This window comes from Schistocerca nitens, chromosome 1, assembly GCF_023898315.1.
Source record: "Schistocerca nitens isolate TAMUIC-IGC-003100 chromosome 1, iqSchNite1.1, whole genome shotgun sequence".
In the NCBI taxonomy this organism is placed as follows: Eukaryota; Metazoa; Arthropoda; class Insecta; order Orthoptera; family Acrididae; genus Schistocerca; species Schistocerca nitens.
In genome coordinates this window covers 581,138,955-581,260,850 of record NC_064614.1, presented here as the reverse complement: position 1 = coordinate 581,260,850, position 121,896 = coordinate 581,138,955, and the positions used below count along the sequence as shown (strand labels likewise).

Genomic DNA, 121,896 nt, shown 5'->3' with positions numbered 1-121,896 from the left:
TAAACAAATCCACAGAAAAGAGAGAGCATACATTTATTATATCAACAATCCTATCCAGCTGTACACAATTTTCTCTCATCCGCCCCCCCCCCTTCTCCTCTTCCTGAAAAATTATCTGTAACTGACAATAAGAATGTGAAAAAGGCCAGTTCACAATTTAAGGTAAAATACAAAAACTGGTAAAGTACGCTTTAAAATCTTTTATAAACTGAATTCATTTATTACAAATTACAAAAAGTTTTCTTTACTGTAGTTTAATTACAAATCTGTGATATCCTAACTGAAAAAAATATAGTATTTTTTCTGTAATATACATAATCTGTACAAAACAATATTTACATTTCTTTAAAAGCATCACTAATGCTTATCTACATGCACTGATATACTTTATGGAGTGATTAGCACATGTTGTGGCAATTTCATTTACTGTCATCGCTTGCTTCTTTTTCTAAGTACTCTATCAAAGTTCTCTTGCTCTGCAGCATGCAAATTTCGTCTCTTGCTTTTTCTTTGATGAACATAAGGAACATATTCCTCAGATGATGGATGGAGTGGAGACGCTCCCAAATCTATCTCCTCTGATGGTGCATCCTTTACATCTACATTATTAGAAACAATTTCTTGAGGGAACTGACATGGTGTTTCCCTTTGTTCTGGAAAACTGGTGCCACCTGAAAATAGAAGTGTGTTTTAACACCTATAAAATATTTAAATTTCTTTTTCCTTTGCATAGTAAAAATAGGATAAAGCATGTCAACTACACATCAAGATCATATTTGCATTCACTACAGTTTTACAATCCAAATTTCAAAAATTATAAGCTAACACTGCCTAGACTACAGAGAATGTGTGTATGGGAAAGTGGGGAGGGGGCAAGAGGTTGTTTTAATACAAGAACTACTTTTAAAAAAATGAGAAACAAGAGTGCATGGAAGATATAAATGTCAAATATCCCTACCATATTCCTTCATGAAAAAGCACATGCACATAAAAGTTTTTAGTAATGATCTATGAACTGCCACTTAATTTGGTTAGGAAATGAAATGATCGTATGGCATTGTTGGCCGGGAGGCCCCTTGCGGGGAAGTTCGGTCGCCGTATTGCAAGTCCTTTTTAGTTGATGATGAAATGATGAACACAAAACACCCAGTCATCACGAGGTAGAGAAAATCCCTGACCTCACCGGGAATCGAACCCGGGACCCCGTGCACAGGAAGCGAGAACGCTACCTCAAGACCACGAGCTGCGGACTTTGGTTAGGAATAAAAATGTGACAGAGGTGAATATTGACTGTTATGGGCTTACATTGTAAACTGAAAGAGCTATGGTGAGATGACTGTCTATTTTTGTTACACTATTTGTTTGAAAAACAAAGAGGTTTTTTTCCTACTGTGTGATTTTTGGTCAGGTTTCCAGAAAACAAAAAACACACGCACACAGACATCTGAATAATATCAATTGCAAGAAGACTGTCATGACATATTTTAATTTTGTCAGTTGTTAAAGCAACATCATAGGTGTCCTCTACAGGGTAAGTCAATAATAAAAATTTCTGTGGTGCATTCTCTCTCAATTTCATAGATTACTTTCCTTAATAGGGAGTATCAGCTCAGGCCAGAACAGGTCAAACACAATTTTTGTCAGAGCTTGCAACATCACCTCTTCTGTGTGACAATGAACAATATTCTTCTTAAATTCCTTCCAATGAGTCCTGCTACACAACCAGCACAATATTTACACCAATCACAGACCCAACCCCATGTCCTCCAAATTAATACTTCTCCCTGCACCAATAATCCGCCCTTTCCAACAGCCAATCTGTTACCAAATTAAGGCTGGAAAAACCACTGCTTATACAAACTCCACTTCAAATACTGAAAGCAAGCTGTGTAGGTATGGCAGACACACAGTTGTCTGCTCTGATGAACAGCTACTGGTAAATACTTATTGAAACCAAAACAGCCCACCTATTTGAAGGATGCGATACTCTTGTGGTACTCTTCGTGTCCAATTTAGATCTGATGACTTAGCCCATTAAGAACAACATGCTGAATTTTGTCGGTGAACCAAGTTAGGCTGCAGAATCTATGTTTATTTCTACAGAGGAAATTTTTGATCCTAAGAAAGATCACAACCTGGCAATGTGAAATGTGGTCTATAATCTGAAAATAAGCAATATGTGCATCTGTTCGATAGGTCTTCTTGAAAATGGGAATAATCCACACAATTTTTCAATCACTTAAAACACTTTGTTCCTCCAATAGCTTCTTTTAGGAGAGGAGAAAGTTGTGTCACATAATCTGTGAAGAACAGTATATGCATCTCATCAGATACAGTCACTTTTCCTCTGTCAAGTGATTTAAGCTTACATACTTCCAGCATTCTGTGATGCTTGATAAGAGAAATCATATTAGTTTTCTGCACTGAAACAATTTCACAAGACTTTACATAAGACTTCCCCCCCACCCCCCACCTTGCTCTGCAAAATCTGACTTGAATTAATAGAATGTCCTTGCAGTGCTCTTTTTATGTTCATTTCAGGTTAGTTCAGCTTTTGTTTGCAATAAGGCTTTGAGTTCATTTAAATCTGAGATGAAACTCATTCTACTTATGCAGCAACTCTCTAACAGTGCTACAGAAACACAAATCTTTCCCATCTGCCACAACCTTGCTCGCTTCTTCATCCCCAGAGACAAAGGTTTGATTAAGTCTGCTCTGATAAACTGAAATCTTTTTCTTGCCATAACTGTCAAGCAAAAATATTTTCCTGTAGTAAAAAATACATTATGCCTACTGAATCGCACCTTTAGGAATCGATAAGTCTGTGTCTGTTAGTTACTAAGAAGTGTAATGTGTTGCTGTGACAAATTGCTTCTGTACCTAAAGGTGTTCAGAATAACCTTGCTTCAGTCCATATTCCTAGAACCTATGTTAATATGGGGCTCTTCCTATTACCATACTACAAACGTTTTGCAACTACAGCTCCTGAGGCACGTGGTCTATAAAAGCTTTCAATTAGCATGTTTGATCCAACATATATGCTTACCTTTTGTAAGAATACTTCATATTATGAATCTGTAATAACCTCACTACATAGGATCAAATACTTTACAGTAATAAATACACCTCCACCTTTGGTGAGCAACCTATATATAAATACACCTCCACCTTTGGTGACCAACCTATATAGTATTTATTCCAATCCTAATTTAACATTTTGTTGTGGTTCATTTCTCGTTTCAGACAACTAAACACACTTGTATTTGCAATGTGAATGTTGTCAGATGTAGGAGATATAAATAGAAAAAAACTTGCATATTCTGCTACTTTCATTCTATTATCTCATTATGGATCATATTCTGGAGTAACTCCTCAAACTGAGAAAAAGTTTTTAGAGGGCAAAAGCATGTATAACAAGACTCCTTTGTGTTGTAAATTCACGAACAGATGATCATGATCAGTTCTGGATATTAAGATGCAACCCAAATCATGAACCTTGCTTCCAACCTGCCTATGAGGCTAGCTGTTGTAATGAATTCAGGCAGCTGTCCACAGGAACTGGAGATCACTCTAAACCCAGATGGCAGATATTCTTAGTGGCAACATGAGCTATTATTTACAGTTGGCTGCATCCAGTGTCTTCAATAGCCAGTAGCAGAGTCTACTTTACTCCCCTGCCCCCTTTCCCAGTCTCACTTCCGGAATTCTGAGTGATGACCACATCTACTCCCCTAACATATTTAAACAATGGAAAGTCCAGAATAGAAAAACAACATTGTTATGGAAAGGATATATTGCTACTCACCATATAAGGAGACATTGAGTCACAGACATTCATACATGTTGTACAATTAAGCTTTAAACCAAAAGACCTTTTCCCAAAGTAGAAAACGTCCACACAAGTTGTGCTTATGTGAAAGTATGTCCGTTTTCTAATTTTGAAGAAGGCCATTTGGATAAGAGCTAAAATGTAAAACAGTCTTCTCATTGTGCCTGTCTGTGACTCAACATGTCCTCTAAAATATTTCTGTCTCTGAACTTTTGTTCTGTTCTTGAAAATCGTAATGCACATTTGTATTTTATTTATAACATCAGAACTACTATAAATGAACATAAATCTATACCTAGGAAATGTTACAGTTGTTTCACTGTGGCAACGATGACTACAGTCACTTACCTTCATCATATTCTAACAAGCTGATACTTTTCTCACTCTCAGCATCACTGGCATTACCATTTCTCAGAGTGCAGCTCTCTTGAATTTCCTCTACAAACATTTCTGGTGATGCTTTAACTTCTGAATAATCACTTCTAACTCTTTTTACTGATGATCGTGATGCAAACACAGGTGAGGCTTGTACATTTGCTGTATTACTGTCATTCCTACTATCTTTTATATCACTGTTTCTCACATATTGCGGTGGTGTTTTTACAGTTGATGAGTAAGGTGTTCCACTGACAGGCACATTGTCACCGACCAAATTACACGTATTTTTGGCAGCATGATCAGCTGAATGGCTTGCTTGATTCATCAAAGATGTAGAAGGAAAATTCCAGTTAACTTGGACACCCTCTTCAGGATCGTCATCATCATCTGAGTATTGAAGCTTCCTAGAGCACTTCTTGGAACTATTCTTTATGTCCACTTCATTTGTTATACTTGAGGTACTGCTACTCTCACCATCATTACTAGGAAGAATGTTTTGACCACTCTCCATTCTCTTGACATTGTTACCAAAACTGTCCTGATCACCATCCTCCAATACTTTCACAGTGTTAGAACTGGATGTAAGCTGTGCCGGCTTTTCTTGTTGCAGTCGCTGCTTTGCCATCTGTATTAAGTTTTCAAAACTTGATTTGTTCTTTTTCACTGTGTAACAGAAACATAAAACATAAATAAGAACCAACTTTAAATATAAACAATTCATTACATAGAAATAAAGTATTAAAGCTTGACAATTACTGTAATTACAAAACAAAATTACAAGAATTATTATTTTTTTAAAAAAAAGTACTTACAATATTCTCTGCGTATATCATCAGATTTCTCGTTATTTTTTGGAAATGTCTGGAATGCAGGATATGTATAAATTATTGTGATGAATTATAAAATGGAATCTGGAAACATATTCTTAGGATAGTAGTTGAAATAGATATTAAATCATACAACAAAAGTTACATGTTACAGAATAGAATTCGACGACTGAATAGTGATATGTTACAAAAGTAGATACAGAAATACATAAATAGCTTATGTCAACATAAAATAATTATAGTAGTAGGTCACGCATTAGCAGACAATTCAGAATGCAAACTTATATCCTCCTCCTTCAAGTAAAATATGATTTCATGACAACAGTTACCACACAGATGCTCTAGAGACTTGCCTTAATTTCTTCCTAGCGCTGAGTGTTTTCTTTTCATGAGATTTAACAGGGCAACAGCCATTGTAGCTATTCTAAGTATGCTACAAACAGGAGCCAATTTAATCTGAATGAGTTTAGCTAGTAGTTATTACCTTTCACTTTCAGGGTGTGCTGGCACAATCATAGTGCAGCATAATACCTGGTACTCAGCTAGATTAACAATTCCATTTTCCAGCAAAATATCTTGTCAAACTGTCTAATCACATCCTCTGTCAGTCATGGCAGGAAAACAACAGAAATCTCATGACATAATAATATATTTGGTGTGGTACTTCAGACAAGCCTTATTTTTAACTTCTGTGTCTGAAAGACAATAAAACTCCAAACGTATGTTCATATATATAGCCTGTTGCTAATGACTATGCAGAACACATAATGACCATCTGTAAGATTCAAATAAATGTCTGAGAGACTGAAAATTTACCCCAACTAGTCAAATGTTATTTACATCCATTCCTCAGACACAAATTTTAAGAGCTAACTGAATACGAAGGTATTTTATTCATGGGGTATAAGTGACATCAGCAAAGTAACTATGGTGGCAGCTAGAACTAACAACTGCAAACATCATATGTGCATCCTTAAGTAGGACAGCAGTAGTACATCAACAATTTTGTATCACGAATCCTAAAGGAAGAACAAACTAAACATCTCTAAATCAAGTGTTCACAACACTCTCCAGAATATTTTGAAGAAGAGAAAAGTGTGTCCAGAACACCCTGATTCCCGAACAGTAATGATTTGTGGATGACTGCCCCAACTCAATTGCAATGAAAAATACAGACAATTCTTGTCTGGAAAAAATCAAAATGTTATGTGCAATTTTTATAACATTCCAAAGAAAGACTTTTCTGCTGTTTCTGTATAATGATTCTGTGCATTGCACTTAGGGGAGAGGGAGACTATGTAGAACAGAGGTGGTCAATCCATTGATCACAAGCAACCAGTCGATTGCTATGGCTGTAAGAGCCGATCTTTCAAAACCTTTGTCCGAAATCTATTTAAACGAGCTGTTTTTGTAAAATACCGGTTTTGTTTACAATGAGTGTTTTGCACAGCATTTGTGGGCGGTAAATTGGAAAACTGTCTCCATCTCTTTCGTCTCCAACTGCATTCCATTGTCATTAACAAACTTTAACTTGATGCATTGTGCAATGATGGGAGGGGTGGGAGCAGAACATGCTCTACTTCCAGTAGGCAACACAAACCTCTGTTTTTGAGTTTCCAAAAAACAACAATGAGCACAATGGAGATAATTATTGGTCAGCTAAATACTTAATGTTATCCAAACTGAGATTGCTGTTTGCACTTACATGTCAAATAACCACCTCATCACTTACTTTTGAAACAATCGTGATCAAAATAGCAGAACAGTGCACACTTCAGTGACAATGCAGTCAGCATTGGCGAATAGTATGCTGTACAGTTGGCAATGATCATCTTCAAACCCTACAGCACGAGGTCTCCTGACCATTGCTGAGAACTACAGATAAGAACTAGGGAGTCCAAACGCCATGTTATACTTCTCATTTAGCAACATGTTTGTGAAAAATGAGTGCAGCTAAACACAGGAAAACATACCACTTCCATGCTGAGTAGAAGAACAGTTTTTCATTACAATGCATAAAGATAGGTCCGTATGTCTGATATGTAATGCTACTTTAGTCATACCAAAATGGAAATACTGAACACCAATTTAGTAACTTATCATCAGGGACAGCTCAGCCCAAGACAAGAACAACCAACAGCATTTCACAGCATTCAGGTCAGGTTATATGATGTCCTTCACTTGTTACTTTGGAGGTTCCATGATGGATATCACCATATTTTGTTGTTTCTGTATTATAACTTGCGTGTTATGACAGTAAGACATTTCAAGGCAATGGTGCACTGAAGATTTATCAGAAATGTCACTCTTGGTACGATTTGTTACAATTAAATGTCGGTTAACGATACATCAATGGTATGGCCAGCTACAGGGATTTTGCTGCCTCATGTGGAATTTTCTTGCCCCTCCCCCTCTTTTCTCCCATCGAGTCCTCATCCTTCACTTTCAGACAAGTCAACCTTTTCCACAATGCCACTCATGCATGACGACGTATTTTCACATATCACACTTACTTCTATGTCTTTTTCACAGGAGTAAGTCTTTAACACCACACACAAATATGGAGCACCAGTCAGTGAAACAGAAGTAAAATATCAGCAATGTACTACATTTTGAGTTATAATTCCAAAATAAATTATGCACCCTATTATTAAAATCTGTCCACTTTTTCTCGTGACCTGAGCGGAGGGTAGCATGAGGCAAGAGACCACTAACAACCCACACACCTGAATACAGCTGTTGATCTGTGGGGGTAGTACCTCTGCTGTACAAAGTGGAGGTCCTAGGACAGTGAGTCACTTACGTATAAATGCTTTATTTGTTTAAAAAAAGTTTATAAATTGCCAGTGCTCATTTGATGTGTCCACAGTAATAAAGGAAAATTACAGTTCTGAAAGCACTTTCATTTACTGCAGCAAAAAGTAACAGTTATATTTTAAATAAAGTTGGAAAGCAACCAGTGTGAAATGCAATGAAGATGGGTAAACAGTTTATGTAGTTCAGTTTCTTCAGCTTCAAAATAAGGTTTGATACATTTCATCCATACCATAATATTACTATCTACTGATTATGGCTTCAACACCAAGAAAGAAAAGGTGAATGAGAGAAATTTAAAAGAAATTATAGACAAAGCAGAAAAAATTAATTTAGAGGAGCATGACAATGAGAAGAGCAATGTAAATGGTATTAATGGCAGATCCAGAGGTGGGCTGGTGGGGAAACACTGCACTACATCGTTCCACAGCTAAATACCCCCTTAATCACAATGTCTGGATTCAAAATACTAGTGCACGTGACAGGCAGTGCATATTTTGCTTAGTCTTTATTTATTTATTGCGAAGTGTTTTTCTCGGTGATAATGTTATACATATTTAAGAAACTGTTATGCTATTATATGCTGACATTTATCTTTATTTCTTTACTATTGACCTCAGTAATGCTTTGCAATTACTAAATGTCTATGGGAGTTGGGTATATGTCCTAATCTTTTTCTTCCCCCCTTTCTGTGCATATCTCCACCACCCACCTCTCTCTCTCTGTTCATCTCCTCCTCCTCCCCCTCTTTCTGTCCATCACCTCTTCCCCACTTCCTGTCCATCTCCTCCCCAACTCTCCCTCCTCCCCTACTTTCTGTCTATCTTCTCCTCCCCCTCCCCTATCTGTCCACATCCTCCTTCCTGCTCCCTCTCCTTCTCCATCCACCTCCTCTTCCTCCCCCCTCTTAACTTAATCCTTGCTCATAGTTGCTGCCAATGAAACTCTGATTGGGAATTGAAGTTGCTTCAAAAGAACACACAAATCAATTCGGATCACTGGTGTACAGGGCATGAGCAACCTCTCCTGCTGTTGATCTGTGGGGGTAGTACCTTCAATGACGGCAGTTTGCATAGTTTTAATCTGCAAAGGGGTAGGATTACAAAGTTTCGAACAATTTATATTCCACAGAAACCATAAGCTGATAAGCCATAAATACAACTTTCATGTTTTCTGTTAAAAATGACTGCAAGGAAGAAAATAAAACAGGACATGGTTGTGTGTGCAATTTTTTTTTAAAGTTATATATAAGGAGAAAGAGTATATATGGGGAAAAGCAATTTGTTTCAAGGTTTAAATGCCCTACTTTCGTAGTAAAAACTGACTGTGAGAAAGATAATGAAAATGCACTTTTTCATAGCACAGCATTTTCTATCTCGCAGTCAGTTTTACCAGAAAACCAATACATTATTGTTTAAAAATATACATCACCTATGTCAAATTGAATGTTTATTAGAATAACATGTAAAAATATGAAGTAAATTGGTCAATAACTCTTCAAGATTTTGGGTAACAACGTTAAACAATGTTTGTCTTTATATAACAGCACAAATTTGAAGTAAGTTGGTCAAGAACTTTTCGAGACTTTTGCTAACAACATTAAAGAAATGACTTGTATTTATATAGTAGTATAGATTATAAAGTTTTTTGCTTCTGTAGGGGCTTTCAAGCTGACAGTTTGGAAGCACTGTAACAAATACAGAGTGAAGAAACAATGTTGCACTTGGTGGTTGGCATACAATTTCTCAACCCCATTCAAGTCAAAAGTGTATCTAACAAATAAAAATGCAATCTAAAAACAAGGCTCTGGAAATGCTGCAACTGTGTGCAGCACGGCCAAGAACAGGTAGCGTGAACTCTGCACTGTGCCGGAGCTATCCCAGTAATTCAGTCAGATAAGGCAATGCTGTGGCGAACGGATATGCAGACTAGCCAATGTTCAAGTCACATTCATGCCAAACATTTTCTTTTTCAGTTAAAACATCCAACTGTATCCAATTTAGGCCTCCACAATGTGGTATCTTGAGCACTTCTTTCTGTTACTCTTACCATTATTTAAACATTACACTGAGGTGACAAAGGCCATGGGATATAGATATACAGGCAGTGGTAGTATCACATATACAAGATATAAAAGGGCAGTGCATTGCTGGAACTGACATTTGTACACAGGTGATTCATATGAAAATGTTTCCAACTTGATTATGGCTGCATGACAGGAATTAAGTCTTTGGATGGTGAATGGTAGTTGGAGCTAGAAACAAGGGGTACATTTCGGAAATCATTACGGAATTCAGTATTCCGATATCCACAGTCTCAAGAGACCAACAGCAGCGGTGTTTGTGCGGAGTTTCCAGTGCTAACAGACAAGCAACACCGTGTGAAATAACTGCAGAAATCAATGTGGGACATAAAATGAACATATCCATTACGACAGTGTGGAGAAATTTGGCATTAATGGGCAATGGCAGCAGACAACTAACAATTGCCTTTGCTAACATGTTCCCAAGCGTCATGGAATTTTTATGAATGGCAATGGGCCATGTTGCTGGGCCACAAATGTTCGCAATCAGTTTGAAGAACTTTCTGGCCAATTTACACAAATGATTTGGCCACCTAGATTGCATGAAATGAATCCCATCAAACATTCATGGGACATAAGCGAAAGGTCAGTTCGTGCACAAAATCCTCCACTGGTAACACTTTCACAATTATGGACTGCCATAGAGGCAGCTTGGCTAAATATTTCTGCAGGGGCCATTCAAGGACTTGTTGAGTCCACAGTATGTCACGTTGCTCCACTACACAAGGCAAAAGGAGGTCCGACACAATATTGGGAGGTATTGCATGACTTTTGTCACCTCAGTGTAAGACATAACATGAACTTCTTACAGACATAAATGACCACTTTGTTTTGTCCATAACACAAATAAAGCCAATAGAAAATAACAGTGAATACAGTTAACACAGTCTATATCCAATGAGGTACAAAAAACACAATACGTAGACTACACTAGATTGCACATTACACTATGCACTGTAATTCCATTCTGTACATTTGATGTCCAGGCTTATCTTCACAGAGCTGGAATGTACATGTACTAGCAATTTTTACTTGGAGAAGATGTTCAAGGAACCACATTGCATTTGCAAATGCTTCGCCACTCACTATATCATACTTTGCTGGACCCTACTCAACACACATGCATACACCGTTGCCAAAGTGGCATGCACTTCAGCCATTAGGTTGTGTACACCCATGGTTGGAGTGCTATAAACTTGTTCCTTTAAGAGACCCCACAAAAAAAAATCAAGTGGATTAAAGTCCGGGGAACATGGAAGCCAGAACATTGTACCTCAATGACCATCCACCTCCCTGAATACACTTCATTTAAATAGTTACACAGATTAATTCGAAAGTTTGCTAGTACAACAGCATGCTGAAACCACAGCTGTTGTCAAACACGAAGTGGAATGTTTTTTAATATGTCAGGCAAATTATCACAAAGAAATGTATGATATATGGGTGCTTTCAAGTTGTCTGGCAATAGGTAAGGGCCCAAAAGCACTCCTCCCACTATTCCAGCCCACAGGCTTATGCTAAGTGTGCCTGAAAGCTTCATGGGTGACATGGGTTGTGTTCCGATCAATACTGGCTGTTGTGAATGCTGAAAATATCTTAATGAGCTGAGCTAGATTCATCAATCCATATCACGTAAACTGTACTCGTCGAATGCGGTCTTTCGGCCGCTGGTGTTGAGTTAACATGCTAAGGTATGGATGCAGTTTTTCATCTTGCAACATTTCAACAATCAGTCTTTGAGACATCTGGGACTGTCATGCAGTATCAAGCTACTTCGCCAAGATGACTAGGGAATGATTTTAAGAATCATGTCCTCTGTACATTACTTTCCCAAAGCCACTGCTCAGGTGACGAAAAACATTCTTATGGGGATGTGCCTCCGAGATTACCGTGCAGCATATGCATGGGCGGCAGCAGCAGCTTGGTTACTGGATGCACCCAGTACAAGAAGTTTATCGACATATTCATCGATTGTGTACTCCACTGGCAAGCCACCCTACATGAACTTGACTGGACCATTGCATGGTTAGGAGACATACGCAAGAGGTTTAATAGGTCCCACTCTCATGTGATAGGCTATTGTCATGTGGCAAAATGGTGTCCTACTTACAAACGACAAGAACTAGGAATGGACATCTAAAAGGTGAAAATTGAACCTGATGATGAATCGAACCTTAGTTCCACAGTGGATGTGGGTTTGATGTCCCAGCAATCTATTCACTGTGCTACCATGGCCGGTATGGTAGTGTGGAGTGATACACATTCCTCTGTAAATTCCAATGCACTGCACGTTGTGACTTGTCAGCTTCATGTTTTCATACATTTGTTTTCAAAATGCACCTGATCTGATTTTCCTAGATTAACCGTTGTCTTGTATCTTTGCTAGATAAACTTGAATGTGGATGAGAAATCATATACCAACCTCCAAGTGTGGCATTTTTTCTTCACCCTGTTTGCCTATATTAAACGAGGTATGAATGACAAATGGGAGTTGAAGCACAGCCAATTTGTGCAAATTGATCAGTTCCTTTTGCAAAAGATTTTAAGTGGGCTGAAATTAACGCTGAGCTAAAAGCAGAATTTGTTAGTGCACACTTCAGATTTTAGGTGCAAAAACAAGCGAAAAACGTTTTTCTGAGAGGTTTTTGAACCAAATAACTTGTACGAATTTGTTCAAGCCTTGTACAAAGGTAGAGAAATAGATCAAATAAAAAAAAAAAAAAAAATTTTATCCAGTAATCTTTATCTGTTGTTGCACAATGATGGTTTTAAGTTAAGCTAAATGTAGAAAGTAAAATTCGTTCGTAAGTGAACTGAATGAATCAGGGTGTATACGTGGACAAGGAAAAAAAATTCCCGGATTTCCCGGTTAAAAATACACTTTCTCCGGGATGAAAACACACTTTTTCCATGTTATTAAGTGACAGTATATTTTCCCTCGTAACTGTAAAACTTATCAGTCCTTTGAATGGTTATGCTTTTATACACGGGCATAGAATTTCCCGGCACTTTAGAAAACGTAACTCAGGGAAGATGGAAGAAAACTCCTTTTGGAAAGATTTTTGATGTGCAGCAACATGTACGCTGCATATTTTCGTATTCTGAAAGTATAAATTCAAATTCCACCAAACACCGCTTGTTACTTTCCGAACCATTGTAATCAAGATTGCGATGCGCTTTTGTAAGCCAGTAATAGCAGATTTCACGTGATCCCACCAGCCGATGACAGCGAATATTCAGACCACAGGACACGTGTCACATGATGTAGTCAGCTAATAGCAACATTACTGTTAAATAGCGTGGATACACAAACAGGAAAAGTTAATTTTTTAAATTAATATACATAGTGTTGCTACAAGAAAAGCAAAGCTTTCACATATAATATTGGTCTCTAAGGTTAATAAGCCGCAAGAGAACCTAAGATTTCACATATAATGTTGATTTTTTTTTTTACACTTTAAGATATATCACACAAATGTGCCAGTAACATTTTTAGCCGAGTCCAGTGACTTGTTCTCCTCAAAAGTTTTCCACAGATAAATTAGCTACCACAGAGGAGAGCGAGCTTCCCGTAGCACTACATCAATTTGCTCATAATAACAACATGAATGTCTGATCTTCTGGGCTCGAAATACTTCTAAATGTCTCGTCATCAAACGCTCTGTTATTTAAGAAATTCATCGTACATTCTCACACATAGTTCAACTTGCATAAAAGGAAGTTTACTTTGAAAGTAACGCTTTTCTAACCACCATTCGCAATATTTTCCCGCGACCTGTTAGAAATAGGTTTGTTTCAGAAGTCGTCAGAGAGCGCCAGATAACAGGTTCCACCGTGCTTTGGCAGCTGCTGCAACTCGGGAGGCCGGTATGTTCATACGGGTAAAACATGAAAAGATCTTACATTTTGTAATAAAAGAAAAATGACATCAGAGGATACTCCAAGAGCATCGGAATTTCGTAAACCACACTAAAATGGCACACTTAAAGTGCATTCTTCAAGAGCACATTCGTACGTCCAGATACCCAATGAAGTAGGCCTCGACCTGATATTAAGCTTTTCAGTGTGTGTTTCGGGATGTAAATTTTCTTGGAGTACCAGTACTGTATTAACTCATTTTTGATTCTTTAATATGGTATAATGCCACATGTGCTAGAAGATGAAAACATGAACTTGAAATGCAGCGAGCAATTGAAACTAGCCAATAGTGTGGAACTAAACACCTCGTTTCAACACAGACTGCCTCAGCATAAAAGATAAATAAAAACTAAATTTCTTTAGCAAACTGACAAAAATAACTTCATTGTTCTACAAGAAGATTAATGCATCACTGTCAGAAAAATGGAAATAAAATAAAATCTGAAACTAATAACGTATATTAGACTTCCGTAATTATGTGAATGTATTTTAATTCACTTGATAGCTCCCGGCCACAGAAATCCATTTTATTTTCATTTGATGTGAGAGCAGTAAACGAAGAGGAAACAGCAAAATCACTAAATGTAAACCAGGGTCATGTGGAGACTACACACTTCCCCACTATAACTCAGACTCCTCTGCGCATCAGCCCCGGATCTACGATGTTTCCAAACTGGGGCAATACTAAGATAGTGGCGCCCCCTGCCCTCCCAGCCCCCCTCCCTCGAGCTTTTGAGATATGACGTCAAAAATTTTAAAAAAATCAAATTTTCAAAAATATGTTCATTTTGTAGCGCACATCTTTCTGAAGGGTCTGGTACATAAAACATATATGTTTGAGGAAATGTAAGACATGTTATTATTCTCCGGTTAGGCATTGTTATGTTCATACAAACCATTTTCCGTGTTACTTCCAGAAAAGCGGCTGCTAGATGGGAACTGTACAACGGGTCCTTACTATTGTAGCCATCTGGGCAAACATTTTCTGACAAAATTTCATTTTCCTGGATACATCGAGAAGATAAGACATAATCTTTCTTACCTGTTTTTCCTGTTAGTCATTTATTTCCACTCTGATAGTCTGAATCTATGGATTTCCCTAGTAATTATAAAAACGTTGATAATTCGCAAACCCAATCAACAACGTAATCTGCTAGCGACTGGAGTTCACTCGTTCGGCTTTACTCCGCTCAGCTTGTATAGCCTGGTCCCCTTTTGCCAGCAGGAAAGTTTATTTCTAGATGTGAAGAGGATTCCCCTGGCAGAGACATCACGTACACTATGCTTGCATTCAAAAATCAACTTACGATTTAAAAAAAATTTTTTTTTTACTATGGGACCAAACTGCTGGTGTTATCGGTCCCTAGGCTTACACACTACTTAATCTAGCTTAAACTAACTTACACTAAGGACAACACATACACCCATGCCCGAGGGAGGATTCAAACCTTCGACAGGGGGCGCCGTGCGAACCGTGACAAGTCGCCTCCGACCGCACGGCTACCCCGCATGGCTTACGATTAATTCAGAAATCAACTTACAGTGTGTGTTCAAAAACCAACAGGGATGCACATCAAAATCATATGAGTAATCTATAGACCAACGTGCACCGGATGCTAGGCACTTTGCGACACAAGGCTTTTTCTCCTCAAGAATATGAATTTTGCACCACCTCCCTCCCACCCCTCCCCCCAATAGATCCGGGCCCGCTGCGCATGCGTGAATTTGGTAGCATGGGTGCGAAGCAAAATTTTTCCTGGTTGTATCTAGCTGTTTGCTGTGACTGCTTACACAGTCAACAGCCGCATTTCTGTAGCCAGAAGCGGGGGAAGGTAGTACTCATACGCCACTCAACTGCGCATGCAAATGAGTCCGCTCGTAACTGCTAAAACGAATCTATTGTGAACAGTAGTGACATCAAATCTATTGTAAACAGTAGTGATGTCACACTCATCAGAGGCAATTTGTTATTATGAAGCATTGCATAGTCTTCCCAAAGCCTTTGACACGTTTTGCTGTTGGGAAACGCTTGTATGAGCACTGTGTTTTGTTGTTGTATATGGCACATTTCCTTTGCAATTTATGTTTTATTTTTGTTTTTCTTCTCGTTCACGTTTTATTGTTGCAGTATTATTCTGTAGTAGCGGGATACAGTAATATCCTTCGTTAGAGTATTGATTCTTAATAGTCAAAAGTACAAAAATTTAACTGAAAACTAAAACAACGAAAAATTCCCAGAATTTTAAAGGTTTTCTCCCGGATGAAAAAATTCCCGAGTTTTTCCCGGATCTCCCGGTTGTCCCAGGTCATATACACCCTGATGAATGGAAACGGTTTAAATTGAATCGAATCAGTTCAAATTTTGTAATAAGGTAGACAAATACATGTAATTAATGGTCCATCTGTTGTTTTGTGAAAGCTTTATACATCACCACTATATAAGCAACATGGGTCGAAAGACAATGAAGAATCGATACTGGATCAATCATCACACAAGTTAACAAAAATTTTCATTGGTTGTCAAGCTTTGGCAGTCTAATGTCAAATTGATAATAGTTTAAAAGCTGGGAACCGGAAATAATAAATGCTCCTATCATGGCACAAAAAAGGTAAACACGTGCTGAGCAGAGTCAGTGATGTAAAAGAATGGAACTAGGCTTTTCACTTATCTGACAGCTTCAAAGGTTTTAAATCAAAACATCTTGACCCATTTGTGATTTTTTTATGAGTTAACCTTACTTCCCAAGCACAGTGAGCTCTCTTAGCTGCAACGTGTTGGAACACCTGCATTTTGCAATTTATAGGCTTAAGTCCCTGCTCCTGTGCCCAGAATCCAGAAGCTAATTTATGTACGTCTAGAGAGTGGGATGAATCTACGATAGGATGTATCTGAGTAAGGTGGTACATATATAATGGGAATTATCCCAGAGTGGGGGTGCATGCATCCTATATTTTAATGAAACATTGTGACATATTGCACGGCACCACAAATGCCACGTGGATTACATGATAGCATGTGTCATGTTTTACGACATGACATCATGTATGATGGTACTTTACTTGATGTGGTGCATTATTTAACATGACAGGGTGTTAGTACTAACAAGTGAAACCGCATCAATGTGTCACATTTAAATGTCTTCGAAGCTGCCAGATACGCAGAAAAGTTAGATCCCTTCTTTAAAATCCCTAGCTCTGTCCAGGATATATCCACCTTTTCTGTGCTATGATCGAAGTGTTAGTCACTTCTGGCTTCCAACTTTTACTGTACCATAATTTTGACATTACACTGCAATAGTTCAGCAACCGATGCAGATTTCTGTTGACCAGGGTGACAGCTGATTTGGTACAGGCTTTTTATTGTCCCACAAACATTGTTGCTTATTTAGTGGCAACGAATAAAGCTTTCACAAAATAACAGGTCAACCATTAATTACATGTATTTGTATTCCTTTTTACAAAATTTGAAACGATTCACGTAAGTTTGACACACAGAAGGGGCATACATAAAAGACTCACAAAAAATGTGGTTTTTTTTTGCATGTGAAACCCGAATGAAGCTAGATTTTTGAAAGCGAGTTTTCAGTTCTATCACAAGAATGCGTTTTTTTAATTTATTTATTTGATTTACTTTAAACCATTTCTGTTAAGTCAATTAACATGTTACTCAATTACTATGTAACTCAATTAACATGTTACATGCTACATTTAGCTCAACTTTAAACAGTCGTACATTAACAATGGACAGCTCTGATTTGATAAAAGAAAAAACAAACTGTTTCGACTTTATCCATTTGCCTACCTTTGTGCAAAGTTCATACAAGTCTAAAGTATATAAGTGGTGTGTGTCAAAAGTTCCCATAAAACATGTTTTTTTTGCATGTTTCTATAAAATCCAAATAATGCACCTGCAAATGATACCATTAGCTGAGCATTAATGTCAGCCCAGTTCAAATATTTTGCAAAAGGAATTAATTGTTTTATACAACTTGCCTGGGCAGCAGCTCTGATTTGTCATTCAAACCTTGCTTAGCATACTGTAACTCAGCTACAGTAAGACAGATGTTCGAATGGCTATGCAAATGGTCACTGGTCCCAGCTAAGTGCAAAACTTTTCACCTCTTGCTCAAATATAAACTGGGCACCAAGACATTCACCCCCCCCCCCCCCTCCAAATGGTGACTCTGCATGCAGCGTTTTCATATTACATATTTATATACCACATAAATTATACTAAGAAATATGTTTCTACATCCACGTAAGCATTTATTAGAGTATCGCGTAAACATATAAAGTAAATCAGTGAAGCACTTTTTGAGGTTTTTCCGAACAACATTAAACAGTGACTATCTTTATATAGTAATACAGGTTATTAAGTTTTTCACTTTTCTATGGGCTTTCAAGGTTCCATAGGTATGTTTCAATTGTGTATGTGCATTGTAGAACTGAGTTGACAACATTGCCACTAACTAGCAACCTTTGCTATTTTGAGAGATGCAACCACGGTGACCAACTCCAGTGATTTCTTTTCACAATACCATAGACAGTTACCAGTAAAACACTACAAATTTTGTGTCTGATTTGTATTTACAGATCATTCTCAGACTTCTTCACTTACACAAAACTTACATTATCTTGTTTAATTCAACCTTTTGGAACCATATTCAAATTTATGATTCTGCCACCCGAAAAACCTGCCACCAGAGATGGTGGCACAGTTCGTCCTACCCTGATGCCAGCCCTACCAGAGATAAAAAGTCTTTAGGAGATCATAAGATAAATGATACTAATGCACTGTGTTGTATGTGAATGGCTCAGTCTTGAGGACAGAGACATCTGCTTATGTTTCTCGAGGAAATAGCCATGTGCTAATACCCCCCCCCCCTCCCCCTTGAACCATGGACCTTGCCGTTAGTGGGAAGGCTTGCGTGCCTCAGCGATGCAAATAACTGTACCGTAGGTGCAACCACAATGGAGGGGTATATGTTGAGAGGCCAGACAAATGTGTGGTTCCTGGAGAGGGGCATCAGCCTTTCCAGTAGTTGCAGGGGATGTCTGGATGATTAACTGATCTGGCCTTGTGACATCACCCAAAACGGCCTGCCTGTGCTGGTACTGTGAACGGCTGAAAACAAGGGGAAAACTACAGCCGTAATTTTTCCCGAGGGCATGCAGCTCTACTGTATGGTTAAATGATGACATCCTCTTGGGTAAAATACTCCGGAGGTAAAATAGTCACCCATTCAGATCTCCAGACAGGGATTACTCATGAGGATGTCGTTACCAGGAGAAACAAAACTGGCATTCTACGGATTGGAGCATGGAATGTCAGATCCCTGAACCAGACAGATAGGTTAGAAAATTTAAAAAGGGAAATGGGTATGTTAAAGCTAGATGCAGTGGCAATTAGTGAAGTTTGGTGGCAGGAGGAACAGGACTTCTGGTCAAGCTAACACAGGGTTACAAACACAAAATCATATAGGTGTAATGCGAGAGTGGGTTTAATAAGGAATAAAAAAAAATAGGGATGTGGATACGCTACTACGAACAGCATAGAGAATGCATTATAGTAACCAATATATAAATGGATTCCACACCCACCACTGTATTAAAAGTTTGTATGCCAACTAGCTTAGCAGATGAGGAGATAAAGGGAATGTATGATGACATAAAAGAAATTATTCAGACAGTGAAGGGAGAAGAAAATTTAATGGTCATGGGGGACTGGAATTCGATAGTAGGAAAAGGAAGAGAAGACAAAGTACTAGGTGAATATGGACTGGGAGAAAGGAATGGAAGAGGAAGCCACCTGGTGGAATTCTGCACAGAGCCTAATTTAATCATAGCTCACACTTGGTTTGAGAATCATGAAAGGAGGTCTTCTATGTGGAAGAGACATGGAGACCCGGAAGGTTTCAGACTGATTATATAATGGTACGACAGAGATTTCGAAACCAGGTTTTAAATTGTAAGACATTTCCAGGGGCAGATGTGGACTCTGACCACAATTTAATTGTTACGAACTGTAGATTAAAACTGAAGAAACTGCAAATAGGTAGGAATTTAACGAGCTGCGACTTGGATAAACTGAAAGAACCAGAAGTTCTACAGAGTTTCAGAGGGAGCATTAGGGAACGGCTGACAAGAATGGGAAAAAGAATACAGTAGAAGAACAATGGGTAGAGAGATATTGAATTTAACTATTGAAAAATGAAAATATAAAAATGCAGTAAATGAAGCACACAAAAGGAATACAAATGTCTCAAAAATGAGATCGACAGGAGTGGCAAAATGGCAAAGCAGGGATGGCTAGAAGACAAATGTAAGGATGTAGAAGCATATATCACTAGGAGTAAGATAGATACTGTCTACAGGAAATTAAAGAGAACTTTGAAGAAAAGAGAACCACCTGTGTGAATATCATGAGCTCAAATAGAAAACCAGTCTTAAGCAAAGAAGGGAGAGCAGAAAGGTGGAAGGAGTATGTAGAAGGTCCACACAAGGTAGATGTACTTGAGGGCAATATTATGGTAATGGAAGTGGACATAGATGGAGATGGAATGGGAGACATGATACTGCACCTAGAATTTGACAGGGCACTTAAAGACCTAAATCAAAACAAAGCCCTGGGACTAGACAACATTCTATTAGAACTACTGGTAGCCTTGAGTCAGCCAGCCATGACAAAACTCTTCATTTGACGAGCAATATGTATGGGACAAGGAAATACCTTCAGCCTTCAAGAAGAATATAATAATTCCAATTCCAATGAAAGCAGGGGTTGACAAGTGTGAAAATTACCAAACTATCAGTTTAATAAGTCAGGGCTGCCAAATACTAACACAAATCCTTTACAGAAGAATGGAAAAACTGGTAGAACCCGACCTCAAGGAAGATCAGTTTGGAATTTGGAGAAATGTAGGAACATGCGAAGCAATACTGACCCTATGACTTTTCATAGAAGATAGGTTAAGGAAAAGCAAACCTACATTTATATCATTTGTAGACTAAAAGAAAGCTTTTGACAATGACAATGTTGACTGCAAAACTCTCTTTCAAGTTATAATGGTGGCAGCAGTAAAATACAACTTGTACAGAAACCAGATGGCAGTTATAAAGAGTCAAGGGACGTGAAAAGGAAGCAGTGCTTGAGAAGGGATTGAAACACAGTTGTGGCCTGTCCTGATGTTATTCAATCTGTATACTGAGCACGCGGTAAAGGAAACAAGAGAAAAATTTGGATTAGGAATTTAAGTCCATGGAGAAGAAATAAAAACTTTGAGGTTTACCAATGACATTGTAATACTGTCAGTGACAGCAAAGCACTTGGAAGAGCTGTTGAGCGGAATGGACAATGTCTTGAAAGGAGGATATAAGATGAACATCAACAAAAGCAAAACGAGGATAATGGAGTGTATTCTAAGTAAATCAGGTGTTGTTGAGGAAAATACATTAGGAAATGAGATGCTTAAAGTAGCAGATGAGTTTTGGTATTTGGGAAGCAAAATAACTGTTGACGGTCAAAGTAGGGAGGGAGGATATAAAATGCAGACTGGCAACGGCAAGAAAGGAATGTAGCCATATATGGAAGCTGAAACACGGATGATTAACAGTTTAGACAAGAAGAGAATAGAACCATTTGAAATGTGGTGCTACAGAAGAATGCTGAAGATTAGATAGGCAGATCGCATAACTAATGAGGAGGTACTGAATAGATTTGGGGAGAAGAGAAATTTGTGGTACAACCTGATTAGAAGAAGGGATAGATTGGTAGGACACATTCTGAGGCATCAAGGTATCACCAATTTAGTACTGAGGGAAGCGTGGGTGGGGGGTAAAAATCTTAGAGGGAGAGCAAGAGATGAATACAGCAAGCAGATTCAGAAGGGTGTAGGCTGCAGTGGTTACTTGGAGATGAAGAGGCTTGCACATGATAGAGTGATAGAGTAGCATGGAGAGCTGCATCAAACCAGTCTTTGGACTGAAGACCACCACCACCACCACCACCACCACCACCACCACCACCACCACCACCACCACAACAACAACAACAACAACAACAGACTGCGGTTTTTCTTATTCATGTAGTAGAAAATGTTCTGCCATGTTCGATTTTATATTCTCTCAGGAATGAGTTTCTGAGATTTTGTGACTTTGGCCTGATTAAAAAACTCATGCAAGTGAAACGGCCAGCAATGAAATTTGTATTCCATATTGCTACAAATACTTTGCTGTTTAATATGAATTTGTCGCAATTTCCGAGGGTGCAGACAGGCAAGAAACATATTTAGCTGTGATCGAATTGTTAACACAACATTTTCGTAACTTCAGTGATCATGACAAAAATAGCACCAAACAGCAAGTGATACAAACTTCACGCAAAATATAGAATGGACATTGACGGTATGGTGTCTGACTGATTTGTACTGTAATTTCCAAATTTCACATTTTATGTCTCACTAAATGATCATTTAAAGACAAATGTACACTTAATTGTACCTTTGGGCCAAACTGTCCCTAACGATAGGTTTTTAGGACAGTTCAGAACGGCTTTGAATCAGAAGCAGCTGTTGGAGTGAATTGAGGAGGAAGAAACTTTCTAATCTTAACAGTAAATGACAATCACAGTTATATTTTTGTAGAGCCTGTACAGAAGCCATCTTTCATCAAAATAGCATTATTTTGTGTACCAGAAGGACTGACGAAACATGCAAAACCATTTGACAAGGGCACAGTTTTTAAGCACCACTTTCTAGCAGTTAGTGGGTCCTTGTTTTCCACATTTAAAAACAACTCAGAGATAATACCAGCTGTCAAAAAAAATGGCTCTGAGCTCTATGGGACTTAACTTCTGAGGTCATCAGTCCCCTAGAACTCAGAACTACTTAAACCTAACTAACCTAAGGGCATCACACACATCCATGCCCGAGGTAGGATTCGAACCTGCGACCGTAGCGGTCGCGCGGTTCCAGACTGTAGCGCCAAGAACCGCTCGGCTACTCCGGCCGGCTATCAGCTGTCACACACATACCTTTGTCAAGACTTGATAAAACAAGAAAAGTGGAATTAATGATGGAAAATATAAAAGGTCAAATGATGACAGATTTGCAATCCTGCTTGGGTTTCTTCACTGCTCTTAAATGAGACAGTAGATGAAGTAGGTTCACCTCGAGTTATGATTTTTGTAGGATTGATATTTTCAGATTTAAATGCGAAAGAAGACCTGCTTACAATTTTGACCTTGAAAGACACCATATGAGGAGAAGACTTTTATAATGCATCCAGTTCCTTCATTTCTGAATATGATTTGACAGCTCAGTAATTTTTGTGTTACTACTGATGGAGCACCTTCCATGGTAGGCAAACACACAGATTTTGTTACCTTGCGTGCAAACAACGAATCTTTCTCGTCTTTCTTCAAGCATCATTCTATCATGGATCAGCATGTGTTTTGTGGACATATTTTGAAAATGGCACATGTTAGGAGTAGTGTCACAAAAATTGTGGATTCAGTTTGCTCACAATCACTTAAAAAAAAAAAAAAGTTTAGAGTGCTATTAGAAGAACTTGATAGACTGTACAGAGACATGCTGTTACACACCAAAATTTGGTGGATGTGTAGATGTATGCCAGCGATAAAATCTTTTATGTCTGAAAGAGAAGAAGTCTGTTCACAACTGTGTGTTTGAGCTGCTGTTGGTGCAACCATATGACAGATAAACTGAATGAGTTAAATTATGAACTTCAAGGGAAAAAAAACCTCTCATATCTTCTACAAAGTGTTTCATACAAAAACATGACCTGTGGACAGCTCATTTACAGAAATTAAATATGGAACACTTTCCTCAAATACAGTCAGACCTGTTGGATCAACAAGCACATTTGGATCAAGAAGCAAGTATACAGCCAACCTGACAGCACTCAATATAGTATGCAGACTGATTTTCAAATTTCCGGGCAAAGGCACTTGGTCTAGCTTTCACTGCTCAACCTTACCAAAAAGTGGAAGGGGAAGATATTTCAAGTAAAATGTGGGTTTTAAGACACACATCCTTTCGTCTTTCCCTCTCCTTCCCTCTTTCCTGAAGAAGCAACCGTTGGTTGCGAAAGCTTGAATTTTGTGTGTATATTTGTGTGTCTATCGACATGCCAGTGCTTTCGTTTGGTAAGTCGCATCATCATTTTATATATATATATATATATATAAAGATGATGAGACTTACCAAACAAAAGCGCTGGCAGGTCGATAGACACACAAACAAACACAAATATCCACACAAAATTCAAGCTTTCGCAACAAACTGTTGCCTCATCAGGAAAGAGGGAAGGAGAGGGAAAGACGAAAGGATGTGGGTTTTAAGGGAGAGGGTAAGGAGTCATTCCAATCCCGGGAGCGGAAAGACTTACCTTAGGGGGAAAAAAGGACAGGTATACACTCGCGCACACACACACATATCCATCCACACATACAGACACAAGCAGACATATTTAAAGACAAAGAGTTTGGGCAGAGATGTCAGTCGAGGTGGAAGAGTAGAGGCAAAGAAGTTGTTGAGAGACAGGTGAGGTATGAGCGGCGGCAAATTGAAATTAGTGGAGATTGAGGCCTGGCGGATAACGAGAAGAGAGGATATACTGAAGGGCAAGTTCCCATCTCTGGAGTTCTGACAGGTTGGTGTTAGTGGGAAGTATCCAGATAACCCGGACGGTGTAACACTGTGCCAAGATGTGCTGGCCGTGCACCAAGGCATGTTTAGCCACAGGGTGATCCTCATTACCAACAAACACTATCTGCCTCTGTCCATTCATGCGAATGGACAGTTTGTGCTGGTCATTCCCACATAGAAAGCTTCACAGTGTAGGAAGGTCAGTTGGTAAATCACGTGGGTGCTTTCACACGTGGCTCTGCCTTTGATCGTGTACACCTTCCAGGTTACAGGACTGGAGTAGGTGGTGGTGGGAGGGTGCATGGGACAGGTTTTACACCGGGGGCGGTTACAAGGGTAGGAGCCAGAGGGTAGGGAAGGTGGTTTGGGGATTTCATAGGGATGAACTAAGAGGTTATGAAGGTCAGGTGGACGGCGGAAAGACACTCTTGGTGGAGTGGGGAGGATTTCATGAAGGATGGATCTCATTTCAGGGCAGGATTTGAGGAAGTCGTATCCCTGCTGGAGAGCCACATTCAGAGTCTGGTCCAGTCCCGGAAAGTATCCTGTCACAAGTGGGGCACTTTTGTGGTTCTTCTGTGGGGGATTCTGGGTTTATATATATATATATATATATATATATATATATATATATATATATATATATAGAGAGAGAGAGAGAGAGAGAGAGAGAGAGAGAGAGGGAAACATTCCACATGGGAAAAATATATCTAAAAACAAAGATGATGTGACTTACTGAACGAAAGTGCTGGCAGGTCGATAGATACACAAACAAACACAAACATACACACGAAATTCAAGCTTTCGCAACAAACGGTTGCTTCATCAGGAAAGAGGGAAGGAAAGACGAAAGGATGTGGGTTTTCAGGGAGAGGGTAAGGAGTCATTCCAATCCCGGGGGCGGAAAGACTTACCTTAGGGGGAAAAAAGGACAGGTATACACTCGCGCGCACACACACACACACACACACACACACACACACACACACACACACACACATCCATCCGCACATACACAGACACAAGCAGACATTTGTAAAGGCAAAGAGTTTGGGCAGAGATGTCAGTCGAGGCGGAAGTACAGAGGCAAAGATGTTGTTGAAAGACAGGTGAGGTATGAGCGGCGGCAAATTGAAATTAGTGGAGATTGAGGCCTGGCGGATAACGAGAAGAGAGGATATACTGAAGGGCAAGTTCCCATCTCTGGAGTTCTGACAGGTTGGTGTTAGTGGGAAGTATCCAGATAACCCGGACGGTGTAACACTGTGCCAAGATGTGCTGGCCGTGCACCAAGGCATGTTTAGCCACAGGGTGATCCTCATTACCAACAAACACTATCTGCCTCTGTCCATTCATGCGAATGGACAGTTTGTGCTGGTCATTCCCACATAGAAAGCTTCACAGTGTAGGAAGGTCAGTTGGTAAATCACGTGGGTGCTTTCACACGTGGCTCTGCCTTTGATCGTGTACACCTTCCAGGTTACAGGACTGGAGTAGGTGGTGGTGGGAGGGTGCATGGGACAGGTTTTACACCGGGGGCGGTTACAAGGGTAGGAGCCAGAGGGTAGGGAAGGTGGTTTGGGGATTTCATAGGGATGAACTAAGAGGTTATGAAGGTCAGGTGGACGGCGGAAAGACACTCTTGGTGGAGTGGGGAGGATTTCATGAAGGATGGATCTCATTTCAGGGCAGGATTTGAGGAAATCGTATCCCTGCTGGAGAGCCACATTCAGAGTCTGATCCAGTCCAGGAAAGTATCCTGTCACAAGTGGGGCACTTTTGGGGTTCTTCTGTGGGAGGTTCTGGGTTTGAGGAGATGGGGAAGAGGCTCTGGTTATTTGCTTCTGTACAAGGTCGGGAGGGTAGTTGTGGAATGCGAAAGCTGTTTTCAGGTTGTTGGTGTAATGGTTCAGGGATTCCAGACTGGAGCAGATTCGTTTGCCACGAAGACCTAAGCTGTAGGGAAGGGACCGTTTGATGTGGAATGGGTGGCAGCTGTCATAATGGAGGTACTGTTGCTTGTTGGTGGGTTTGATGTGGATGGACGTGTGAAGCTGGCCATTGGACAGGTGGAGGTCAACGTCAAGGAAAGTGGCATGGGATTTGGAGTAGGACCAGGTGAACCTGATGGAACCAAAGGAGTTGAGGTTGGAGAGGAAATTCTGGAGTTCTTCTTCACTGTGAGTCCAGATCATGAAGATGTCATCAATAAATCTGTACCAAACTTTGGGTTGGCAGGCCTGGGTAACCAAGAAGGCTTCCTCTAAGCGACCCATGAATAGGTTGGTGTACGAGGGGGCCATCCTGGCACCCATGGCTGTTCCCTTTAATTGTTGGTATGTCTGGCCTTCGAAAGTGAAGAAGTTGTGGGTTAGGATGAAGCTGGCTAAGGTAATGAGGAAAGAGGTTTTTGGTAGGGTGGCAGGTGATCGGCGTGAAAGGAAGTGCTCCATTGCAGCGAGGCCCTGCATGTGCGGAATATTTGTGTATAAGGAAGTGGCATCAATGGTTACAAGGATGGTTTCCGGGGGTAACAGACTGGGTAGGGATTCCAGGCGTTCGAGAAAGTGGTTGGTGTCTTTGATGAAGGATGGGAGACTGCATGTAATGGGTTGAAGGTGTTGATCTACGTAGGCAGAGATACGTTCTGTGGGGGCTTGGTAGCCAGCTACAATGGGACGGCCGGGATGATTGGGTTTGTGAATTTTAGGAAGAAGGTAGAAGGTAGGAGTGTGGGGTGTTGGTGGGGTCAGGAGGTTGTGGAGTCAGGTGAAATGTTTTGTAGGGGGCCTAAGGTTCTGAGGATTCCTTGAAGCTCCGCCTGGACATCAGGAATGGGATTACCTTGGCAAACTTTGTATATAGTGTTGTCTGAAAGCTGACGCAGTCCCTCAGCCACATACTCCTGACGATCAAGTACCACAGTCGTGGTACTTGTTTGTGTGTATATATATATATATATATATATATATATATATATACATATATATATATATATATATATATATATATATATATATATATATATATATATATATATATATATTTTATGAAGATTAGATGGGTAGATCATATAACTAATGAGGAGGTATTGATTAGGATTGGGGAGAAGAGAAGTTTGTGGCACAACTTGACTAGAAGAAGGGACCGGTTAGTAGGACATGTTCTGAGGCATCAAGAGATCACCAATTTAGTATTGGAGGGCAATGTGGAGGGTAAAAATCGTAGAGGGAGACCAAGAGATGAATACACTAAGCAGATTCAGAAGGATGTATGCTGCAGTAGGTACTGGGAGATGAAGAAGCTTGCACATGATAGAGTAGCATGGAGAGCTGCATCAAACCAGTCTCGGGACTGAAGACCACAACAACAACAACAACAACAACAACAACAACAACAACCAAAACTACATATTTTATTGTTTTTTGGGTCGGCGTACGTATGAGAGACAGCATTTTCAATGCTGAAAATAGTGAAATCTAAGTGTAGAAGTAAACTGACTGATCCTCGTTTTCGAACCATGTAAGGATGACTCTGACAAATTACTCGTCAGACCGTAACAAACTTGCCATTGATATGCAAAGCCGAGTATCTCACTTAACTTTTTTCAATATTTATGATGGTGTATATTTTAATTCTTTTCAAATGTGTAATATTGTGAAAACTGACTAGTATGCTTACAACATTTGATGGTGGGAAAGTTACCTTTTACATATTTTGTGTAATTAAAATGGTTAATTTTGGCTATAGTGTTGTTTTGTACTTAAACCTTTATGAATTTTCAAGTCAACAGATATCTAAATGGACTAAATTACATGTAGTAGATCTCAAGCTTCAAAAGGGTGACCACCCCTGATGGAGAACAACTGAAGCACTGACACGACCATCTGACACTCTCTACTTTAACCCAGTCTCAAAACTTTCAGGATCGGTGGGGTATGGTTTAGAGTTTGGACATACATATATACAGGCCCACGAGGGAGATGACGGCTTTTGGCATTTCCTTGAAATTTGCACTTCTGAACTTGTATTAATTTTTTACACATTATTTTAAACAGGAACAACTTGCCATATTTAAATTACTTGGAGGTACAGAGTGCATGACTTCTCCTAATGCAAATAAGTGACTGTGATGAACAAAGACGATCTTGTCGTGTTGAGCTACTACAACTTCAACATTGAAGGAAAAGTGTGTCATGCAATATAACAGGAAAATGCTCGAAGTTGTCATAGGAATTTAATACCAGTGCTAAATTTGACAGTGACAATTCAATCTCCATATGAAAAAAAGAAAGAAAAAATAAAACAGCAAACAGTAAGTTGAAACTTACAAGTATCTTTTGTGGAGCTGGTATTTTCTTTTCCTCCTGTTCTTCTTGTTCTAGTTGTCTTATGATATCTGCCACTGGCCGTGGTTTCAGTGAATCACACTCAGTATTATACAACAAGATAAACCTATAACATAAGCATTTGTAAGAAAAGAAACCCCTTAAGTATGACACTGTTAATAAAGAATTTTATCACACACAAACAATTTGAAAGTAACACAGCAAAAATATGTTCACAACAAGATATCAGTGTACAAGATACATGAACCTCACTGTCTATGCACATTTAATATGAAAAAAAGTGTTGCTGGATATTTAAAACAACCTCTTCAAATACAAAGCAACAAATTAGTACATTTCTGACAGATACCTCTAAATTCTATACATAAAAAAGGTCCAGAATCAAATGAGCAGATTTCTACAAACATCTTTACATCTGAACTTGAACATTCATATAAAATACTTACTATCCCTAACTTAATCAGTCCATCACTAAAGCAAAGCTTCTCAATCATTTATAAATTAAGTCTTCACAGCATTCCAAGAAGTTGTAACCTCTTTGCAAACTGAAGCATTACATAAATGTTTCAGAAAACGACCCTAGACAATTTTTCGGTGAATACCGTTTATGTATTAAAAATTTAATAGTTACAATAATTTTGTGCCAGCAAGCCAAACAAAACTATTGTCATGGTCTAAAGCTCTCCTTCCTAGTGTATTAAAAGTCTGAATCTGTATTGTTCAATTTGTCAAGTTTTACAACTTGTTTTGATGACAAATTATATTCAGGTGTTAATTCCTGTGTTTTACACAGTTCATATATTTCCATGAACATGAACATCATCTGTATGAAACGTAGATTTGGAGAAGGTTACTGATAATGCACAATGAAATAAAATATTTTCCTTTCTTAGTCAGTATGACATCATCTGCTGGGACAGAAGGGTAATCCACTTTCCTTGTGTGAGGCAAACTGTAACTGTCAGAAGTGATGGAATGATACAAACTGCCAAAATTAGGAAAAAATGTAGGCAGAGTTGTTCATTGTCATGATTAATACTCAATCTATGTATAAAAGAGACAAGAAGGAATCAAAAAGAGATGTTTATCATAGTCAGAAAATTAGCAAGAAATGGTTTGCTAATGACATAGCAGGAGTCACCAAAAATGAACACAAACTGAGTCAGATGCTTCAAGAAATGCAACATATGCTAGGTGATAGCTAATATACATATAAACAAAAAGAAAATTAAGTTAACAGTGTGCACAGAAGGTGGATATGCTGGATTCCTACCTCTTTACGAGGTGGATGGATTTTGCCATCTCAAAAGTAGATGAAGATGGAAGATATGAGAAAAGCTTTGCAGTAAAGGTTTCTATAAAAAGATACAACAATTAACATACCAAATTTAAAGCAGGATTACAGAAAAAAAATCATAGAAAGATATGTTTGGAACACAACTCTGTATGGGTGCAAAAAATGAACAATGAGTAAGGCAACGATGAAACTGTTAAAAAGCTTTGACGTATGGTCTAGATGAAGACTGAAAAACATCGGATGGATTGACTAAGAAGATAGTGATAATGACCTCCAACAAGACAAGAAACAATACCTAATAAAAAGTTAATGAAATGAAGAGAGAGAATGTTGGGAACATATTATGGCATTAGTTATTGCTGAAAACCATAAGTGAAGAGATGGTACATAGAAAGAACTGCAGGGGCAGATCTGTGTACATTCATATATACAGCAGATATAAGGCAGTCTGCCAACGATGTGGGATGCAGCAAATGTGCTGAAGTGATGAGAATCATGGGCATATCATCGTCCATTGTAGATGGTGTCTTTCAGCATTTCCCCACAGAAAAAAGCCTACAGGCACCAAATCACGGAAATGGGCCGGCCAAGGTACAGGCCCTTTGTGTTGGATCCAACAATTTGCAAACAATTCGTGAAGACATACTGTAGTACTTCGTGCACTGTGGGCTGGACAACCATCATGTTGGTACCACAGGTTCCTCCTAGTCAGCAGAGGATCATCAACTAGCATACATGGAGGCTGCAATACTTCACTGAGTTCAGTGTTCTATCTATAAAAATGAACCTATGAGCTGATGGTCCACTATCCCACACCACACATTTCCACTCCATGGACACAGACCTTTCCACCTCACAGAGCCAATGGGGATTGTCAACAGGCCAATAGTATATGTTTCAAAGGTTTACTTGGCCATCATTGGTAGATGTGGCTTCATCATTAAAAAAGATACATGACACATCTGGAGCAGCCTGTCTCAATGCCCATGCACAGAAGTTAACACAATTCTCGTAATTGTTTCCATGCAGCTCTTGATGGAAGAGATGTGGTAGGGATGGAACCAATGTCAATGACGAACGTGTAGGACACTTGCCTGACTCATGCCCCTCCTTTGTTCGATTGTGCGGGAGCTAACATGCAGACCACTGCAATAGCAGTAAGAACATTAATTTCCCTCTCCTCTGTCGTCACTTGTTTCCTTCTGCTACGCTGTCTGGGTGTTGCACTAAAACTTTCACATAACTGGTTGAAGAGGATGGTGAATAACTGCCGAGATAGTTGACATCTATTGGGATATCTTGCCACATACGCCATACAAGAACAAACTGCATTCTTCCTACACTCTCCATACACAATAAGCATGTCAGCTTTCTTTGCATCGGTAAAACCCATCATTCACCTAAGACCGACTGCTTGGACTGTGAAACACTAGCTATCACATTGCAGTACAATCAAGGAAAACACAATCACACTGTAAGCAAACATTACAACATCGTATCTAGCAACTACGCAGGTTGAATGGCACAAAAAAGTGTCGGTGTGTAAACTTTTCAAAATATGATATCTCATAAATGCCTCGCACTAGAATCCTGCAACAAACACCACTGGCATTCTAATTTACCCTACTTTTAGTTTGTTAATGTCAATATGCATTATTCAAACATTTAAAAAAAGAGTATGTTTGCACAAAAATACACTTTCTAAATATTCTTACAATCTGTTTATTGGCTAACAATACAAGCTCCTGATTATAATCAATTTTGTGAAAACCACGCATCAATAGCTCTTACTATCTCCACAATATCTGCGGTACAAGTTTTAGGTCATTCACCCTCCATATTGGTATGAAACTGGTAAATAACACAGCCTAACATTTCTCAACAGCGATATGTATACACAATAAAATGGTGCTCATCTGATCTATAACAGACTAAATGTTTAGAAATCAAAGTAATAAGATTATTTTCTTGTGGCTTACTTTGTATTGGGCCTTTAGAATAAATTAAAAAAAAAAAAAAAAAATAATCACCTAGTGCGATGTGAAGCATAAATGATTTCTTCAAGTCTCTACAATCGAAATCAATGGAATGCATAACTCAGGAAATCTACCTCATCAAAAGGGCATCATGTGGTAACAGAACAGGAACTGTGGAGAGTCAGTGGAGGAAATGCCCTGCCCTGCTCATCACTACTGATGCCACCTCCCTTTATACCAACATCTCCAATGCTCATGGCCCTATCACTATTGAACACTCCTTTTCCCAACACCTGTCGGATTTCAAACCTACAACCTCTTTCCTAGTCACTATGACCAGCTATAACCTCACCCACAATTACTTCTCCTTTGAATGCATCACCAACAAACAAATCCTGGATATGGCAATGGGCATTGACATGGTACCATCCTATACCAATCTATTCATGGGTCATCTTGAGGAATCCTTTCAAACCACAAAGAATCCAAAACCCCTCACCCGGTTCAGATTAATTGATGACAACTTCGTGATCTGGATCAAGGAGAGGACACCCTATCCACATTCCTCCAGAACCTCAACACTTTCTCCCCCATTTGATTCACCTGTTCCTCCTCAACCCAACAAGCCACCTCCTCAATGTTGAACTCATTCTCAGAGATGGCATTTTTGTAATGAGGCTACTGATTTATCAACAACACAGCTGGAACTGGCTAATCTCTAGCAACATGCTGGTTATCTCCTATGCAATTACAGTGGCACATGAGGTCATGACATATGACTACAATTTCTCTCTAAATCAAATAGGTACAGCTATATTTTATCACCAATTACAATGCTGTATGCTAATTTTAACTGTCTGGACCAGTCGATATAAAATACGACAATGTTACGTGCAACTACAAACCATCTCAACATGAAGATTCATGTGATGTTTTATAGGTTGACCTAGGATCCACCTCCAAATGTATTCGTGGTACACTTTGATTTGCGTAGTCCTACCTTTCGGTTATTATGTGTGTTACATTACCAGGCAATTGACAACTTCCATACACATAAACACATATTGCAGTAAATCCAAAGACCTGCAGTATCAACCAAAAATTAAAATCTCCTATGTAGCACACACTACTGTTCAGTCCACGTCCGACAAGAAGTTGCACAGTTTTCAACCATTCTGACATTTCCCTCCGTTAACTTCCAGCAGCAGATAACATTTATTCTTCTCTTGGGCACCTACACACTAGTTAGCAATAGATGGTGATAACTGCTCTCCATCAGACTGCGCTATTGCTGTACTTTAAGAAAATATAAATTCATTAATTTAGTGATCAAATTCTTCATTGCAGCTGAAATGTCAGTAATGTTTTGCAACAGTGGTATAGCTGTGAATGTGCTTGTCAGCTTGCTAGCACACTCTGTACACAAATATGTCTTTACAAACAGGTGAGAGGGATTATTTACTGTGTTTATAATGTTTTCAAAATGCAAATCTGAAAGCATGACTCCTATTGTTGACATTCCGAAGACACAAGAATGGACTGCAGACACGTGTGGTGTCTTAAGAGAACTGAATAGTGAACTGTAAACAAAAGTATCAAAGCTGAGGAAATATATTTTGGAAGCATCAAAATCACAGGGTCGACCTGATTGAAATTGGTTACAACACTTGTACGAGGTATGGTAAATGAATAAAGAGACTGTTGACATAAATGTGATTTATTGTGAACAAAGTTGTAACAAACTTTTATCCTCTTCAGCATACGCCCCTCCCCTATCTATAAAGCACTGCATAAGTTACTTACACTGTTTAAAAGCAATGCTGTACGTCATTGTTTATCACCCACTTCAACTTCTGCCTTTTTTGCTTTTACCTCTTCAACAGACTGAATATGTGTTCCTTTCAATGCACTTTTCACTTTTGGGAACAGGCAAAAGACATAGGGAGTTAGATTTGGTGAATAATGATGTTCGAGCAAAGGAATGCACTTGTCTGCTAAAATCTGTTTCACAGATACAGCATTGTGGGCTGGCGTGGTGTCCTGATGCAAAATCCACTTATTCTTCCACAAATCCTGTTTCTTCTTCTTTACGCTTTCACTCAGCTTGATCAGGACTTCTGTGTAGTATTTTTGATTAATGGTTTGATTCCTAGGCACTCCTTCAGGCATAACACCCGAGACCGAAAAAATGATTTGCATTATCTTCAGTTTCGACTTGCTTTTTGTTCTATTCTTGGCAACATGGGAGTCTTCCAGAGCATCATCTCCACTTAGTTTCTGGGTCATTCTTGATGGCTCTGAGCACTATGGGACTTAACTTCTGAGGTCATCAGTCCCCTAGAACTTAGAACTACTGAAAACTAACTAACCTAAGGACATCACAAACATCCATGCCTGAGGCAGGATTCGAACCTGCAACCGTAGTGGCCGCGTGCTCCAGACTGTAGCGCCTAGAACTGCTCGGCCACTCCGGCCGGCGGTCATACTTGAAGATTGACATTTCATCACATGTGAGGGAATGTGTGAGTAAGTCCAGTTCTTCGTTGAATCATTCTATGATATCACAGCAACTATTCTTCCAATGGTCTTTTTTTCCTGAGAGAGGTTTTTCATAACCAGTTTTGAACATACTTATGTCGTGTTTAATTCATCACACATAATCTGTCTTACTGTCACTTTGTTCCAAGTTCACCACATCTACAACCACCTGAATGCTTAGGCATCGGTTGTTCCACACAATTTCATAAATTTCTTGAAAGTTTGCTTCGGTTCTTGAACTCACACATCAACCAGGACCCTCATCATATTCCAGTTTTTCCTAACCTTCTGAAAATCATTTGTGCCATTGGAAAACTCAAGTGTATGACATAGCATTATCACCAAACACCTCTTTTAACATATGAAAAACGTTCTGATGGAATCTTTTTCAAATTCGTGAGGAATATGGGCTTTTTTTTTTTTTTTTTTTTTTTTTAAATTCATCATGTTAGCAACACTACCACAGAACAAAGTCCTGTACAACCAAGGCTCAAATACAAACTAAAGCAGGCAGAAAGACAAAACAACCTGTAGCTGCTCTTGAAGGTTCAAGGTCAACTGCACTCCAATACCAACCTCTCCCCATGCAGCTGCGCGATAGAGGTGCACAGACATGTTGTTTAATTGACACACCTTATATAATAAAATGCACTGTAACCAAATGAAATGGACTGCTGTTCACTTGACAAAGTGGACAGTGCCTCCCTGCCCTCTGCTGGCCATGCGTAAGCAAATTTCATCCCTTCCACATATCTCTGTCTGCGTGGGATCACCTTCTGAAGTGATATGTACTCAGTCATTATGCAGTGAGACATGTTTCTGGCTTTACCAGTTCACTGCTGAAAAGTGAATGATACATGAAGATATCCATTTCACACAATATATGTAAAATACCAACACTGAAGCAAGCAATGGAGAGTCCTCTTGTAGTATCAACAATATTACGAGAAGTATAGAGCGCTACTCATCGAAAAGATAACATGTTCAGTTGCAGCCAGGCACAACAAAAGGATTGTTACACATTGAGCTTTTGGCCAAAGCCATCTTCAGGAAAGAAAACACACACACAAAAATCATTATCTCCGACCACTACTGCCTAATTGCAACTGTTGCATTGAACAAAAGCGGCAATCTGAGGTGGGGAAGAGGGAGGGTAACAGGTTACAGGTGCGGAAGGGGGGGGGGGGACAGACTGGTGGGCGTGGAGGAGGAGGAGGTAGAACAGAGGGAGCAACAACTGCTTGGTGGAGAGTGTGGGGACAGTTGGTTACCGTAGGTTGAGGCCAGGTAAATTTCAGAAGCAGAGAACATGTTGTAAGGATAATTCCCATCTGCACAGTTCAGAAAAGCTAGTGGTGGAAGGAAGGATCCAAATGGCCAGGAATGTGAGGTAGCCATTGAAATCAATCATATTATAACAATATCAGAAACTGAGTCCGCCTTGATGCTAAACACTGACGATGGTGATATTTGTTGCTAAAACTAGTTTGGGAAAATAAATAAGTAAACAAATAACAATTTGTTTACTTATTTATTTTCCCAAACTAGTTTCAGCCCACCACGCCCAAATAACAATTTGTTTACTTATTTATTTTCCCAAACTAGTTTCAGCAACAAATATCACCATCATCAGTGGCTTTTTTAAATCTAAAACATGCAGAAAATAGCATAGTTATACAAACACAGCAGACATTATTACATTTTTACTGTTCGTTTTCTGAAATATAGTTTTCTATGGATACTTTCACACTACCTTATTTATTGTATGTTATGGCATGTTTTTACGAATTATTCTCGCTGTTAGCAGCATGTTTTGGGTGCTTTTTTCTGTTGCCTTTTTTTTTCTCAGTGTACATCATGTCATCTGCAACTGTGTAAGCAGATGTTAATAAACAAATACCAAAATGTGAGCTTAGTATGTCAGCAATACACTTGGGGTTGCAGTGGTGTTGTGGAATACAGTTTTGGTGTGCACTGGGCTGTTAATTAGTTATTCGTGTACTCATGTTTGTTGGACGGCATGTAGCTGATTCTGTACACAGAAAAACAAAACCTTTCGCACTTTGTTTATGATCAAGAAACATTACACCATGTTACTGTTCGTGTGCGTCATGAGAGGAGTATTGCATGTTGCGAGAAGGATATGAAAACTGTAGTGGGGATTACGACTTCTGTTCCTTGTTTATGTTTCTGTGTGTGATGGGGAAGTGGTTCTTTTGTGTGTGTGTGTGTGTGTGTGTGTGTGTGTGTGTGTGTGTGTGTGTGTGTGTGTGTGTCCGTGAGCAAGCGCATGTGTGTGCTTTCTGTTCTGTGTCCTTGGTCAGTTCTCTCATAGTAGTAAAGAGTGTGTTGTTGCAAAGTGTTGTGTTTTCGTTTATTATATTTTTCCCTTCCACTATAGCCTTTTGTATGTAGTAATTTTCTTCTATTGTTAGTTGTCGGTAAAGACTGTCACCGTTTCTCAGAATGTGTAGATAGTTTTCGATATTAGTGAGGTTATGGTTTTTGTTCACTAGATGTTCTGCAAAAGTCGAATGTGTGCTGTCACTATTTAGAGCTCTCATGTTCTCTGTGTATCTCATTCAGAAGTTCCTGCTTCTTTGTCCTATGTATTGGGCCTGACAGGAGTTGCAAGTGAGTTGATATATTCCAGTGTTGCTGAATTTCTCTGAGTTTTTTCTCACTGATCTTAGCCTTCTCTGAACTGTGGTTTGTTCTGAATCTTATTGGGATCCCTTGCTTTTTCAAGATGTTTCCAATTCTATGTGATATTTTGTTATTGTATGTTAGTGCGTACCATCTGTCTCTTTCTCCTGATGTGGTATGGTGTGTACTGCTTCTGGATTTTCAGATCCTTTGGTTGTGCTCTTGAGTGGCTGGCCGCTATTTTTATGTTTAATTTTTACTTTATTGTTGAGTTTGTTTATGATGTCTGTTTTGTAGTCGTTTCCAACAGCAATTTGTTTGATTATATTTAGTTCGTGTGTGTAGTTTTCTGGTTTAAGAGATGTTCCATTTATCATGTGGAGCATGTGAGTGAAACTGGCATATTTATGCACTGTTGGGTGTTTGGATGAGCTGTGGATAACAGTGCTTGTGGATGTGGGTTTTCTGTAGATGGAAAATTCATGTTGGTGGTTGTTTCTTGTGATTGTGAGACCCAAGAAATTTAGTTTCTTGTTTTTTTCTATTTCCAATGTGAAGTGGATCTATGGGTGAACTGTGTTGATGTTACTGTGTAGCTCTTCTATCCTGTTATGTGTTTCATCTACAATACATTATGCCATCCACATATTGGTACCAATAGATTGTTTTGTATCCTCCTTGTTTCACAATGTTATTGAATATCGTGTTCTCTATATGGTCCAAGAAAGTGGAAGATGTTGGCTAAGGTTCCACTGATGGGGCACCATGGGTAGCCCCTCTTGTTACAAATAGAAGTTATTGTTGAAAGTGAAGTAGTTTTTTTTTCTGTGATTAGGATAAGAATGGATGAGATTTCATTTATTTGTATGCCTGGGAATTTCTTGCATTTTAGCTGTTGTTCTGTTTACGGTTTCTTTTGTGGGCATGTTTGTGTACATGGATGTAATGTCTTGACACTCTTAATTTTCTCTATTATGTCTCCAGTGTTTTTGGGGCTTCTGTTGTTTGTGTATGTGTACGTGTATGTTTTCTGTAGGAATGTGTGCTTGTGTCTCCCTAGTAAGTAAGGTGGGGCTTATCTGAAGTCCACCACTGGCCTGACTAGGATGAGAGGTTTGTGGACCTTTGGCAGGCTTGTTAAGAGTGGAGCTTTAGGGTTCTTTTGTGTCATTCTTTTTGTCTGGTTCTGTGTCAAGGTGTATGTGATGTTTTTTAAGAGTGTCTTCACATTTCTTTGTGTTGGGTCACTGGTTAGCTTGTTTATTTCATTCTCCGCCAGAATTTTTTCTGTTTTCTCCATGTATTCTGCCTCTGTTATTAAGACCAGAGCACTCCCTTTGTCGGCCTTGGTGATGAGAGCATTGTGTTGTTTTGGTTTTCTGTGTATACTGTTTATGGTTTTCTCATCAGATAATTTTTTTTTTTTTGTGCATGTGCTTATGGATGGTTTGTTCTTTCTGATGATTTGTTTCATTTCATCTGCCACTAGTTCTCTTGTTAGGCCTGGGTTGAAGTCTGGTGTGTTAGTTTTTTCATGTTGTCCTATGATGTTTCAGTCTCAGTAATGAAATTTTCTATGGTCATATGTGTTATGTGGATGTTAAAATTGTATTTGGGGCCTTTCTCAAGTAGCTGCTGTTCTTCTTTTGAGAGTGTTATGTCCGTAAAATTCATCAAGCGTTCATGGAATGTGTGTTGTGTGCGAGTCTCGGCTTTAGAACAGTTTTTGTTCATGAGTTTACTTAATTTCTGCTCCTGTTTCTGCCATTTCTTTTGCATCATTTACTGTGAGTGGTGATTTATTCTTTCCATTATGTCATACAGTACTGAGGAGCTGGAGATTTGCTTCGCTGATTCTAGGTGTAATTTGTATAAGCTGACATTCAGTTCTTGTTTTTCTGAGTATAGGGAGCAAATTTCATACTTCAGCCAAGCTCTTTCAGCTGTTCATTTAGCACGCTGTGCTGCAGGTGACACGCTGTTTACATTAATTTTAATACAATTAGGAATGATGTTGTTGGCTGAGCAGATATTGTTGTATTTGAGGTTCGTGTTTGTTTTATGTAGTTTCACTGTCGTTTTAAGTTTGTTGAAGAGCTTTACTGGTGTAGAAACAATAATTTTATCTTGGAACCCTTCCATTTGGACCGTGTTTGCATAGAAGAAACAACATCTGAAACTGAGTCCACCTTGATGCAAAACACCTTGTTATTTGTTTACTTACTGATTTGCCCAAACTAGTTTCGGCGGAAAATATTGCCATCATCAGTGGGTTTTTTAAAATCCAAAACATAGAAAACAGCATAGTTATACAAACACAGTAACACATTATTACCTTTTTAGTGGTCATTTTTTGAAAGTGAAATAATTCATAAAAACACGCCATAACATACAATAAATATGGTAGTACGAAAGTATCCATAGAAAACTATATTTCAAAAAATGAACAGTAAAAATGTAATAATGTTTTACTGTGTTTATATAACTGTTCTATCTTCGGCATGTTTTAGATTTTAAAAAAACCACTGATGATGGTGATATTTGTCGCTGAAACTAGTTTGGAAAAATAAATAAGTAAACAAATAACAAGGTGTTTTGCATCAAGGTGGACTCAATTTCTGATATTGTTGTTTTTCTATGCAAACGTGGACCAAATGGAAGAGTTCTAAGATAAAGTTATTCAATCATATTATGTTCTGTTGCATGTTGTGCCACAGGTGGTCCACCTTACTATTAGACACAGTTTGGCAGTGGCCATTCATCCTGTTGGGTAGCTGGTTGGTAGTCATACCAAAATAAAAAAGCTGTGCAATGACTGCAAAAATGGTTCAAATGGCTCTGAGCACTATGGGACTCAACTGCTGAGGTCATTAGTCCCCTATAACTTAGAACTAGTTAAACCTAACTAACCTAAAGACATCACAAACATCCATGCCCGAGGCAGGATTCGAACCTGCGACCGTAGCGGTCGTGCGGTTCCAGACTGCAGCGCCTTTAACCGCACGGCCACTTCGGCCAGCGCAATGACTGCAGCAGAGCTGATGTATGATATGGCTGCTTTCTCACATGGCTTGACCTCTGATGGTGTAGGATAAGCCTGTGATAGGACTGTAATAGGAAGTGCTTGGTGGGTGGATTGACAGGACTCACACCTGGGTCTTTCACGGGGATATGATCCTTGTGGTAAGGGGTTGGGAAGGATCTTGGGTAGAATGTCCTTCATTTCAATGAATGGCAACAGATAATCACAGCCCTGTCAAAAAATGCAGCTCAGTTGTTCCAATCTGGGGTGGTATTATATGACAAAGGGAGCACTCCTTTGTAGCTGGGTCTTGGGGGTGGACTAGTTCTAGGTGACTGTGTCTGTGAAAGCCTTTTTGAGATCTTCAGCTTACTGGTAAGGCAGATAGGCCATCTGCAGCTGGTCATGCTGTGTAGGAGGGATTTCTTGCTGTCAGAATGCAGGTACTGTTGGTGGTTGGTAGCTTTGATGTGGGGAGAGGTGTGGATGGAGCAGTCAGAGAGGAGGAGGTTATAATGAAATGGCCTCCCCCAAAAGTCATAGGAAATGTCTGATACCACACTTTTTGTATGCATCCAGGTGGTTGTCGGACGATTTGGTGCTTCCTACGACATTATAGAGATACATATATAAGTGTCATTTGACTCAATTTGCTAGAAAGCTGAATATTTTGGGAAGACTTGTAAAATGTTTTTGGAGGAACGTATATTGTCATCATTATCAAGAGATTGTTGTCATTAACAAAATTACGTACAAACGCTGGACTGAATGTATAATAAAGAAACTGAAGGGATAAATATTTGGCGGAAAATATTAAAATGCTGTGGAAGTGTTGGCATAGGTGGAAGGCGCCTCTAATTACTTTGTGTTAACGAGTTAACACAAAGAACCTAATTATCTTGAGAAACGGCTTGAAAGTTATTACCAAATGATGTATTTTCATTTGGTATTTATTTTTATGTCTTCCTCTGTAATTAATATTCTTTGTAATTACATTTCTAATTAACTCTCCAATTGTTTACATCTCACAGTTTTCCAACTTACAGAATTTGAGGCCTTATTTGTACATAATATGTATTTAATCGGATAAAGCACGAGCTCTCTACCACCATTACATGTTAGTAACCAAAACCAAACTAATTAATTACATAACTAAAATAATACAAGTGACATTATTGTAATTAAAGTTCAGATTGATTTTCATGTTTGGAACTAGGGGTGACACTATAAAAATTACTTCAGTTTCTCTACATTTTGTAGATTTTAATTGTAACATTGAAACTGTACAAAATTAATAATGGAATATTTTGGAAATGGTTGTTAAAATTAATATAGAAAGCAATGCAGTGAGACTGCGAGGAAGTAGTTTTTGTTGTTGAGTCTGCTTGAGAGTCTGTTTGAAAGTTAACCTGTGAAGTCAGTTTGTCAAAGAGATCAATGATGTCTGTGAAGTGCTTTGTTTAAATGTGTCGAAAATGCAGTTCTGTTATCAATAAATAAAGAGAAGTTGCAAATTTATGTTTTTTCATCAAATTGAACTCCAGGAAAAATTTAAGTAATTTTAAGTAACAATCATGAAGAATGTAGCATCGTTATAAGATCAACATCCAAGAAGGTGGCATGCTGGGTTGAGGAGGATCAGCTGTAACGGGTAGGAGACAGGTGTTGAGGTTGTGAAGAAATGAGGATATGGTGCCTTGGCCTCAAGCCCAGATCATGAAAATATCGTCAATGAACCTGAATGAGACCAGTGGTTTGGGGTTTTGAGAGGTTAGGAACGTTTCCTCTAGATGCCCATAAACAGACTGGCATAGGAGGGTACCATGCAGGTTTCCATGGCTGTACAGCTGATGAGTTTGTATACCTTCTCTTCAAAGGAGAAGTAGTAGTGCAGATCTACTACTTCTCTTTTGAAGGCAATGTATACAAACCTTATTTTTGACAACTGCCACCCTTTCCACACCAAAACATCTCTTCCATACAACCTGGCCCACCTGGGGACTGAGTTATCTGCAGTGACAAGAAATCCCTTGCCCAGGCTTGCTGAAGGTATCACTAAGGCCTTTCGAGACAGGCACTACCTCCCAGACATAGTCTGCAAACAGATTTCCTGTTTCATATCCCCATACATCCTCCAATCCTCTCCCACCCCCCAAGAACCATCCCCTTCATCAGCACCCCAGGCTGGAACAACTGAACCGCATCCCTTGCCAAGGCTTTGGTTATCTATCGTCACGTCTTGAAGTGAGGAATATTCTACCCATGATCTTTCCCACCTCACCTAAAGCTGTTTTCTGTTGCCCATCCAATCTCCACATCATCCTAGCCTATCCCTATGCCACTCCCAATCCCATCCCCTTGCCACAGGGATCATATTGCTGTGCAAGACAAAAGTGCAAGACCTGCACAATCCACCCACCAAGCACTTCCTATTCCATTCATGTCACAGGCTTGTCCCACCCCATCTGAGGTCAGGCCACCTGTAGAAGTACCCACATCAACTCTGCTACAATCATTGTACAGCTCCTTATATATTGGTATGAATACCAATCTGCTGTTCAGCAAGATGAATGGACACTGTCAAACTGCGGCCAATAGCAAAGTGGACCACCCTGTGGCACAACATGCAGCAGAACATAATACGCTTGATTTCAATGGCTGTTTCACAACCCAAGCCATTTGGATCCTCCCCTCCACCACCAGCTTTTCCGAACTGCACAGATGGGAATTGTCCTTACAACGCATTCTTTACTCCTGAAATTATCACAGTCTCAACCTCGGTAACCTACTGTCCCCACACTCTCCAACAAACAGTTTCTGCAGCCTCTGTCCAACCTCCTCCTTCCAACCCGCATCTCATCAACCTCATGGTGCACTGCTCTCTGCCAACATGCCCATCATTCTTTTCTCCTCCTCTGCTCCTCTCCTTTTCTGCTCCGTTTTGCCCCCCTTCCCTCCCCCACAGCCTCGTGACAGTGTGCTTGGAAGCTTTGTCCTGCTACCAGATCTAGTTGCTGTTTTTATTCAATGTAACAGTTACAGTCCCTCCATAGCAGCAGGGGATAACGATGGTGTTGCATGAGATGTGCTTACTTGTGTGAATGTGTGTTTTTTCTTTTATGAATAAGGCTTTGGCTCAATGTGTAACAGGCTTTTCATTTTAGCTGTTTACAACTCAACGTGTCATCTTTACAGTATGTAGCACCCTATCCTTCCCATATCATGGTTCATAGCAACACTAAGAAGGATAAAAGTGACTGAAGTGAAATGTTTACCTCAGATTCTGTACATGACAATACAAATACTTAAGATTAAAGAACTTTATGTGATGTCTATTTTGAGAATTCAGTATGGTGTGAAACATCAATGTATGATAATCATAGTACGACAAGATCCAGAATCATATAGGAAGTGGGTACTTTCCTGAAAAATCTCACAGCATGCAGCAAGTATGCAAGACTATAGAGAATCAATAGTGGCTGAGAAACCTGAAAAATAAGTTGCTAATCAAGCATATTGTAGAGACGTTCAATAGACTAAAAGTCAGAGAAAAGGGCTGGACAGGGAAGCAGTGTCACCTGTCAGTTTTAGAATGCTTCCTTGTTTCTTCTCATGTATTGCTGAGCACTGTCTAATTGAAATATTGCATTTGAAGCTGCCTGAAAGTTGTTAAGTACCTCTGGTTCCAAGATGATCTTGATACTGGTCTACAGAATGTTCTTAATATGTGTAAATCAAGATCTATAGTATTCAGCAGAATCCCAAACCACTAGGTTTGGCATTTGTCTCCTACGCCATATTATACTACACAGTCTGACCTCACCACATCCACATGCACAGTTCTCCAGTTGCTGGGTTCTTTTACCCCTTTTGCGACTTTCTCTGTATTTTTCTCCAAATTTATTCTTTACCTGACAGAAAATAAGTCTAACCAGACAATGGACAATCCAGGATGGAATATAACAACAATAAGTCTAAAAGTTCAAAATTTTTTTGTTCTTTTTTGGGCTGCTATCTGTTAAACTACAACTGCCCTGCCCTGCCCCCCCCCCCCCCTTCCCACACCACATCCTTTTACGAACACTTTTCACCAGTTTGCAATTTTACATTTTTTAAAGCTTTCTGATTTTGCACCAAGACAATCTGACATAACTTCCATCCTATGTCCATCATCATTATGCATATCATATGCCATCATATTCATATTCACTACACAGGGGAATCACCTAAAACTTGCACCGCAAATAGTGTTGAAGTTGGAAGTAATACTGATGTGTGGTATTCACAGAAAGGATTAGTAGTCCGGAGCCAATCAATAGACTGTAATAATGATTAGAAAGTGTATTTTTTGTGCAAACAAACAATTTTTTAAATGGAACAATGCATATTACCATTCACAAAGTAAAAGTATGGTAAATTAGAATATCAGTGGTGTTCGTTGCAAGATTCTAGTGAGAGTCATTTATGAGATAGTGTATTTTGAAAAGCTCCCACACTGACACTTTTAAATGTCTGTGATAGCACATACTAAAAAACAGCATAAATGCATACACTAGTTATGTGGATTCTGACCAGTAATGAGGCAACTGACCATCAAAGGTCGTGTTCAAAATAACCATCGACAGCAGCAATACACCCTTCTAGTCTAGTATGGAACAACTGCTGTGCACAGGCAAGCATTCAGCAGAGATGTCCGACCGGGTTGCAGTAATATGTCGTCGTATATCATCAGGAATAGTTGGTATGTCCTTGTAGACAGTGTCTTTCAGCATTCCCCCATGAAAAAAAGTCCACAGGCATCAAATCCCGGGAACAGGCTGTCCACAGTACATGTTCTTTGCACTCAATCCAACAATTTGAAAACAATTCGTGAAGACAGCTGTAGTACTTTGTGCACTGTAGGCTGGGCAGCCATCATGTTGGTACCACAGGTTCCTCCTAGTCAGCAGAGGAATGTCTTCTAGCATCCATGGACGATGGTCTGTTAGGAGGCTACGGTACTTGTGCAGGTTCAGTGTTCCACCTATGAAGAATGGGACTAAGAGCTGATGCTCCACTATCCCACATCACATGGTTACACTCCATGGATGCTGACATTCCACCTGACAAAGCCAATGGGGATTGTCAACAGACAATAGCATATGTTCTGGAGGTTTACTTGGCCATAACTGGTAAATGTGGCTTCATCGCTAAACAAGATATATGATACATCTGGAGTACCCTGTCTTAATGTCCACATACAGACGTTAACACAATTTTCATAATCATTTTCATGCAGCTCTTGATGGAGAGAGATGTAATAGAGATGAAACTTATGTCAACGGTCATCTTGGGTATTAATAACCGCTTCAGCTGTATTTAGTCCTTTATTATTGGATCACTAAAGTTTCACGGCACTAAAAACCACATCTTCAGGTGAACATATGACTAAAACATTAGAGTGGAAAAGCTCGGAATCTTTTTACCCAACATTCATTGCCTGTCAGAAAAAAAAAATACCACTAAAAGGCAGTATGTAATACAATAAAACAGCAGGATTCCAATATAGTGGATGGGTCTGCTTCTCTGATGTATACAGAGCAACAGTCAGGGGACACGGCCATGCGCTCTGCCATACATGTCAATAGCCAATGCATAAGACCCTTGCCCGATTCATGCCACCACTCCCTTGTGTGATTGCATAGGAGCAAACTTGCGGATATACTGCAACAGCAGCAAGGACATTAATTTCCCTCTCTTCTGCTGTCACTGGTTTCCTTCTGTTACACTGTCTCATTGTTACACTACCATTTTCACATAACTGGTTGAAAACGTCGATATATAACTGCTGAAATGGTTGATGTCTATTGGGACATCTTGCCACATACATTGCACACAAACGAACTGCACTCTTCCTACTCTCTCCATACACCATGAGCATCTCGGCTTTTTCTGCGCTGGTAATCCCATTGTCCACTCACTACCTCCTGCATGCTCTGTGACACACTGATTACCCAGTCGAAGTGCACTCAAGGAACACAGAAGCACAATTTAAGCAAACGTAACAACATTGTACCTAGAAACTACACAGGTTGAATGGCACAAACAAGTGTCGGTGGTAAACTTTGCAAAATGTATCTTGTAAATGACTCGCACTAGAATCTTGCAAGAAACACAGCTGACATTCTAATTTATCCTCCTTGTAGTTTATTAATGTCAATAGACATTACTCAAACATTTAAAAAGGTGTACTTTTGCCCAAAAAATACACTTTCTAAGTATTATTACAATCTGTTCACTGGCTAACGAGCCCTACAACAAATCCTTTCGGCAAAAACCACACGTCAGTAGCACTTTCCATTTCCCCAATATTTGCAGTTCACGTTTTAGGTGATTCACCTTGTATAGTTAAACTGATCCTATGCATACATGCACTTACATTAATAAAATTTTCATGAAAAGGGGGGGAAAAATGGAGCAATGTGATGTGCCATATCACTGTTTAATACATCACATATGGTATACACAACATATTCCTGGATCACAAGTATGAAAATCAACAGAACACTGTTCACAGAGCTTTTCATACCTCACATTAAAGACTGAGTAGTACACAACATTCCATCTCAGATCTGTGGTAAAGTTAACATCAGTAAAAGAACAGATATCTGAACAGTTACATAAGGCCACAACTTTCTATTTCTGACCAGTACTTAGAACAAGCATTTTTGCCCCCCCCCCCCCCCCCCCCCAAGTGTGATTTCAAAATCTGTGCCTAGAGCCACATCCAGTGACAATTAATTTTATAAATCTGACTATTGTGGTTTAACTCAATGGGTGTTCAGTTTCAGTAAAGACATACATGCAGTCATTAAGTTATGCATGCACCAGATACAGTACAAATTAGCAGACAATACTAAGGATAGTTGTGAGCCAAGACCTAAACATATTCACCAGTGCTCTCATTTCTGGTACAAACGCAGCAATGCACAGAAGTAATCGCTAGTCATAAAACTTACCTATAGGTAACCACCTGGTTCCTAGGCAAAATATCAAGGCAAGAAGTCAACATCATCTGACTGCAATCCACAAATCTCATGGAATAGTTATCAGCTTATTCAGTATATCAAAAAGTAACTTCACTCACCTTTCAAATCTTTTAATAAGTGTTTCTCGACTTCCAGTATAATTTAATCCATGCTCTTTCAATTTCTTTTTCAAGTCAGCCTGCTTCAATAAACTGAATACTGGTTTTTTCAGTAGCTTCCGAGTTTCATGTTGTTGTTCCCTGCAATAATTTTTGTCACTGTAAATCTTAAGAAAACTGTTTTATCAACAATAAGCGAAGCATCAAAACATCAATCAACCGATCACTTAAATGAAGATCCAGTCATATTAAAATCTGTAAACTAGCTAGATAAAATTGCTAGAAAAGTAATATAGCTATTTACACTTTATGAAGAAGCTATGTTGTTTCATATATTCTACATCTACATAGATACTCCACAAGCCACTGTACACTGCATGGTGAAGGTTACCCTGTACCACTACTAGTCATTTCCTTTCCTGTTCCACTCACAAATAGAGTGAGGGAAAAATGACTGTCTGTTGCCTCTATGTGCGTCCTAATTTCTTGTATCTTATCTTTGTGGTCCTTATGTGCAATGTATGTTGGTAGCAGTAGAATTGCTAGGCAGTCAACTTCAAATACCGGTTCTCTAAATTTTCACCATAATGTTTCTTGTAAAGAACATAGCCTTCCCTCCAGGGATCCCTATATGAATTCCCGAAGCATCTCCATAATATGTGTTGTTCACACCTACCTGTAACAGATCTTCTAGCCTGCCACTGAATTAGTTTGATGTCTTCCTTCAATCCGACCTGGTACGGATCCCAAACACTCGAAGAGTACTTAAGAATAGGTTGCACCAAAGTCCCGTATGTGGTCTCCTTTACAGGTGAACCACTCTTTCCTAAAATTCTCCGAATAAACTGAAGTCAACCATTCACCTACCCTACCACAGTTCTCACGCACTCATTCTATTTCATATCACTTTGCAACATTATGCCAAGATATTTAAATGTTTTGACTGTGAAGCAGGACACTAGCAGTACTGTATCCGAACATTACTGGTTCGTTCTTCCTACTCATCTGCATCAACTTACATTTTTCCACATTTAGAGCTAGCTGCCAGCCATTCATCACAGAAACTGGAAATTTTTGTCTAAGTCATCTAACAAGGGAACCTCCCCATCGCACCCCCCTCAGATTTAGTTATAAGTTGGCACAGTGGATAGGCCTTGAAAAACTGAACACAGATTAATTGAGAAAACAGGAAGAAGTTGTGTGGAACTGTGAAAAAATAAGCAAAATATACAAACTGAATAGTTCATCATACGATAAGCAACATCAAGGAGACTTGGAACGCAGGAGCGCCGTGGTCTCGTGGTAGTGTCAGCAGCTGCGGAACGAAAGATCCTTGGTTCAAATCTTCCATCGAGTAAAAATTTTAATTTTTTATTTTCAGTTTATGTGACAAACTCTTATGTTTTCATCACTTTTTTGGGAGTGATTATCAGATCCACAAGAAAACCTAAATCGGGCAAGGTAGAAGAATCTTTTTACCCATTCGCCAAGTGTACAAGCTAGGTGGGTCGACAACATATTCCTGTCATGTGACGCACATGCCGTCACCAGTGTCGTATAGAATATATCAGATGTGTTTTCCTGCGGAGGAATCGGTTGACCTATGACCTGGCGATCAAATGTTTTCGGTTCCCATTGGAGAGACACGTCCTTTCGTCTACTAATCGCACGGTTTTGCGATGCGGTCGCAAAACACAGACACTAAACTTATACAGTGAACAGAGACGTCAATGAACGAACGAACAGATAGTAACTATGCAAAAATAAAGAAAGTAAAATTTTCACTCGAGGGAAGACTTGAACCAAGGACCTCTCGTTTTGCAGCTGCTCACGCTACCACGGGACCACGGCACTCCTGAGCCCACAATCTCCATGATGTTGCCTATGTGGCCCATGGACTACTCAGTTTGTATATTTTGTTTATTTTTTCACAGTTCCACACAACTTCTTCCTGTTTTCTCAATTGATCTGTGTTCAGTTTATCAAGACCTATCCACTGTGCCAATTTATAACTAAATCTGAGGTGGGTGCAATGGGGAGGTTCCCCTGTAAGTATCTCTCTACAATCACTCAACTTCAACAGCTTACCGTACACCACAGAATCATCAGTAATCAACCACAGATTGCTTCCTACCCTGTCTGCAAAATAATTTTTGTATACAGAGAACAACAGCAGTCCTATCAAACTTCCCTAGGGCACTCCTGACAATACTCTTGTCTCTCATGAACACTCACTGTTGAAGACAACATACTGGGATCTATTATTTAAGAAGTCTTTCAGCTACTCATATATCTTCATTAACAGCCTGCAATGGGACACCATGTCAAATGCTTTTTCCAGAAATCTAGAAATATGGAATGTGCCTGTTGCTCTTCATCCATAGTTTGCAGTATACCATGTGAGAAAAGGGCAAGCTGAATTTCACACAAGCGATGTTTTCTAAAACCATGCACATTCATGGACATACGCTTCTCAGTCTCAAGAAACTTTAATATTTCAAACTGAGAACATGTTCAAGGATTCTTCAGCAAACCGAAGTTAGGAATATTGGTCTATAATTTTCCGGGTCCGTTCTTTTACGCTTATTATATACTGGAGTCATTTGCACTTTTTTCCAGTCACTTGGGACTTTGTGCTGGGTGAGAGATTCGCGGTAAATGCAGGCTAGGTGAGGGGGCCAATGCCGCAGAGTACTCTTTGTAAAACCGAATTGGGATTCCATCTGGACCTGATGATTTACTTGTTTTCATATCTTTCAGTTGTTTCTCTATGCCATAGATGAACAACCCTGAAACAACACTGTTATAATGATGTTCCCTGAATCATTACCAATTACCGGACACCAGTTACTATCAGCATCACTCATGGAATTTCAGACATTTTACCACTGTCTGTGGTACATCGCAAACAGTCTGAGTGAACCTAATAAAATATAACCTTACTGTCTGAATTCCATAAACAGTATCTTTTCATTCAGGGCCATAACAGAAAACCTCATATTAGCTATAATCATTAAATGCTTTACACATTTCTATAAAGAATGCAACTGTAAAAATATAATTATATATATAATAATAATTATTAATTCTGATGTTCGTTTAGAAAATGATCAAATGTCAGTCATGTTTCTACGGCAGATTCGATGAATATTAGTTCACAAAATGAATCATGACATGCAATCTTCCAACATGTGTGCCAATTCCGTAACATCTTCCCAGCAATTGCAGCAGAACAGTTATTGTTGTGCTGGAAGGAAGGAGGGGAGATTAGGATTTAAAATTCCACCAATGAGGAAGTAATTACAGACAGACCACAATCCACAGTTGAAGAAAGAAGTCAGTTGTGTCTTGTTCAAAGTAATGAAACTGGCATACCTTATGCAATTTCCAGAAGCCACAGAAAACCAAAATATGGTTAGTTACACAATGATTTAAATTGAATCCTCGCAAATGTAACTCAAGTGTATTACCACTGTGCCACCTTTCTTGATTTAGCGACAAGAATGCAGAATATTGGTAGGTTCATTAGTAACAGCAAAAAAATATATTTTCCGCTGAGTGGTTTCAGCTGCCGGAGACGTGTGTGTGCGTGTGTGTGTGTGTTGACAAAGGCCTTAATGGCTGAAAGCTTTAATTGTGAGAGTCTTTTTGTTGTGCCTATCTGTGTCTCCGTATCTCCGCTATATGGCAAGTAGCAACTTTCTTTCTCATAATATTGTTACAGTCCGCGGCCATTTTTATATCTGCTTGATCACTACCTGCTTTCCTCCTCATCCTACACTGGCCATAAAATTTTTATTATCAAATATACATTGCACAGACAGCAAAAACAGGTGCATTTAAATTACCATATTTACCAGACTACAAGACAACCCTGAATATAAGATGAGAACACCCCCCACCCCCCTTTTTTCTTGAAGAGGCTTCCTCAGAAATTTTTATTGTTAACATGTTCTGATTAATCAAAATCCCAAACTGTTTTACTGATGTAATGTAATCTGCAGTATCACTAGTTCTTAATCAGCATCACTGGTATCATTTTCGTTTATAAGACTATTGCCACTTCTTTCTTCCTGCTAGTACTCTCACATCATGTCACATTCTGAGTTGTCCATGGTATTAGATACGCAGCATTTTTTGAATCCTTTAAGTATAGATTCACTACAGATTCCCCTGCACGCCGTAAGGATCCACTGCCCCAGCACAGATGTTGAGGGTTTTCATTTAGTTACCCTCCTGAAGTGCGGACTTGAGCTCCTTCAAGAGCCTTAAAAGGTCTCTTAACACCATACATTACTTGGAGCTGTGAAGTCACACTACCAGGAATTATTACCAGGTCTGTGTTGTTCTTTGGTACTGTCACATCAAAACCACTCTCAAGTCCAATTGTGAAAGAAGGCTCATCATTGATGTACAACACCTAGAACTAAAAGAATGTGTATTATCAACACCAACATACAGCTGAAACAGAAATTACCTCCAGACTGCTGGCATTCACACATTGATCAAATAATCCATAATACATGAGGTTCATTCAAATAAAACCTGGTCAGTGCGTCTAGCTTTACCTTACACGTAAGGTAGCACCACGTAACAGTGGGTGTGGTGGTGCCATCTAGTGGTAGAGAGACTGACACCTGCACACCATCTGATGTTGCATAGCGCCAGTGTGGTTTCACGTCGAAGAGAAGGTGGTCACACAAGTTATCACCCACTACCAAACATGAAGGCGATTAAGCAGGAACAACAAGGAGTGATTCAATTTTTGGTGGCAGAGGAAGTTGGAGGCCATGAAATGTATCAGTGGATGAAGGCTGTGGACAGTGAGAACAGTGTTAGTCGTTCAAGTGTTGGGAAATGGCTCTAAGAATTCCTTGAGGGGCGCAAGTCACTGGAAGATGATGCTCATCCTGGATGGGGTCATCATGTCATCACACTGGCACACTGGAAATGGTTGCGGAAGTGAATGCTTTAGTCTTGGTCAACCGCAGAATCACCGTGGACGAGATCCATTAGTGTTTGGACCTCTAAAACAAGCTATTTGCGAATATCGATTTGCAACAGGCGACGAAGTGTGTGACTGGGTCCAGGCCTGGATCTGACAGCAGCTTACCAGCTTCTTCAAGGATGGAATCAACCAGCTAGTGTCACAATGGGATAAATGTGCCAACAGTTTTGGTGACTATTTTTGGGTATGTGTACTGTGTATAACTTCATTTTTGAGTTAATAAAATTGTTACCGTTACTTTACACTAATGACCAGGTTCCATTTGAATGCCCCTTATACAAACAGAAAATACTTCAAGAACCTTCCAGACTTGATAGTGACCAAATAATTGCTGGTCATCAGATTCAAACTGGTAACCTGCAGCACACCAGCAAGTGACGCTAACCACTACACCACACTGATTGCACCACAGCTTATGGTACTGTTCCCTCTCCTGGAGAAACAGCGACCTGCTGTTTCTGATATTCTCACTAGACCTAGATCATGTCAATGATCATCTGTACGACAGTACTAGCTGACCTTCACATTTTGGTCATGTTTGTACATCCTCTTCACTATGATAAGCATCAAATGTAGTTCCGCCAGTCAAAGCTTCACAATCATCGAGTGGGTCTTCAGATTCCTTGAACTTCGCGTCATTGATCTGCATGTCTAAACTGCACTAGGGCTTCATATGGACATCTCTGTGCTTTTGTCTTCTTGAGAAGGGTGGTTATAATCCTCGACTTCACATGTGACATCTGACATGTGAATTAGGATACAACACAGCCCAAATCAGCACTTACGTAACTTTTCTGATAATCTCACTTTCCACACAGGTGAAAAAATTTGTACCAAGAATTCCAAGCTGTATCTTGCTGCCCGGCACTTGGTTTTATAGTGCTCTCGGTCTTTTCCCTAGGCATCCAGGGTCCGCATGAAAGCCAGCTGTCCTGGTGATGATGTGTTTCACGTAATCCAGAGCATTATCTAATTGATACTGGAATAGCGTTTCCATTGTCATTTCAGACTCATGACTGTGGAGCAGAAAGAATCGTGTGAAGCCTGTACTGTCTTGTTTCATTGTATTGTATGCAAATATCACAACAGACAGTACTATATCCAAATATCTCTGTTTGAAATTAATGTTGGTTGAGAGCATATCTGTCAGAGCCTTTAGGCCATTTGTCTATGGATGGTACACAGTTGTCATCCTGTGGGTGAAGTCGCAACATGAACGTACGTCTGATACTGGAAAACTTTTCAGAGATCATCACACAGGGTGCTCCGTGCTTCAAAATTAGGTCTTCTACAAGGAACTTTTCAATTCCCGAAGTTTCAGCTTTGGTGATAGTATAGCAAGTGAGACAGTCAGTGTTGGCTATTATTCATAGATTCCCTTTAATGAACTTCAGGAACACCTGGAAGAGGTCAATGCAAACACAGTGGAATGGGCTGCTGCAGGCGGGATTGGTAGTACATGCCCTGGAGGCACATGCCCACATTGTCGATATTCCTTACAGTGGCTTACATAACATCTAATGGACTGGTAGAGATATGCCCAGTGATACCTGCATCTGATTCTGTCTACAATCTTCACGAAGCACAAGTGACCAGATATTGGAGCGTCATGGAAATACTTCAGGACAGCTGGCAATAGATGGTCAGGTATGATGAGCAAACATTTCCACTCTATTGGACAATAATTCTCTTATACAATGCTCCATTCAATTCTCCTTTGGTTGGTTCCTCATTCTTTAAGGATTCTATGCATTTCAGCAGTACTGAATATTTCCTATGTTCAGCAACAACTTCATTTAATACAGTGACGCCTGAGATTTCATCCATGTTGCTGTATTCTGCTAAAGGATTCCTTGAAAGGCAGTCGGCATCCTTGTGTTTGCATCAACTTTTGTATACCACTGCAGCATCAATGCCCATCTCACAAGTCAACCCAATGAATCCTTCTGGTTAGGTCAGCCAACATAGAGAATGGTGGTCATCACAAAGGTGAATGATATAGAAAATAAATACAGCTGGAACTTGTTGATGGTGAGGCACTCTTTCTCCGTTGTACAGCACTTTTTCTCTGACTTGAGAGTAATCTGAAAGCATAAACTAGCGCCTTCCTGAATTTGCATCAGAAATGTCCTCATCTCAAAACTGCTGGGAGATGATGTTAGCCCCTTCTTTAAGGACAAGGATCTTTCTTGTGCCTCGTTCCAGGAAAATTTGTCATCTCCCTGCAGTAGTTCTTGCAAGGGATGTGCCTTGGTAAAGAAGTCCTTTATCAATTGCTGACTGTACAAGTAGACTCTCACATCGTGAATGTGCCGAGGAGTCAGAACATCAGTGCTGCTCTAATTTTCTCTGAACTGTGAAGAGGGTCCATTACCATCCATGGATTCAAGCAGAAGCCTACAGTCTAAACTTACTTCAATGTGAATGTAAGGCAGCACAGATCATCTTCAAATGTCTTCAAAAAAATGACAATGTCATCCAGGTAGCATAGACACATCTAGACAAGTCAGTTTAAGGTGTCGAAGCAGGTTGTTCATCACACATTTGATGGTGTCTGGAGTGTTAAATAGTCCAAATGGGATAACTTTGAACTCTAAGAGGCCATCTGGAGTTATGAAAGCCTTTTTACTGTCAGTCTCATCAACAATGATTTGTCGGTAGCCTGTCTGCATGTCAGCAGTGGACAAATACTCAGCAATGGACAGACATCTTTCTTCATGATTTTGTTCAGTCTTTGGAAGTCAATGCAGAAATGGAATCTGCCGTCCTCTTCCTTCACAATGACCACAGGACAGGATCAATGACACTGAAAGTTCAATGATATAATTTTGCAGTATCTTCTCCCCTTCCTCCTGGATTATCCGTCATTCAGCTGGCAACACTCTTCATGACCATTGACTAATTGTTAGATAATCCCCAGTGTTGATACTCTGTTTTATCGTGGGCTGCTTGGTATGTCTTCTCCAGCAATCCAAATTTCAAGGCATCCGAAAATTGACATACAATGGGTATCACGTGCCAATGTTGCTGCTCGGTCTGGTGAGATCGTATTGGCAGCTCGACAGCAGCTTTGTACCTTGCAGATCACGATTTTTTGTCAATGATAATACTCATGGCTATTAGTAACCCAAAGTACTCCTTCATCTTCGACAATGCTTATGATCATGGCTGGCATGTATATTTTTTTTTGTATGCCAGAGTAGTTTTATGCAGTTGACAAAAGCTTCACAGTTTAGCCGAGCATATTGATTGAAAAATGGAACTTGTCTCAAAGATGATGGGATAACAACATCTTCACGTCTTCAGCAGAACCAACCACACACAGCAATCTTTGTTATGTGTGCTTGTTGAAATAGCTTTGTAATCCTGGAGTTCTGACTTTAGAGTCTACGATTACTTGTGATGTCTGCAAGAAGTCCCATCTGAGAATAACATTATGACCACACTCTGCCAAAATGACAAATTCGAAGAGCCGTATTCTGCCATTGATAGTTACTCTTGCCATAAATGTTCCTGTTGGATGGACATATCTTGCATTCACGACTTTCAGCACAATTTCTTTCATATCACCAAACATAATCTTCTTTAACCAGTGATGATAATGATTTGACATTACAGAAAACGAAGCCTAAGTCAACTAGCGCTCAGACTAGTTGGCCACTGACGACATTTCCTATCATCTTGGCACCAATTGTCCATTGAGGATTTTCATATGTGCTGACTTCATCCCCGTATGCGGTCACCTTGCTCATCTTTTCTGAATTCAGTGGTTAGGTGAGCTGCTGGTGCTTCTGTACGGTAACTGGGAATGGCTATAGCACATTGGGAAGTCACTTTGTCCAGGATATGATGTGGAGCTTCTGCCAATGTTGACTATAATCATCTGAAGTTCTGTTTTGTTTTTGTTTTAGGCCACAAAACATAAGAATGGTAGGACTCGAAACAAAGAGGAGTTAAAAACGACTACACATTAATTCCAATAGACAGAAGAGAAGACAGCTAAAACCACGGATGTGGAGAAGTGTCTATAAACTACACCATAAAGAAACGGAGGTGCTGAACTAAAAATTACGTGTTATGACAGATAAAAAGTAAAATGCGGTCGACGGTCCACGCATCATTCACTAAAATGGCCAATAACTCAGATGGCAAACACAAATGAGAATGTAAGTGGTAAAAAGAAGGGCATTCAGTCAGGAAATGGTGAACCGTCAAAGGTTGAAGGCAATGAGCACAAAGTGGTGGGGGGAGAATCACTTAACAAATGGCGATGGCTAAAAAGACAGTGCCTGATACGCAACTTAGTTAAAACGATCTCCTCACAGCGAGAAGGCCAAGTGGAGGTCATCCAGACCACTAGGAGAGACTTAATAACCTGGAACTTGTGCCCAAGACGAGAGGACGAGTGGTGATGACAATGTGACACCACCTTGTGACAGATGGCAACATACAGATCATCGGAGGGTACGGAAGAACTGCGGCCATGTTTCCTGTCAGACCAACATGACCAGGAACTCACATAAACATCACTGTGCCTCCATCAAAAGTTAGCAAGTGACAGCTTTCCTGGATCAGTTGCACTATGGGATGGACAGTGTACAGCACACACCGGCTTTGAAGGGCACTGAGAGAGTCAGAGCAGATGACACAATTGAAAAACCTGCGTCACCGGACGTACTGCGTGCCCTGATACAGGGCTAAGAGCTCTGCTGTAAATACTGAGCAGTGTTCCAGAACCCGATACCAAAAAACATTGGTGCCAATGGCACCACGGTCAGTTCGAGAGTCACCAGTGAACACAAAGGAACTACCAAAAAGTTCCTGCGAAGGTTGTGAAACTGATGGTGACAAAGCAAGGCTGGAGTAGTGTCGTAAGGAGGCGAATGAAGACCACAGTGAACATGGGCCACCGCACAAAGCCAATGTGGTGAAGGGTTCACACCCATCAGCAAAGTGGCAGGTAGCACAACGTTAAACTGCTGGAGCAAGAGCCAAACGCGAACTCCAGGCGGTAAGAGAGAAGAGGGTCATGCCCCATACTGGCAATCAAAGGAGTCATTGAAGGAAGCACAGGATGGGTGGCCACGCCTGGCTGACAAATGACAGGCAAACCTGCACGGCTGAAGGACAGCAGTAGTTCCGCAGCTTCTGCATTTAGGACCTCGAATGGGTAGTGTAAAAGGCACCTGTGGCCAAACGGATGCCATGATGGTGGATAGCGTTGAGATGGCGTAAGAGGGATGGACAAGCAACTGCATAAACGAAACAGCCATAGTCTAGTTTCAAAAGGACAAAGGACCGGTATAAACAGAGGAGGGTGGTTCCATCTGCACCCCAGGAGGTACCACTGAGGATTCGTATGACACTGAGGGACCACATACAGCAGGCTGCCAGGTAAGACACATGGGAGTACCAAGAAAGTTTCCTATCGAACATGAGGCACATGAATTTTGTAGTTTCAATAAATGGAAGAGCAACAGGCCCAAGATGTAAAGACGGTGGAATAAACCAATTGCGCTGCCAGAAATTCATAAAAATGGTTTTGTCAGAGGAAAAACGAAAGCGATTGTTGATGCACCATGAGTAAAGATGATCAAGACATCGCTGAAAATGCCGCTCAATGAGACAAGTCCATGGATAACTGCAATAGACGGCAAAATCGTCGACGAAAAGGGAGCCAATGATGCCTGTTGGGAGACAGGTTTAATGGTGATAGCGAAGAGGATGAGACTCAAGACGGAACCCTGAGGTACACCTTTTTCCTGGATAAAGGTGTCTGACAAGGCACACCCACATGTATCTTGAAAACTCTGTCTTTTAAAAATTCCTGAGGGAAACAGGGCATGTGGCCATGGAAGCACCACATGTAGAGAGAACGGAGGATACCAATACTCCAGCAGGTGTCGTAGGCTTTCTCCAAATCGAAAAACACGGCCACAGTCTGGGATATCCATACAAAACCATTCATGAAATGGGTGGACAAAGTAACAAGATGGTCAACTGCACAAAGGCACAATCTAAATCCACACTGTGCAATGGTTAATAAACTACGACACTCGAGCCACCATACCAGCTGGGCACGAATCATACATTCAATCACCTTGCAAACACAGCTGGTGACAGAAATAGGGTGGTAGCTAGGAGGAAGGTGTTTGTCCTTACCGGGCTTAAGTACGTGTATGACACTGGCTTCACGTCAGTGTCTAGTAAACGTGCCCTTCGCCCAGATGCAGTTGTATGAATGAAGCAGAAAGTGCTTGCCCACAAGAGAAAGGTGCTGCAACATCTGAATGTGAACATCGTCTGGCCCTGGGGCAGAGGACTGGGATGAAATGAGAGCACGATCAGCGCCCTAACAGTAAAGGCGGCATTGTAACGCACAATTCTGAGAAGAGAAGGGTATCGCCTGAGCCTCCTCCACCTGTTTATGATGGAGGAAGGCAGGTTGATACTGGGAGGAGCTCGATATCTCCACAAAATGGTGGCCCAAGGCGTTAGAGACAGAAGCAGAGTCCACTATGACATCATCTGCTACTGTCAGGCTGGAAATGGGGGAATGTGACCTTCAGAGGAGGTTGGCCCATACAACAGAAAGGAGAGTGGAAATATTACAAGAACTAGTGGATGAAATCCACCTAGCTTTTTTGCTATCCCAAAGGTGACGACACTGTGCACGCAACTGTTTATACTTAATGCAGTTTGCCATCGAAGGATGATGGTTAAAGAAGCAGAGAGCATGTCTCCATGTGTGAATTGTGTTGATGCAAAGACTGGGGCATGGCATGGTAAAGAGAAAGTGCAAGGAATGGAACGCTCTGGGGCGGTAAGGGTAATGTTTGTAAGATATTCTACTTAATCATCACAAATGGGGAAATGTTGTTCGTCGAAGGTCGCCAGGGAGGAGTAAAGCCTCCAGTCAGCCTCAGTAAGCTGCCATTTGGGTGCGCACATAGGTGGGGCAGGAAGAGAGCGCATGTGGGCACTAAGGAGGCATCTACTTTTTTTTTTATCACCCAATGGACTGCAATGATTCCTGATCGGAGAGGTACATTTGGATTTCTACCTTGGTCAGACCATTGAGCAGCCTAGTTTAAATAACACCACAGGAAGAATTCAGCGTTTGATGGGCCTCAACACGAACAGGATAGCCATGGAAGAGTGAAGCTGCAAGCAGTTGTGCTTGAGAGTCAGAAGTAGACTCCAAAAGCAAAGAGCTATTGCATAAACGAGAGTAGAATTTCACAGGGCCAGCAATTGCATCAACACCTTTATAAATAATAAATGGGATACCATACGAAGGACTGACCATCTTCAGTATGCGAAACCACAAGGAACCATGATGCAGCTGGGAGGGTCTGAATCGTTAGCCCCATTCTGCTTATGTTTCGTAGATACTGACTGTGAAGATTTAGAATTTTTGACTGCTATGTCCATGCAAGCACACAGCACGATAATAACTAAAATGTGTAAGGCTATGTACACTGTTCTGAAGAATGATTTCATTAGGTAAAGTACATCACTTATGTAGTAGTGGTATATCAATTGTGTTAGGTTGGATATAATATTTTTACATTTTTAGATATGTTTGAAACTCCATATATTCTAATAAACTATAGGAGTGGCCAATGAAGTATCTTTTACCATGCTCCTAAGTATCTGGCGATTTTCAATTCTCTGCTTGACGTCTACCGGCAACCTGCATTTACTGCTCTTAAATTTTCAACACATGAATGACAACTGTATTTCAATAAAATTCAGCAATGAACTCTCTATAACAATGACATGTTTCAGTTATTTTAGAATTTAGTGAGCAAGCAGAGACAAGAAACATTATGATGAACAAACAGTTGACTCAAACAACATTTTGCTCATCATATTACGGCAATTTCCCATCCATATATCGGTGCTTTAGATCTATGTTTCTCAATACGGTCAATGAATCCATTGCCACTCACTAAAATTTAGTATTATTGCATAACTGAATGTTGTCATCTCAGTTCCCTGATGCTGAAATGTCAGAAGTCCGACCATTTAAGCCTAACAAAGCACATCATACTTAGTTGTAAACTTTGAAAATCAACAGTGCTGAGGAGCAGTATCAGGTTTATTGCTATTGTTGAACCCATGTTCATTTTTTGTGCCGCAGTTCAGATATTCTGTGGGGACATATTAACCCTAGAATACTACTGATAGTCAATTTAACCAACAACTCAATAACCTCCCCCCCCCCCCTTATTGCGGCTGGGAGGGGCACACCATCTTGACAGCAGTGTCTGGGGGGTCTAGTTGGTTGCATGATTCTGCTGGCAAAAGTGACATATACCACTGTCCAATCAGGTAAACCACCTTTCGTCCCAAAGTTACAGGGCTGAATCAACGAAGGTACAGGTCTGCATGTAAATGCTGATACATCGAAACGACCAATGTGTAAAATTCACAATCAAAATTGACTTTGCAATTCAATGAACGTTTAGTATTAAGCAAACAATTTGCTATAGGTGTCTAATTCGATGTTTGTGAAAAGAACGTTTTGGTTTCAAGCAGGTTGTGATACCTATTCCATAACATTCATTTTCTTTTTAGGTTCTGACAATTTTCCCAAAACCGAGAGTTTTGGAAGCAATGAATCAGCTCTTGACATACTACATGATGATTCTAATGAAGAATGCATCATCAAGCAAGATGACACCATTTCTGATGACACTATCGACTTCACATCCAACTGGGATGAAGAAACACTCAACACAAACATGGCCCAAATTGAGAAGGAAGTGTTTGTTGGCAAAAACAAGACTGCAAAACAATCAAATATTCACCCCAGAAATACTGGCCCAAAAAATCTGCAGAACACAAGTAACAACGAAGAAGAGTTCCTCAGAACCTTCCCAGTTGTCAGTCACAACATCGTTCTGTGGAGACAACTTCCAATATGCCTTTAAGTCATCTGAAGGCGAGCTAATGTCTAAGACAGGAATATCCTGGAAAACGAAAAGTCTGTGTAAAACTACTGGTGAAACATCACCAATGAACATAGTCCATATTCACCAAGGACTGACTGCTTTCACTGGATATACATGAGACATTCTAAAATGTTTTGAGATATTTTTCTCTGATGACATTCTCAACAAAAAGTTACTTAGCACGAATGCTGAAATCGCTGAGCAATGCACAGAGTATGAACTCATCAGTTAGACATCGGAAACCAGCAAAAGTGTGCTGAAAGCTACTCTGGGGCTGCTTATACTCAGCACTGGCCTGAAGACAAATCACCTTCCAACCCACATTCTTTTCAACAAGAATAGATGTGATGCCCAGTTTTTGGCTACAATTTCCCAGGCTCGATTTGACTGTATCATAAACTGCCTTTGATTTGACATCAGAACTTCATGAGATCCCAATGATAAGCTACCTCCAGTGAGAAAGGTTTTGGATATGTTGCGAGAGAACTGTCAGCAACACTGTAAACCTGGTGCCTAAGTCATTATTCACGAGGTACTTGTTGGATTCCATGATCAGGTCGCATTCAAGATGTACATTCCCAACAAGTCAGACAATATGAAATGAAAATCATAATGATGTATGAAGTGGGACAAAATACATGATACAAGCAGGGCCATATTTGGGGAAGGGTACGACTCTGGCTGGAACACCTGCAGCAGATTTTTTTGTGGGGAAACTCATTCAATCTATCAAAGGCTTGAATCGAAATTTAACGTTGGACAATTGGTTCATGTCCATTCCACTTTTCAAGAAGGTGAAGTCTGACTACAAGCTCAACACCCTGGGAAAAATTTGGGTGACTAAGAGGGAACATCAAGTTGAATTCGTCGACATAAATTTTGTAAACCAGCATACAATTACATCCTTCTTCATTTACGGTGGTTACTTGACGAGACAAAATCTGGCGTTGATACATTCGACCAGATGTGCCACGCTGCAAATGCCGGCAGAAAAACAAAGCAATGGCAAATCTGTTATTTGTACAATGTGATAAATATTGCCACAATAAATGCCTACACCATTTGTACGCATTATTTCTATGGGGCCCATGATGTGGAATGGAGTGAACAGAATCTGTCTTGGCTGGATTTCGTGTTCTCCCTCACAGATGCTTTGTCGAAGGAACGGCTCAGAAATTATATTGCAGGGCAACATTGGAATGTGAAGCAGAGAATAGAAAATATGTTGAAGATACAAATGTCTTTGAACAGTGTCCAAAACAAAAGGAAGAAGAACGCCATCTCTCCTCCAGCAATTTCCAACACAGACCAAGGAGCCGCATCCCACATCCAGCCCTCTCAGTCTAAAAAACACCACATTTGCAGAGAGAGCAGCTATAAGCTGAGAAGGATGAGGAAAAGCAACCATGTAGTGTGTTATGCACCTGTATACTGGGAACATCATGAGATTCTGTGCAATACATGCCATCAGCAACGCTCATGCAGGATGAAGGAATTCACATAGTGGGGATGAGTTACCTCTCCCCCAGAGCATTTTTCCTTCGAAGTCAATTTCGTACAATTCCTCAATGCAACATTTATAGTCAAGAGGCCATTTGCAATGTGTAGTCATATGCTTTAGTCAAGTGCAGCTTTGATTTATTTTTTGTATCTTTTTGAGATACTGTATTCATTTTTATATCAGATATTCTGATTATTAGAGAAAGCTTTTGACAATGTTAACTGGAATACTCTCTTTCAAATTCTAAAGGTGGCAGGGGTAAAATACAGGGAGCGAAAGGCTATTTACAATTTGTACAGAAACCAGATGGCAGTTATAAGAGTCGAGGGGCATGAAAGGGAAGCAGTGGTTGGGAAAGGAATGAGACAGGGTTGTAGCCTCTCCCCGATGTTATTCAATCTGTATATTGAGCAAGCAGTGAAGGAAACAAAAGAAAAATTCAGAGTAGGTATTAAAATTCATGGAGAAAAAGTAAAAACTTTGAGGTTCGCTGATGACATTGTAATTCTGTCAGAGACAGCAAAGGACTTGGAAGAGCAGTTGAACGGAATGGACAGTGTCTTGAAAGGAGGTTATAAGATGAATATCAACAAAAGCAAAACGAGGATAATGGAATATAGTCAAATTAAGTCGAGTATCATGCTCGAGTATCATGTCGTTTTTGGAAACCCAGAATCTACTATGTAGGAATCAACATGGATTCCAGAAACAGCGATCGTGTGAGACCCAACTCGCTTTATTTGTTCATGAGACCCAGAAAATATTAGATACAGGCTCCCAGGTAGATGCTATTTTTCTTGTCTTCCGGAAGGCGTTCGATACAGTTCCGCACTGTCGCCTGATAAACAAAGTAAGAGCCTACGGAATATCAGAGTAGCTGTGTGGCTGGATTGAAGAGTTTTTAGCAAACAGAACACAGCATGTTGTTATCAATGGAGAGACGTCTACAGACGTTAAAGTAACCTCTGGCGTGCCACAGGGGAGTGTTATGGGACCATTGCTTTTCACAATATATATAAATGACCTAGTAGATAGAGTCGGAAGTTCCATGCGGCTTTTCGCGGATGATGCTGTAGTATACAGAGAAGTTGCAGCATTAGAAAATTGTAGCGAAATGCAGGAAGATCTGCAGCGGATAGGCACTTGGTGCAGGGAGTGGCAACTGTCCCTTAACATAGACAAATGTAATGTATTGTGAATACATAGAAAGAAGGATCCTTTATTGTATGATTATATGATAGTGGAACAAACACTGGTAGCAGTTACTTCTGTAAAATATCTGGGAGTATGCGTGCGGAACGATTTGAAGTGGAATGATCATATAAAATTAATTGTTGGTAAGGCGGGTACCAGGTTGAGATTCATTGGGAGAGTCCTTAGAAAATGTAGTCCATCAACAAAGGAGGTGGCTTACAAAACACTCGTTCGACCTATACTTGAGTATTGCTCATCAGTGTGGGATTCGTACCAGATCGGGTTGACGGAGGAGGTAGAGAAGATCCAAAGAAGAGCGGCGCGTTTCGTCACAGGGTTATTTGGTAACTGTGATAGCATTACGGAGATGTTTAATAAACTCAAGTGGCAGACTCTGCAAGAGAGGCGCCCTGCATCGCGGTGTAGCTTGCTCGCCAGGTTCCGAGAGGGTGCGTTTCTGGATGAGGTATCGAATATATTGCTTCCCCCTACTTATACCTCCCGAGGAGATCACGAATGTAAAATTAGAGAGATTAGAGCGCGCACGGAGGCTTTCAGACAGTCGTTCTTCCCGCGAACCATACGCGACTGGAACAGGAAAGGGAGGTAATGACAGTGGCACGTAAAGTGCCCTCCGCCACACACCGTTAGGTGGCTTGCGGAGTATAAATGTAGATGTAGATGTAAGTCGGGTGATGCTGAGGGAATTAGATTAGGAAATGAGACACTTAAAGTAGTAAAGGAGTTTTGCTATTTAGGGAGTAAAATAACTGATGATGGTCGAAGTAGAGAGGATATAAAATGTAGACTGGCAATGGCAAGGAAAGCGTTTCTCAAGAAGAGAAATTTGTTAACATCGAGTATAGATTTAAGTGTAAGGAAGTCATTTCTGAAAGTATTTGTATGGAGTGTAGCCATGTATGGAAGTGAAACATGGACGATAACTAGTTTGGACAAGAAGAGAATAGAAGCTTTTGAAATGTGGTGCTACAGAAGAATGCTGAAGATACGGTGGGTAGATCACGTAACTAATGAGGAGGTATTGAATAGGATTGGGGAGAAGAGAAGTTTGTGGCACAACTTGACTAGAAGAAGGGATCGGTTGGTAGGACATGTTTTGAGGCATCAAGGGATCACAAATTTAGCATTGGAGGGCAGCGTGGAGGGTAAAAATCGTAGAGGGAGACCAAGAGATGAATACACTAAGCAGATTCAGAAGGATGTAGGTTGCAGTAGGTACTGGGAGATGAAGAAGCTTGCACAGGATAGAGTAGCATGGAGAGCTGCATCAAACCAGTCTCAGGACTGAAGACCACAACAACAACAACATTCTGATTATTTTATTAGGTATATGTACTTCTTGTGTTTCCACATTTTTTGTCAAGTTACTTTTGATACTCCCAAAGACACACATTTATAATCTGTGGCTGGACATTATGGTCTTAGTGAGAGAAATGACCAAGGCAGGTACTTATTAGATTTCTGTGTGTGTAACGACTTGACTGTCTGTAACACTATGTACCACCTTCACCCAAGACGACTGTACACTAGCATATCACCTGGTGATAGGCTTAGAAACTTCATCCTAGTGTGAAGATGTTGGAACACTTGAGTGATGGACTGTAAGACCTTTCTTGGAGCTGACTGTGGAAGTGCTCACAGTCTGCTGTCCAACCCACCAAGAAGGGCGGCGAAAGACAACTACAACTCACAAACAAGGAAGCTCTTCAGCAATTCAGTTAGTTTGTAAGTCCAGGATTCCATAACATCAGCCTTAATAAAGATGCACCAGCATCAAAAACATGGGATCAAATGACAGAGGTCATTTCCCCACACTTCTGACATCAGAATGACCACGAGGTGCAAAGCATCTTTAGATATTACAACCCACACTACAACTAACAGAAGAGAGAAGTAATCTGAAGAAAACTTGTATCCACAACACACAGGATCAAGACAGATATAAGATCCTTTGCACAGAAATACAACGGTATTGCAGAGAGGAAAAATCACACTTCATTAATGGTATCTGTGATGAAACGGAGCAAAATCATAATCACAATCACGTACGTGATCTCTTCAAGAAACTCAAAAGCATCACCAGTGAATTTAATCCTTGTGTTTGGGTGGTAGATGATGGGAATGGCAACCCTATAGGACACAAGGAAGAAGCTGTTGCTTGATGGAAACAGTGCAGTGAAAGGCTATATTCTGGGATTAACAATTAACAACAGTATGGAAAGTGAAGTATTTGATAAACTTAAATTGGAAGCTACAATCTTACCCAGCAAAACAGAGAATGCATTACTACATGCACTAAAAGTGTACAAGAATATGGGAAACAAGGGAGTGGCCAGAAGACTGATCAAAGTCTCTCTTCACCCCACTACACAAGAAAGGGTCAATCAGGAACTGCTCCAACTACTGAATCATTGCTCTCATATCCCATGCAAGTGAAATTTTGCTCTACAGCCTGAACCAGCATTTAAACCCATACATTCAGCCTCACATATCCACAGAATAAGCAGGTTCTGCTTAAGGAAATGGAACTCATGAACAGATACTCAACATATGACAAATAATTAAGAAATCGGAGGAGTTGTGTGTTCCTGTCTTCATTTGCTTCCTTGATTGTAAGAAAGCCTTTGACTGTGTTGTCTGGGACAAGTTGTGACAGGTGCTTGCAGAGGTTGGTGTCCCACAATTTGACAGCACTGATCAGAAGTCTGTACAATAACCACCTCGTATCTGTGAAGACAAGTGCTGGCACGTCTAATTTCTTCAGTGTATTAAAAGATGTGCAACATCTACATCTATGCAGAACAAGTCATTAGAAATACTCTTGATGGCTGGACTAAAGGCATCTTAATTGGTGATAGAACTACACTACTGGCCATTAAAATTGCTACACCACGAAGATGACGTGCTACCGACGCAAAATTTAACTGACAGGAAGAAGATGCTGTGATATGCAAGTGATTAGCTTTTCAGAGCACTCACACAAGGTAGGCGCCGGTGGCGACACCTACAACGTGCTGACATGACAAAAGTCTCATACACAAACAGCAGTTGACCGGCTTTGCCTGGTGAAACATTGTTGTGATGCCTCGTGTAAGGAGGAGAAATGCGTACCATCATGTTTCCGACTTTGATAAAGGTCTGATTGTAGCCTATCGCAATTGCGGTTTGTCATATCACGACATTGCTGCTCACGTTGGTTGAGATCCAATTACTGTTAGCAGAATATGGAATCGGTGGGTTCAGGAGGGTAATACGGAACGCCGTGCTGGACTCCAACAGCCTCATATCACTAGCAGTCGAGATGACAGGCATCTTATCCGCATGGCTGTAATGGATCGTGCAGCCATGTCTCGATCCTTCAGTCAACAGATGTGGACGTTTGCAAGACGACAACCATCTGCACGAACAGTTCGACAATGTTTGCAGCAGCATGGACTATCAGTTCGGAGACCATGGCTGCGGTTACCCTTGATGCTGCATCACAGACAGGAGCGCCTGCCATGGTGTACTCAACGACAAACCTGGGTGCACGAATGGCAAAACGTCATTTTTTCGGATGAATCCAGGTTCTGTTTACGGCATCATGATGGTCGCATCCGTGTTTGGTGACATCACGGTGAACGCACATTGGAAGCGTGTATTCGTCATCGCCATACTGGCGTATCACCGAGCGTGATGGTATTGAGTGCCATTGGTTACACATCTCGGTCACCTCTTGTTCACATTGACAGCACTTTGAACAGTGGACGTTACATTTCAGATGTGTTATAACCTGTGGCTCTACCCTTCATTCAATCCCTGCAAAAGCCTACATTTCAGCAGGATAATGCACGACCGCATGTTGCCCGTCCTGTACGGGCCTTTCTGGATACAGAAAATGTTCAACTGCTGCCCTGGCCAGCACATTCTCCAGATCTCTCACCAATTGGAAACGTCTGGTCACTGGTGGCCGAGCAACTGGCTCGTCACAATGCGCGTCACTACTCTTGATGAACTGTGGTATCGCGTTGAAGCTGCATGGGCAGCTGTACCTGTACACCAAGCTCTGTTTGACTCAATGCCCAGGCATATCAAGGCCGTTATTATGGCCAGAGGTGGTTGTTCTGGGTACTGACTGAGTACCCGTTTATCATCTGCATTTCTTCTGGTGTAGCAATTTTAATGGCCAGTAGTGTATTAACAGCCTCCAATTTTCTGACGACACCATGCTTTTAGCCAGCAGTGAAGACAAACTTGCTGAGTTATTAGCAAAAGTAAAGGACATTAGTCTGTCACATGGATTGGACCTCAGCCTTAGCAAGTCTAAACTCATGATAACTGAAGAGTAAAAGTTCAACTCACAGGTCGATTAAAGGAACTGGAAGTCATGTATTTCTTCACCTGTCGTGGGTCAACAATCTGTGACACAGGAAGCTATGAGAGGAGAGGAGGAGGAAATTAGTGTTTAACGTCCCGTCGACAATGAGGTCATTAGAGACGGAGCGCAAGCTCGGGTGAGGGAAGGATGGGGAAGGAAATCGGCCGTGCCCTTTCAAAGGAACCATCCCGGCATTTGCCTGAAGCGATTTAGGGAAATCACGGAAAACCTAAATCAGGATGGCCGGAGACGGGATTGAACCGTCGTCCTCCCGAATGCGAGTCCAGTGTGCTAACCACTGCGCCACCCCGCTCGGTCAGGAAGCTATGAGGATGAGGTATGAAGACATATTATGCTAGGGTGAGTCACTATGAAGAAGTTCACCAAGATCTGGCAGAACACAGCAATAAGGAATACCACAAATGTTTGATTTGTTGAAACACTCATGTTTTCATGTTTTTCATCTTCTTTTATGGTTGGGAGACATGGACCTTGAAAGCCAGAGACAAACAGTGCATTGATGCATTTGGCCTTTGGTGCTGGAGCAGGATGCTGTGCGTAAAATGGACTGAAAGAACAAATGTGTCCATTATTGAGAAACTCAATATCACCAAGCACCTTTCTTTTCGTGTCAATCAAAAAATTCTCCAGTTCGTTAGCCATATTTTCAGAAGAGATGGAAAAAACCTGGAGAAAATAACATGGGAGGGAAGATCGAGGGCAAGAGAGTGAGAGGAAGAGCGAGAACAGGTGGACTGACCAAATCAGGAAGATCTTGGGTCTACCTCTTCATTAGGTTCTAAGAGAAGCTGGTAACGATTTGGAATGGAGATGCTTGGTTCATGGGATCATGAAGCTCAGCAATGAGCAGAACGACTTGTGATGTGATGACTTTTGATTCATTATATAAACTGACGTAGTATTTTTCTTCTTCTTCGGTTGTTTCTGTAAATGGTCTTGCTGCAGTGGTAACACCAGTTCCCGTCAGATTACCAAAGTTAAGTGCTGCCAGGGTGGGCTGGCACTTGGATGGATGACTACTGGGTTTGCCAAGTACTGTCAGCAAGCAGGGTGCACTCTGCCCTTGTGAGGCAAACTGTGGAGCTACATGATTGAGAAGTACCGGTTCCAGTCTCATAAATTGACACATGGCCGGGAGAGCAGTGAGTTGACCACATGCCTCTCCATATCTGCATCCAGCAATGCTCGTGTGCCGAGGATGACACGGCAGCTGGTCAGTACTGTTGGGTCTTCATGACCTGCTCGGGCAGAGTTCAGTTTTAGTTTTTGTTGTTTCTGTAACTACTGTTTGTATTCAATGCTCCTGGCATGCAATCACTCAAATTATCGTGAAAAAGTTGATGCAATTTTCTTCTGAGTACTTAATCCATATTGTTCCCAGTGGGTGAAAAACATATATCAACACCCTTTTGTTTGTGAACTTATGTGGTGTGAATTTTTTGCAATTTATTGCAATGGAAACTTCCCTACATTAAAGGTTTTATAATTCTATCGCTGTTTCACTTTTAATCATTTTCCTGGCCAAACCTAGCTGTGGTAGTCGAACTGATGAAGGTACTGCCATGAAAGGTTTCAAAATTGGTATAGTATTCTAGGCTTAATGTTAGCATTAAATTGTCTCCTGTACAAACATATACGAGGTGTGGCTAGAAAAAAACCGGACTAGTACTGGTGAAACAATAAAACGAATGCAATAAGGCTGAAAGTCGCGTGGCCTGTCACGTGACTCTCGCTCCGCCTACTGCTCGAGTTTCATCTGCCTCCTGCACTCAGTCTGCCCGTGGCGTCTGTTTTAAGTAGTTGACGTTTTGTCTGTGCGTCGGAAAATGTTGAGTGTACAGAAAGAACAGCGTGTTAACATCAAATTTTGTTTCAAACTAGGAAAATCTGCAAGTGAAACGTTTGTAATGTTACAACAAGTGTACGGCGATGATTGTTTATCGCGAACACAAGTGTTTGAGTGGTTTAAACGATTTAAAGATGGCCGCGAAGACACCAGTGATGACACTCGCACTGGCAGACCATTGTCAGCAAAAACTGATGCAAACATTGAAAAAATCGGTAAACTTGTTCGACAAGATCGCCGTTTAACAATCAGAGCAGTGTCTGAGTTAACAGGAGTTGACAAGGAAAGTGTCGAACAAGTTTACCGATTTTTTCAATGTTTGCATCAGTTTTTGCTGACAATGGTCTGCCAGTGCGAGTGTCATCACTGGTGTCTTCGCGGCCATCTTTAAATCGTTTAAACCACTCAAACACTTGTGTTCGCGATAAACAATCATCGCCGTACACTTGTTGTAACATTACAAACGTTTCACTTGCAGATTTTCCTAGTTTGAAACAAAATTTGATGTTAACACGCTGTTCTTTCTGTACACTCAACATTTTCCGACGCACAGACAAAACGTCAACTACTTAAAACAGACGCCACAGGCAGACTGAGTGCAGGAGGCAGATGAAACTCTAGCAGTAGGCGGAGCGAGAGTCACGTGACAGGCCACGCGACTTTCAGCCTTATTGCATTCGTTTTATTGTTTCACCAGTACTAGTCCGGTTTTTTTCTAGCCACACCTCGTATTACTGTTCAGCAGTTGTCTACCATTAAAATCAGTTCACTACTGACTACATTTGGATTCAGGAAAATTGCAGTAGTGGTAGATATTCATAAAACTCAAGATACATGGAATGCATCGCCATGGTTGACTATATGGTGAAATTTGCTTCCTGTTTGCCCCACATCTGCCCTAGTGCTTAACCAGGCTAGTCGCACTGCTTCCCTTCTCACCTTTCTGAAATCACAAACTAAAATACATGTGTGACCTCAACAACCAAAGCTTCATCTGTGAATGTAAAACAACCTCTCTGTTAGGCTATTACACAAAGTAAAAACATTACCCTCAACAGCCAAAGCTTAATCTGTGAGTGCACGATGACCCTGCATTTTTTAATGATGAATTTGGGAAAAATCTTGATCTTATAGAAGTAAATGTGGTACTTTCATTGCAGATGCAGAAAAGAGAAAGAGGACAGAAAAACTGATACAATTAAGCTTTCGACTGTACTGTGAGTCAATGATGAAATAATCTTAGATCATTAGTAAAGTCATGGCATTGTGTTGTTGCAATGTTTTGACAAGTTTCTTACTCATCATCTTCACGTGAAGTGTCAGATTCATGACCAGTTTGTTCCTTCATAGCCTCTGGACAGCAGACTCCTCTGCCAAGGGCCTGACAGGCAGGCCAATTGCATGCCTCCAGAAGAGATGTGGTGACGTGGTGGGGGACCTACAGCCAGGAGTTGCATTTCAATAAAATCAGACAGCTGAGTCTTGGCTATGGGAGGAAACTATAGAAGTTGTCTGGTAAATTTGTCAGAATAGTTGATTTGGTTTAACTTTGTTTATGCATGGTTCTCAGCCTGGTGGTTGGTAAATATATTTGTACAAAACTACTTAGTCGAGTAATTAGAAAAATGATTTTCCCAGGTAGATAGTAAATGGCTGAGCTGCTGCCCCCAGACCAACTCAGCTAGGATTTGTATCCTAGCATTGAACAGATCTGAACATTATTGGTTATGTTCATTAGCAGTGAACCTATTTGTCAGTATTTCTACTTCTTTAGGTTTCGTATCAAGGCTCAATGGAAAGATGACACTTGGTTACTGCTTATATGGGACAGACAGCATTACTTGCATGCCCCCTGAGCCACTGTTGACTCTAAGATCCATGTTTGTATCCTTAAACTGCATCCAGTAGCAGGAAGGTGTAATACAGCTTACAGACTTGTTTCTGTGGCTTCCCACAGATGGGCATCAGTGCACTGGATCCTATGCCAATTTTCTTCTTTTTTTTCTCTTAATGAAAAGTGGTGCAATTTTCAAACTTTGTCAGTAAGTTCTCCAAAAAGGATATTGTTAGCACTATGGAAATCTCTTCGGTCAGTTCATTCTGTGGAAATATCTTCCATCAACTCATTCTACTGAAATCTCGCCCTCAATTCATTCTTATGGAAATCTTTTTAATCACTTCATTTTTATGACTGTTTTGCTTATTTCCATTTTGATTTCTGCTTCTACCCCTTACAGGGTGTTTATGACTGCAAATTTTATATTTGATTTCCTCTTACAATGCTGACTATCTTATAGTGCATGGTCCACAGTAGCCACCACACAACCATCAACTAAATTGTGCCTGAACACACATTTATCCATTTGCTGTTTTCTCATTTAGTAGTTTGTAAATGACTCACCAATGGACTCAATTTCTGTCTTAAGGTGAACCATCCTTGTGTAACATCATGTTTTGGTTGTGGCTTCAATACTTTGTTTTCCAGGCTGAGAGATACATTCCAAAACATAAGATCGTTACAGAACACCATGCAAACAATTTTGGAACATTCAGCTTTGGGGACATGGTAACCTTATATATATATATATATATATATATATATATATATATATATATATATATATATATATATATATATATATATATAACAGAGGGAAACATTCCACGTGGAAAAAATATATCTAAAAAGAAAGATGATGAGACTTACCAAACAAAAGCGCTGGCAGGTCGATAGACACACAAAAAAACACAAATATACACACAAAATTCTAGCTTTCGCAACCAACGGTTGCTTCGTCAGGAAAGAGGGAAGGAGAGGGAAAGATGAAAGGATGTGGGTTTTAAGGGAGAGGGTAAGGAGTCATTCCAATCCCGGGAGCGGAAAGACTTACCTTAGGGGGAAAAAAGGACAGGTATACACTCGCACACACACACATATCCATCCACACATACAGACACAAGCAGACATATTTAAAGACAAAGAGTTTGGGCAGAGATGTCAGTCGAGGTGGAAGAGTAGAGGCAAAGAAGTTGTTGAGAGACAGGTGAGGTATGAGTGGCGGCAACTTGAAATTAGCGGAGATTGAGGCCTGGTGGATAACGAGAAGAGAGGATATACTGAAGGGCAAGTTCCCATCTCCGGAGTTCGGATAGGTTGGTGTTGGTGGGAAGTATCCAGATAACCCGGACGGTGTAACACTGTGCCAAGATGTGCTGGCTGTGCACCAAGGCATGTTTAGCCACAGGGTGATCCTCATTACCAACAAACACTGTCTGCCTGTGTCCATTCATGCGAATGGACAGTTTGTTGCTGGTCATTCCCACATAGAATGCATCACAGTGTAGGCAGGTCAGTTGGTAAATCACGTGGGTGCTTTCACACGTGGCTCTGCCTTTGATCGTGTACACCTTCCGGGTTACAGGACTGGAGTAGGTGGTGGTGGGAGGGTGCATGGGACAGGTTTTGCACCGGGGGCGGTTACAAGGATAGGAGCCAGAGGGTAGGGAAGGTGGTTTGGGGATTTCATAGGGATGAACTAACAGGTTACGAAGGTTAGGTGGACGGCGGAAAGACACTCTTGGCGGAGTGGGGAGGATTTCATGAAGGATGGATCTCATTTCAGGGCAGGATTTGAGGAAGTCGTATCCCTGCTGGAGAGCCACATTCAGAGTCTGGTCCAGTCCTGGAAAGTATCCTGTCACAAGTGGGGCACTTTTGTGGTTCTTCTGTGGGGGATTCTGGGTTTGAGGGGATGAGGAAGTGGCTCTGGTTATTTGCTTCTGTACCAGGCCAGGAGGGTAGTTGCGGGATGCGAAAGCTGTTGTCAGGTTGTTGGTGTAATGTTTCAGGGATTCCGGACTGGAGCAGATTCGTTTGCCACGAAGAACAAGGTAAGTCTTTCCGCTCCCGGGATTGGAATGACTCCTTACCCTCTCCCTTAAAACCCACATCCTTTCATCTTTCCCTCTCCTTCCCTCTTTCCTGACGAAGCAACCGTTGGTTGCGAAAGCTAGAATTTTGTGTGTATATTTGTGTTTTTTTGTGTGTCTATCGACCTGCCAGCGCTTTTGTTTGGTAAGTCTCATCATCTTTCTTTCAGATATATATATATATATATATATACAGAAGACATCTTATATCCTTCAAAAGCTGTTATATTAATACTTTTTATTATTTTCAACTAGTTTCAATCTTAAAGCATCATAAAGTTGAGGTATAACAGCACACGATTTAGGAACAAGAATGTAGTGGTATAAGGGAATAAATATATTTGTAACACACAAAAAAAATGTAGATGCAAATATTATCAACAAACGTTCCTCCAATCATATGTCAGAATATTTATGAGCATTTAGGAAGATTTTTTGTATTAAAAATGTGTTAACATTCTTGTAACACCACATTCACGAGTCTAAGTTATGTGCTTACAATAATTCCATTTTAGGTCAGCATGATGATTTAATTAAACAATGGAAAATCCAGGATGGACTGTAACAATATAATGAAAAGGATAGTTGCTATTCACCACACGGCGGAGATGCTAACTCACAGAAGGGCACAACAAAAAGACTGTTGTAAAGTTAGCTTTCGGCCAACAAGTCCTTTGTCAAAAATAGACAAAAAACACACACACAGAGATATGCAACTCCCACACACATGACCACAGTCTCTGGCAGCCGGAGCCAGACTTCAAGCAGCAGCATGTTATGGCAGAGGCAACTGGGTGGGGGTAAGGAGGAGGTTGGGGTTGGGAGGGAGAGGGATAACAGAGTAGGGGCGAGGGACTGTAAAGTTCTGCTGGGAACATGGAGGGATGACGTGGAGAGTAAGGCAACTAGGTGCAGTCGGGAGGTTAGACAGAAGGTGAGGGAGAGAGGTGGGGTACCACAATGGAGAGAGGTAAAAAGACTGGGTGTGTTGGTGGAATAGAGGGCTGTGTAGTGCTGAAATGGGAACAAGGGCAAGGACAATGCCTCACAAAGGTGAGGCCAGGAGGGTTACAGGACCATAGGATAATTGCAGGGAGAGTTCCCACCTGCACCATTCAGAAAAGCTGGTGTTGGTGGGAAGGATCCGGATGGCACAGGCTGTGAAGCAGTGATTGAAATGATGTCGTGTTGGGCCGCTTGCTCAACAACAGGGTGGTCCAGTTGTTTCTTGGCCACACATTGTCAGAGGCCATTCATACTGACAGACAGCTTGTTGGTTGTCATGCCCATGTAGAATGGAGCACAGTGATTGCAGCTTAGCTTGTAGATCACATGACTGCTTTTGCAGGTAGGGATAGGTGACGTTTGTGACCAGACTGGAGTTGGCGGTGGTGGGAAGATGTATGGGACAGGTCTTGCATCTGGGTCTACTACATGTATATGAGGCATGAGGCAAAGTGTTGGGAGCAGAAGTTGTGGAGGGATGGACGAGGATGTTGTAGATTTGGTGGGCTGCAGAATACCACTGTGGGAGGAGTGAGGAGGATAGTAGGAAGGGCATTTCTCATTTCAGGGCATGATGAGAGGTAGTGGCCTCAACATTTGTTAGTCATTGTCCTTACCCATCTACCCCTTCCCTGTTCCCATTCCAGCACTACACAGCCCTCTCCATGAACACAACTAGTCTTTTTACTTCTCCACTACCCTCCCCCTTTCTCTTGCCCTCTGCCTAACCTCCTGATGCATCTAGCTGCCCTAGTCTCCACCTCGTCCCAGCATGCTCCTAGCAGTAATTTATCGTCCCCCACCCCCACTCTGCTATCCCTCCCCCTCCCCGCCCCAGCCTCCTCCTCAACCCCACCCAGTTGCCTCTGCCATAATGCACTGCTGCTCACAGTCTGACTCCAGCTGCCAGAGACTGTGGTCGTGTGTGTGTGTGTGTGTGTGTGTGTGTGTGTGTGTGTGTGTGTGTGTGTGTGTGTGTGTGTTTGGTCTACTTCTGACAAAGGCCTTGTTGGCTGAAAGCTAACTTTATGACAGTCTTTTTGTTGTGACTTCTGCAACTCCATATTTCCGCAATATGATGATTTAATTAGCTACAGCCGGCCGGTGTGGCCGAGCGGTTCTAGGCGCTTCAGTCTGGAACTGCGTGTCCGCTACGGTCGCAGGTTCAAATCCTGCCTCGAGCATGGATGTGTGTGATGTCCTTAGGTTAGTTAGGTTTAAGTAGTTCTAAGTTCTAGGGAACTGATGACCTCAGATGTTAAGTCCCATAGTGCTCAGAGCCATTTGAACCATTTAATTAGCTACATCTTAACACCAACTAGTTCTCCTTAGCGAGGAAGGTATACAAACAAATCCCAAATTGTTGCACAGCCATGGGCTCCTGCGTGGCACCCCTCTATGCCAACCTGTTTATGGACTGTCTGCAGGAAACCTTCCCAGCCTCCCAAAACTCCAAACCCCTGATCTGATTCATGTTCATTGATAGTATCTTCATGATCTGGACTCATGACCAGGACACCCATATCCTCATTCCTTCACAACCTTTTTCTTCCATCCAATTCACTTGGTCCTTCTCAACCAAGCATGCCACCTTCCTGGATGTTGACCACCTCCTCTCTGAGGGCTCCATCAACACCTCTGCCCATATTAAACCCACCAACCAGCAACAATACCTGTGTTTCAACAGCTGCCATCCCTTCCACACCAAAAAATCCCTCCCCATCCAGCCCTAGCCACCTGGGGTCAGTGTATCTGCAATTATGTCAGCTCCCTTGACCATTATGCTAACGGTCTCACAAAGACCTTTACAGACAGGCACTATCCCCCCAGACATAGCAATAGTCTGTAAACAGATTTCCTGTGCCATAGCTCCACACGCCCCCCCCCCCCCCAAGAACCAGCTAAACAAAAAAGACGCCTCTTCCTTGTCACCAAATACCACCCCAGACTGAAGCAACTGAACTATGTCCTTTATCGGAGGTTTGATTATCTATCTTCATACCCTGAAATAAGGGACATCCTACCCAAGATCCTTCTCACCCATCCTAAAGAGGTTTTCCGTTGCCCATACAATCTCCACAACATCCTTGTCCATCTCTATGCCACTCCCAATACCAACGCCTTGCCACAGGGATTATATCCCTGTGCAAGACAAACGGTACAAGACCTGCTCAATCTGCCCACCCAATAGTTCCTATGGCAGTCCTGTCACAGTCTTACCCTACTCCATCAGTGGCCAAGCCACCTGTGAAAACAGCCAGTTCATGTACTGGCTCTGCTGCAATCATTGCTCAGCCTCTTATATTATTATGACTACCAACCAGGTGTCCACTAGAATGAATGGGCCCTGTTGAACCCTGGTCAAGAGCAAAGTGGATGATCCTGCTGCACAACATGCAGATGAACATAAAATGCTTGATCTATTTCAATGGCTACTTGACAACTCGACTCATCTGGGTATTATGCAGAAATAATATGTACTAAGATAATACATTGGACTAGAAAAGAACAGCACAGGAAATGTGAAAAACCTCAGCAAAGACCACATCAATTTGTCAGCACTGAACAATGGACTACCGTCAGCAATTCAAGATTAGGTAATTGTGATGAGGAACTACTCAAAATATATCCTCAAATATCAAGGAATAGATGGCGGCAGTTACACACAGAACCTAAGAAGTGGGTGTCATCATCGGTCCCTATTGTAATTATGAAATCAAATAACAACTTTGTATGACTAGAACAATGGTTGTGAGAAATTGGTACATTTGAAACTAGGAGGGTTGGCTGTGGTGCTCCACAGATACACTGCAGTCTTGACTTTGAAGAGGACCTGAGGGCGAGTACTCAAAACATTGCCCATACCATATGCCTCTACAGCATGCAGGTCAGAGTTAATTGTCTCTGCTTTGTGTGTACCATGAAGTGGGACATTTGAAAGTGCTCCGATCCTCAAACTGATCTTACATCCAAACAGTACATTTCTGGACATGGGTTCCTTATTAAAACTTCATCTAGTAAGTCCCCTCAACATCCCTAGAAGCCTGTAACACGAATTTTGAATCACCTTGATATACAATCATTTCACTGTTGCAGAAAATTAAAAATTTACTTGGACCAGCATAATAACTGCAATTGCACAATCTGGTGCAACTCATCTGAGATAACAATGATCAATAAAGCAGAGGAAGTTACTTTCCTCATCGACATTACTGTATCCAAAACCGATATTTACAAAACACATGCACAACAAGAAGATGGCAGAGGAGGTAAAATCCATTTAGAAACAGAATGAGTACCTCTGTTTCCATCTATATCTATACTCTGTGAACCAGTGTGAAGTGCATAGTAAAGAGTATGTCCCACTGTATGAGTTATAAGGGCTTTTTCCCATTCCATTCACTTACGGGGAGTGATTGTTTAAATGCCTCTGTGCATGCTGCAATTAAACTAATCTTTTAATCAGAACCCCTACGAGAGCAATGAGTAGGGGATTGAAGTATTTTGCTAGAGTCGTCATTTAAAGCCGGTTGTTGAAACTTTGTAGGATTCCTCAGCATAGTTTCAGTCTCTCTTCAAGAGTCTGTCAGTCGAGTTCTTCTAACATCTCCATGACACACTCCCACAAAGTCAAACAAACCTGTGACCATCCACGCTGCCCTTCTCTGTATATGTTCAATATCCCCTGTTAGTCCTATATGGTATGGATGCAATACACTTGAGCAACATCTCCTTTGTAGACTATTTGTGTTTCCCTAGTATTCTGCCAATAAACTTAAGTGTTCTACCTGCTTTATCCACAACTTATCTTATGTGATCTTTCCACTTAACATCTTTACTTAGTGTTACACCCAGATATTTGTATGAGTTTACCAATTCCAACTGTGACCCGCGTATATTATATTCATAGGATGTCGTTTTTTCAGTGAAGTGCGCAGTTTTATATTTCTGAGCATTTTAAGTAAGTTGGCAATCTTTGCACCACTCTGAAATATTATCAAGACCTTTTGTGGCTTAATACAGATTACTTCATTGAAGACAACTGCATAATCTGCAAAAAATCTGAGGTTATTACTAATTTCTTCTGGAAGGTCATTAATATACAACACAAACAGCAAGAGACCCAACACACTTCCCTTGTGTACACCCAAATGTTCTTCTACAATTGTCGATGACCATGTAATATTGCATCAAATGCTTTTTAGAAATTGATAAATGGCTTCCAGAACATCATGTGAGAAAAGTCTGAGTTGGGTTTTACATGCTCAATATTTTTTAAATTCATTCTGGCTGGCACGGACGAGGTCATTGTATTCGAGATACCTCATTATATTTGAGCTCGGAACATGTTCTAAGATTTTACAGCACATGGATGTCTAGGATACTGGATGGTAGTTCTGTGGATTGCTTCTTCTACCCTTCTTGTGTACATGTGTGACCTGTGTTGCTTTCCAACTGCTGCCACATTTTTGTTCAGGGGATCTATGATAGATTATAGTTAAAAGAGGGGCTAACTCAGCTGCAAATTGGATACAGAATCTGACTGATTTCCCATCGGGCCCTGGGGCTTTGTTCAATTTTAACAATTTCACGGTCTCTTAACCCCTCTAACACTAATATCTATTTCGCTCGTTTGCAGTGGTACGAGGATTAAACTGGCGCAGTACTTCTGCATTTTTGTTTGTAAAGAAACACATGAAAACGGAGATACGTATTTTGTGTCTTGTCCATAAGTGACTGGGCATTATCCCTGGTGCCATTAACAGCCTTTACACAAGACCAGAATTCATTTAGATCTTTTGACAACTGCTATGGTAGTCACAGAAGGCTTCACTCTCTACAGCCAGCTGTGTTTCATTCAGCTTCTGTCTGTCTATAGCCCTATGCTTTGTTTTATACCTATGGAGGGTCCCTCCCATCATGAACTGTTCTGCTGGGTACATATCTATCCAGTGCATAGTCAAATATTCTTTTGATCTTACACCAAAGTTCTACAAGCTCCTGAGCTGAGCTAATGGATTCAGGTTGCTCACAAAGGTATGACACTATTGCTCCTTTGCTGAACATATAAATATTTCTACTCATTTTAGTGCCCTTTTTACTTAGGCATTCACTGCTGTTATGACAGCCTCATGGCCACTGTACCATTTCCGGCGTGGATGTCCTCAAAGAGGACCAGTCTATTTGTTGCCATTAGATCTAGTAATTTCAATCATGAGTGAGGTTTTGAATATCTATTCCAGGTAATTTACCGAAAAGATATTTAGTAATGTTTCACAGGATTACTTGTCACTTCCACTGAACTGAAGTTTTCTCAAATGTTTCAGTTACATTAGGAGGTAAGTCTGGTGGTCAATAGGAGGATCCAATTATAATTTTATGGTCACACAATCTTGCATGCAGTTTCAATTTCCATCTTGGTGGATTTGAGTTTCCTGTCTACTGTGACAAAACACCATATCCATTTCACTATCCTTTCAGCACACCCTTAATTTTTCCCCAAATATCTCACTACTGTCAGCTTAGAAAGTTTTCACCATCTTTCTGTACCTAGTATTATGTGAGCTTCAATGCTTTTTTCTAATGCTTCAAATGACAGTACTTCATTGTGAATGCTTCAGTAGTTACCCAATATGATTTTAATATTCTCACCTGTAGGAGGCATTTCTCCAGATCTTACACTAATACTTCTGGGTTTCCTACAGCTATAGTTATCTGGATTGGATGGAGAGTCATCTAATCTAAAAAAAAACTTGTGTTCTCCAAACACAGAAGTCAGCTACCTGAGTAGCTGCCTCTGATGTGTAGAGCACAACTGACCACTTAGGAAGACCCTAGAACTCTCAATCCAATGCCTCAGTCTTGGAAGTCACAGCCGAGCCTCTCGGAGAACTTTCATAGTCTCTAGCTCAAGTCCTCCACTTGACTCAGAATGAGGGACCATGATCTGTTTTCAGAACAGTACTGCAGACTGTGAGCTTCACTGAAATTCCATGAGCAAGCCTGATGTTTTCAACCTTCTCCGATAGTCACTAGACTGCTCAAAGTATCACCTTTCAATCCAGATGACATGCACTGTTTTCTCCAAAGTGTGCCACAATCAGTTGGTTGCACACTGATTCCTCGATGGCTGCTGGAAGAGCCTCATTAACATGCTGAATGAGGCCCACAGGCATACAGACTGAGTGCACCTGCTGTTCTTTCTTTCCTATCTCTTGCTGCCATTGTGCCATATATTTGAACTGCCGATGACTAATAGACTCCCATCCATTTGCTTTTGCTGCCCCTCGACACATGACACAAAAGTTTCCCAACAGTGGAGGTGAGTCTCACTGGCTCAGTTTCAATTTCAGTGGAAGACAGCACCTTGAACTTGTTGGGTAGGTGGCGATGGGTGCAACATCCTGTGTTCTCCCTGATCCCTGTCTTCCTTATACAGGATGCCTAAACCTACAATTGACATACCACTCACAGTCAAGTGGATGAGTAATGATGGGTCCCATATTCCCTGTAGGAAAGACAGTATCTGCAGGAGAGGATAGTACTTGAGACACCTTTGATCTCTGGTACACAACTCTCTGCAGCCCTCCCAACATACCCACCCACAGCAGCTTCATATCACTTACAGTAGTCAGTGCAATTTTCAGCGCTTATGAATTGACCCTCTAGTAATAATATATAAACCAGCTTTATTGCAAAATGGACCGTGTGGAGTCTACAGGACACATTCTGGTGGAAACTACAGAAGGCAGCTGCAATAAACATCTGGAGAACAGTTTGTTTCTCTGACACCATATTTCGTGATAACTTGTTCAAGTCATTTATCATTACATCACAACATGTAAAAATGAGCAAGTCAATAAATAACAACAATAATAAATAATAATAATAACAATAACAATGTAACTAAATCTCAAATTGTTTTCCTGGGAAAAGATAGTAGAAAAATTCTTGCTAAATAATCCAAGTTCTCCTTAACGAGTTTTGAGGACATGCAACAATAAAATTGTATTTATGAAAGAAATCATTACCTGATCTTCACTTGGTCTTCTTCTCGCTTCAAGCAGTTATCCAAATGGAAATTTATATTCTTTTCTGGGATGTCAACATTGCATACTGGACAAGTAACTTTTTTTAAGGCTGGCTCTATATTTTGTACACTTTTCTTGGGGCTGGTAAACATGGCTGGTATTTTGATGGATGATTTTGAAGTTGATGGTCTCCCTACAGCCAGCTGAGAGGGGAAGATGATTTTTTGTGGAGTTACAACCTTTCTTAGGTCATTATCTGATATTTCTTTCACATTTGGGTTTGATATAATTTCTCTATTAAATAGTTCACAGTTACGTTTCTCTTCAGATATTATTGTAGCTTCCCGCTCACTTGGAATACATTTTATTTGTTGCTTACTATTTGCAAGCTTATCATCTGCATCGTCTGCTGAAGTAAATGGCACTTCATTCAATGTCAATGTGTTATGCTTATGTACCAGCATTGGCAAGAGTTTACCTTTAAACCCAACATACAAAGTGACAATGTCATCCAATATTCTATTGCTTCGAAGATGAGACTCGAATGTTTCCTTCATACATGTTGGACATTCTGTTCTGTACCCAAGAGATTTTCTGATGCATAATGAACAATCTGGAACAGAATGCACACACGTGGGCAATTCTTCTATTGTAAAATAATTTCTGCAAAAATAACAAATAATCCAAAACATTTCCAGAATGCCATGAAGTTTCAATGCAAAACATATTGTATCAGTAACTAAGGGATGAAACACTGATGTCTAGGAAACCTGATGGTATGACATGACCAGGACAGCCAGGAAACTACAGAGGCAAATGAAAAGCTGAACTATGTTAGTGATAAATGAGCAACTTACCTAGCAGAACAATGGATTTAAGTAAAGATGTAACAGAAGAAGCAATGCTAGGAGCTTTCAAAGGTAAGGTACTATCATTTAAGGCCTAAGGAAAGAGAGATAATTGTTGAAAATTCTAAAAGGTGGAACAGCTAAAGACCGATCACTTGTAGACTTGCCAAACTAATTAACATTTATAATATTTAATGACCTACAACAATCTGCATGTGAATGCATTTTTGCAGTTAATAACAAATATAAGGAATAAATGCACCAGCTACAGAAATACAAATACAGTGCATAACAATTTCTCTTATTCCCACAAAATATTCTGTACTGTATCACAACTTGACTGACTGCAGTTACCTTCAAAGTCACTTATTCTAAAACAATTAATACTTTCCCTTCAAATGCTACAATCAAGAAAAAGAAAAGCTCATTGTGTCAATAAGCATGGCAAGATCACTGTCTTGGATTTTAGTTATTACTTTGAGGCAAACCTACTGTTACTGCCAGGTAAAGTGTGCTAGTGACAGCAACTCATGACTGTGAGTGGGATTCTGCAGACAGCAAGTCCATGTAGCGAGCACTGCATGAAAGTGGCAGTTATATTGCACGCATAGCTGCAGTCGGAGCTGCATGGGAGTGACCAGTTACTAGTTATGTCTTTAACTTACACTGACAATCGTAGAACTGCATGATCACTAAACAGTAGTCGCAAGAGCCTCACATCTGGAACAGTGACAATGTGCCCAGAACTGTGAGGGTCTCTCTCCCGGCACTTTGTGAAATTTGGTATGACCATGTCCATAAATCTGATTAACCACCATAGATCTTTCATCAATCTAACATTAACTGGTGGTGTGTAACACCCTTTTTTTCCAGTAAAAGCAGCACATACATTCGCCAAGAACGTTCCTCTCTAAAATCATTCATATAATCTTGAGTAATGTTTAGTTTGTTGATATGTGCTAAGCTCTATGCTATGTCGAATTATCATTTTGCCGCACGCCTTCAACAGTCATAACCACTTTCTCCTATCTTCGACTCTACACAAGAAAATGTGTGCTCAGAGCCCATATGTGTAATCTGTCAAGAGGTACAACAGTGCCTAAGGGCCATCTTACAATGGTGACTGCTTGGCAAAAAACTTTCCCATCTCATCTCAAGGGCATTCACCATTGCACAAAGACTGTATATCAGTTGTGTGTTCACACCATGGCAAAAACTTTTAGTCAGACCATTCCCACAAAAGTTCTAAGATCATGTATATTGTTATCAAGCTGTTACAAGTTGAACTCTGATTTACAGCTGAGTGACATTTGCAAAGTTTTGAGACTTTAAGTAAGTTGCTTATTACTGTCTTAAGATCAAGAGACTCTGTAATAAGCACATTCTTCTTTTATAATTACTGGAAGAAATTATGAATATTTGCTCATTTCACCTCTGAATGCCTCAACAAAAATGCTCAAATGTGTGTGAATTCCCAAGGCACCAAACTGCTGAGGTCGTGGGTCCCTAGACTTAAACACTACTTAAACTAACTTATGCTAAGATCAGCACACATACCCACACCCGAGGGAGGACTTGAACCTCCGGCAGAGGGGGCCTCGCAATCCGTGACATAGTGCCTCTAACTGTGTGGCCACTCCGTGCAGCAATGCCTCAACACGAGTTTGCTCGAAGCATTATGTACCATACATGATTCCTATGCAGAGCTCAGAAAGTAGCCTCCATTTCAATTTACTTGAGCTCCATTAGGTCTATATTTGATAAATTGTGCATTGAATATGCACAGCATCCTTTCTCCTTCCCTATCTTTTTCTACTATTGTATTCCACATCCCCCAACAAAATTATTTTTTGTCTCCCTTAACACTCTGAATAATTTCTTTTATCTCATGGTATATTTCTTCAAAAATAGAGTAGAGCTGAGTGCCCTTGGAAAAAATTATGGATGTAGTTTCCCCTTGCTTTCAGCCATTCACCGTACAAGTGCAACAAGGTCATATTGGCTGATTCTATATTGTTACCAAACAGTTCTCTCAGTTCTCTCTCTCATAGAGGCCTTCAATATACTCTTTCCAGCTCAGCTATCTGCTCTCTCCTCTGCACTGAGTGGTGGAATTCCCATTGAACTCTTAATGCTGGTGCCCTGGCTTTCAGTTTCACTGAAGGTTGTTTTAACTTTTCTATGTGCTGAAACAGTCCTTCTGACGACTATTTCTCTTCTGATTTCTTCACATTTTTCCTGCAGCAATTTCACCTTGGCTTCCTTGCATTTCATCTTTATTTCATTCCTCACTAACACACACTGCTGTATTGCTGTCTTTCCCTGAAAATTTTTGTAGTTTCTTCTTTCGTTGATCATCTAGTGTCAATCAAATTAATGGCCTTCATCTAAACTGTGTTTCGTGATCATTACTTTTTCTTTGTGCCTAAGGTGCCTAAGTTGCTAATTCTGGTGGAAATTTTAGAAAGCTCAGAAGTGTAGTTATTAACAACCTTACTGAATACAAATACAGGCACTGTACAAACTATACAAAGTATTTCCTCTTAAGCGATATTACCATGATAAAGACTAATGAAGACATATTGGCAGCTTTTTGAGAATATCTGGAAATGTGTTTCGGAGAATGAATAAGGTCTTCCCTCTGGGACAGGCCTGTATAGGAAAACTGATACTATATCGCCAATGTGAATACTGCCTTGCCTACCACTGCCATGGGTAGGATTACAGCATTTTCAATAAGAATTATATGCTAACGGACAAGTGCTGTTATGGATGATGAACAATGAAATATAGAACATTAAAAAGAAAAATGCTCTACTTAGAGGGAACAAGCAGGTACTTCAGCTCATTAAGATTGTATAAGACAACAAAACTACTGGCCTAAAACTATACAACTGACATATTTGGTTATCTCACACATGAAAAAAAATCAAATTGGTGCACCTGACGACTTTGTTACTAGATTTATATTATTCAAATCAGCCAAAAGCATTAAAAAAGTTCAATATTAGTACATTAAAATAGTACAGTCCCTCAAGCAATGAACATGGGACACTGGATGGTACTGTTCTGAGCAGTTTAAAGCATTTTCAACAACATCATGAAATGAATCTCATAGTGCTATTTGTGAATGCTTCTGATACGATGAAATGGCTTGCTGTTGACTGATCTATCTATCTATCTGTAGTGTCTTGATGCAGGCCAAGGAGCTGACTGGGGCATCTCTAACTTCTGGGATAGGATTTTAAAGGAGTTATGACAGTTCCTTTTTTGTTGGTTTCTTAAGAGATGTAATATTTTCTTGTTTATTTCTGGTAAAATTGAGTAAGTAGGTCACTGTAAATTCAATGGAACTTCAATTTTACATTCTCTAATTTTACGTTTTTTGTGATTCTACACCATAAATTCATAGCCCGTGTGAAAAACCCATATGATTAATGCTAAAAGTTCCCCAGTTTTACATTTCTTGCAAGTAAGATTTACCTCAATTCTAAGTTCTTACTCGCCGTCTCGCTTGAATTGGTCCCATTATCTTCCTATTGAGATTTGATGTGACTGAACAAGTTATAAGTGGCTCAAAAGACAGATGGTTCGCACCACGGGTGGTGGCGGAATTAGGGAAATATTTTACACAGTTGCAGAGGGGGAGATGAGAGAGAGGAAATGCTGACGTAATCCACAATCGGTGTTGCCAACACAACTTGCAACATTTAGCTTCAATGTGCAGTTATGGTACAACTACAGCTACATTGCAGTAGTAATGGAAAAACAAGACAGTTGATGCGAAATGTTCCAGACTGAGCCAATACGTGACGAAGGGGCTCAGCCACCACCTTTTCTTGTGCCACATACAAGTCAGTCTCATCTTTTTGCATGTATTTCTGATGAACTGTACTCAGCAACAATATCAATCGCCAAACTTTTAAATTCAAATACTGAATATGCTCAATCATAATAGAGGGAACGTCGCCCATTTCCGGCTAGTGAACTCTTATTGGTTGGCAACCTGTTAAGTCACCCAATGGCCATTGCAGCCACCACAACCCACTAACATACATAAAATGAGCTCTTCTACTGGATGTATGGAGTGGGGGAGATGCTGTTCAGCGATGGGAGTGCAGATAGGGTTGAAAGAATTTTGTGAAATGCAGATGATGTACTATGACAGAGACATCACATGGAAATAGAACAAGAGTTTTGTGACAGCACATTTTAAAGACTTTCGTGTTCAACTCTGACATGATAACAGTTGCAACAATTACACACACTACTCATGCATATACCTTGCACAACACACACCACACACTGTAGATCATAAAAGATTGGCAGCAGTGATAGAGGGCATGAAGTGAAACTGTAGCACCTCTGCTTTCTTTCAAATTTATATTTTACACACTGTATAGAAACTGACTGAGCCGACTTCCAATAAGCTTTTAATGTTTCTCTCATCAAGCTTAAAATAAAACTTTAATGGTGGTGAGCATTTGAAATGTGCCACATAAGAAAAGTATGAAACAATAACAGCAATGGTGACAAAGTATGTCACAAAGAAAATGTCCACCTTTATGCTTATAGTTTAACCACTTAGATGCTGTGATGTTTTTGGTTTAATTCAACATGTTCATCTTTTTTTTCCCCTGGGTGAGTACAAAGGACGATCTCTCAAAAATGTGTGATTTGAATTTATAATTTGTAGTCATAACTTGTCAGAAAACAGCTCGATTATCTTGTACCCAGACACCAACGTCAATTTTTTGATGAGTTTTTACTTGCTGTTTCACATCTGTGATCTTTTTAAGAACTGATGAAATTCATTAGCACAAATTATTGTAAAAACATTGTATTTTACATTTAATTTCCTTCACTTAGACAGATTTTATACAAATTATTGTAGAGCATTGTGATTTTTATTCATATATGCCAATTATATGTATTTTTGTTCATATTTTGGTGGGTTTAAACATTTTCCTCAATTCTGATTTTTCCTCAATGTTGCATTTTTTTTAAGTCTGGACAGCATGAAAAAATAAAATAGGAGTTTCACAGTAATGTTAAACATCTTGTCTGATGTGGAATTAACAACTGTCAATTAAATCAAAGTTTCAATTGAAGAGCAATTTTATCTCAAGAAATTACTATCTACTTCTATAATATGTGACATTATGCAATCAAGGTCTGCACTAAATGTGTCACCTGTATCCCTACATGATGTAAACTGGAGCCAACAAGTTTAAGTATTCATTTTATGAGTGATTTATAGATTTTTTGAGCTGAAGTTACTTCGCTGCTTTATAGATCACCATTAACATGGAACCAGTGGATTGTTAGAAAACTTTACTGCCAACAGAGATAAAAAAGTGGGTGGTAGGTATAAAAGGTGAACCACTAGTGGATTAGTGTATTTCAGAATTCATTTATAAATATAATTCAATTTTTCAAGTTAATTTAAATCTCTTAATGTAAATGTTGTACTCTCCGAAAATGAAACCTGTAATGATGAAAAGAATAAGTATTTGGGGGAGGGGGGGGGGGACAAAGAGAAGATGATGTTCACAAATCATGAACAACAAGACACTCTTTTCAATTATAACAAAAATATTCTTTTAGACGCCATGCAACAGAAATATTAACTGCTACTTCCTCTGCTTATTATTGTTAATACATAAATTATTATATCACGTGTAACACTACAACGCTAAAATCACTATAACAACCCATACTTACAGTTGTGAGAACACCCCGTCATCAATGCTGTACTGAAATATTCATAGCATATTCCACACCGAAGGAGCCTGTCAAGCTGCTGAAATTACCATGTCATGTATATTAGCAACAAAAAGCAAACCAAAGCAAATCCAGGAATTATTTACAATGTATTTACCTCTATTCCAGGAAATTCAACAGGCCATTTAGCAGCCGCCATTCTGTGAGTTACTTTCCTCTGTTATCATAAGTGCGGTGACCATAAGACAGTCACAGTTCTGAAGCACACATGAAAAAGGGCAATATTAGGGAACATTATCAACGTTAAGTTTTAAGCAAAGACATACAAACTTCTACACGAAATAATTCAATATGTGACCACAGTAATGGTACTGAATTTTGATTGGAATGTATATAACAATACAACCATAGTAATTACATATCAAACAATGTGTTGCTGGCTAAAATCTACATCAGGACCAATGGCAGTTACATGTTGTTTCTCTACTAATCATAGGTTGGCAACGTGTCAGTTTAATGTTGCCAGTGGTATGATAATTTCATGCAAACCAATGAGAGGTGAGGAAAGAGCCAACAAATTTCTAGCAGTAAAATAGAAATCATTCTCTTCTTTGCTAGTGTCACAATTATTTGACTGTTTTCTACAATATGTTATGAATGAGGTTGTGGTTAAGTTTTAGTGTCACACTTTGGCTGTGAGCTGGTGAAGCCAATGAATGTGAAAGCTAAAAGTCAGATTTCGATGACAGTCTAATTTGTAACTTAGCGCTAAGCCTAGGTTAGGTTGGAATTCGACAGTTTTACACGCAAAAATTAAATGAATAGTCTTTCTGGTCACATCCCCCCCCCACCCCGGAATATTTTACAAATAACAAGGCAATGGTTTGATTGGGAGCTAACATCATAATAGCACATCATGGTTATCAAAATTTGCCTATTTCTTCTGAAGGTGTTACCAGACACAAGCACTGTTAATAAAACATGCTAATTCTAAGAGACTTTTATGACAGAACCCAGTCAACACAATACAAACCATGCTGTGTTATTAAAAATCATGAGTTCTGCAGTTGTGTTAGTCCAAAGGTGATCACTGCACTTATTTACGTTTACCCCATAAGAAAAATATAAAGGTACAAATGTAATAATTGGTAGCAGTCTTCCTTTTTAAATACCAAGAAACATAGCAAACTTAATTTCCAAACCAACATATATATTTAGTAGTAGTAGTAGGTTTCAAAATATAATTAAATAAATAGTCAAGGCAAGGATCTGAGTTCAGATTCTGGAGCATCAGACAGCATCTGCTGAAAAATATAAAAACAGTGCACTTTTGCTATTGCTACTCTGAAACATATCTCTTCTACTGAACTAGTGCTCATAGCTCTTAAGGTATGCATTTCAGAGCTCACATTTGCTACAGAATTTTTTCTTATTTGGTCCATACAAGCCCCCACCAAAATTTTGGAAAGCAAAGAGCTTGCAGTAGAAGAGATTTGTCTCACAGTGTTGAAGACGAAGAAGTGCTCATAGCTCCTAAAGTATTATTTTAGGGCCCACGCCTACCAGATTACTTTTTATTTTTTTCCTTCAGATTTCAGATGATCATTACTGTCATATCCCTGAATACTGAACATTCCTCCTGGGACACACTGTACATGTGAATAATTTTTTCCATAAAAAAAGGTCTGTCAAATGACAATGTAGAGTCAATTTTGTGCTTATTTACAACATAAATTGAACCAAACATCAAAGCAATTGTGAAAACAATAGAGTGTCATGTTCCAAATTAAACTGTGTAAATAATGTTTCTGCAAAAATAGGCTGTTGTAATTACATTTGTTAAATATAATGAACATCTGTGAAACATATGACATGAACAACTGCTCACCCTCCCCCCTTGGGCCCTTACATAGTGACAGTGAAGTGTTTGCAGCCCACTGCACTAGCAAGTCTGTACATCCTTGGTTTAATGGGTACATGGAAAACATAAATTAGGCTGATCATACAGAGGTGTAAATGCTAATTATTTAGTGTCTAGTAAGCTAACTACTGTGCCACCTGTCTCAATACTATCTGTACTGATCTTTTCTCAGTCAGCTTTCTGAAATAGATTGTAGTTCCTAACTGCTGTTCCACCATAGCAACAATCAAGCCATTTCCATGTTAACATAAACCAGTTTTCTCACTGCTCAGCTGCACAGGTTCATCAAAATATTTTCACAGAATCAAATAATAGCACACCACCATTACTGCTGATCACAGACTGGGATCTCTAGATCTCACAGGGCAGTCAAGTGCACACAATAAATGTATGGTAATGGTTGGCAATAAATGACGGATAGTATAACAGTACAGAGAAAGAGTCAACCTGGAGCACTGATGGGAAATCACAGCTACTATATATCCAGGAATTTTTCTAGAAGATTCTATTGCACATTAGTGCACGAACTCGCTTAGAACTCAACATAATGTACAGAAGGGAAGGATGCATTTCAGTCAGCATTCAGAGAGGAAAACGAACTACAAAACTACCCCATGAGGTAGCACAAAAGACTAGGAAATAGCTTACTGGTGAGTAACTGAAACATACAAAATAAATAACAGTAGTTAATCCCCCCCTCAAGTTTCCTGTCGTCATCCATACAGCTGCTATGGGAGGTGGTGAAGTCACCCAGCTGTGAACTGTGGTCCCAGTTCTCTGCTCTACCACCATCAGGTGCAGACATCACTGTGTGCAAATGTTTTGCTTTTCTGCAGCTCAGTGCAGGGTTCCATGCCTATCTCTGTTTGCTAGATCATCTTGGACCCTAATTTCAATGGCCTCTTTAATCAGGCAACGCCAGAAGCAAGATGATTACCTATGAATCATGGATTTGCTGTAACCATAGTATGGCCAGCTTTTATACTATGGTAGACCACAGCTAATTTGGGGGTCTGGTGTACTTCCGAGTGGTGTCTATGTTCGCAGCTCCTCTCGTCTAACGTGTGTACGGTTTTCCCAATGTTTGCCTTGCCACATTGGTAGGGGATTTGGTAGACCCCTGGTTTGTCATGGCTTAGATCATCCTTTACTGCACCCAGTAGTGTCAAGATCACAGGGGGAGGCAGAAATACACATCTGACATTGTGTCACTCCAAGATTCTACTGATGTTTCTGTTGGTCTAGCTGACAAATGGCATATACACTACTGGTTTGTGGTTCTCTGTTCCTTCTTGCTGTCATCTAGGTACAAGGTGTTTAAATATGCGCTTTATCTATTTGTTGCTCTACTCACTCCTTCGGAATGCTATTTCCACGTGTTTCAGCTTTTGCACCCTAAAACCACAATAAAATAATAATAAATAAATAAAACGTGCTTCAGCTCAACTGGAAGACTGTCTTGGTTGCAAATGGATCACACCCTGTGAACCAGTGTTAGCGAAATACCTCCATGCTGAGAGTTGTGATGACTACTGAAGGTGTGTAGATACAGATCATTGTGTGTAGGCTTTCAGTACGCACTGTGTCCCAGCCTGCCATCTGGTTTCCATTCCACCAAGATGTCAAGAAACAGGAGTGTGCAATCTTGTTTCACCTCGATAGTAAATTGTATGTTAAGCGAAGTGAGGTGAGGTGATTGAGAAATTAACCTATAAGTTGTCCTTAGTTTGTGTCATCCACATCATGGTAGAAACATGCTGATTTGTCCGCCCCTGGTAACCGAGAGATCTGCGCTACGGAATATCATACCTAACGGCCCGGGTTCCAGCTGGGTTGAAGATTTTCTCCGCTCAGGGACTGGGTGTTGTGTTGTCCTTATCATCATCATTTCATCCCCATCGACACGCAGGTCACCAAAGTGGCGTCAACTCGAAAGACTTGCACCAGGCGAACGGTATACCCAACGGGAGGCCCTAGCCACATAGCATTTCCATTTCCATGTTGATTTCAGCTGGTCTTGAGCCAATGTCTCTCCTTGAAATCTTCCTTGAACAAGTTCACCACGATTCTGACACAGGGCGCCCTGTGGCAACGCTATCAGATTTTTCATAAGCAAGTAGTATGTTGAGGTGATTAGAAGCTCAAAGACTCTTGTCAGTTTGGTTTTGAACTTCAGACTTACCAATTCTTTGGAATCCTTTAGTGATACCTTGGTGAAAGAGAACACTACACCTAAATTCATCAGCAGGTCACTTTTGTCATTGAGGTGAAGTTATTGTGGATGATGTACAAAATGAATGTGACACTGACAGACGCACTAAGGAGAGCGACCAATTGTTTGGCAAGCCACATGTTGTTACTCTTACGTTGCTGACTATAGACCAAAGGGGGCTGCCTTGTTTGTGAACATTTGCCAACCCATAAAGTTGTCATAGAGCAGCAGCTCATAGCCATGGTGGGTGTGTGGCACGTTTCACCGTACTTCTTGACATAGTCTCCTTTGAATGATATATATATTGGGGTGACGATCCTACAGCTTTTTCATCCCACTAGAAACATAGGTTCAGTCAAACTTTGCAAAATACTTGTTGACTGTAACTACCAATTCCTCATTTGATGAAAATTTCTTCCCAGAAAGCAAAAGCTTCACAGGATGAAATCATTTGGGGCTAAGTCCGTTGAATAGTGTGAATTAGGAATCAACTGAAAGCCCAATTCATGCACTTTCGTCATTGTTATTGCCGATTTCTGTGATGGCGCATTACCCTGGAGAAAGAGCACTTTTTAGCATGCCAATCTTGGCCTTTTTTCAGCCAATGCCAAGTTGTAAATGATCCGACAATGAAACACAATATGGTCCAGTTATGGCTCCGCCTTTTTCCAAGAAATCTATGGGGAGCTGACAAAATGGTCTTTGCCTTCTTTGCTGCACTTTCACTGGTCTCTGTCCATTGTTTTGACTGCCATTTTGACTCTGCTGTGTAATGATGGATCCATATTTCATCAACAGTTGCAAATTTGCACAAAAAGCCTTGAGGATTGCAATTAAACATTACAGGGCATTATGCTGAAATGTTGTAGTGGGTGCACTTTTGGTCAACAGTGAGCAACAGCAGCACACAACTTCTTCATACCCAATTCTCCATACAGGATATTACGCATTCTGTCAGTTGAGATACCTACAGTCCAAGCTATTTCATGAATTTTAATTAGATGATCTTGCATTACCACATCATGGATACTGTCAATGGTTTCCTTTGTGGTGACTCAAATGGATGGCCAGAGTATGTTTCATTATCGGTGCTTGGCCGACCACCTTTAATTTCATTAATCGAAAAGTAAATTGTCTTCAATAATGATGCAAAGTCTGTGTGAACTTCATCCAGTTCTGTTTTGATTTGTGCAGCAGTCCAACCCTTCACATGAAATAGTTTAACAACAGCATAAAACTCAGTTTTCTTGATTCTCAAACACAGTCGATACATTGACCAATTCATACAGCTGTCAACAATGAACTGTATGTTGAACATTGTTCAAATTTTCATATGATCTTTGGAATACTCAAGCTTACCGACCAGGAAGGCACAACAAAAATGTTCCAGTCTATCATGGAAATTTACCAGACTTGTCAAATCTCCTTCATAAGAGTGCTGAAGCGATACCAACAGTTTCTTGGAGGTGGTATCCAGGCAGTGACAAGTATAGTGGATTCTCTGTCTTGTGAGTGCCAAGCTGTCTCATTTTGTGATACGAATGACTGCTGCAGTCCTGATATGGCGAGAAATCTTCGCAGTACTTTCGATATGAAAACTGTCAAGAAACTTTGAGCATGAGTTGCTCTGTGATGACAACTGTATGGGCTGACAAAAGTCGACAGAGAGCATACCACTGTGGTCCACAGTCAGTAACACAGGAGCAGAAACATATGGCTTGGCCAAATGCCTGTCTACTCTCCTGAGTCCATCTTGGGGCAAATGCCAACATCACATCCATTATTCTATTTATTTTGTAAATCAATGAGAATTACACCTCAATAATAGTGACTTCTCAGTGACTTTCTGACACTTTTTTTTCAGTGACTTTTTAACCAGGGTACCACGAAAGGAATCCACAGAATTGGTTAGTATGAAATTCGAGACCAACATCTTTGTACAGGTCAACTTAGTTACTGTTGGATGTAAATTATTATGAACACATGGACAGCATCAACATGGCACTATCTCTGTTGCCAGTTGTGGCAAATATGTCCATGAAAGGTTTCAAGGAGAGGTTCCGGAGAAAGTCCAACTACAATCAGTATGTTTCAACTGTTATGTGACAATGATATATTTTGTCTTTCAGCCACATGGACAGGTCAGCTTAGGTTAATTTCTCCACCCCAACATATTTCTTGACGTCCTGATGAAAGGGAAACCACATTTCAAGCCGTGACACAGTGTACACGCAAACACTATACACACTGACTCGCAACTGCACGCCTCCAGTACTCACAGCAGTTCCTATCACAAGTGGTATTTTACACACACTGACTCACAGAGCACAATCCATCTGAGACAAAGGCAGCCTTCCAACTTAGTTGAAGCATGTGGAAACAGTATCCTGAAGGAATGGGTATGCCAACAAATAGATAGGGCATGCACTATGGGTTGTACCTAGACAAGAACATGAAGCAAATCAGGAGCACAAATCACTAATGATTGTGTATTCTGTTTGTTGGTAGTAGCTCCAGAAAAGTCAACAGAATTTTGGAATGACAAAATGTTAAATGTATATTTTGCCCACCATCAAGACATTAACGCTATAATGTTCACTGAAGGACTGTCTAAGCCTTCGTATATGAGGGATCTAGCACATCCTCTGCCAATGTGGCAAAACATTCATTGGGGGAATTGTACGCATAGTAGAAGAGAGGTGCAGTGAACATATACACCACACTAAATTACGACAGACAAAAAAATAAGTGTTGGTTGATCATAATATACAAACTTGTCTTACTATGGACAGCCACAAAACCAAGACAGTCTTCCTCTTTCTGGGACTCTATGATTGAAGAGGCCATTAAAATTAAGCTCCAAAATGGTCTAATTAGCAAAGATAGTGTCCTACAACTGAGTCAGGTGTGGAATCCTGCATCGTAGTGATCTGTACTTGATGGCGATAATGCAGACTGGGATGAACAGTTTGCAGTTGGGGATCACCACCCCTACGACCACCCAATGCGACAACTGCACAGACAATGTCAGTAGCAGAGTGATGGAGGGGTAAAGTCCAACACCTACAGGAGAGGAGCAGAGTAGCAGTCATCAGCAACCACCTGAAGATGGTAACAAGTCTGTTTGAGAAAATATCATGGAGAACTTACAATGTGTACCAGACGAACACTCAAGAAATATCCAAGTTGTAAATATACCAAGCAAACATCATATAGAAAAAGTTGTAATTGTGTTGTAATAGTACTATTGGTGTTTAAAGAAGTCCAGTGAAGGGAAGTTGGACCTGCAGTTGTACTAATAAATCGGCTCACTTCACAAAATATTTGTCATCCCTCTTAAAAGAGCACACTTATCACTTTGGAGCACTGCAGATGGCAGAGCACTGGTGCCAGGTGGTCATGTGACTTCATCATGGCCATGAAGTGGTACATGTGTACCAGATTATCATATGGAATCAGCATAATACAATGGGTTGACAAGGAGATGTGACATAATGGCAGAAGGATCACTCCAAGTCAAATCACCCAATAATTCTATGATTAACACCTCTCTCTCTCTCTCTCTCTCTCTCTCTCTCTCTCTCTCTCTCTGTGTGTGTGTGTGTGTGTGTGTGTGAAGCTTTTGATTTGGAATTTTCTTCATACATTGAGAGAGGTACATAGTTAACAGAAAAACAATTAATTAAGCAGTTAAAGTTACAAAAAATACTAATGGATGTCATTTTCCAACTACAGGAAAAATTACAAGCGCATTGAAAAATGCTTATATCACATTTCTCCAACCTCCTGGGAATCTAGTTTTGGTCTTAATCCCCAAGGTTTAGAATTTGACACAACTATTTAGGAAGCAAGTGTGATAACTGCATGCAAGGGGATGGCCTAAGGATGTGACTGTGTACCAAAACCAGTAGCCAGACAACAATATAAGTTAATTGTGACTGAAGACACAAACGTATACTTTTTCAGTACCGTATAACATGCTGTTATACCAGTAATATGTCAGGAATAGGTAATTCTCAAGGTTGTTGACTTTCTAATAAAATAATATTAATGGGTTTTCTATGAATGGACACACAAATAAATTGCATATTAAAAACTACTTCTTACTGTGAGGGAAAAAAAGTGCCATTTCCAGTAAGTTCATCCAGGCCTGACATCCAGAGCCTCAGACACAGCGGTATTAAATTAGCATATTTAAATATCAATTACTGTAGGCAGACAAATTATTTGTGAAAAAATTATTTCATTTTATTAATTCAGTAATTTTTGAAAGACTGTAATATATTGGATTTATTTGTGAATCTAACCACCTACTCACAGTGGTAAGAAAGTATTTTGTGTGCCTGCAGTAGCTTGCCTAAAACCTGTACAGACATGAAAGCAATGTAACAATCACTGACATTCAACAGTTAGATCATTTGCATCATTTGCTCTTTGTTTTCCACAGGTCATATTTTCTGGCGGTCAATCCATTTATCATTCAATTTGTAATGAAGTATGCTTTTAAATGAAATAGTGCTCAGTTAATTACAATGGAAAATATAGATACATATAATGTAAGAAAATTACTTACAACATCAAGTCATTTGGTGCCCTAAACTTCAGTAAAAACTCTTCAAAAATTTTCAGCGATGAGTTAAGACCAACAAGATTTGGCATTCCAATGATCCAGAAGAAGATCAAGGAAGAACTATAAGTGCTAGAAGAATCTATGTAAAACACAGCAAAAAACTGTGTACAACATGTCATAAGATTTGTGAACAAAAAACTGAAATCAGTGAAGGAAATGAAAGTGATGCAGGTAAGTGGGAGGTGACATTTCATGTGCCAGTACTAAAAAGTCAAAATATTGAGAATGCAAATAAAATTTTGAAAGATTTGCGTTGCTCTCCCTTAAAACTTCAATCCATTCCAAATTGCAGTAAGACTTCATATGACAAACAGAAGCTAGAAATAGTGGAGCATGTTTTGGGGAAAAAGTGTACCAGGCAGATTACAGTCTCGAAATTTCTGAAAGTAGGGATGATGAAACTGTTAAGAAACCCAAAGATTCTGATGGAATAATATTGTTAATAAAAATGGTTTGCGTAAGAAGATCTTGTTTTAAATGGGAGAACCCAAACATTTATATTGCTTTTTCTAAACTTTGTTCATTAAGACCAAAGTGGTGTATTTTAACTGTCACCGCAGGCACTCATCGGTATGTGTCTGTGGTATCCACCAAAATGTAAAACTGCTTTTGGATACAGAACACTCTGAAGAAACATGTAAAGAACTTGTAGAATTTCTTGTATGTAACTCAGAAAACTACAACTGTCCCAGTGATGACAAACTGTCAGACTGTTAGTATGTAAAATTAGCTTACCAAAGTTGCTGATAAAGAAATAGAGTACAGTCAGTGAGTTAACAAAAACCATAAGACAGAACTGTTAAAGAAACCTGTAACTGTTATTGAATACTTTGTAACAAAATTATAGACACTTAACCAGCAGTTGTTTATTTATTTATTTACATCTAAGTGTCAAGTGAGATCCCTGAAAAAATTTGAAAGAAAATCCAACCTCTGAAAAAGCAATTCTGTTAATGGACTTTCCTGAAAAGTACAGTTTTGTAATTCAGAATGAAATCCCGAGTTACTACTGGACATGAAGCAGCTGTACAATCCATCTTGTTTGTGTTTATGTGATAAACATGGAAAAGAAATTGGTAATAGTAAACCACTACTTCACAAGTAGTGATATGGATCATGATGTAGGATTTATAAAAGCTGCTCAGAAAGAAGTGGTTGGCTGAAAATTAAATATAAAAATATAATAATGGCGTGTGACAAGGGCCTCCCATCGGGTAGACCGCCCACCTGGTACAAGTCTTTCAATTTGATGCCACTTCGGCAACTTGCGCGTCAATGGGGATGAAATGATGATGATTAGGACAACACAACACCCAGTTCCTGCGTGGAGAAAATCTCCGACCCAGCCGGGAATCGAACCCGGGCCCATAGGACTGACAGTCTGTCGCGCTGACCACTCAGCTACCGGGGGGCGGACAATATAAAAATGGGAGAAAGCTTTACATACTTGTGTGAACACAAAAATGTTTTTTCTACTGATGCTGAAGATTCCTTTTCTTGTGACTAGCCATGGTATGTCTATGTGTAATGGATTAGAAGGAATTGTAAAACGTGTATTGAGGATGATGTAACATATACCGACCAAGACAAACTGGAAAGACCACATAACTGATCTCTCACAGAGACTGAGTTCTGCATGTTTTGATCTGAGAATTATTTCTTATGTTCACTCCTCAGGTGGTGCTAGAATGGATTATTTTGGTTACTGCCAGCCCCTTGCAGCTTATGGAATAGTTTTCTGAGATAAAATTAATACCTCATTAAATGAAATTTTTGCATTACAGGAAAGGGTTATCAGAATCTTGTCACATAGTTTGGCTAGGGCTCGATGCAAGCCCCTATTTAAAAATTTGTGTTTGCTTGCTGTACCCTCCTTGTGCATATCCAAATGTGTGTTGATGACAAGACTTGGAGACCTGCTAACCAACTCTGATTGCAACAGTTATAATACTCAAAACTGTGGGTCCCTCCAGATGAAATACAATAGAACAACCCGCATTCAAGGACATGTGAGGTGCTTTGGTGCCATTCTTTATAATCCGCTGCCAACATAAATAAAGAGGCTGGAGATGGCTTTTAGATCAGAGTTAAAACCATTTCCTTTTAAAAAGTGTTTCTTATATGATTAGAAGGACCATTGGGTTCTTTTGATTATGTCCTTGCAAAGAATTTTTCTGTTTTCTTTTTTTTTCTATTCCTTCTGTTTCAGATACAGTGTGGTACACATTGGCTAAGAAGGAATTTGGTGCTTATGTTATTGTGATGGTTATAGTGTCGGCATCTTTTCATGTGCTTGCGCTTTAACTTTTAAGCAGTGATAAATAATGTGCTTATGCGATTACTTTTTTAAGGGTTGTTTTAAATCTCAGATTCATGATTTACCTATGTAATTGATTGACTTATTGTGCTTTATGTACTTTTCTGCAGTGTTATGTATTTTGTTCACATATTTTCACATTTTCAGTAGTGTTGTTATTCTCAAAATTTCTTTTCCATTTATTTATTATTGTGCATGTCACACACACAATGCAGATGTTGTGGTTTGTGATTCCCTTTCCCCTAGTGAGTGAAGTGGCTACTCCATCCTTAATGCAGTGGACTCTCACATTCGGGAGAATGGGGTTTATTATCCCTCCAGTCATCCCGACTTGTGTTTTCCATGGTTTCTCCTTATCACTACGATAAATGCTGGGATGGTTTTGATTATGTCATGGCCTATTTCCTGCCTTATCCTCACATTGTCTTATCCCATTCTGTTAATGTTTTATATGTAAATATTATTTATGTAATGTTGCTGATATATCCAATACTATTGTACTAAATAGTCTATTGATAAATAAATAAATAATTTTTCCCCTTCTTAGCGAAAATCAACATAGAATTCTTATGCAAGAATCTCAAGAAGAGATTTTTGGCAATGAAGAGAATAAATGATGCCCAGGAATGTTCACAATTACAAACCATTTTACTGTTACTGATTAGAAGTTAAAAAGAGTAACTTGTTATCAAAAGCCATCCTTGATTTTTTTGTTCAATTAAATACCTCATTATGGAAAAGTACCCATCCCCAAGAAAAATCTTTTGGAACTGTACATGATGAAAGTTGATACTTTGCCTTCATCAAAAATGTATGTGATGAAGAAGGAGATCCTAATTTTCGTTTTATTCACCCATCTGGACCAGCAGCATTCTTTTGTCCTACAAAGGAAAACTCTTGTTTTGTACCTCTTTATATACTTTGGTGTAACTGGATCAAGCACATTAGGAAGAATATATTATTTTTTAATGAAACAATATGAAGTCAACAGCTAATCTAATTTGTCACAGTGGATTAAAAGTAAAGGTGCTATTAAAACTTTCCCTTGAGAGACCCATGGACCTTAATTGCTGAACATGCACATTTTTAACTTTAAACTTTTGCCTACCCTTAAATAAAGTTAATATTAGTATTGAAAATATTCCAGTTAAAATTATAACTTTTGGCTTTGTACTTTTATTATTTTATCAAAACATGTGACACATTTACTAAAGCTTTTCAGTCTACATAATGTCTTTTAAATGACCTTTGGAACAATGACATGAAATACCTTTGTATGCAAATGAAAAGCCCCAGTCTATCAAACCCCATGCTTTTTTAAAACCGTATTCAAAAATATTTTGCACATTTAAGGCATCATCTTTTAGGTCATAACAATTTAAATTAATTACCAATATTCCCATACCAATATTGAGTGGAGTTATTTTAATATCTTTTCCTAGAAAGATACACCCTTTTTGTATCACCTGGAAAAATATAACAGTGATGTGTTACAAATAATTTTTCTCTTTCTCTCTCTAAAGTAATGCAATCCAAATGGGAAGCTTCAACCACAGCATTTATGTATACATTTTGAAAACTTTACCACTTTTTCCTCAAAAACTATAAGAAATATAGAGAAGAAATTTTAAAGTAGTTATTACTATAGCAAAAGTAACAAAAAAAAAAGTTTCTAAAAATCTGATGCAGTGGGTGTCAGGCCTGGATAAACTTAGATGGAATTATCCCTTTTTCATTACAGTAAAAGCTTTTTGGCTTCCAATTTGTGTGTCCATTCATAGGGAACATCCATGAATATTTTTATTTTGTTAGAAAACCTACATTCTTGGGTATTATTTAAGAAAAAAGTTAGTTTACCAACAGGTTGGATAAATGTTATATAAGCATTTTTCAACATCCCTGTTATTTTTCCAGGAACTGGACATACAATAATGTCTCGTTATTTTCCTTGCAGCTTTACTGCTTCAACAATTACATTCCTGTCAGCTACATGCCTCTTTAATTTCTGAAAGAACATTTCGAAATCAAAAGCTTCATAAAGACATGTGTTGTGAGTATTCTGCAGATAAGTACCACTTTGCATGGACATCCACACAAAGCAAAAATATCTGAACATTACATAGAAAATTACCTATAAAAAAGTTTAGTCTGAGAAAGAAATGGCAGAAGTTTTTATAAGTATAAGCAAATGTTCATGGCTTCTTGAAACCCGAGAGCGGAACTACTCTGTTTGGGCATGCCCATGACCGCATCACAAATAAAGGTGCCAAGGTGTTTATGTGACCACCTCACGAATAAGGTTGCCAATGTGCTTGTGTATCAACATGTCCACAGAAATGTAACACAGTGTAAGAGCAGCAGGCATACAAGGATCTAAACCAAAGACTGGAGATGTGTCACACTTTGTCAATGGCAAAAGGTTTCAAAGCTGACAGGAATTGCTGCTGTCCTTGGATGAGGGTTAATCTCAACCAGTTTCTTAGCTAACATTGCTACTGATATTTGGAATTGGGTACCTAATTTTAAAAGAGCCCTGCTCACAGCAGTACATAAAGCTGCAAGTCTTCGGTGGGCCAAACATCACAAAAACTGGTCAGCAGCTGACTGGAAGCAAGTCTGAATAGAGTAGCCCACGCAAGATATAGTTCTCTAGTGTTATGGGGACATACTGTGCTACAGGCCGAGTGACCAAGAGAATTACATGTTTACTTCAGTATTCTCAGTGACCAACTATGAACCTTTTTTCTATATACTCATGAAGAATCTGCCGTGAACACTACTGTCTTTTGTGATGGCAACAGCTATATTAAGGGAACTGTATGTGCACATTCCTCGTTTAAGAAACTTTCAGGCACCATACCGCAACTCAACAGGCCCGCTAAATCACCTGATATTAATTAAAAACATGTCTTGGGCTCTCTGGAACATTATAATCAACATGCACACTATTTTGTGGCTTTATGGGATCTAATCATCTACGGCTGGTTTCAGCTGAATACAATTGCACGCAGCCTACTTCATGAAATTTGTAGATTCTCTTTCTTGCCAAATTGAGGCCATTATCAAGATTAGAGGTGGTGTTACATGGTACGAGAGTGGTTTGAAAAGTTATCAGAATCACCACAAGAGGTCAGCACTAGCACAACGAGTTGTTCACATGATATTCAGTGCACTGTGACCAGTAAACACGTGCCACGTGAGTGCTCTTAGACAAGAGTTGTGGTGGTGACATGGCACTGTTGTTCCCGTGTAGCGATTTGTGAAGACAGAAAAATCGAGATTTGAGCAGTGATTAAGTACTTTGTACAGAAAGGTATGAAAGCAAAGGACATTCATGCTGATTTCCAGAATACACTGGGAGACTCTGCTCCTTCGTATTCAACTGTTGCCAAGGGGACAAATGAATTTAAATATTCTAGGGAGGGCTTAGATGATGATCCGCACAGTGATCGGCCGAGATGTATCACTAGTCCATAAATCATTGTAAAAGTGCACAAAATGGTCATGGAGGATCACTGATTGAAAGTGCGTGAAATTGCTCACACTTGCCAGATGTCATCTGAAAGGAGTCACCTTTTAACTGAAGAATTATAACTGAAAAAATTATCTGCAAGATGGGTGCCGCCATTAAGACAATGTACGCTCGCGCACACGTACCATCACCACGGCAAAATTACACAAACTAAGGTATGAATTGTTGCCACACCCACCTTATTCACCCGATATGGCTGTCGGACTTCCATCTCGTTCAAAAACTGAAAATTTTTCTTGGTGGATGAAGATTCACTTCAAACGAAGAATTGATAGCCGGAGTAGACAACTATTTTGCAGGCCTGGAGGAAACTCATTTCCGAGGTGGGACCAAGCCACTAGAACATCGTTGGACCAAGTGCATTAACCTACAAGGACACTACATTGACAAATAAAAAAAGTTTCAGTGATGTAATTAGTTTTTTTTCTATTCCGTTCCAAGAACTTGTCAAACCACCCTCGTATTTCTCATGTCTCTTCGGTATGATTAATTTTTTTTTTTCCGGTATGATTAGTAATGGTGTAATACAGAAAAACAATAAAAGTTGATGTATTTTATGACACAACATGTTCAAATTTTCATTGTAATTGTATAATTTAAACAACTAGTTAGGAAACTGAATTTTTAGTTTGTGAGGACTGCATTCCCAATCACACCAATGGAGGTAACTTTATGGTTAAATCTACACATCCCTCTGTTTTCAAATACAAACAAGAAGGAACTGGTTGCACACCCATAGACTCACTTAGACTACAACTAGTATTCCGTTAAATTACATTTTCGTATGTGTGAAAACGACTTGGACTGACTATTCTCATTAACCGTACAAGAACTGTATGCGTACAATGTTAACTAACGTGTGTTTTGCATTAGTTAACGTTTGTTCAAATGTATTCATTTGTTACAAATCAAAACATTTAAAGAATAAAGTCAGAAGACTTTGCAGGCCTGGAGGAAACTCATTTCCGAGGTGGGACCAAGCCACTAGAACATTGTTGGACCAAGTGCATTAACCTACAAGGACACTACATTGAAAAAAAAAATGTTCAGTGATGTAATTAGTTTTTTCTCTATTCCGTTCCGAGAACTTTTCAAACCACCCTCGTATTTGTCATGTCTCTTCGGTATGACTAATTTTGTGTCCGGTATGATTAGTAATGGTGTAATACAGAAAATGCTTGACCATAAGACAGAAGCATTTTCACAATATCAAGAAATTTTCTGTAATTCTTATACCAGATAGTGTGCCACGTTCTTGATTCAATAATTAATAATATGATTTGGCAAAATGACTTAACTGTTATGTGAACGTTACCAAGTTAAAGTTTCACAGTAAAAGGCAACTTTTTAACAGGTTTTTAACAGTAATATGAAAATAAATTCTTAATGTTATAAACTATTTTTGGCAGGAAATTAACACAAATTTTTCTTATACCTCAAATGGTGACGTACATCGAAATTCACAGTGCCTCAAACTATGTCAAGGATTAGGACCAAAAACAATTTTCTCCTGGGCCATTATCAAACAAAAGCGATATGAATTGATGGTACATACTGTACTTGTTCAGTTATTCTTTTGACGTATCCTGTGTTCATGTCCTCAAATCTTAAGAAGCACTGATGTCTGTCAATGCTAGTCTAGTACGGGCTATGTATTAAATTTTATGTACTATCAGTTAATAAATTTTTCCACCTGTACGTAACGGATCACATCGCAATCATTGTTCTGGTTAAAACAATAAACCAAAATACGAATACTTTTCAAATTGTGCTACTAACACGTGAGTCTCACAAAAAACTAATCATATCCTGAAACACTGAAACACACAGCATTTCACGACAAAGTTGCAGTGCACATACAAAACTCGTTGACGTAAACTCATATACAGGATCAACAAACCATTTAGTTTCAGTCATGTGTCCCCTATCTATCTTTTTAAAAAATAAATACTTCGCTATCTGTTTATGAATTTCATAACAAAATATCTGCTGTAACTGACACTTCATATACTGTCCCAGACAGCTTTCTCAACACGAACATTAGATTTACACACACGATCACCAGAATAATAAAGCCCTAACTACGTTGTTCCAACGACGAACTCGTTCTGTTTACAATACACACAAAACACAAAACCCCAAAGAATGATAACACTTTCAATCTACCGTTCCCGCCTTCGCTTATTTTGTATTGATACGAACCTCACTGACTACTACAAATCAGTGTTGCCAGCCAAATATAAGTTATTTCCACTATAAGCATACTCAAATTCCGCTGCATTACACTACAATGTCAAATATTATTTATAATATCGCCTATACAAATAACTGGCGATATATGGGCTGTATAAAGAATTTGAACTATAAACAAGTGTATTCCATACCCTTCAAGCTAGGCTAACTCCAAGCACGACAAGTTTTGAACTTGGAGATAGTGGATCATTCACAGTCACTGTTACATAATAAATGTAGTTTGATGCAGCAAGTACTTTTCTCTTTTTATATGATTTGAACTTGTGAAGGCATAAGGAATTCATTCTCGAGGGGTTTGTTAGATTTGTGTGTGAAATGTTTCTATGTTAATAAAATGGAAACGAAATTCATGATCCTGTAAACATATCAATGTTTTGGTCATCTTGTGGTTGTTGAATTCAATTCTAGGCTATTCGGGGATAACAAGGAGATTTTTTATCACCCTTAACAATTTAGGGTCATATACATTTAAATTGTCTAACTACTCATTTTTAGAGAGGAAAGAAAATTTTATAAAATTCTAATTAACCTTCTACTTCCTGACTGACGATACATATGGTACTTATTTTATTCAACACAATATTTTATTATTTTTAGCTGACAGCATGAATTAGCTTCGTCAAATGCAATCTTTAACGATATTATTTATTATATTATTATTATTTGAAGATTGTAATGACTGTGTAAGCCACACAACTGAGCGGTTCGAAGACAATTTCAATTGTCTCATGTGTTTACTAATCCAGCCATTGTATCTGATCGCCAGACGATTCCAATAACTGTTCATATTTGTTAGAGGGCTAATACATACAATTACCAAACTTAAGGATATGTTGCATCATAACTGGATACGAAGTACAACAATGCTGCCTTTGAATGGAGAGGCTTGATTCCAAATCGCTGACAGCACAGGGTTTTGATTGTGTGAATCATGAAATTCTTCTAGATAAGCTTAAGTATTGCGGTATGAGTGGGACAGTGCACAAATGATTTAATTCACACTTAACTGGAAGAATGCAGAAGGTTGAAATTAACAGTACAGATAGTCTACAAAAACCAGCAGAGTACTCTAACTGGGGAGGTATCAAGGATCGTGTCCCACAGGGTTCAGTCTTTGGTCCTTTATTGTTCTTAATATACAGGGTGAGTCACCTAACATTACCGCTGGATGTATTTCGTAAACCACATCAAATACTGACGAATCTATTCCTCAGACCGAACGTGAGGAGAGGGGCGAGTGTAATTGGTTAATACAAACCATAAAAAAATGCACGGAAGTACGTATTTTAACACAAACCTACGTTTTTTTAAAATGGAACCCCGTTAGTTTTATTAGCACATCTGAACATATAAACAAATACGTAATCAGTGCCGTTTGTTGCATTGTAAAATGTTAATTACATCCGGAGATATTGTAACCTAAAGTTGATGCTTGAGTACCACTCCTCCGCTGTTCGATCGTGTGTATCGGAGAGCACCGAATTACGTAGGGATCCAAAGGGAACGGTGATGGGCCTTAGGTACAGAAGAGACTGGAACAGCACATTATGTCCACATGCTAACACCTTTTTATTGGTCTTTTTCACTGACGCACATGTACATTACCATGAGGGGCGAGGTACACGTTCGACGGGCGTTTCATAGGACGTGGAGGACGCATAAATTGGCCAGCCCGTTCTCCTGATCTTACACCTCAGGACTTCTTTCTGTGGGGTACGTTAAAGGAGAATGTGTACCGTGATGTGCCTACAACCCCAGAGGATATGAAACAACGTGTTGTGGCAGCCTGCGGCGACATTACACCAGATGTACTGCGGCGTGTACGACATTCGTTACGCCAGAGATTCCAATTGTGTGCAGCAAATGATGGCCACCACATTGAACATCTATTGGCCTGACATGTCGGGACACACTCTATTCCACTCCGTAATTGAAAACGGAAACCACGTGTGTATGTGTACTTCACCCCTCATGGTAATGTACATGTGCTTCAGTGAAAAAGACCAATAAAAAGGTGTTAGCATGTGGACATAATGTGCTGTTCCAGTCTCTTCTGTACCTAAGGTCCATCACCGTTCCCTTTGGATCCCTACGTAATTCGGTACTCTCCGATACACACGATCGAACAGCGGAGGAGTGGTACTAAAGAGTCAACTTTAGGTTACAATATCTCCGGATGTAATTAACATTTTATAATGCAACAAACGGCACTGATTACGTATTTGTTTATATGTTCAGATGTGCTAACAAAACTAACGGGGTTCCATTTAAAAAAACGTAGGTTTGTGTTAAAAAACATACCTCCGTGCATTTTTTTATGGTTTGTATTAACCAATTACACTAGCCCCTCTCCTCACGTTCGGTCTGAGGAATCGATTCGTCAGTATTTGATGTGGTTTACGAAATATATCCAGTGGTAACGTTAGGTGACTCACCCTGTATATTAACGACTTGCCACTCTATATTCATGAAGATGCAAAGTTATTTCTTTTTGCTGATAATACAAGTATAATAATCACACCCAAGAAGCAAGAATCAGCTGAGGAAATTGCAAATAATGTCTTTCAGAAAATTATTAAGTGGTTCTCTGCAAATGGACTCTCACTAAATTTTCAGAAAACACAGTTTGTACAATTCTGTACAGTAAATGGAATAATGTCATTGATAAATATAGACTATGAACGGAAGTCTGTTGCTAAGGTAGAATACTCTAAATTTCTGGGTGTGTGCATTGATGAGAAATTGAATTGGAAGAAACAAATTGATGATCTGCTGAAACGGTTAGGTTCAGCTACTTATGCTATTAGGGTTATTGCAAATTTTGGTGTTAAACATATCAGTAAATTAGCCTACTATGCTTATTTTTAATCACTACTTTCATATGTCATCATATTTTGGGGCAATTCGTCAATAAAAGAGAAAGTATTCATTGCACATAAGCGTGTAATCAGAATAATAGCTGGAGTCCACCCAAGATCACCTAGCAGACATTTATTTAAGGAACTCGGGATATTCACAGTACCTTCGCAATACATATATTCACTTATGAAATTCGTCATTAAGAACCCATCCCAGTTCAAAAATAACAGTGACGTGCATAGCTACAACACTAGAAGAAAGGATGATATTCACTATTCTGGATTAAATCTCACTTTGGCACAGAAAGGGGTGAACTATGCTGGCACAAAAATCTTTGGTCATTTGCCAAATACTATTAAAAGTCTGACAGACAGCCTACCGACATTTAAAAGCAAATTAAAAAGAATTTCTGAATGACAACCCCTTGTACTCAATAGATAAATTCTTAGATATGAAGTAGTAACTGTAAAAAAATCAATTAATTAATTTCTGTAAAGAAAACTTATGTTAAAGTGACATGTTCCACATCATTACGAAATGTCGTATTCATGATCTATGGAACAAGGATTAATGTATGTATGTACCAGAATGCGTTACACTACAGCGATTCTTAAGTGTGCCTGTAGAATCAAGACTGCTTTTTATGCAGGGTGAAGATAACATAGTCGCTGTGATGTTTTTAATAGTGTGTTTTTGTGGCTGCGGTGCTCGAGAGGTTATAGGCACTTCAGTCCAGAACCGCGCGACCTCTACGGTCGCAGGTTCGAATCCTGCCTCGGGCATGGATGTGTGTGATGTCCATAGGTTAGTTAGGTTTAAGTAGTTCTAAGTTGTAGGGGACTGATGACCTCAGACGTTAAGTCCCATAGTGCTCAGAGCCATTTGAACCATTTGAATAGTGTGTTTTTAATAGTGTGGTCCTTAAGTGAAATGTATGTTGTCAGCAGTAGAGTTCTTCTGTGGTCAGCTTCAAATGTCGGTTTTCAATAGCATACCTCGAAAAGAACATCGTCTTTCCTACAGGGATTCCCATTTGGACTACATGGTGAGTGTAATCCGACTACTGAAAAAAGAAAATTACTCGCCATGCAAAGTGACTCTCATGACAATTTAATTAATTGTCTTATCAATTTGATATCAGTGACAAGCCGCCTGGTGGGTGTTGGTAATTGCTAGGGCACCACATATGTGATTCTTCTCTTGGTGTTCTTTTTTTTCATTGCAGCGATATCTTTTTATGATATTTCACTTGACCAGCTATACAGGTAGGGACAACCATCGTAATAAAATCAGATGTGTTACCGAATTTATAAACTGATATGTAGTATAAAAGTTACATTTACAACTTCTCTGTGCTGTTACCTTGATAGACGTCGTATGTGGCTAGGCATTTGGCTAGCTTAAGAGAGAGATCGAAAGTGAGGAGGTGTACTGTGACAGTGGTAGATCTTAGAGCTCCATCATGAGCCGAAAATGAATTTAATATTCTAATCTTGTGATACAATACGTGACAGATCAGAAAAGACATTTCTATATCTGATGAAAGTATACCATAGTCCTGTACAGGATTTTCACAAGAAATAATGATACTTAAGGCATGTGGCAACGTGTGTATTGTCCGATTTCTTCAATCTTCGAAAATAACTCGTTTAAACAGGAGGAATGTACATTTCTTGTGATAAACTCCAAGTGTATAGTCATCAACATCATTGCCTCAGATTGGGTAAAGTGGTTTTTTTTAAACTGGGTGGTCTATGTCGGGGTGGAATTATTTAGTATACATCCAAGCTGCTGCTGCTTGTTTCCCAGTGCACTGCAGCTGCCTGCAAGAGAGGTCACAAGGAGTCGGCAACCGAAGTAACGGATTAGCTCAGCCTTTGACATGTACAAAGCATGCGCCTGCTTGTCTGATCTTACCCACGACGGCGAGGGCTGGCGAAGTGACCAGTGTTTTGGGTGAGTGCAGCAGAAGCGGACGTGTGTTTGTTGCGTGAGAGAAGAATCAAAATGATGAACATTTGCACTGGACGTATTGATAACATCAGAATTCCTACCACTCCAATCATCCCCGGATGCCATCCATGGCGGCGTGTGGTGCACTCTGGCGTACACGCACGTCCACAACTGCTGCTACAGACACGGATGTAGTTTCTTTGGTTCCTGAACAAAGGTGACGGAGGCGTTTGAAGGGTTTGGCGCGCTGTGTGTGGACGTGTGTAAGGCTAGTGTTCGGGATATGCTAGTGTTTTCAGCTGTCTTCGACATCTAGCCATGACAGCTTATTGCTATGACTGGATCGTAGTTTAAGTGTGTCGAGTTTAGCTGCTCTCAATACATCATAGTGGACTCTGTCTTGCAGTGGTAGTTGCTGTTTCTATTCTATCACACATCAGAACCTTCCTCTCTACTTCCCAATGTAGCAGGGAGAATCACTTCAGAAAGTCTATAGTACTACTACTACTACTAACTCCGTCTACAGGCCGCAAGCGACCCATCGGGACCATCCGACCGCCGTATCATCCTCAGGTGAGGATGCGGATAGGAGGGGCATGGGGTCAGCACACCGCTCTCCCGGTCGTTATGACGGTTTTCTTTGACCGGAGCCGCTACTATTCGGTCGAGTAGCTCCTCAATTGGCATCACGAGGCTGAGTGCACCCCGAAAAATGGCAACAGCACGTGGCGGCGGGATGGTGACCCATCCAAGCGCCGGCCACGCCCGACAGCGCTTAACTTCGGTGATCTCACGGGAACCGGTGTATCCACTGTGGCAAGGCCGTTGCCTCAGAAAGTCTATAGTACTTTTAAAAATCCAGTTGCTATGTCAAATTCCCGATTGATCGCTTTATTGTTTCCGATAGTTGTTTTGTGTGCATTTATACATTTGGATGTGGGTCTCTCTCTCCCAGCCAGCTCAGTCGATCCTTGTATGTCAAGGTGAGCGCAACAGGAAAATTTTCCAACAAAACGACACCTTCAATCTGTAAAAGTGTAATTACATAATTAGGACATGCACTTGCTGGATGTGAGCTTTTCCCACCAAATAAAAGTGAGGTCCATCCCCTGCAAATTGATATTTATAAATAAACAGTATATCCTATGCTATATAAGTGAATTTCTTGTCGTGAGATCCCAGATCACGTCTCCTCAGGACAGATAGTAGCTTAGAGCCCTTGGCGGAATCCATTCTCAGTCAGGAATTTGCCTTGGAAAGAAGGCGTCTCACATGCGTCAGTATTCCACAGGGGTTTACCGGATAAATGCCGCTTTGTTTACAGTTTGATCCGACCATGAGCAACGTTTCGTGCAGGTGTGGCTGTGGCACGTTACAAAAGGAGAAACAGAGAAAGAGCATGTGTTTCGATGGTAAATTCTCGGATGGTTTTGTTCATGGATTAGCATGACATCTGGTCTGACATATGCAGGGTCCGAGTGGTCACGGACAGCCACATGGCGTGTCGCTTTGCAGTACCCTGAGAGAGCTGCGTTTGTGGCATCATGAGCCAGCACAGGGTACAGTCCAGTGGACAGGGGACGGTGGACGATGTGTTTTTCACGATCAGAAAATTTTTAACAGTGTTATTATGTGTGATGGGTGTTTACTGACGGTATTCCTTGCAAGATCAGGATAAAAAGAAAAGCAATCTACTCGTATTTAATGCTCACACTCCTAACAAATCACCTAGTGTTCTGGGGGTAGCGTATTCATATTTTTTAATTTTAATATCTGACATAATGGAAAAAGTGTGTTTGACATCTGCATTTCCATGTGGCAAGACTAATATTATTTTGGCTACTTTATCAATATTCTAGAAAATGTAATGTCTAACAAAATTTTTTATTTCATCTACTGCGCTCTAGAATTTGATGCTATTCTTTGAGACTAACGCCATTTTTTCTATATCAGAAAAGCACACCTTTATTTTCTTAAACTCTTCGATTGCTTCATTTTTTATCTACCTTCCTTTCATACTTATTGGCAAGTTCTATTATACATTGTTGTCGTCTCATGTTTCTATTGGCTCTTTTATTTATAGTTCTGGTTATTATTAAAGATTGACGACCATCAGCAGCATCATTCAGAGTATGTGGTATATTAAGTGTTATTGTCTCAGATCTCATCAGATCATTCATAGCCGAAATGTAGCAAAGCATGCAGATCAAACTCTATGTAACATGCAGAGTACATACTGAATATGTATTAAAGTGGATTCACACTTGCTGGAATGTCACTGTCACGTAACCGTCACGTTTTTGAACGTTGAGGGTCAGAGGAATTTATGAGCATTCACATTACACAGTACATCAGTGTCGAAAGAGCGTTGTGACGTTACAGCTGGTCCATAAAAAACTCACCATGGGTGCTATTAAGTAGTTCACGGTAGATCGTCATAAAATGCTGAAATTTAGTTTAAAGCAGTATGCTATGATTGTTGTTGCGCTTGATGATGAGAAACAGAGAGTACAAACAGCTAAAAAATCGAGACTGTGTAGGAGATGGAAGAGAAGGAGTCATCGTTCTATAAATATTTCAGAATGTCTATACAACAGTACTTTTACTTTTTAAGCATGATACAAATACAAATTACGAAGAGAAATACAAGATTTACGCGTCCAGTTTCGCTTTGACACAAGGTGATGGTTTTCCTACGTTATGAATAAAACGTTTTCGGTTTTCAAGTCTCGTCAATTCGAACAAAATCCTCGAGCTTTCGATGATCATCTCCACCATCGTCGTCAGGAGTTCACTGACTGCCGGGGCTGTTACGGTTTCTCGCTTATACAGATGACGTCATCACCATCCAATCAGATACACCCAATTTGGAGCGCTAGCGGAGCTATTGCTCATGACAGCACCAATGACGTCAGATCGCGCCAGAGGCAGGCGCCACGTTTGAAACTGCCACTCCTGCGTAGCGCATCTGTATTTGCTTTGTTTCGATGTCCAACGCCCACCTCCATGCCCTGCTGAGTGTGTATCCTTGGTCTTTGTTGAAATTGTTGTTGTTCAATCTCGGCCGCTTCCTTTATAACAGAGTCCTAATATGTAGATGCATGAGCCAACACTTTTGTATTTTAGAACTGTATATTATGTCCGTTTTCTAGGCAATGTTCCACTATGGCCGACTTGTCAAGCTCCCTTTATTTTATATGGCTCTTGTGCTCAGTTCAACGTTCCACAACCTTGCGAATTGTTTGTCCAATATACAAGCTGCCACATTCATATGTCATCAACATTGTCACCATTCGATTGGGAGTTGGAGGATGTAACCACGGCAGCTCTACAACATGCAAGTTTATCCAAGGCGAGGTCGAAGCAATGTGCCAAGTTCGACTGACTGAATTGTAAAATCCGGTAAGGCCCACAGAATGGTTGTTACTCTTTCCAGCCAAGAACTTGACGACAGGTCTATATCAGCACTGAGTAAAAGCCTCAACTTTTCTCCAGTTCCACGACACCTGCCAATATTGGATATAATTAGTGGAATAGAGCAGTGCATTAGGAATCTTTCGCACAATGAAGCTGAGGACGTCAGGCTAACTACCAGCCATATCCTGGCGAAAGCTAAGCCACAAAATCTAATATTAGCCAGGAGGAACGACGTTGCTTATGGTTATTGCGTGATAATGAAGACTTGGTTGTCTTGCCAGCTGACAAAGGGAATGCCACCGTGGTTCTGAACTCTGCAGACTACCACCAGAAGATGCTACATTTATTAGAAGACTCTACGTACTGCAAGCTAAGTCGTGATCCCACACAGGCCGTTGTCAGAAGGACGGGGAAGTTATTAAAGGATTATGGTTTACCAGATGAAGTGGTGAAGAAATTAACACCTTGTGCCGCCAGACCTTCCAGGCTTTATGGATTACCGAGCGAGGTGGCGCAGTGGTTAGCACACTGGACTCGCATTCGGGAGGACGACGGTTCAATCCCGCGTCCGGCCATCCTGATTTAGGTTTTCCGTGATTTCCCTAGATCACTCCAGGCAAATGCCGGGATGGTTCCTTTGAAAGGGCACGGCCGACTTCCTTCCCCATCCTTCCCTAATCCGAGCTTGTGCTCCGTCTCTAATGACCTCGTTGTCGACGGGACGTTAAACACCAATATCCTCCTCCTCCTTTATGGAAAGCCAAAGAAACACGAGGATAGTGTTCCTCTGAGGCCCATTGTTAGTGTAATCAGTTCGCCTACCTACAGTCTTGCTAAACATCTGGCAGGATTATTAGCACCAAAACTGGGACATTGTGAACACCATGTTGTCAACTCGCAGAAATTTGATGAGACTCTCAAGAGAATGAAAATAGACCCAAACGACCTGTACATTGTGTCACTTTTACGAGGGTGCAAATACAAGATACGCTGGATCTTTTGGCCCAACATTTTCCATCTGGAATCATTAAGTTGTTCTGTCACGTCCTAACAACAACATACTTTTTGTACTGCAATGAGTATTATGAGATGATGGACGGCACAGCCATGGGATCACCACAGTCTCCAGCAGTCGCAAATTTCTTCATGGAGCACTTTGAGGAGCAGGCTCTGTAAACTGCGACATTATGGCCGCCTTGCTTTCTACGATACGTTGATGAAACCTTCCTGATATGGCCTCATGGTGAAGATACACTACAGCAGTTCGTCGATCACATGAGTGGTGTCTGTCCCAACATTAAATTTACCGTCGAGATGGAGAAGCATAGCAAGCTGCCATTCTTGGATGTTTTGGTTGAGCAGAGGGCAGGAGGCCAGCTTGGTCATTCAGTGTACCAGAAACAAACATACACTGATTGGTACTTGAACGCCAATAGTTTCCACCACCCTTTATACAAGAAAGCAGTCCTGAACACGTTGGTTCATAGAGCCAAGATTATCTCTGACGATGACGACCTACAGTCTGAATTATAGAAATTAAAACATGTTTTCGGGGAAAATGGATACAGCAAAAGAGACATTGCAAAAGATTTCAAGGGCCACTAACGAAATAAACCTGGTGAATCAGTAGAAGAGGCCAAACGGACTGCATTCCTGCCATACTTTGGAGCAACTAGCAGCAAGTTAGGACGTCTGCTGCAGGAACATGGGCTAAGACCAGTGTTCCGGCCCACCCCAACATACAAGATATGTTGCGCACTGTTAAAGACGACATTGCTCTTCGAGTGTCTGGTGCGTATGGTGTACCCGGTGAATGTGGCAGCACGTAGTATATTGGACAAACAATTTGCACTGTTGGGAGTGTTGTACTGAACACAAGCGCCATATAAGAAAAGGGAGCTTGACATGACGTCACCAGTGCTGCCACGGGCAATAACTCTGCTAGCTGCCTGGGTCAACGTATGCGAACGCGCCACATTGGGTCTATCTGATTGGCTGCTGATGATGTCATCATGCCTATATAAGTGAGAAATCGTAGCAGCCCTGGCAGTCAGTGAACTCCTGACGACGACGGCGGAGATGATCCTCGAAAGCTCGAGGATTTTATTCCAATTGATGCGGCTTGAAAACCGAGAAATTTTATTCATGTATGCCGTCACAAAAGACTCCGAGGACACATTGCCTACGTTATGTCTACGTAGGCTGTTTTAGTGTACTTGAACTATGTTTACATATATTTCTGTTAGCTGCATTTCATCTTTAATTTATTACAAATCTTATTTTAAACTTCTGTATGCCACATCAGCTTCACTGCTGGTTCTCTTTTCGCTACTCCGCTGCATAAATCGTGAGTAAAGCACATTGAACAAGATATATATCGTTTATTTTGCAATGTATTCGTTCAGTGTATAAAATAAAAATACTATTCCTTAGAATTGTCTTCCAGAACATATTAAGACCCTTCCATGATAGCAATCAGTGGGAAATACTTTCGTATCAGTTGACACTGTGTACTTAATGTAAAGGGTGCTCATGAAGTAGGCTACTCCATGGCCTCTCTTCCCGAGAAATCTTGACATGATGCTGACATGATGTGTCGATGGTGTTCTGTTGGCAGTGTATGTGAATGCCACCATATGAACTACAGAGGAGACTCTTTTGAAGTGATGGACGCGATGGTGACGTACCGCCCTGTCAAGTGTGCATCTGCCTTTAGTTGGTAAATTACTAACATTGTAAAATTAACATAACACTGAATTACGTATTTTTTAAACTCTGGAATGGAAATTTAGGTGTGTTTTTCAACCAGCCAAAGGAAGTTAAATTTCCCTATACTTTTGACAATTTAAGTAATTCACCACTATGACACAAAGGTAAAAAAAACTCACCTAAAAGTAGCCGAATTCCGCTACCATTGGTAACACTGGTAAAAATTCTACTGTTTCGTACATCTTTGCTATTGCAGACCCTATTGGTCGATTCACCATGGAGGTATAAAAAGAGGGGAGGTGTCATTATGTCACAAACTTCAGGCCAATGCCCACCATCTTCACTAGCCCAAGACATTAGGTTCACCACATTCATACCTTTGATGTTCACAGTGGTGATGCTTCCCCATGTTCACACTCTGATGTGCCTATGCCCAATTTCGACTGCATTTAGTTCTTTGGTTGTGTGGAGACGTGGTGTAAGTAGCCTGTTTGTATGTTGGCAGCGTTGTAGAGTGTGTTAATATGACTGACAGTGCTCTGTGCCCTCGGCAAGAGATTCTGTGGTTGAATGGACCAGCAGTTAGCGAGTGGATAGGAAAGTGCATGGGCATGATATTCCAAGTAAAGACTCTGTGTTGGTAGGACATGTATTGTAAACTGAGATGAAATGATGTATTTATAAGAAAATATGCAAGGAAATGTATGATGGTGGATATGGCTGAAATGTTTAGACAGTGGAATTATTGACAACTATATAATTTTTGGAACTGAATGTCACATGAATAAGGTAAAATTTTGTAAATACATTGGTTGGTCTTCAATATACTCTTTCTTTTTGCTAACCATATGCCTCCTAGTAGTTAGAGACTATAGTAATTAGAATCTTATTATTTAGCTGGCAGTTGTTGCTACTTGCTGTATTTGCTGTAGTTCATGTTATGAAGATTTTCTGTGAGGTAAGTGACTTTTGAAAGAGAATGAGGTTTGTGCTATTGGAATCCATGACTGAAATGAGTTCAGGCAGTTAAGAGAGTTGGAGGTGGTTTCATATTTCCTTAATTTCATATCTTTTGGATTTGTATTATTGTTAGGATTTCTTGCAATTCAAGGCCATTCTTTTGTGCTAATTATTGGAAGTCATGTTGTCAACACATAGCAGTAAACTTGTGTTGGTCTTGTACATTGAGGGTAATAAATAAATAGGTTAAGCCTGAATTGTCTTTGACAGGGAAAATTCTGTAGGTCAGTGTTTAATAAAAAATTAATTAAAGAGTTAGTTTCAGTGGTTGTTTCATAAAAATGCCATCTTGCATCATTTACAAGTGTATTAATCGCCCCAATCATAATCTGATTTCATTCGTAAGTGGAGCAATTCAAGCAATATTTTCTTTTGTATACATGAATTATTGTCACACTGTTTACTTCAATTGTAATGGTATTGTTTCAAAAAAATGTTCAAATATGTGTGAATTCCTAAGGGGCCAAACTGCTGAGGTCATCAGTCCCTAGACTTACACACTACTTAAACTAACGTATGCTAAGAACAACACACCCAACCATGCCCAAGGGATTACTCGAACCTCCGACGGGAGGCGCCACGCTATTTGTGACATGGCGCCTCAAACCTCATTTGACTTTACTCAGTATCCACTGTTTCTCTTCTTCCTTGTGTTTTTCATTGCCTTCGAAGTTGCTTGGATGAGCCCCACTGTATCGATGGGCTCGTCCCCACACTACACACAGCTAAGTAACTGTGCTGATTGTTGGGGTAGTATCTGATGCCCTAAATCCCTCTCACGAATAATTATCATTCATTGTTCTCATTTCCTCCCCATTTATAAAGATTCTGGCTAGAACAGCCGGAGACAGTGGTCATGTGTGCATGAGTTTTATGCATACAATTGTATGAATGTGTGAGTGTGCTGTGCTTCCTTTCCCAAAGAAGGCTTTGGCTGAAAATTTGTGTTAACACTCTTTTCGTCATGCCTGCTTTGTGTTTGGCTTGTGAGTAGCAATCTATCCGCTTCACAGTATAGTTATCCCTTCATGAAGTTTTTTGTAAATAATCCACTGCACTTTAAAATGAACATTGATGTACATAATTACAATACCAGAAGAAAAAAATGACATTTATAATGCCACATTAAAGTTGTCTGTAGCACAAACAGGGGTTCACAATGCTGCATCCAAACGTTTTGATATAAAATGCCTGACACAGAAACAAAGTAAAATTTGAAACAAACCTGAAAACGTTTCTCTTTGATAACTTCTACTATTCCACAGAAGATTTTCTATTACTGTAATGTGTAAACGGTGATGGGTAGGTATTACTAACTAACATTCGCCTGCCTTTAATTTAAAAACTTATAAACTAATAAATGATCATCATGGAGCCATATTTACAAAGAAAATTGATGTCATTACATAGGGACTCATTCTAAATCATTATGATTTATTGTACAAATGATATATGGAACATAAAACAAACTGTTGGTATATCACAAAACATGGTATAGACTTATCTACTTTGAAAACCTCAGAATTGAAAAGTAAAATCAAGCAGATTATCATAGAAGACATACATTCCAATTGTGCTATGTTTAGTTATTCCTAAATGACAAAGTTTCTGGCGAGAAATATCCCAGGAAATGAAACAAATATTCTGCTGTTGGTAAGGTAGGGCTACATCTTACACACGATAGGCTATCATTAATAAAATGTTACTCACATACATGTTAAAGCAAACTATGTATTTTAAGGGGTCTTAAGCGTTTGAGACCATTCCCTTAATCACATTTATAGCATTCTACAATGCTGGAAGACATTTAAAAATTATACCTTTTCTTACCCTGTAAATTGGTGTTACTAGCCACACACTAAATGACCTGCCATAGGTAAGATCTCGAAGTGAGAAGGTGGGTAAACCACAGTGAGACTAATGCATTAACAGTCTAATAAAGGAAGAACTCTATTCTGCATGGAGATATACCTGTATGAAACTGTCTCTTTGACACATCAGTACACATTCACTTTAATGACATGCACAAGATATGTTAGCACGCCTTGCTTCTTTCCTCATACACACGTTTATGGGCTAGCAAATAACATGTATGTAAGTTTTTTTGCAAAATTGAACACTAAAAATGTTGAGCATATGAGCTGACAACTGAAAATGTAGTGAACAAGAAGCAGTACCTTTGCCAGTAAACAATCAAGCATTGGTTTTGGAGTTCCAGTTTAATTTACTATCGAGACAAATACAGTGAAAGTGGAATTAAATGGATTACAAAAACAACCTTTTCACAGTACTTCTTTCTGTTTCTGGTTATCCGAATTATAGCAGCAAGAAACAGGTTACGCTAACAAGGACAAATGTGTTATATTACTGAAGCAAGTAGGCCAAAGTATATAAGAATAGAAAGGCATTCGAAACTTCCTTCCTGATACTATGTTATTCATGTAAACTATATAATTTTTAGTATTTAAAACAGTTGTTGCGAGCACACGACAGAAATAATGAACAAGAGGCAATCGTAAATAGTAGTCTGCTAATGTTTGGGCTACTTAAAGTGGCAGGCTTTGAACAACGTACAGCGTAAGCCTGTAGTGCCACCTTTCTTCTTTTTCTACCTCCATGCGATTCACATTTGATGGAACGGAAATGAACGTCATTGCGACACTACTGCTCATTTTTGTTGTACTATGTGACAGCAGCGCTCCAAGCGGCCAGGAAGCTACACTTCTGAATATGAAATCGGATGAATGTGAATAGTATCATTTATATTGATTTGTAACATAGTTTTTACACGGGGGAACATACGTAGTGTCATAAAAACCGCCAATAACTATAAAATGACACTACATTTGTCTTTCTTTGGTTTCCTAAGGAACCTGGGTAGTATGAAACGCTAAATTACAGAAAAGTTATTTACGATTCTCTTGTAACCTACAGATATTTAATGAAGATTTTTTTTTCTTTTAAGAACAATAATGTGATATTTACATTATTATTATGGCCAAGCGTATAAACATAACTGATTGGAGGTTAAATTTGACATTAGACTAGAAACTTAGCTACTTTCAGGACTCAGCTGTATTGTATAACACTAAATTTGGATCCACCAAAGCATGTTGAGATTTGATCTAAGATAGCATGTAACATGTATGTCAACATGGCTGAAATTGGCTATCGACACTATTATTGTGCTTCGACTACAGATATTTGTCATATATCATAGATACGTTGTATTTATTACCAACGTTGCCGAGCTGTAAAAAAAAAGCTAGCAAACAGAAAAAGGAGTGATCCTCAAACTTGTCTCAGTATGAGGAAGATTTACTGTTGGAAATTGTGTTGGGCCAGTATAAAGATATAATTGAGTGCAAAAAAACATATAAAGTCATTGCGGCCAACAAGGTAAAGGTATGCAGAGCAGTTGCTGCTGAATTTAATCCTTGTAACATGGGGACAGATCGTGATTGAAAGAGTTTGAAAACGTGTTAAGAAAATGTTAAGGAGAGGACCAAGAAAGCGTTAGAGCATGACAGGGTATAATTTCAAGAAGTACTTTCTAATTATTACATTTCATTTTTTATGTATGTGGTATGTAAACTGGAGCAAAAACAGTGTAAAATGTTTTCAAGGTTGGAATGCATAAAATTGGAGGCTGTAATTTTGTAAGACCTACTGTTACAGGAAGTGGACAAAAGGTAATTGCAGCCCTGAAGCCCCAATTTTTTCCTATTTCCAACCCCTACGATGATGATGTAGAATTTCATCCTGAAGCACTTTGATGCGATCACATTGGTTTGATACCATTGCATAAATTCTTTTGAAGTAAGTTTGCTATGTAAAAGGTAGTTCATAATGTTATTCGTTCCATTCGTGTTCTGATACAGATTCAGCTAACTAGTTGCTGTTCATTTGCAACATCAGTAAACGAGGACACAGCTGTAACTCCAAACGAAAATATTGCTCTTGTTGCTGAGAATGAAATGAAAACGAAGGACAGAATGCTTACAATGACAGCACAGCATTGCGTATTCTGCACAGAAAATAATCTCTAATTACAGTTTGATGTGCAACGCACCAGCCAGGATTCTGTTATAATGTCAGTATCTCGTCCCAAAAACAAAAGAATAGAATATGTTCTCGATAAGAAATACCAGTTTTAC

At 39.9% G+C, this 121,896-nt stretch overlaps 1 protein-coding gene across 9 annotated transcripts; it reads right to left on the bottom strand.

Annotated features, from left to right (window-relative positions):
- Positions 1 to 232: 232 nt before the first annotated feature.
- LOC126255401 (E3 ubiquitin-protein ligase RAD18-like) lies at positions 233 to 105,723 on the bottom strand. Of its 9 annotated transcripts, none has more exons than XM_049955397.1 (10): positions 105,084 to 105,409; positions 103,707 to 103,865; positions 89,074 to 89,173; positions 88,917 to 88,992; positions 82,345 to 82,957; positions 47,471 to 47,611; positions 28,848 to 28,971; positions 5,020 to 5,068; positions 4,178 to 4,870; positions 233 to 671 (listed from the first exon to the last, which is right to left on the bottom strand). In XM_049955397.1, exons 3-10 carry the CDS (start codon positions 89,113 to 89,115, stop codon positions 430 to 432), a joined length of 1,980 nt encoding a protein of 659 aa, XP_049811354.1. In that variant the 5' UTR covers positions 89,116 to 89,173; positions 103,707 to 103,865; positions 105,084 to 105,409; the 3' UTR covers positions 233 to 429. The 9 variants fall into 9 exon arrangements, with proteins under 9 accessions (XP_049811354.1, XP_049811355.1, XP_049811349.1 ...); XM_049955392.1 differs by lacking the exon at positions 105,084 to 105,409 and adding an exon at positions 105,429 to 105,723 and having other exon boundaries at positions 234 to 671; positions 88,917 to 88,995; XM_049955391.1 differs by having other exon boundaries at positions 234 to 671; positions 88,917 to 88,995; positions 105,084 to 105,408.
- Between the last annotated feature and the right edge of the window lie 16,173 nt (positions 105,724 to 121,896).

Excerpts from the sequence above, each read along its gene's own strand:
- LOC126255401 (XM_049955392.1), bottom strand. The coding sequence starts at position 89,115 with ATGGCGGCTGCTAAATGGCCTGTTGAATTTCCTGGAATAGAG. Across the intron at positions 82,958-88,916 it reads GACGGGGTGTTCTCACAACT|ATTGTTCATTATGCATCAGA; the intron begins GTAAGTATGGGT and ends ATTCTGTTCCAG. Across the intron at positions 28,972-47,470 it reads CTTATTAAAAGATTTGAAAG|GTTTATCTTGTTGTATAATA; the intron begins GTGAGTGAAGTT and ends CTTATGTTATAG.